Source organism: Bufo gargarizans, chromosome 6 (assembly GCF_014858855.1).
Source record: "Bufo gargarizans isolate SCDJY-AF-19 chromosome 6, ASM1485885v1, whole genome shotgun sequence".
Taxonomy (NCBI): Eukaryota; Metazoa; Chordata; class Amphibia; order Anura; family Bufonidae; genus Bufo; species Bufo gargarizans.
Window position 1 is genome coordinate 266,381,708 of NC_058085.1, and position 121,896 is coordinate 266,503,603.

The 121,896-nt window shown below is 45.4% G+C and overlaps 3 protein-coding genes across 6 annotated transcripts; 2 read left to right on the top strand and 1 right to left on the bottom strand.

Annotated features, from left to right (window-relative positions):
* Positions 1-56,475: 56,475 nt before the first annotated feature.
* On the bottom strand, positions 56,476-63,020 carry ARFRP1 (ADP ribosylation factor related protein 1). The gene is made up of 8 exons (XM_044298412.1): positions 62,923-63,020; positions 60,694-60,795; positions 59,744-59,831; positions 59,569-59,651; positions 59,344-59,425; positions 59,102-59,172; positions 58,708-58,808; positions 56,476-56,943 (listed from the first exon to the last, which is right to left on the bottom strand). The coding sequence occupies exons 2-8, from the start codon at positions 60,784-60,786 to the stop codon at positions 56,856-56,858; spliced, it is 606 nt and encodes a 201-aa protein (XP_044154347.1). The 5' UTR covers positions 60,787-60,795; positions 62,923-63,020; the 3' UTR covers positions 56,476-56,855.
* A 133-nt stretch (positions 63,021-63,153) lies between these two features.
* ZGPAT (zinc finger CCCH-type and G-patch domain containing) lies at positions 63,154-80,759 on the top strand. Of its 2 annotated transcripts, none has more exons than XM_044298410.1 (7): positions 63,154-63,271; positions 63,750-64,306; positions 64,594-64,727; positions 64,807-64,962; positions 66,603-66,725; positions 74,487-74,892; positions 80,522-80,759. In XM_044298410.1, exons 2-7 carry the CDS (start codon positions 63,756-63,758, stop codon positions 80,658-80,660), a joined length of 1,509 nt encoding a protein of 502 aa, XP_044154345.1. In that variant the 5' UTR covers positions 63,154-63,271; positions 63,750-63,755; the 3' UTR covers positions 80,661-80,759. The 2 variants fall into 2 exon arrangements, with proteins under 2 accessions (XP_044154345.1, XP_044154346.1); XM_044298411.1 differs by having other exon boundaries at positions 63,222-63,271; positions 63,727-64,306.
* Positions 80,760-80,909: 150 nt separating this feature from the next.
* On the top strand, positions 80,910-115,390 carry LIME1 (Lck interacting transmembrane adaptor 1). Of its 3 annotated transcripts, XM_044297309.1 has the most exons (6): positions 80,910-81,197; positions 83,093-83,227; positions 95,771-95,825; positions 96,386-96,473; positions 104,592-104,899; positions 113,744-115,390. In XM_044297309.1, exons 2-6 carry the CDS (start codon positions 83,115-83,117, stop codon positions 113,945-113,947), a joined length of 768 nt encoding a protein of 255 aa, XP_044153244.1. In that variant the 5' UTR covers positions 80,910-81,197; positions 83,093-83,114; the 3' UTR covers positions 113,948-115,390. The 3 variants fall into 3 exon arrangements, with proteins under 3 accessions (XP_044153244.1, XP_044153246.1, XP_044153245.1); XM_044297311.1 differs by lacking the exon at positions 83,093-83,227; XM_044297310.1 differs by lacking the exons at positions 80,910-81,197; positions 95,771-95,825 and having other exon boundaries at positions 83,091-83,227.
* Positions 115,391-121,896: the final 6,506 nt, after the last annotated feature.

Sequence of the window (121,896 nt, forward strand, 5' to 3'; positions counted from 1 at the left end):
AGATCTCAGGTCAGGTTTCGGGGCTGTTGCTGAGCAACACAGAGTTTCAGCTCCCTCCAAAGATGTTCTATTGGATTTAGGTCTAGAGACTGGCTAGGCCACTCCAGAACCTTGATATGCTTCTAACGGACCCACTCCTTTGTTATCCCAGCTGTGTGCTTCGGGTCGTTGTCATGTTGGAAGACCCAGCCACGACCCATCTTCAATGCACTGACTGAGGGAAGGAGCTTGTTGCTCAAAATCTCACAATAAATAGCCCCTTTGATCCTCCCCCTAATACAGTGCAGTCGTCCTGTCCCCTTTGCAGAAAAGCACCCCCAAAGCATGATGTTACCACCCCCATGCTTCACAGTAGGGATGGTGTTCTTGGGATGCAACTCATCCTTTTTCCTCCAAACACGATGAGTGAAGTTTAGGCAAAAAAGTTCTACTTTGGTCTCATCTGACCACATGACTTTCTCCCATGCCTCCTCTGGATCATCCAGATGGTCATTGGCAAACTTCAGACGGGCCTGGACATGTAATGACTTGAGCAGGGGAACCTTTCGTGCAATGCATGATTTGAAACCATGACGGCGTAGTGTTCTACCAACTCAGCTCTCCATGTAATTCAGTGTAACAGGCAGTGTTTTTCTAGGTAAAAACTGAACAGGCGCACCATAGGGTAATAATGTCAGCCAGCTAATACATTGATGACTCCAAAATGGAGGCTTACCTTGTCAGGGTGTGCTAATGATGGGCTTAGTCAGGGGTAGTGAGACCCAAAGGTCGGATGGTCATGCAGCCAGGGGGCTATGAACGCTTCCACGTTGGGATGCCTGGAGTCCCCGAGGAGGTAAATGATTCCAAAGGATAAAGAGATGATCCCACGGCGCAAAAGACCAGCCTTTGTTGTCGAACAGGAACTTTTTTTATTGTTATAGCAGGTACCACCTGCTAGAACAATAAAAAAAGTTCCTGTTCGACAACAAAGGCTGGTCTTTTGTGCCGTGGGATCATCTCTTTATCCTCTTCATGTCATTGACCCTTGTAGTTCTGGGCTGATTCCTCACCTTTCTTATCAGTGATATCCACGAGGTGAGATCTTGCATGGAGCCCCAGTCCGAGGGAGACTGGCGGTTGTCTTTAGCCTCTTCCATTTTCTAACAATTGCTCCAACGGTTGATCTATTTTCACCAAGCTGCTTGGCAATTGCCCCGTAGCCCTTTTCAGCCTTGTGGAGGTCCACAATTTTGTCTCTGGTGTCTTTTGACAGCTCTTTGGTCTTGCCCATAGTAGTAGTTGGCATCTGACTGTGGGGTGGACATGTGTCTTTAAAGACCTCAGTAGTTAGGTGCTACTAAGTTAGATTAATGAGTAGAGTAGAGGTGGACTTTTTAAAGGCACAGTAACAGCTCTTTGAGCCAGAATTCTTGCTGTTTCTCAGGTGTTCAAATACTTATGTTCAGCAGTGCAAGACAAATACATTCTTTAACCATTTAACCATTTCACATCCAGGCCATTTCCCCTTTCCTGACAGAGCCATTTTTTGCAAATCTGACATGTCTCTTCATGTGGTAATAACTTTATAATGCTTTTACTTATTCACGCCATTCTGAGAATGTTTTCTCGTCACATATTGTACTTCATGACAGTGGTAAAATTGAGTCAAAAAATTTCATTTTTAAATATAAAAAAATACCAAATTTACCAAAAAGTCCTTTAATAATAGATAGTAATACCTGCAAAAATTGTTATTACTTTACATTCCCCATATGTTTACTTCATGTTTGGATCATTTTGTGAATGTCATATTTTTTTGGGGGGGGATGTTAGAAGGTTTAGAAGCAAATCTTAAAACCCACTTTTTAACCACTTCAACCTTGCTAGCTGAAACCCCCTTAATGACCAGACCACTTTTTACACTTCTGCACTACACTACTTTCACCGTTTATTGCTCGGTCATGCAACTTACCACCCAAATGAATTTTACCTCCTTTTCTTCTCACTAATAGAGCTTTCATTTGGTGGTATTTCATTGCTGCTGACATTTTTACTTTTTTTGTTATTAATCGAAATTTAACGATTTTCTTTGCAAAAAAATGACATTTTTCACTTTCAGTTGTAAAATTTTGCAAATAAAACGACATCCATATATAAATTTTTCGCTAACTTTATTGTTCTACATGTCTTTGATAAAAAAAAAAATGTTTGGGTAAAAAAAAAAATGGTTTGGGTAAAAGTTATAGCATTTACAAACTATGGTACAAAAATGTGAATTTCCGCTTTTTCAAGCAGCTCTGACTTTCTGAGCACCTGTCATGTTTCCTGAGGTTCTACAATGCCCAGACAGTACAAACACCCCACAAATGACCCCATTTCAGAAAGTAGACACCCTAAGGTATTCACTGATGGGCATAGTGAGTTCATAGAACTTTTTATTTTTTGTCACAAGTTAGCGGAAAATGATGATTTATTTATTTTTATTTTTCTTACAAAGTCTCATATTCCACTAACTTGTGACAAAAAATAAAAACTTCCATGAACTCACTATGCCCATCACCTTGGGGTGTCTTCTTTCCAAAATGGGGTCACTTGTGGGGTAGTTATACTGCCCTGGCATTCTAGGGGCCCAGATGTGTGAGTAGAAGTTTGCAATCAAAATCTGTAAAAAATGACCGGTGAAATCCGAAAGGTGCACTTTGGAATGTCTGCCCCTTGGCCCACCTAGGCTGCAAAAAAGTGTCACACATGTGGTATCGCCGTACTCAGGAGAAGTTGGGGAATGTATTTTGGGGTGTCATTTTACATATACCCATGCTGGGTAAGAGAAATATCTTGGCAAAAGACAACTTTTCCCATTTTTTTTATACAAAGTTGGCATTTGACCAAGATATTTATCTCACCCAGCATGGGTATATGTAAAATGACACCCCAAAACACATTCCCCAACTTCTCCTGAGTACGGCGATACCACATGTGTGACACTTTTTTGCAGCCTAGATGCGCAAAGCAGCCCAAATTCCTTTTAGGAGGGCATTTTTAGACATTTGGATCCCAGACTTCTTCTCACGCTTTCAGGCCCCTAAAATGCCAGGGCAGTATAAATACCCCACATGTGACCCCATTTTGGAAAGAAGACACCCCAAGGTATTCCGTGAGGGGCATGGCGAGTTCCTAGAATTTTTTATTTTTTTTGCACAAGTTAGCGGCAATTTTTTTTTTTTTGTATTTTCTCACAAAGTCTCCCTTTCCGCTAACTTGGGACAACAATTTCAATCTTTCATGGACTCAATATGCCCCTAACGGAATACCTTGGGGTGTCTTCTTTCCGAAATGGGGTCACATGTGGGGTATTTATACTGCCCTGGCATTTTAGGGGCCCTAAAGCGTGAGAAGAAGTCTGGAATATAAATGTCTAAAAAATTTTACGCATTTGGATTCCGTGAGGTGAGTTCATGTGAGATTTTATTTTTTGACACAAGTTAGTGGAATATGAGACTTAGTAATAAAAAAATAAAAACAATTTCCGCTAACTTGGGCCAAAAAAAATGTCTGAATGGAGCCTTACAGGGGGTGATCAATGACAGGGGGGTGATCAGGGAGTCTATATGGGGTGATCACCCCCCTGTCATTGATGTCTGTGTGATTTTTACGGATCCACGGATAAATGGATCGGATCCGCAAAACACATACGGACGTCTGAATGGAGCCTTACAGGGGGGTGATCAATGACAGGGGAGTGATCAGGAAGTCGTGATTACCCCCTTGTCATTGATCACCCACCTGTAAGGCTCCATTCAGACGTCCGTATGTGTTTTGCGGATCCGATCCATGTATCAGTGGATCCGTAAAAATCATACGAACGTCTGAATGGAGCCTTACAGGGGGGGTGATCAATGACAGGGAAGTGATCAGGAAGTCTATATGCGTGATCACCCCCTTGTCATTGATCACCCACCTGTAAGGCTCCATTCAGACATCCGTATGTGTTTTGCGGATCCGATCCATGTATCAGTGGATCCATAAAAATCATACGGACGTCTGAATGGAGCCTTTCTGGTACTTTACACAGCTACCTGTGTCCTCTGGTGGTCGATCCAAACAAAAGGGACCACCAGAGGACCAGGTAGCAGGTATATTAGACGCTGTTATCAAAACCGCATCTAATATACCTGTTAGGGGTTAAAAAAATCACATCTCCAGCCTGCCAGCGAACGATCGCCGCTGGCAGGCTGGAGATCCACTCGCTTACCTTCCGATCCTGTGAACGCGCGCGCCTGTGTGCGCGCGTTCACAGGAAATCACGGCTCTCGCGAGATGACGCATATATGGGTGACTCTGCGCAGAGCTGCCACCCCCGGAACGCGAATCTGCGTTAGGCGGTCCGGAGGCGGTTAAGGACCAGTTTAGGTCGGAAGTCACTTTGTGAGGCTTACATAATAGAAACCACCCAAAAATGACCCCATTTTAGAAACTACACCCCTCGAGGTATTCAAAACTGATTTTACAAACGTTGTTAACCCTTAGGAAAATGGAGATAAAATTTTAGAATTTCACTTTTTGGGGCAGATTTTCAATTTTAATATTTTTTTTCCGCTAACAAAGCAAGGGTTAACAGCCAAACAAAAATCAATATTTATAAAAATGGAGTACAATATTTATTGCTCTGATTCTGCAGTTTACAGAAACACCCCATATGTGGTTGTAAACTGCTGTATGGCCACACGACAGGGCGCAGTAGGAAAGAAACACCATATGGTTTTTGGAAGGCAGATTTTGAAGACCCCCTAATGCACCCCTGGAGTACAAACTCCAAAAAAGTGACCCCCATTTAAGAAAATACACCTCTCAAAGTATTCAAAACTGATTTTACAAACTTTGTTAACCCTTTAGGTGTTCCACAAAAATTAATGGAAAATGGAGATGAAATTTCAGAATTTCACTTTTTTGGCAAATTTTCCAGTAACAAAGCAAGGAAAGAGCGCCAAGTGGTTTTTGTAAGGCAGATTTTGCTGGACTGGTCACATCCTAAGGGAATTAAGTAATGTCATTGCCAGACCCTTATTTCTGATACTTGCAGACTCTATACTGACAGGGATTGGTGCATAGCAAATGTGGTGCGAATATTCAAAAAGGGTCCAAAAACAGAGCCTGGAAACTATAGGCCGGTAAGTTTAAAATCTGTTGTGGGTAAACTGTTTGAAGGTTTTCTAAGAGATGCTAGCTTGGAGTAAGTCAATGAAAATAGGCAAATAACGCCATATCAGCATGGCTTCATGAGGGATCGGTCATGCCAAACTAATTCAATAAGTTTCTATGAGGAGGTAAATTCTAGACTTGACAGCGGCAAATCAATGGATGTCGTATATCTGGACTTCTCCAAAGCATTTGACACTCTGCCACATAAAAGGTTAGTATATAAAATGAGAATGCTCGGACTTGGAGAAAATGTCTGTATGTGGGTAAGTAACTGGCTGAGTGATAGAAAACAGAGGGTGGTTATTATTGGTAAATACTCAGATTGGGTCACTGTCACTAGTGGGGTACCACAGGAGTCAGTATTGGGCCCTATTCTCTTCAATATATTTATTAATGATCTTGTAGAAGGCTTGCATAGTAAAATATAAATTTCCGCAGATGACACTAAACTGTGTGAAGTAATTTACACTGATGAGGACAGTATACTACTACAGAGGGATCTGGATAGATTGGAGGCTTGGGCAGATAAGTGGCAGATGAGGTTTAACACTGACAAATGTAAAGTTATGCACATGGGAAGGAATAATGCAAGTCACCTGTACATACTAAATGGTAAAACACTCTGTAACACGGACATGGAAAAGGATCTAGGAATTTTAGTGAACAGCAAACTAAGCTGCAAAAACCAGTGTCAGGCAGCTGCTGCCAAGGCCAAAAAGATAATGGGTTGCATCAAAAGGGGCATAGATGCCCGTGATAAGAACATAGTCCTACCACTTTACAAATCGCTAGTCAGACCACACATGGAGTACTGTGTACAGTTCTGGGCTCCTGTGAACAAGGCAGACATAGCAGAGCGAGGCCAGAGCAGGGCAACTAAAGTAATAACTGGAATGGGGCAACAACAGTACCCTGAAAGATTATCAAAATTAGGGTTATTCACTTTAGAAAAAAAGACGACTGAGGGGAGATCTAATTAATATGTATAAATATATCAGGGGTCAGTACAGAGATCTATCCCATCATCTATTCATCCCCATGAGGCCTCATGCACACAACAGTATTTTTTCACGGTCCGCAAAACAGGGTTTTGTTGTTCCGTGATCCGTGTCCGTTTTTGGCACTTTTTATGCACTGGCCACCAATGAATTTAATACAAGGGAGGGAGGGGGGCCGCACTGGCCACCAATGAATTTAATACAGGGGAGAGGGGGAGGGGGGGTCGCACTGGCCACCAATGAATTAAAAACTGGGGAGGGAGGGGGGGGTCTGCCCCTGCTGCCTGTCAGCACCTGATCTCTTACAGGGGGCTATGATACGCACAATTAACCCATCAGGTGCGGCACCTGAGGGGTTAATTGTGCTGACCACAGCCCCCTGTAAGAGATCGGATGCTGCCAGGCAGCAGGGGGCAGTCATGTACACAGGTCTTAGTATATTCTAACTTGAAGCGTCCCCATCACTATGGGAACGCCTCTGTGTTAGAATATACTGTCGGATCTGAGTTTTCACGAAGTAGCTAAAGTAGTCTATGGACGCGGATGGCAATCTTGTGTGCCTCCGTGTTTTTTCACGGACCCATTGACTTGAATGGGTCCGTAAACCGTTGTCTGTCAAAAAAATAGGACAGGTTTGACGGATAGGAAACACGGATCATGGACACGGATGACAAACGGTGCATTTTCCGAGTTTTTAACGGACCCATTGAAAGTCAATGGGTCCGCAGAAAATCGTGTAAAACGGAACAACGGACACAGATGCACACAACGGTCGTGTGCATGAGGCCTGACTGTGACGAGAGGACATCCTCTGCGTCTGGAGGAAAGAAGGTTTGTACACAAACATAGAAGAGGATTCTTTACGGTAAGAGCAGTGAGACTATGGAGCTCTCTGCCTGAGGAGGTGGTGATGGTGAGTACAATAAAGGAATTCAAGAGGGGCCTGGATGTATTTCTGGAGTGTAATAATATTACAGGATATAGCGCACTAGAAAGGGGTCGTTGATCCAGGGAGTTATTCTGATTGCCTGATTGGAGTCGGGAAGGAATTTTTTATTCCCCTAAAGTGAGGAAAATTGGCTTCTACCTCACAGGTTTTTTTTTTGCCTTCCTTTGGATCAACTTGCAGGATAACAGGCCGAACTGGATGGACAAATGTCTTTTTTCGGCCTTATGTACTATGTTACATTTGAAGACCCCCTGATGCACCCCTAGAGTAGAAACTCCCAAAAAGTGACCCCATTTTGAAAACTACGGGATAAGGTGGCAGTTTTGTTGGTACTATTTTAGGGTACATATGATTTTTGTTGCTCTATATTACACTTTTTGTGAGGCAAGGTTTTGGCACATTTAATTTTTTTTGTTATTTACGATGTTCATCTGACAGGTTAGATTATGTGCTATTTTTATAGAGCAGGTTGTTACGGACGCGACAATACCAAATATGACAACTTTTTTTGTTTCAGTTTTACATATTAAAACCTTTTTGAAAAAAAATATTTTTTTAGTGTCTCCACATTCTGAAAGCCATAGTTTTTTTTTTTTATCTTGTGTAGGATGCCTCAGGTGAACGGCGTAAAAAAAAAAAAAAAGAAAGTATAGTAGCAGTGCTACAAAAAAGCAATTTTTTGTCACCTTACAACACAAAAAGTGTAATACCAAGCAATCAAAAAGTCATATGCATCCTGCCTTGTAAAGACCTATGTATCTGTCCATACCGAAAAAAATTAGCCCCTACATAAGACAATTGTCCTACGTAGGACATGTTGGCTAATCTCTCAATTTTAAAATCAGTTTGAGGGTTTAGTAACACCGCAGAGTGCACCTGTCTTTGCTATTATTTTGTTATATTGATTATCACATCCACATAATTGCTATCTTGTGTAGGATGTCTATTGTGGTACTTGTGGTTCGCTGCGGGCATCCTCCACCGTATGCAGTTTTGCTGGGGATCGTCATTAGCAACGGGCCACAAGTGCAGGATTTGCTCCCCTGTATATATGCACGACTGCATGTGGGTTTGAGCACCTCCTGCTAATGCCACCCTGTCTTTTTAGTTTGTATATATAGATTCCTGGAGGTGTATAAACTCCAATTTAAATGTGCCTGTTTTCCATCTACAGGCCACATTTAGGTGCACCTGTGAGGTCTGGGCCTTATCAGCCAGTCTGGAGTGGGACTCGCAGACTCCTCCCTCCTCCCATTGTTAGCATGGCTACATGCTGGAGGTAACTGGTGAGTTGTTTGTGAGTCGGCCTCATGCTCCTGTAATTTGCCCACTGGCTCCTGGTATTGCCCATACGGCTCAGGTAGGAGAGTGTTAGGTCCTGGGCTACTTGAGAAACTTTGGCGTGGTGCCCGGGCTCAGACATGTCCTACACCGTAGGACATGTTGGCTAATCTCTCAATTTTAAAATCAGTTTGAGGGTTTAGTAACACCGCAGAGTGCATCTGTCTTTGCTATTATATTGTTATATTGATTATCACATCCACATAATTGCTATCTTGTGTAGGATGTCTTGGTTAGGTCATGTGATATTTATATAGAGATGGTTGTTACGGATGCGGCGATACCTAATATGTCTAAAAAAAATAATTTATTTCACTTTAACACAATAATAGCATTTTTGAAACAAAAAATGATGTTTTAATGTCTCCATGTTCTGAGAGCTATATATATATTTTTTTTTTTTTTAGTGATTTTCTTATGTAGGGGCTCATTTTTTGAAGAATGAGGTGATTGCTTTATTGGTACCATTTTGTGGGACATACGCCTTTTTGATCACTTTTTTACACAGTTTTTGTTTTTTATTTTTTATGGTGTTTATCGGACAGGGTGAATCATGTGATATATTTATAGAGCCGACCGTCATGGATGCAACAATACCAAATATGTCTATATTATTTATTTTTTCCTATTTTTTATATTTTTTTTATTACTTAATTGGGGAATCTTTTTTTTTTAGATGTGAAACTTTTTTTTTTTTTTTTTTAGAAAACACTTACAAGGTCATACAAGACCTCTGGGGGACATTTGACTTAATTTTATTTATTTTTTTCACTATTGATTTCTCCTGTAACTGGGACTGAGGGAAATACACCCCCCAGAAAGGCTGTACAGCAGAATACAGCACTGTACAGCCTCAGTGAAGGGCTGATCGTGGTCTATGGAAGACCCGACAGCTCGTGCACTCTCCCGACATAGCGCTTCCTTATCTGTATGCACAGTGCTCGCTGAGCGCTGTGTATACAACGATCTAGAAAGCAGAGACACCTGGGAATTGTCCCTGCCTTCTCTCTGGGTTGTATATAACCGATAAGCGTGCAGCTGCGATCTCTGAATGGACGTTCCAGAACGTCCATTCAGAGTTAAACATCCACCCATAGGACGTTTATATCCTATGGGGGGATGTGAGGTGGTTAAAAATCATACAATGTGATTTCCTTATTATATTTTTTTTTATTCTGTCTCTGAGTGGGAATGCACCTACAATGTGAATTTCAGACCCTTCCATGATTTCTAAGTGGGAGAACTTGCAAAATCTCAGGGTGTTCAAATACTTTTGTTCCTCACTGTGTGTATATATGTGTGTATATATATATATATATATATATATATATATACAGATGCATGTAATAACTGGGGCATATATATATATATATTTATATATACATACATATACACATACCCAAATACACCTGGGGACAGCACAATAAATATATATAGACATGCATACAATATTGGGGCATATATGCATTTATATATATATATATATATATATATATATCTTTCTATATCCATAGATAGACACTTGAGAAAAAGAGAAGATCCTTTGTCTTACAGTTGGACCTGACCGTATATGGACTACCCCAGTGTGCAAGCTTGATGGTGACCATAGACTGGTGTTTAGGAGGGGCTACAATGACAAGTCACATACCGCACGTCAAGATAATCCGACCGGCATTGATTTTTTTCTGAGATGATTTGAGAGGCAATTTTTGGCTGGGAATCTGTATGCCAGACGGCCTCTTTATCTTTATTAAAGTATTAATGCAGGGAGATGGGAAGGATTCCTCCCTTTGTATCTGCATACTAGCTAATGATGACAGTAATGATGTGGACATGGGGGAATGCACCACTTCGGCTATATTTGCCGATAGTTTGGTGGTGACCCCTATTGTACACATCGTCACATCTTATTTTATGTCGGTCAGTTGATTGTGCTGAATGACATTGTCTTGTCCCCCTCTGGGATAGCCATCTATGTCGTCACCTTGGTTACTAACACGCCCCCTAGACGCCTGGCGAGGCGATCCGGACGTGTGTCCGCCTTCCCCTGCCCCCTGGGGCCGCTCCGTCAGCGATGCGTTCCACTGGGCGACGTTGCGCTCCAGGGAACGTGCGTGATGACGCGGCCACATGGGGAGGGCGACTGATGACGCACGTCACGGCGCATGCGCCTGGCAGACGGGGAGACGCTGAAGCAGGCACACTTGGCTACTCCATGACGGTTGGTCTCATCAATTTTTAACAATAAGATACAGCTGTATAATGTATTGGTGTTTTTAACTCTTTATGGTTAGTACACTTTTGATCACTTAGGTGATAGTGGATACTGGATGTAATATTTTGAATACTGATATCTGTACATCACATTTATGATATGCGATACATATGATGTATGATCCACACTGAATATTTATGTGAAATGATGCCGTACGATGGTTTTAATATGTGATATAAATAAGATATGCACTTGTATAGTCATGTGACAGTATAGTGTTGGATGGTCATGTGACTTAATTGTCTACACTGGATTTCATTAATTGCACTGATTTTGTAATGAGTTGTGGGTATATAGAGCCCACATTTTAGCATTGTTGTAGCTTGACAAAGGCCTCAGTGAGAAGGCCGAAACGTTGCTGGGAATAAAGTTTGGGGTCGTCACCCTATCACCCATAACTGGAAGTGCTGCCTCTTCATTCGGTGAATATATATGTTGGAGGACAAGCCAGCCTCTCTGAGGAACATTGCACCCAGTGCACAACGTCTGACTGTGCTGCTGCATCATCTGTGGTATTATATATATATATATATATATATATATATACAGACGTGGACAAAATTGTTGGTACCCTTTGGTCAATGAAAGAAAAAGTCACAATGGTCACAGAAATAACTTTAATCTGACAAAAGTAATAATAAATTAAAATTCTATAAATGTTAACCAATGAAAGTCAGACATTGTTTTTCAACCATGCTTCAACAGAATTATGTAAAAAAATAAACTCATGAAACAGGCATGGACAAAAATGATGGTACCCCTAGAAAACACAGAACATAATGTGACCAAAGGGACATGTTAATTCAAGGTGTGTCCACTAATTAGCATCACAGGTGTCTACAACCTTGTAATCAGCCATTGGGCCTATATATATGGCTCCAGGTAATCACTGTGTTGTTTGGTGATATGGTGTGTACCACACTCGACATGGACCAGAGGAAGCAAAGGAAAGAGCTGTCTCAAGAGATCAGAAAGAAAATTATAGACAAGCATGTTAAAGGTAAAGGCTATAAGACCATCTCCAAGCAACTAGATGTTCCTGTGAGTACAGTTGCACATATTATTCATAAGTTTAAGATCCATGGGACTGTAGCCAACCTCCCTGGACGTGGCCGCAGGAGGAAAATTGATGACAAATCTAAGAGACGGATAATCCGAATGGTAACAAAAGAGCCTAGAAAGACTTCTAAAGAGATTCAAGGTGAACTTCATGCTCAAGGAACATCAGTGTCAGATCGCACCATCCGTCGTTGTTTGAGCCAAAGTGGACTACATGGGAGACGACCAAGGAGGACACCATTGTTGAAAACGAATCATAAAAAAGCAAGACTGGAATATGCCAAACTACATGTTGACAAGCCACAAAGCTTCTGGGAGAATGTCCTGTGGACAGATGAGACAAAAATCGAAGTTTTTGCCAAGGCACATCAGCTGTATGTTCACAGACGAAAAAATGAAGCATATCAAGAAAAGAACACTGTCCCTACTGTGAAACATGGAGGAGGCTCTGTTATGTTCTGGGGCTGCTTTGCTGCGTCTGGCACAGGGTGTCTTGAATCTGTGCAGGGTACAATGAAATCTCAAGACTATCAAGGAATTCTAGAGAGAAATGTACTAGCCAGTGTCAGAAAGCTTGGTCTCAGTCGCAGGTCATGGGTCTTGCAACAGGACAATGACCCAAAACACACCGCTAAAAACACCCAAGAATGGCTAAGAGGAAAAAATTGGACTATTCTAAAGTGGCCTTCTATGAGCCCTGACCTCAATCCTATTGAGCATCTTTGGAAGGAGCTGAAACATGCAGTCTGGAAAAGGCACCCTTCAAACCGGACACAACTGGAGCAGTTTGCTCATGAGGAGTGGGCCAAAATACCTGCTGAGAGGTGCAGATGTCTCATTGACAGTTACAGGAAGCGTTTGATTGCAGTGATTGCCTCAAAAGGTTGCGCAACAAAATATTAAGTTAGGGGTACCATCATTTTTGTCCATGCCTGTTTCATGAGTTTATTTTTTTACATAATTCTGTTGAAGCATGGTTGAAAAACAATGTCTGACTTTCATTGGTTAACATTTATAGAATTTTAATTTATTATTACTTTTGTCAGATTAAAGTTATTTCTGTGACCATTGTGACTTTTTCTTTCATTGACCAAAGGGTACCAACAATTTTGTCCACGTCTGTATATATATATACACACATACACATATGTACCCATATGCTGGGCCCCCACAATTATACTGGGCCATACAAATATATATGTATATAGTTACTATGTAACATATATCCCCACTGGCCATTCATGGCTAATATATTTAGGTATATATGCACGTATTAATGGAAACATCTACAGGTGAAACTCGAAAAATTTGAATATCGTGCAAAGTTCATTTATTTCAGTAATGCAACTTAAAAGGTGAAACTAATATATGAGATAGACTCATTACATACAAAGCGAGATATTTGAAGCCTTTATTTGGTATAATTTGGATGATTACGGCTTACAGCCTATGAAACCCCAAAGTCACAATCTCAGGTCCCCTTTGCTCAGAGGGTATGGATTAATTAGCCGACTAGAGTGTGACACTTTGAGCCTAGAATATTGAACCTTTTCACAATATTCTAATTTTAAGTTGCATTAATGCAACTCCTTTTAACCCCTTAAGGACATAGGGCGTACAGGTACGCCCTTGTGTCCTGGTACTTAAGGACACAGGGCGTACATGTACGCCCTGTGTATTTTCGATCACTGCCGTGCGGCTGGCAGTGATCGGAACCCGGTGCCTGCTCAAATCATTGAGCAGGCACCTAGGCTAAATGCGCGGGGGGGTCCCGTGACCCCCCCATTTTGGCGATCGCGGCAAACCGCAGGTCAATTCAGACCTGCGGTTTGCTGCGACTTCTGCAGTTTCTGATCCCCGCGGTCCCTGACCGCGGGGATCAGAAACTTTAGCATTCGTAAAATATAAATGTATCCCGCACCCCTGAATGATTTTATCCAGGTGGGAGGTGCAGGGGGAGGGCTGCGGGCGGTGCGGCAGGCGGGATCGCGATCCCCCGCCCGCCTCCCATTGAATAATCGTTGGCGTCTAGTGGGTATACCACGGTGCCAGCACATTGCTGGCACCCTGGTATAAACGGCTGACATCGGTGATGCGATGTCAGCCGTTTAACCCTTTCCATACAGCGGTCCGTACGGAAACCTGGAAAAGGTTAACAGCTCAGGGAGCTCCCTCCCTCTCCCATCAGGGGCCTGCTGTGCCTTTGCAGCCCCCGATGGGAGAGGGAGAGAGCCCCCAGACAGCCCCCCGAGAGCCCTGTCCTTACCCTTCCCTGTCTGCGCAGTTCTGACCACTACTGAGCAGACGGGGAAGGTTCCCATGGCAACAGGACGCCTTCTCAGGCATCCTGCTGTCCATGGTGCTGAACAGATCTATGCTAAAGGCATGTGTAAGTAAAATACAGTGCAGTACCCTATATATTGTACTGTACTGTATTGTACAGACATCAGACCCACTGGATCTTCAAGAACCAAGTGGGTCTGGGTCAAAAAAAGTAAAAAAAAAGTGAAAAAAGTTGAGATAAAAAAAAACACATTTATCACTGAATAAAAAAAAAATACACTACACATATTAGGTATCGCCACGTCCGTAACGACCTGATCTATAAAACGGTCATGTTACTTTCCCCGCACGGTGAACGCCATAAAAATAAAAAAATAAAAACTATGAGAAAATTCAAATTTTGCCCACCTTACTTCCCAAAAAAGGTAATAAAAGTGATCAAAAAAGTCGCATGTGTCTATGCACTCGATGGGTGGTACTGAGGTGACTGCCACTGAGGATATTGCTAGTGTTTTCACCACATACTATCACTCCCTTTATAATATTCGGCAAGGTGAATCTTCAGCAGATTTGGCTGTTCGTATGCGTCAGATTTCAGAATTTTTGTCTTCCCTCAAGCTACCGGCTCTGACTGATGAAGATAGGGCCTTACTTACTTCGCCTATCACTCTAGAGGAGGTAAAAAAGGTCTTATCCTCTATTCCCCCGGGTAAGAGCCCTGGCCCAGATGGGTTCCCGATTTCATATTTCAAAAAGTTTTTCCCGGTCTTATATATTTCAATGCCCTTCTTTCTGGTTCCCCTATGGCTACTCAGTCCTTGGAGGCTCATATTGTGGTGCTCCCTAAAGAGGGGAAGGACCCATCCCTTCCTTCCAGCTATCGCCCCATCTCGCTGCTCAATGCAGACACTAAATTATGGGCTAAGATTCTGGCTCATAGAATTAACCCCCTCCTTCACAGATTAATTCACCCAGACCAGGCGGGTTTCGTAGGTGGGCGGGAGTGTAGGGACGGCACCGTGAGGGTATTGCATGCCATTGAATACGCCCTCGCTAACAACACACAACTCGCCCTTCTCAGCACTGATGCTGAGAAGGCGTTTGATCGAGTGGATTGGAAGTTTATGGAGTCTTCCTTGCTGAAATTTGGCTTTCCTGCCTCCTTTGTCCGGGCGGTGCTGTCCCTCTACTCCTCGCCTCGGGCGCGGGTCAGGATTAACGGAACCCTATCCTCCTCTTTCTAATGGTACTAGGCAGGGGTGCCCCCTCTCCCCATCTTTATTTATTTTGTGTTTGGAGACGTTGCTTCAGGCGATTAGGCAAAAGGATGATATTGTGGGTTTAAAAGTGGGGACGGTGACCCATAAAGTAGCGGCATTCGCCGATGACATGCTACTTCTTCTGCCTAACCCGACTGAAGCGTTCCCTATAGTACTTAGCCTATTTGAGTCATTTGGACAAATCTCCAACTTCAAGATAAACCTTTCTAAATGCACGGCTCTGGGAATTGGTGTCCCTGACTCCACTATTTATTTTCTGGCCTGCGCCTTTCCTTTCCAGTGGGCGACCTCACACATCTCTTATTTAGGAGTGAACATATCTGCCCGTATTGACCAGGCCTATTCTTTGAACTACTCCCCTTTACTCAATAACATTAAGGTCCAATTGAAGAACTTAGACATCCCCTTTGTTTCTTGGATGGGGCGTAAGAACATTGTTAAGACGTATATCTTACCCAAAGTATTATTCCTGCTCCAAACACTGCCCATTTATCTCCCGGAATCTTTCTTTATGTCCCTTCGCAGGATTATATCCGGATTTGTTTGGAAGCAGGCTCGCCCGAGGCTATCACATGCCCAGCTGATTCTCCCTAAACATAAAGGAGGTCTCGGTTTACCTGACGTAAAACTTTACTATCAAGCAATCCAACTACGTTCATTAATAGAATTGAAAAACCCCAACGTCTCGAAGTTGGCTTGCCAGATAGCCCGCCTCTCTCTCAAGCCACCCGAGTTGGCTCGGTTATGGTCGGGGGGATCGGACAGGGCACTGGACTTGGAGTTGCCCACGTTATTTAAGGGTCAACTCTTCTCTCGGCGCATACTCGCCTCCAAATTTAAATTCGCTACTGGCCCCTCCCCTATCATGCCTTTGCACCTGCTGCCGTACTGTCTTGACCCGAGGTACAGTGATGATTTGGGTATATGGGATTCCTTTGGAAACACTCCCTTGGGCGATATACTCGTTGGGAATCGGATCCCCGCCTTGCCCGACCTTCAGACCTCTACACAGTTCTTGAGATGGACCTTCTTGCATTACGCTCACTTCTCTTCCATATGTAAGATTTATTTGGGATCTGCCAATAAACACTTTATCCCCTCGTGGTATGATATACTTGTAGTGTCCCCCAGTCCGACGAAGAAATTAGTCTCCTTGCTCTACAATAAGTTATTACTGGAGGGCATTCAATCTAGAACCCCCCTTATTGAGCATTGGGAGAAAGAACTTGGGATTTCCCTATCAGATGAGGAGGTGTCTTTGGCCCTGAGGAATTCTCATGGATTCTCTAGGTGTATCCGAATCCAGGAGAATTCCTTCAAACTGTTAACTAAATGGTATCGCTCTCCTGACGTGATGCATAGAATCGATAGGAGTATTCCCCCGATTTGTTGGAGATGTCACAAGGCAATTGGCACACTATCCCACATTTGGTGGTCTTGTGAAGGCATTTCTCCTTTCTGGTCTGAGCTTGGTGGGCTTCTCCAACAGATCATTCCTTCGGGTGCCAGGCTATCTCCTTCTCTGGTTCTCCTCAATGTTCCTTTAACAGATTCTCCCCTTCACAAGCGCTCTTTATTAGCCCATTTACTGGCTGCGGCCAAATTATTGGTCCCCTTACATTGGCTGTCCGACAGAGCCCCTTCCACTGCTGACTGGATGCTTAAAGCTAACGAGATCTGTAGGTTTGAGGAATTATCCAGTTGGGAGACTCTCTCACATGATAAATTTTTGGTGACATGTGGCCCCTGGATGGACTGGTGTAGGTCGAGATCTGGTTGAGGCCTCATTGGAGTAATCGCCTTCTATATGCGGCTTCCCGCCTCTTTGTTTATCTCCTATTTAATAGCTACATATCTTACCGGTATCTGCGCCTCCTGGTCAGTCAACACTGTACTCGCACTTTCCATAGATCGTACTTAGTGCCTGTTTGCTCCCTGAGCCTTTACTGGTTGTTGTTAGGATGCCTCTCCTGGCACACGGCTTTTCAGTAAGCTTGTTCTTCTATACATTGACTAACTGACTCATTCCCATGAATGTGTTGTAATCTGTACGCTTCCTCGATTTTTGGGCTTGTTGCCCTAATGTTATTGTTACGTATCATTATGATGGCAATAATAATAAAATAAAGAAATGATAAAAAAAAAAAAGTCGCATGTATGCCAAAATTGTAACAATCAAACCGTCATCTCATCCCGCAAAAATCATACCCTACCCAAGATAATCGCCCAAAAACTATGGCTCTTAGACTATGGAAACACTAAAACATAATTTTTTTTGTTTCAAAAATGAAATCATTGTGCAAAACTTACATAAATAAAAAAAAAGTATACATATTATGTATCGCCACGTCTGTATCGACCGGCTCTATAAAAATATCACATGACCCAACCCCTCAGGTGACCACCGTAAAAAAATAAAAATAAAAACGGTGTAAAAAAAGCCATTTTTTGTCATCTTACGTCACAAAAAGTGTAATAGCAAGCAATCAAAAAGTCATATGCACCCCAAAATAGTGCCAATCAAACCATCATCTCATCCTGCAAAAAATGAGACCCTACTTAAGATAATCGCCCAAAAACTAAAAAAAACTATGGTTCTTAGACTATGGAGACACTAAAACTTTTTTTTGTTTTAAAAATGAATTCATTGTGTAAAACTTACATAAATAAAAAAAATTGTATACATATTAGGTATCGCCGCATCCGTGACAACCTGCTCTATAAAATTACCACATGATCTAACCTGTCAGATGAATGTTGTAAATAACAAAAAAAAACTGTGCCAAAAAAGCTATTTCTTGTTACCTTGCCGCACAAAAAGTGTAATATAGAGCAACCAAAAATCATATGTACCCTAAACTAGTACCAACAAAACTGCCACCTTATCCCGTAGTTTCTAAAATGGGGTCACTTTTTTGGAGTTTCTACTCTAGGGGTGCATCAGGGGGGACTTCAAATGGGACATGGTGTAAATAAACCAGTCTAGCAAAATCTGCCTTCCAAAAACCGTATGTCATTCCTTTCCTTCTGCGCCCTGCCGTGTGCCCGTACAGCAGTTTACAACCACATCTGGGGTGTTTCTGTAAACTACAGAATCAGGGCCATAAATAATGAGTTTTGTTTGGCTGTTAACCCTTGCTTTGTAACTGGAAAAAAAAATATTAAAATGGAAAATCTGCCAAAAAAGTGAAATTTTGAAATTGTATCTCCATTTTGTATTTTCCATTAAATCTTGTGCAACACCTAAAGGGTTAACAAAGTTTGTAAAATCAGTTTTGAATACCTTGAGGGGTGTAGTTTCTTAGATGGGGTCACTTTTATGGAGTTTCTACTCTAGGGGTGCATCAGGGGGGCTTCAAATGGGACATGGTGTAAAAAAAAAACTGTCCAGCAAAATCTGCCTTCCAAAAACCGTATGTCATTCCTTTCCTTCTGCACCCTGCCGTGTGCCCGTACAGCAGTTTACGACCGCATATGGGGTGTTTCTGTAAACGGCAGAGTCAGGGCAATAAAAATACAGTCTTGTTTGGCTGTTAACCCTTGCCTTGTTACTGGAAAAAATGGGTTAAAATGGAAAATTAGGCAAAAAAATGAAATTCTCAAATTTCATCCCCATTTGCCAATAACTCTTGTGCAACACCTAAAGGATTAACGAAGTTTGTAAAATCAGTTTTGAATACCTTGAGGGGTGTAGTTTATAGAATGGGGTCATTTTTGGGTGGTTTCTATTATGTAAGCCTCGCAAAGTGACTTCAGAGCTGTAGTGGTCCCTAAAAATTGGGTTTTTGTAAATTTCTGAAAGATTTCAAGATTTGCTTCTAAACTTCTAAGCCTTGTAACATCCCCAAAAAATAAAATATCATTCCCAAAATAATTCAAATATGAAGTAGACATATGGGGAATGTAAAGTCATCAAAATTTTTAGGGGTATTACTATGTATTACAGAAATAGAGAAACTGAAACTTTGAAATGTGCAAATTTTTCCCAATTTTTGGTAAATTTGGTATTTTTTTTTATGCAAAAAAAATATTTTTTTGGACTTCATTTTACCAGTGTCATGAAGTACAATATGTGACGGAAAAACAATCTCAGAATGGCCTGGATAAGTCAAAGCGTTTTAAAGTTATCACCACTTAAAGTGACACTGGTCAGATTTGCAAAAAATAGCCTGGTCCTAAGGTGAAATAAGGCTGTGTCCTTAAGGGGTTAAGTTGCATTACTGAAATAAATGAACTTTTGCACGATATTCTAATTTTTTGAGTTTCACCTGTATATCTAAAACTCCCCCTTCCCTGTACAATCCCCATGTTGTTGAGAACACAACAATAAAGTTAGAGGGAAGGGTTGGGATATATTTGCCTCCTCAACCCCACTCACTGTTGGCAACAGTTCAGGAAGGATTAAAGTATAAATCTGGCCCTTAGGTACTTAGACATCATCCATCGCAACCGACACCTCCGACCTGCCCTTCAATGTAACCAAATGTCTCCATCCACAGAATACACAGTGTTCTTCTGGAAATCCCTTGGCATTTCTGCTGTCTGTCAGTGTCGATCTTCAGGTATCAGCAACTCCCAATGTAGTCTTTTTCGGACTCTGGAATGGCTTCACCCTCACAGTCTCTAGGTTGATCCAGGTAGCAACCGTGGACTGGCCTCCTTTCATTTCTGTTGTCGGTGTCGAACTGCAGGTATCAGCCGCTCCCACTAACTCTGGAATGGTGGACTGGCCTCCTTTCAGCAAAGGCACAACTTTCTTCCGACACTACTTCTTCCATCTTGATTGAAGAATCTATAGGAGGTTTTCCCATGGACAGATACATAGGTCTTTACAAGGCAGGTCAGAATTTCTTGAGTAAGAGGTGATGTCATAGTACCTAAATTCTAACTGCAGGAAAGAATACCACACTTACTGACATTCAGTCCCTCCCTTACAAACTTCACCGTTCTTGGGGCAAATATCTTGGTAAAGGAGAGGGCCTGTCCCAAGCAGATCTACTCTTTTTCCCATTCACACAAAACAGATGCTCATCTCTCCCCCACCCAACACTGCTAAACCAATATTACAGTGATATAATCCATACAAATACAACATTATGGGGTTTCAGGACCTGTTTTAAATCCTGTCCTGAACCCCCTATCCATACATAGAAGTCCTAATGTTTCCGGGCTTCTCAGAAGTTAGACCCTGAACCTTCTCCTTCGCTGTCTCTCATGTCCATGAGGTACTGGAGTTACATCCTGAGACTCCTTCTCCGGTTAGCTTTGTGAAGTTCTGTCTGGTTATGGTGTAACTGGTCAGCAAGTCCCTTGACCCTCTGTCACAGTCCCATATAGATTTTAATAACCAGAGCCAGAAGAACTTTCACCGGGTGTATCAAGAGATTGTAGCCTTAGAACTGTAGCCGAATAGACTCTCCCACCATGAAAGATCTTGGTCTTGTCATGGGTTAGTTGAATGGTGGCCCGATTCTTAGTCTCTCGAAGATTAAGTTCTTTACCAAAACCAAGAGGAATCTTCTGAAGTCTCACGGGAGTGTCAGGGCGGCTATCAGGTCTCTTCTCTGGCGCCATTGGGATTTTTCCTTCTGCTCTATGGTACCCATTCCTAGGACAGAAGAAAATACCCTGCGCTCCTGGGGGGGTTCTCCCCTCACGGTGCAATTAGTTGCCGAATCCCAGCACCAATACCTTTGACCCTAGTGTAGAGAAATGCATTGGGCTGACCTTCATCTTAACAGGACCCCTCATTATCCTAACACTGGTGTGTAAACACCCAACTATTAGAGGATTGTGTCCTCTGCTTACACATTCCTCTGCACCAACAGATAAGGATGGTCACTCTAATAGGTTAGGATATCCAAGGGGAGCTGTGAACAAAGCACCATCTTGTTATTGATGGCACTGTATCTCTGTCTTACTTGTGTACTCAGGCTGATTTCTCCATCAAACCTCCAAACACCTCTCTGTCCAAACTAGACAGCAACACGTACCACCTGAATAGTATCTAATCTATAAACAAAAAAGCAAGTGGAGATAATATACCAAAATATCACTTTATTCTCAAATATAAAATTGGGGAAAAGACAGGATGGTAGACAGAATACAGAGAAACACAGGGCAATATACACAAATGCGTAACCATGTATGTCCGCGCAGGGATAAGCATGGATAACCTACAGGTAAAAATAATTATGGTGCACGGACAGCCAATTCTGCATAGCAAGTAGTAGAATTAACCCAAAAGGAGGGTACATACTATAAAGCAGAATAAATAAATCGTTGAAGCCGCTGAGGTGAAACGAGCGTCGAGGTCTTGTGCTTTGGGCTTATCTATTTGTGTTCATCATGTCCTCAGGTACGTTCCATGTATAGCACCATGGTATCTCTATACATGGTTTCACATCATATCCATATTAGGCCCAGGATACTTTCCGGTGGGGCACCATTATATCTTGATATCCAGTGACCGACTTTAATTGTGACATTTTATTTTATATTTCTCGGTCTTGGATGTCCATCTTTTCTTGATGTGAGGTTCATGGACAACCAGCGATTTATTTATTCTGCTTTATAGTATATACCCTCTTTTTGGGTTAATTCTACTACTTGCTATGCAGAATTGGCTGTCCGTGCGCCATAATTAATTTTACCTGTAGGTTATCCATGCTTATCCCTGCGCAGACATACATGGTTACGCATTTGTGTATATTGCCCTGTGTTTCTCTGTATTCTGTCTACCATCCTGTCTTTTCCCCAATTTTATATTTGAGAATAAAGTGATATTTTGGTATATTATCTCCACTTGCTTTTTTGATTTCTCCATCATCCTGTCTTGTGGAGGCCAGCAGAATCCATGGCATAAGTCATGCCTTGACTCTTCAGGACCCCACACCACAAGAACACAGTCCACACTCTGCTGCCAATTACTCTGCGTCCAATCCCAATCAGAGCGGTGTTATCTGATCGGACTAGAAAGTAAGAGTACTTTCACACTTGCGGCAGAACGGATCCGACAGGCTGTTCACCATGTCGGATCCGTCCTGCGGCTATTTCGCCAGACCGCCGCTCCGTCCCCATTGACTATAATGGGGACGGGGCGGAGCTCCGGCGCAGCACGGCGAAAGCCGCCGGACTAAAAAGCCTGAAATGCAGTCATTTTAATCCGGGACTTTCGCCGTGCACCGCCGTGCTGCGCCGGAGCTCCGCCCCCGTCCCCATTATAGTCAATGGGGACGGAGCGGCGGCACCGCGAAATAGCCGCAGGACGGATCCGACATGGTGAACAGCCTGTCAGATCCGTCCTGCCGCAACTGTGAAAGTAGCCTAAGTGCACAGTGCAACATCACACTAATGTTGTCTTTCCGCCCCAATCCCCAGTATAACACAGCCCTACCGAAAACCTTGAGCAAAACAGTGTTACCCATATTGATCTGAGACCTTGGTTGCACGTCGTACCATCCCACTATACCGTGTACCAATGTCACCCGTACGCAAACCAGTCACCTTCCTCAGTACACAGTATAACACTGTTCTTACTCAAAGGGGACACAAGAATAAATAAAAAACAGCAGCGACTGGACTCGCAGAGTGGAATGCAAACTAAAAACATCAGCAGGGAGAAACACATTCGTAAACAATGACTACCGCCATCAACATCAAGAAAAACATACAAACAGATAACAAAAACACATATCATGGACATACACTGGGAACAAATGGTGTAACAAATAGTACAGGGGTGTCAAATATTTCCTAACCTAGATTGGCCATTTTGACCCCTTAGCGCCTGGTGATGCGTATGCTGCTGAGAGATAACCCCTTTATGACCAAGCTGACTGGGCCCCACTGTACGATTTGTTACCTGGCTACTGCTACTGGACACATTGCAATTACTTGCACAAGGGCAATTCCTTGCAATGTGTCCTTTGTTCCCACACCTGAAACACCTGACTTGGCTTCCTGTCCTGTGTGTTTTGTGCTTACCTAATTCGCAATGTTTCGCTATATGACCTAAGCCAGCACATGCAAAACATCTGATGTTTGCCCTGCATGGCTGACGTCTGCCCACACTGCCGTCGTGCTCACTTCTCCTGAATTGTTCCATCCTCAGGGACGTACTCTTCACAATATTTATTTTCCCAAAGTCAGGGAACAATCTCTGTTAGTCTGGACAGGCAAAAATTTGGAGAGATTCGGCCTATCACAGACTGATCTCCCCCCTTTTTGCCCTGGACAGGGCAAGCTTTTTGTAGATTCTGGTCCTAAAAAGAAAGGGCCAGCACCATTTTGGAAAAGATTTGGTGACTTGTTGCATGCCAGTCATTATCTTACAGCAACCTCATCCTTCAATTTGGCTACCATCACGTTAGTAGAGGCAGCCCTTTCCTTGAAGGCCTTGATCTCAGCATAGAACTGAGTCAACTGAGCCTCTATTTCCTCCTTCTGCCTCTGAAGCTCTACTAACTTTGATTCTATACTAGCAACCTGCGTGCCTCGGTCAACGGTAGACTGGACATTCTCTGCCAGCTGCGCCTGCAATGCCGAAACCTGCTTTGAATTACTGGCACAGCACTGGCAATGAATGGTCGGAGGAATTGTCTCTGTTGACCGAGACACCAGTGCAACACGCTTTGGCTTGCAGATGCTATCCTGAAATGTATGTACAAGTTTGGCTAGCATCTGAAGCCGTTTGGTCGGCTTATTCAATACTGTCCGTTTGTTAACACATAGCTTGTCATAACTACAAGCCTGTGCCAACAAATCGGACCACAGCATTTCTGCTGACTTGTAAGCGGTGGGGAGTATGGGGTTAAATGTGCTGTGTTTTGCTAGGTGTTTCAGTGTGGAGAAGTCCATACTCGCGTTTTGTTGAGATGCCATCTTCTTTGGTGCTGTCCTTTCCTTGTCCTTGGTTCGCTGCTTTGAGGAGGTCCTCTAGTATCAGGAACACCTTCTCCCGTCCAGCTAGGGTTGGGTGATATCAAAAATATTCAGACGATAACGATATTAAGAAATTTATCGCGATAACGATATATATCGCAATAAATACCCGTTTAAAAAAAAAAAACACAAGGAGACATTATACTGTATGGGGGCAGCCACAAGGAGATGTTATACTGCATGGGGGCAGCCACAAGGAAACGTTATGCTGCATGGGGGCAGCCACAAGGAGACGTTATGCTGCATGGGGGCAGCCACAAGGAGGCGTTACACTGTATGGGGGCCACAAGGAGACGTTACACTGTATGGGGGCCACAAGGAGACGTTACACTGTATTGGGCCACAAGGAGACATTATACTGTATAAGGGGCCACAAGGAGACGTTATAGTGTATGGGGGCCACAAGGAGATGTTAAGGTGTATGGGGGCCACAAGGAGATGTTACACTGTATGGGGGTCACAAGGAGACGTTATACTGTATGGGGGCCACAAGGAGACGTTATACTGTATGGGGGCCACAAGGAGACGTTATAGTGTATGGGGGCCACAACGAGACGTTATACTGTATGGGGGCCACAAGGAGACATTATACTGTATGGGGGCCACAAGGAGACGTTATAGTGTATGGGGCCACAAGGAGACGTTATAGTGTATGGGGGCCACAAGGAGATATTATACTGTATGGGGAGCCACAAGGAGACGTTACACTGTATGGGGGCCACAAGGAGATGTTACTGTATGGGGGCCACAAGGAGACGTTCTACTGTATGGAGGGGCCACAAGTAGACGTTATACTGTATGGGGGCCACAAGGAGATGTTATACTGTATGGGGGGCCACAAGGAGACGTTATACTATATGGGGGCCACAAGGAGACGTTACACTATATGGGGGCCACAAGGAGATGTTACACTATATGGGGGCCACAAGGAGACGTTACACTATATGGGGGCCACAAGGAGACGTTACACTATATGGGGGCCACAAGGAGATGTTACACTGTATGGGGGCCACAAGGAGATATTATACTGTATGGGGGCCACAAGGAGACGTTATACTGTATAGAGGGGCCAAAAGGAGACGTTATACTGTATGGAGGGGCCACAAGGAGATATTATACTGTATGGAGGGGCCACAAGGAGATATTATACTGTATGGAGGGGCCACAAGGAGATATTATACTGTATAGGGGGACACAAGGAAACGTTACTGTATGGGGGCCACAAACAGATATTATACTGTATGGGGGCCACAAGGAGACGTTCTACTGTATGGAGGGGCCACAAGGAGACGTTCTACTGTATGGAGGGGCCACAAGGAGACGTTATACTGTATGGGGGCCACAAGGAGATATTATACTGTATGGGGGGCCACAAGGAGATATTATACTGTATGGGGGGCCACAGAGACGTTACACTGTATGGGGGCCACAAAGAGACGTTACACTGTATGGGCGCCACAAGGAGACGTAACACTGTAGGGGGCGGGGGCCACAAGGAGATGTTATAATAAAGTCTTGTGGCCACAGGCCACCATACATACAATAATACTTTACGAAATACTTTTTCCGCGGCTGCCTTGCTTGTGTGCTCCGATTCTGACATCAGATGTCGGTGGGCGGAGATTTGAATATGGGAGCAAGGAGGAGGGAGAGCCGGGGCGACTGCTGCGGGAATTAATACATTTGTAATTTTGTTATTAGAGCACACGAGCGAGGCAGCAGCAGGAAAAGTCTCTACAGAGACACCCAGTACTCACACAGAGTTCTCCACATAGAACCGGCACGGGTGGGTGACGGACGGTGATGTCAGATGGTGGGTGGAGTCTGTAGACTTGAATAAGGGAGGCAGAGCAAGAAGGAGCCAGGAGCGAGAGGAAGTAATGTTTGTACTCAGCGCTATGCAAAGGGCGGGGGCGGACACAGATTTAGAAGCGGTCACATGACCGCTTCGATGACGTCACAAAATACAGCGGTAATTAGGAAACAGCGATATCGCAGTTTTTTTATACCGCAATATATTGTGAACACCGGTATACCGCTCAACCCTACGTTCAGCCGGACTTCTGATCAGCTCCAACGGCGATGGTTCTCTCAAAACAACTGTATGCGACTTCTTCCATACGCTCACACGCATTCAAGGTTCGTGTAAGGCAACAGAAAATCGTTAAAATACAAAAATCAAAAAGATTTAGGTTCTCTGCTGTAGATACTGCCTTGTGTTTAGCTCTGTTTGAAAAAAAAACTAGTTACCTGTCCGAACTATCAGGCCCTGGACGCACAATAAACCACTGTCTGCGTCTCTTTTGCCTGACTAGTTCACAGAATAGGCGATTTTCTTCACCAAAGCCAAACACAAAAACAAATTCTTAGCAGTGGGCCTGACTCGTCAATGTAAAAGGGGATATACATTTTCATTATTTTGCATTACCATTAATAATTAATATTCATAAATAGGTGTGAGTCGTCTACTGATGACTCCGCCTATTTATACTATATATACTACTAACTACCTTCCTTGTTGCTCTACCTCTTTAACTAGTGCGTACGACTTTTTGATCACTCACTATTACTCTTTTTGTGAGGCAAGATGACAAAAAAAAGGCTATTTTGGCACAGTTCTTTTTAGTTTTTTTAATGGCATTCACCTAACGGGGTAGATCGTTTGACATTTTTACAGAGCAGGTTGTTAAGGATGCAGCAATACCTAATATGTCTGTTTTTTTTATTGTATTGTATATGATTTTATGAGGTGAAAGTTGTTGTTTTTTTACTCGAAACTTCACTTTTTATTTTTGGCCCACTGTGGGACTACAACTTTTCAGGGTTTGATCCCTGTTTCAGTGCAGTACAATACATGCTGAGATGTCTGGGTGCTGGATCTCCCAGGCTTCCGTAGATGGCAGGCTCCAATGCCTGTGTAAGTCACCTCAGCTCGGGGGACTGATGGAGTCAGAAGGAGCACCCTCCCTCCTGACCGCTGCAAGTGAAGGGTTAATCCTCCAGGATCAGCGTTGCTGGTGGACTCAGCTTCTGATTGGGCAGACACAACTCCTGCACCCTCCTGATCACATCACATACAGTACATACGTGAAAATGCAGCATTAAAAATAGATCTTTTTAAAGACAAACATAAAAAATCACCCCCTTTCCGGGGGGGGGGGGTGTCTGGACGCCAACTAAGATGGCCACATCAGCTCCTAGCTGCACCATAGCAAACTGGCCAGCGATTTGAACATTACAGGCTGCTGTTTCTCCCTCGGCTGCCCCTGACCCCCCACAGGTAGGAGGCGTACCTGAGCCAATTCCCAATAAAGGATGACTTTAGGGTGCTAATATCTGAAGTTAAAGGAGCAGGCAGGGCAGAGATCAGTGCTGTCCACACCAATATTAAGCACATTGTTGACCTTCACATGTCCGTAACATCCCAAACCGCGGCCCTTAGGGACATGGGTCGTCACCTGGAGGACCTTGACAAAAGGGGTGGCAGAAATAATATTAGTGTCACCACCAGACATCTGAGAAGCTCTGACAGATGCCTTTCAGAATCTCCTCCTTGAGCTTCCTTTGTTTTGCTTTCAGTTCCTCATCTCGTTAGCCTCTCTCAGCTGTCATGTAGTTGTACTGATTGCATACCTTTAAATCCCTCCCCATAGTGCATCAGTTTGCGGTTTATATTACTTCCTGGAGTGTGTGTGCATGCTGATCCTACTTTCCAGTCTTCTATAAGATAAGTGTTGTGCATTCATTTGTGTTTTTCTGTTTGCTGGATCCCAGGTGACCCTGACTCCCTCCGTATCTAGTGTAGGGAGCCGGTGGTCGTGTCCCCTCACTATTATAGGGTGTTCAGGTGTTATACAGTCGAGGTACGAGGATATGCGATCATCTACCATTGGGATTTTTTCGCATAGGCTGAGCAGTCAGGGAGAGTGCCAGGTCTGATGCAGGGGTCTCCCTTTTTGTTCCTTAGTTTTGGATCCAGTGAGTCGTATATTCATTTTGTGTTGTCTTGTTTCCTGTACACTTTCCGTGACATTATAAACCGCCAAAACCGTCTCAAGCATGGATCCGGTTTCACTTTTGACTGAACGCTTTCAGGGTCTTTCATTGGAGGTAGCAGATCTCCGTAAGACTCTTTCTCAGTTTCAAGTGACCGGTTCAACTTGCGTTCATGGAGTTTGTTCTGAGCCTAAGATCTCGCTCCCGGATACGTTCTCCGGGGGTAGTGAGAATTTTGTGCGTTTTAGAGAGGCTTGCAAACTCCATTTTCGCCTTCTTCTCCATTCCTCTGGTGATGAGGGACGGAGGGTGGGGATCATTATATCACTGCTCAGGGGTAACGCTCAGTCGTGGGCCTTTTCGCTGCCGGTGGGGGCACGGCCCCTCCGTTCAGTGGATGAATTCTTTTTAGCCCTGGGTCAGATATATGATGATCCGGATCGTATTGCTTTGGCTGAGTCTAGACTACGTCTCTTATGCCAGGGTAAACAATCCGCAGAGATATACTGCTCAGAATTTCGGAGATGGGCAGCTAATACTGGTTGGAATGATGCTGCACTCCAAAGTCAATTTTTCCATGGTCTTTCAGAGGGATTGAAAGATGCATTTGCCTTTCATGAGAGGCCTACCTCTTTGGACTCTGCCATGTCTCGGGCCGTTCGTATTGACAGGCGTCTTAGAGAGAGAGGAGAGATCACTCCTTCCTGTCATACTCAATCCCAGGACAGTGCAGTGGTCTCATTCAGTGCGCAGGGGTCTAAGTCGCTGTCAACCCCTTCTGAGCAGGAGCCCATGCAGCTGGGGTTGATTGCCTCTGACAATAGAAGATTCAGCCCGCATGGGAAGGTTTGTTTGTTGTGGAGGTATAAATCATTTGGCAAATGTTTGTCCCTCTAGGAGATTCAGGCAGTTTTTTGAGAGTAATAAAGAAACAAAAAGGAAAAAATCCTTTAAAAATGTTCCATCTGTTAACATTGGCAGGGTTGAGGCGGAAATTGAAGGTTTTCCGTTTGCTTGTAGTTCCCGTTTTGTCCTGCCTGCCAGGGTGGTGCTAGAGAGCAAGAACATTTTTTGTGAGATTTTTGTAGATAGTGGAGCAGCTGTCAATCTCATTGATAATCAATTTGCGATAACTTATGGTTTCCAGGTATGCACTTTGGGAAAGGATATACCTGTTTTTGCTATTGATTGATCCACTTTCTCAGAAATCATTAAAGGGCATTGTTCACAATATCCGTTTAATTGTGAGTGATGCTCATGTTGAGGATGTGTCATGTTTCGTCCTTAGCGGATTGCCTACTCCTCTAGTGTTGGGGCTACCCTGGCTCACTAAACATAACCCCACCATTGATTGGCAAGTGAGGCAAATAAATGGTTGGAGTGACTTTTGCAGAGAGAATTGCTTCATGACATCTGTTTCTGAGGTTTCTACTAAGACCGTACCATCTTTTCTCTCTGAATTTTCGGATGTCTTCTCTGAGAGTGGAGTTCAGGATTTGCCCCCGCACAGGGAGTACGATTGCCCTATTAATCTCATCCCAGGCGCCAAGCTGCCTAAATCTCGTTTATACAATCTCTCCCAACCTGAAAGGGTCGCTATGCGTGCTTATATCTCTGAGAGTCTGAGAAAAGGACACATACGACCCTCAAAGTCACCTGTTGCCGCTAGTTTTTTCTTTGTTAAGAAAAAAGATGGTTCTTTAAGACCTTGTCTGGATTTCAGGGAGCTGAACAGTATCACAATTCGTGACCCTTATCCGCTTCCTCTGATCCCGGACCTGCTTAACCAGATTGTTGGGGCTAAAGTTTTTTCCAAATTAGATCTAAGAGGGGCATACAACCTGGTCAGGGTCAGAGAATGAGACGAATGGAAGACGGCCTTCAATACCCCTGAGGGCCATTTTGAGAATTTGGTTATGCCTTTTGGTTTGATGAATGCTCCAGCCGTTTTTCAGCATTTTGTGAACAGCATTTTTTATAATTTAATGGGGAAATTTGTATTAGTGTATTTGGATGACATTTTGATTTTTTTCTCCTGATTTCAAAACTCATAAGGAACACTTACGTCAGGTCTTGCTCATCCTGCGGGAGAATAAATTGTACGCGAAACTGGAAAAATGTGTGTTTGCGGTTCCAGAAATTCAATTTCTGGGGTTTCTTCTCTCCGCTTCTAGTTTTCGCATGGACCCCGAGAAGGTCCGCGCTGTGCTTGAGTGGGAGCTTCCCAAGAATCAGAAGGCGCTGATGCGTTTTTTGGGCTTTGCCAATTATTACAGGAAGTTTATTTTGAATTATTCCTCTGTTGTTAAACCACTCACTGATATGACTATAAAGGGGGTAGATTTTTCTTCCTGGTCGGTAGCGGCGCGTAAGGCCTTTTCTAATATCAAGGAGAGTTTTGCTTCCGCTCCCATCTTGGTACAACCTGATATTTCTCTACCATTCATAGTTGAGGTTGATGCTTCTGAGGTGGGTGTGGGTGCGGTCTTGTCTCAAGGTTCCTCTCCTGCCAAATGGCGACCGTGTGCCTTTTTCTCGAAGAAACTCTCCTCCGCAGAGAGAAATTACGATGTGGGAGATAGGGAGTTGTTGGCCATCAAGTTGGCTTTTGAGGAATGGCGCCATTGGCTAGAGGGAGTCAGACACCCTATTACCGTGTTTACTGACCATAAAAATCTAGCCTACTTGGAGTCAGCCAAGCGTCTGAACCCGAGACAGGCCAGATGGTCTTTGTTCTTTTCTAGGTTTAATTTTGTTGTCACGTTCCGCCCTGGGGTTAAGAATGTGAAGGCAGATGCCATGTCACGTTGTTTTTCGGGAGGTGGGAATTTTGAAGACCTGGGTCCCATTTTGGCTGAAGGTGTGGTGGTCTCTGCTCTTTTTCCTGAATTGGAGGCAGAGGTGCAGGTAGCCCAGTCAGAGGCTCCTGATCTTTGTCCTCCTGGGAGGTTGTTTGTGCCTCTCGCTTTAAGACACAAGATTTTTAAGGAACACCACGATACGGTCCTTGCTGGGCACCCGGGGACAAGAGCCACAGTGGATCTCATCGCTCGGAGATTCTGGTGGCCGGCGGTTCGTAAGTCGGTTGAGGGTTTTGTGGCAGCCTGCGAGACCAGCGCTCGTGCCAAAGTTCCTCATTCACGGCCATCAGGTCCTCTCCTTCCCTTACCCATTCCTTCCCGTCCTTGGACACATCTGTCCATGGACTTCATTACGGACCTGCCTCGTTCCTCGGGGAAGACTGTGATTCTGGTGGTGGTGGACCGTTTTAGCAAAATGGTGCATTTCATTCCTTTTCCTGGCTTGCCCAATGCTAAGACGCTGGCGCAGGCATTTATTGATCACATTGTCAAATTGCATGGTATTCCTTCAGACATAGTCTCTGATAGGGGCACGCAGTTTGTTTCCAGATTCTGGAAGGCTTTCTGTTCTCGCTTGGGGGTTCGGTTGTCATTCTCTTCTGCTTTCCACCCGCAGTCGAATGGCCAGACAGAGCGCGTCAATCAGAATCTGGAGACATATCTGCGCTGTTTTGTGGCGGAGAATCAGGAGGATTGGTGTTCTTTTTTGTCCCTTGCTGAGTTTGCTTTAAATTACCGTCGTCAGGAGTCCTCTGATAAGTCACCATTTTTTGGTGCATATGGGTTTCATCCGCAGTTTGGGACATTCTCGGGAGAGGGGTCTTCTGGTTTACCTGATGAGGACAGATTCTCCTCGTCTTTGTCATCTATTTGGCAAAAGATTCAGGATAATCTAAAGAGCATGAGTGAGAGATATAAGCGTGTGGCGGATAAGAGACGTGTGCCTGGTCCGGACCTGAATGTTGGTGATCTGGTGTGGTTGTCTACTAAGAATATCAAATTGAAGGTTCCCTCCTGGAAGTTGGGTCCTAAGTTTATTGGGCCTTACAAAATCTTGTCTGTCATCAATCCTGTTGCTTACCGTCTTGATCTTCCTCAGACTTGGAAGATCCATAATGTTTTTCATAAGTCCTTATTAAAACCTTATGTCCAACCGATTGTACCCTCATCTTTGCCTCCTCCTCCGATTATGGTTGATGGTAATCTTGAATTTCAGGTCTCTAGGATTGTGGATTCTCGTGTTGTCCGCGGTTCTCTCCAGTACCTCGTTCATTGGGAGGGTTATGGTCCTGAGAAGAAGATGTGGGTCCCAGTGACGGACATTAAGGCCACTCGTCTTATCAGGGCTTTCCATAGGTCCCATCCTGAGAAGGTGGGCACTGAGTGTCCGGAGTCCACTCGTAGAAGGAGGGGTACTGTCACCACCAGACATCTGAGAAGCTCTGACAGATGCCTTTCAGAATCTCCTCCTTGAGCTTCCTTTGTTTTGCTTTCAGTTCCTCATCTCGTCAGCCTCTCTCAGCTGTCATGAAGTTGTACTGATTGCATACCTTTAAATCCCTCCCCATAGTGCATCAGTTTGCGGTTTATATTACTTCCTGGAGTGTGTGTGCATGCTGATCCTACTTTCCAGTCTTCTACAAGATAAGTGTTGTGCATTCATTTGTGTTTTTCTGTTTGCTGGATCCCAGGTGACCCTGACTCCCTCCGTATCTAGTGTAGGGAGCCGGTGGTCGTGTCCCCTCACTATTATAGGGTGTTCAGGTGTTATACAGTCGAGGTACGAGGATATGCGATCATCTACCATTGGGATTTTTTCGCATAGGCTGAGCAGTCAGGGAGAGTGCCAGGTCTGATGCAGGGGTCTCCCTTTTTGTGCCTTAGTTTTGGATCCAGTGAGTCGTATATTCATTTTGTGTTGTCTTGTTTCCTGTACACTTTCCGTGACAATTAGTTAGAGATCTCCCAGAGGCAACTGGGGGTGAGGACCTTTTTATCACCTTGGAGGTGATCTTTAATATAATCCTTGGGGAGCCGCCTTTGCATAAGATCAAATTGGACAGGGCCAACAGAGCACTCAAACCCAAGGGCACTGCCCATAATATGCTGTGTACACGATTATACTCTCAATGAGGCTATCATGGCAAAAGCCCGGACCCGTCGTAATTTTGAATTTGATGGGGCCCCTGTACAGCTTTTTCCAGACCTCTCATGGATAACCTTACAAAAAAGGAGACATCTGCAGCCCCTCCTCACTCTGCTAAGAGACCGCCAAATAGCATATCGATGGGGCTTTACATTTGCCCTGTCGGCACGCCATCAAGGAAGAAAGGTGACCCTCCGCTCCTTCGCGGATTTGCAGCCTTTCTGTGAAATGCAGGCACTTTCTGTGCCTACAATGTCGGATTGGGAGATTGAACCCCCTGTACCACCACTATCCCGAGTCTGGTCTCAGGTTGCACGAAAGGGAAGGGCAGGGCTGAATACAGGTTCATCCTTGTCCCCACAGATCCCCACATCCATCTCCAGGACATCAGTTGCCGGATTGATCTTTTTACACTGCATAGCGGGAGATGGCCTCAACTCTGACTCTGTGCTTTCCTTATGAGCCGTAGTTATCTATTATTGCGGACTATCCACATACATATGTTCCTATTTGCCTTCTTTGCTATTTAGCCAGTCCATTATATAGTTTTATTTTGTTTCCGCTGTCCTGGTGCGGGCCTAACTGAGCACTAGTTAACCTTTACAGGTCTTGTTAGTTCGTGCCTGCTCCATCAGGAGCCTCTGTCAGTTGAGCTCTGACACCGTGACCCCGGAAGAGGCTTTGGTTGCTGCCTCTAGCAGGTATATGCATCACTGGGAATCAACATTACTTGTTAGCTTTATGTTTTAGAGTTTTGTCTTGTTTCATGTTGTCTGCCCCCTCCTTATATCCCCTTCTAGTCCCATCATACTCTCGGGTCAAAGCTCTCCTAATCCCCGACCCTGATGCAGGACGGGAACTCATTCGGCAAGAGGTCATGCAGTTAATGGTTTAGGAACACGCAAAATATCATCTTGTGAACATTGGTGAGCTGTATTCTTCATGCATGCCTCTTTTTTCTTACTCCACCGTGGTACAGTGTGTAACACTAAATCTCAAGGGACTCAACTCTAACGCCAGGAGACTTTTGCTTTTGGAGTTGAAATCCCTCAAGGCGGACATAGTGTTCCTCCAGGAAACTCACTTTGATTCCGCTTTCTCCTTTCCTTTTGCAACTCACCAATATCCTACTGCATAGTCGGCTACTCACTCTCGCTGGAAGGCTGGAGTCGCAATACTTATCAGCCAACTGTCCCATCAGCATAGAATTTTCGGTATTAGATCCTGAGGGGCGCTATATTATTCTGAGGGGTAAACTTGCAGGTTGGCCAATTACGCTTTGTAATCTGTATGCCCCAAATACGTCTCAGATTCACTTCCTTAGCAGAGTGTTCAACAAGGTTTTTAGGTGTCCTGATCCCTTAGTCCTGCTGGGAGGCGACTTTAATATTATTTTCTCCGGCTCTATGGACAGATTGGCCCTGCCGGGGAAGCCTTTACATACAACACAGCTGAGACTAGCTAGAGATTTTCGTAAACTGAATAGACGGTACTCCCTATATGATCTTTGGTGAGTTAATCACCCTACCGATAGCTCTTTCTCATTCTATTCCGCCCGCCATGGTACCCATACCATAACAATTATTTCTTTGGAACCATCTCCACCCTGCGTGTACTGGGAGGAGTTAATATGGGAGAAATCACTTGATCTGACCACGCCCCGTTAATGGTCGGATTAGACCTCGGTTCTGGACACACTCGCCAATATCATTGGCGCCTTAATGACCCCTCCTCAAACGGCCACTGCTACGGGGGCACCTTAAAGGGAACCTGTCACCAGGATTTTGTGTATAGAGCTGAGGACATGGGTTGCTAGATGGCCGCTAGCACATCCGCAATACCCAGTCCCCATAGCTCTGTGTGCTTTTATTGTGTCAAAAACCCCATTTGATACATATGCAAATTAACCTGAGATGAGTCCTGTATGTGAGAGGAGTCAGGGACAGGACTCCTCTGGGGTTAATTTGCATATGTATCAAATGGGGTTTTTGACACAATAAAAGCACACAGAGCTATGGGGACTGGTTATTGCGGATGTGCTAGCGGCCATCTAGCAGCCCATGTCCTCAGCTCTATACACAAAATCCCGGTGACAGGTTCCCTTTAAATCTTACTTTCAGCTCAATGAAGGGTTGGTGAGGGACGTCTGTTGTCTATGGGGAGGCCCATAAGGCGGTAATGAGGGGACACTGTATTGCCCTGGGCACAACATTAAAAAAGGACTGTAGCTACAGCCCAGTCTCTGAAGTCACGTCTGCGGAGCTTGGAGGCGGTGATGTCTGTCCTTCGCACGCTTAAGCATATTGTAGACACTCAAGCTCATCTGCACAGGATAGCTCTGGGTAGGGTTGACAAATGAATGCTATATACCCGACAACGGTATTATGCTTTGGGGAATAAACCCCACACTCTGTTAGCTAAACAACTCAGAAACCGCCCCCCACAATTAGGCCCATGTGCAAGGGAGCGGACGGGACGGTCCACTATGACCCCAAGGAAATTTCAGCACGATTCTCGATCTATTATGACGCCCTTTATAACCTACCTAGTGACCTTCCCATGGATGAGGGGACCAGGGAGCTCCTACTGCAGACATACTTGGCCTCGTGTAACCTCCCCACTATGTCGTCGGCAGATATTAACGCTCTTAACGGGCCAATTACTGTGAAGGAGATCGAGGAGGTAATCGACCATTTACCTGAGCCCAAGTCCCCGGGCCCTGATGGCTTATTCTATAAGTACTAAAGACTTTTAAATCGGAACTACTCCCCCACATGACAAGCCTCTTTAGAAGGTTCCTATCAGGTGATATGATACCCACTGCCATGTCCCATTCTTACCTTACACTAATACCGAAACCGGGAATGTCAAAACTATAGGCCTACTGCATTGCTTAATTCAGACCTCAAGATTTTTACTAAAATACTGGCTACTCGTTTAAACACCTTTCTCCCCTCATTGATCCATAAAGATCAAGTAGGTTTTGTTCCATGCCGACAAGGCAGTGATAATACAAGACGGAGCATCGACTTGTTTGAGGTGGTTGGCCATTTGGGGGAGGAGGCATTGCTTCTTAGTTTGGACTCCGAAAAAGCGTTTGACTGTCTGAGCTGTCCGTTTCTGTTCACGGCCTTGAAGGCATACTGTCTCTCTGGCCCCTTTTTTCAGGCCATTCGGGGCTTATACTCCTCTTCTACGGCGACAATCAAGATCCCACATGCCGAGTCCCATCCAATACACATTGCCAATGGGACAAGACAGGGATGACCCCTATCCCCCTTACTATTTGCCCTGTGCATCGAACCTCTAGCAGCTAAAATTAGGGCTTGCTCAGATGTCCAAGGTGTTATGGTCAGAGATAAAGAGTTTAAGTTGTCCCTATATGTGGACGATGTCCTTCTCACCCTCACTAAATTACATTTCTCCCTCCCAAATCTTCACTCGAGTTTGGACAACTGTCAGGGTATAAGGTCAACACTCATAAAACCGAGGCTCTCCCACTCAATAAACCCCCGACAACGGCAAATTTTTGTTTCCACTGGAAGGAGGATTCCCTTCGATACTTGGGTGTGAACCTTACCCCCTGTTATGCAGATTTGTACAAGTTTAATTTTCCTCCCATGTATAGGGAAATTAGAGACCTGCTTACTAAATGGCCTGATCTCCCAATATCCTTTTTGGGTGGCATTTCGGCGGTTAAGATGACAATCTTACCCAAGATCCTGTACCTCTTCAAGACCCTGCCCATTTCGGTTCCCCACAGGGATTTGAGATCTGTCCAGTCCCAGCTCATTAGATTCATATGGGCCGAGAAATGCCATAGGATCACTAGGTCAGCACTTCTGGCTGGCAGAACTCAGGGTGGGTTTGGAGTACCTGACCTGGTTAAATATTATTGGGCAGCTCAGTTATGCTGTATTACAGCTTGGGCATCTTTGCAACCTTACTCTATTTGGATGCAAATAGAGAGACTCTGGCTGGCTCTCATCCACCCCTAGGGAACTTCTGGGGCCCATGGCCTGTACTAAATCCGTATGGCGGATCTGTAGTGGTAGATTCCCGCCACTCTTCCATGACTTCCTTTCTTTACCACCCACTACAATCTGCTAGCCTCACTGCTTCAGCGACAAGACTATGGTTCCAGCGTGGTATCTTTCACTACGTGGACATAGTGGACCCATTCACTAGGGACATATCTTTCTCAGCTGTTCAGAATAAATATAGCCTTCCCTCTTCAGCCAATTACTTCTATGTTCAGATTAGACATTTTGCTCAATCGGTCCTCTGGGTTAACTGTCTCCCTCCCAACAGCATTTGAGCGCCTCTGTAGAAAAGGAGTACATGTGAAGGGCTGAACCGGACATGCTCAGAATTTCACCCAGGCACTGTCACCGATGGGCAGGCTTTAGCGCTGCCCTAGCCTGTAAAACGGCTAGGGCAGCACTAAAGCCCCCCCATCAGAGCTGGTGACGTCACCAAACACACTACTGGGTGTAAGCCTCCGCCCGGCAGTGTGTTATAGTAAATAAAGAGCCCTGCCCTGCACGATCCAGCGCAGGACAATGGAGAGCATCGGAGCATGAACTGCTCCGATGATCAATTCAGGGGGGAGGGGGGGGGTCTGCCTGGATGAAATTCTGGGTATGTACGGGTTTATCTCTGAACCTGGACAACCCCTTTAATATATGAGATATACTCCATTTTGCTGAATCCTTACCCGGAACGGATTAATAGACACTCCTATATGGTTCGATGGGAGGAGTATTTGGGAAGAACTCTGTCAAACACACTGCGGCGCCTTATATGGAGGAGATCAGCGACGTCTTCTACATCAGTTCTCTCTCAGGAGAACCAGTACAAGATATTAATGTATTGGTACCACACTCCTGATCTCCATAGATTGAACCCGGGGGTTTGCTGGAGATGCAGAATAATTCGGGGAACGATGTAGTATACCTTCTGACCCCAAATCCTTTCTACTCAATGTTACACCGGCACATATAAGGAAACATTCACTTAAACTGCTCATACAAGTGCTGACTGCAGCTCGCTGCCTTATTGTCCGCTTTTGGAAACGTTCTGACCATCCCAAGATCTCCGACCTATACGCTAAGGTGACCGAAATAAGGACCATAGAATATACAACAGCAATGTTTCAGGATAAGGTGGACCTATTTCATGCTATTTGTGATGTCTGGGACACTTATTGGGTTACTAGGCAACTTTGAGATGTGCCCAAGAGAATGATATAATCCCTCTCTCCCTCCCCACCTCCTTATGTGTCTCGGGACTGGCATTGCAGGAGAGCACGGCATCATTGATGGCTATGACGCCGTTTGCTCCTGCAATGCCACGGACCGTGTTCCACGGATGTCTGCATGAGGCTTAATGGAAATTAAGCAGCTACCTCCTCAGGAGCATTTTCTTTATGGTGGAATACCGTTGATATCTGCCCCTTTTTCTTTTCAAATAACCAAATACGACAAGAAACTTGGTTAGCTCTCCTTCTTTAATAGTTTCTATTTAACTTACATTGTACTTGACATCTGATTCTTCATTTTTGTTCCTTCTGCTGAATGCTTTGTGTGTACAGCCTTGCTCACTTTACTTTGTACATTAGGCAAAAGATGAAACTGTTTTGTACTGTTGTATTTCAATAAAAATACAATAAAATAAAAAAATTCACCCCTTTTCCCATAATAAAATAAAACGGTAGGTGTTTGTGGAGACTCAGTCGCATCAAAACAAGCAGGCTTGGATAGAGGCAAGGAGAGAGTTTGGAGAGTGGGCAGCAAAGAGAGAGAGTTTTTATCAGTCTCAATGGGAGTTGGAGCTCCATAAATACGGGAACAAGGCGGGAAGGTTATTGGCTAATCTAGCTAAAGGGTGTAGGTTGACAAACCCTATATACCAATTACATAGCCCTGGGGGGGATTTGAAATCTACCCCTCAGGAAATATTGAGGATATTTAGAGACTTCTACTCCTCCCTATACTCCAAACCCAATGAATGTAGGGACGGTGAGTCAGTATTTTTAGAGGAAGTGTGACTGCCCACAATATCACCAGAACAGTTGGCTAATCTAAACAAACCCTTCACTGCAGAAGAAATACAGTCCACAATCACCAGTTTACCGAGTGACAAAGCTCTGGGACCCGACGGGTATTCAGGGAACTTCTATAAAATATTGATGGTACAGATCTCACCGCTGCTGTCCTGTGTAGGTAATGAGATCTTAAAAAGAGAGAATCCCACGGTCCAAATGAATATGGCACATATTAGAATGATCCCAAAAGAGGATAAATCTCCGGAGGATCCGGCCTCTTACCGCCCGATCTCCCTAATAAACCAAGACCTAAAACTTTTCTCCAAACTGATGGCAAATAGGTTGGGACAGAAACTCCCAGACCTAATTAGTCAGGAACAGGTTGGTTTTGTAAAGGGGAGATCTGTGGTCACAAATGTTCTTAGAGTAATAACGGCCTTAGATGCGTTGAGGGAAGGGGGTGACTTGTCGACACCTGCCCTGGTCAGCCTAGATGCTGAAAAAGCCTTCAATAGCATTCACTCGGAGTGGCTGGGGCGGTTGTTGGACAAAATAGGAGTGCAAGGTTCTTTCAGGGTGTACCTGGAGACACTGTACTCGGGCCACAGGCTAGAGTAGGTATTAGAGTAGGTATCCAAGGCTTCCTTTCAGAGCCCTTTGGACTTTTCAGAGGGACCAGACAGGGGTGCCCCCTGTCCCCGCTATTCAACCTGGCGGTGGAACCTTTGGTTCGCCATTTAAGCTCTAGGGTGAAATGTAAGGGTATTCGGATAGGGAAGACGGAATTGAAAGTTGCGTTCTTCGCGGACGATGATATTTTATTTCTAGACGAGCCCCGTAGGGATCTGCCGGTAGTGTTAAATGCCATTAAGGATTTTGGTAAACTATCAGGTTTTAAACTTAATATTTCTAAATGCTCGCTCTTAAAACTGAGGAGAGATGCTTGCTAGGGGTGCACCTCAAGATCCCACATGCTGTGGCATACCAATAGCTAGTACACATATCACCTATCTGGGCATTAAGATAGGTCACAAAGCAGACTCCCTGTACAGGATAAAGTACATGCCTTTGTTTGTCCAAAATAATACTAGAGCTATGCAGATGGCACACTTTGCCTGTGTCTCTGCTGAGAAGAGTGCATTTAATTAAAATGATAAGTTTTTCAAGACTCCTTTACCCCCTCCAAACTCTGCCCCTTCTGATTAAGCACGCGGACATTACCAAGTTATACAGCGAACTGTCACGTTTGTTGTGGCAAGGCAAGCGTCCTAGAATAGGGCTCAAAAAGCTCATGGCTTTGAAGTGGAAGGGTGGAATGAATCTCCCAGATATCGGGGTATATAACTTGTCATGTCTTTTGAGACATATCATTGACTGGATCAGGGGCACAAGTTTCCACTCAGATTATATACTGGAGAGAAATTTTTGTTCCCCATGGGATCAGGGCACCTTGCTGCATGTGAGACTCAGAGATGTTTCCATACATTTACGTAATTCTGCTCTCTTTAGGCATACCTGGAAGGCTATTAGAAAGCAATTTAGGTTATGATGTAGAGCAGGCATCCTCAAACTGCGGCCCTCCAGCTGTTGCAAAACTGCAACTGAAACAGATTTGTTTCATGGTCTGTGGTCTTGCACGCAAGTCGCTTCTCTATGGGGCCATGTAGCAAACATGGTTAGGGATATATGTAATCTGGATATTCCCCTGAAACCTCTGAAGTATCTATTCCATTATTGGGAGGAGATAGGAACAGCAGGTTCAACAGAGAAGAGACTACCAGTTATTTTTCATGTCTTAAGCATGATTACAAAGAGACTGATATTGTGAAATTGGCTAGATACCATGGTTCCATCCAGAGAAATGATTTTACATGTTATGAAGGGCTTACTGACTCTAGAAAAGAAAGAAACAGAAAGACAAAGAAAACTCAGTGGGTAGATTTTTTTAAAAGTGGAGGGGCTTTGTGTTACAAAACTTTTCGGACCCAGAAACTGATAATCTGATGACCCCTTTCCAGCTCACCAAATGGTATCTAACAGGAAGATTAAAGGGTACGCTTCGTAGAGGGTGACCTGATATAGCCTACATGCCTGAATAGCCTACAGGTTATAGCCTACAGCAGGGCAGTGTGGGAGTTGTAGTTTTACAGAGGGCCGCAGTTTGAGGATGCCTGATGTAGAGTATCTAAGTACTTACAGTTATAGAACCACCCAGAATTTGAGCAAGGCAGATGCAACAGCTTATTTAGGGAATGGAAAAGGAAGGGGATTCTCACAGCTCAACATTTGATTAACGAGACAAACAATAGATGGATGACTTGTCAGGAAATCAAAGAGAAATATAATCTAAGCCCGTTCCAAAACATACAGTTTGCTCAGATACACAAATTCCTTACTGACAGGTGGTCTGACCCTTCAGGTGAAGCAAAACAGAATGATTTAGACAAGATCTTAAACAGAGGAACAGGCCCCCAGTCCATCTCATTCCTGTATTCCCAGGTTAGAGAATTTTTAGATCATGGGCGCGCATGTTGGAGGACCAGGAGGTGGGCAATAAGATATTGCACGGATGGTGGGCGATGAGAAAATCAGTGCTGAATGAGACGTGGAGAGATACCCATTTTCGTATAATGCACAATGCCATATATGCTTTTTATTTACCTCCAGCTCCCAGTAGACCCAATAGACCGACCGGTTGTCCAAAACGTCAGACGCTGCAAACAGATTTGTTTCATGGTCTGTGGTCTTGCACGCAAGTCGCTTCTCTATGGGGCCATGTAGCAAACATGGTTAGGGATTATTGGGAGGAGATAGGAACAGCAGGTTCAACAGAGAAGAGACTACCAGTTATTTTTCATGTCTTAAGCATGATTACAAAGAGACTGATATTGTAAAATTGGCTAGATACCATGGTTCCATCCAGAGAAATGATTTTACATGTTACGAAGGGCTTACTGACTCTAGAAAAGAAAGAAACAGAAAGACAAAGAAAACTCAGTGGGTAGATTTTTTTTAAAAGTGGAGGGCCTTTGTGTTACAAAACTTTTCGGACCCAGAAACTGATAATCTGATGACCCCTTTCCAGCTCACCAAATGGTATCTAACAGGAAGATTAAAGGGTACGCTTCGTAGAGAGTGACCTGATATACACTTAGAGCCTCCATCATATCAAAAAGGTGGTCACATGTAAGCATGGATGCTCCCCGTATTAACAGTTTTGGCACTTATGTACTGCCTCATGGTAGGCTGCATTACTGCTTTATTGGCAGGATATCTGGTTTCTCTGCTCCTATGTTTATGTACTGTGTTGTTTTTGGACAGTATATATTGTGTTTGTGCTTGAAACAATAAAAAAAAAAAAAAAAAAGTAATGATCATAAAACACATTTATCCCGTATGGTGAACGTCGCTGGGGGGGGATTCATCACTTCAGCTGCCCCAAAGAAGCTAACAGGTCAGTTTTACCAAAACCAATAAAACTGTCAGTATTGACGTTTTTTACCAATATCATATTTGGAATTTTTTTTCCAGCTTCTCACAAAAAAAAAAAAAAAAAAACTGGGTCTAATAATAAGTTGAGATTTAGACATTAATGGGGTCAGCTCCTGTCTATGGTCCATGTGGCTACTCTCAAAGAACAGGAAGTCTCTACCTTTTAGGCCTAGTGGCCAGTATGAAAACTGCATGATTTTAAGATTATTTTTTTAAATATGGATAGGGACATAGAAATGAAGAAAAATCACAAAAAAACAAACAAACATTTAACATAAACATCATTTTAAAAAGTATGCCATTTTCTGATGCAACTGTAACACCCATGTTATAATTGTTCACAATGCATTTAAACTGAAACATATGCAACCACCGTCTGGTATTATGTAACCAATAGACAGGTAAATAGACTAATCCGTCAGGCATGTCTGATGCCATTACCACTGCAGCGTTCACAATGATTTCTGTGAAATGGTAAAGCTACATTTTCCGGCAATGAAGCATTAGACATACAAAAATGTGATTCACCTTGAGACCTGCTCAGTTGTCAAGCTACCAGAAGAATTTCTATTCATTTTTTGTTTGTTTGTTAGATTTGATTCCGGAAAAGCTGGGCGACAACCAATATGGGCATAATGAAACTCACTCAGCTTTGGGTCCAGTTGTCAACTTTTTTACAAATAATCAGGAGGTGCCCCTATAAAGCATAAAAGCTAGAGAGCACCCTATAATGACAGCAAATACTGTAAACTGTGCCAGCTAAACAGACACCCCCCCCCCCCCCCCCCCAAAAAAAAAAAAAAGATAGCAATAAGCTCCCATAACTACCACAGTGCCATAAACCATGCCAGCCAAAAAGTATACCCATAACACATTTGTGGACCCAGTGCTGTTTTCATGGCCCCTGACATTGTTCATTATAGTGCAAAGGTCGTTCTTTTTCTTTTTGTAGTGTATTTTCATAATTAACTTGTATCTCTAATAAAGTGTATTTTATTTATGAGAAAACTATTTCAAGTCTTTCCTTAGTAACCCAGTCAATGGTGAAGATGCCGGATAACTCTCAGCCTGCCTCTGGTCTTCCTGCCCCCATAAATTTGTAATAGAGCTTACTAAAAATGATGTGACGCGGTTCTCTGCAGTTTATCTGCTGTCAGAGAGGATTGGGCTTTTGCATGCCAAATCCACAGCAATAATTGAAAAACTCTGCACAGACCATGTGAATGGGTACTTGTATTACCAGCAGAATGCCGGCATAGCGTCAGATTATGCCAGAATTTAGATGCATAAAATCAGCGGACAGGCCGTAGATACCTTAGCTCTGCAGCCACTATTTTACATGGTCAGCATCCCACGATAGAGTGGCTCAGATGATCTGCTTAGATACAGAGGATCACTAGACAGTATCACATATGGTAGGCTTAGATACACCAGCACAGTACCACACGGTGTAAACTGGCTCTGCAGCTATAATATTGTGGATAAGGAAGTAGGAAATGTGTTATTGCTAAGACTGGGACTTGAGGGTAAAAACCTATGAGGAAGCTCTATAAGGAAACCATATTTATATATATTAGATAACAGGACATGACCGTGAACGACCCTGTCATTTAAGTCATTGCCTTTTATTCTTTTCCCTCTTCCTTTATACTGCTTGTGCCTCCCATTCAGTCGCCTTTAAAGGAAAGGTGACCTCAGAAAATGACCTGCTGTTTAAATCACTTTTGTATGTTGAATAATTTTTTAATAATTTTTGATATTTTAAATTTTCCATGTCACTTTTACCTGTGTGAAGTTGGCACCCCATGTTCTTAAATTTTAAAAATAAATACACCATTCGTTTGTGCTGCGTTTGTGCTGGTTTGTGCCGCAAAAATGAACGTTTGTGCCGGTTCGGTTCCTGAGATATTGCGCGTTAGATTTTTATGAAGCCCCGCCCATTTTCCACCCCATGTTCTTAAATTTCAAAAAAAAATACACCATTCGTTTGTGCTGCGTTTGTGCTGGTTTGTGCTGCAAAAATGAACGTTTGCGCCGCTTTGGTTTCCGAGATATTGCGCACTTGATTTGCTGAAACCCCGCCCACTTTCCACCCCATGTTTTTAAATTTCAAAAAGAAATACACCATTCGTTTGTGCTGCGTTTGTGCTGGTTTGTGCCACAAAAATGAACGTTTGTGCCGGTTCGGTTCCTGAGATATTGCGCGTTAGATTTTTATGAAGCCCCGCCCATTTCCACCCCATGTTCTTAAATTTCTTAAAAAAATACACCATTCGTTTGTGCTGCGTTTGTGCTGGTTTGTGCTGCAAAAATTAACGTTTGCGCCGCTTTGGTTTCCGAGATATTGCGCTTGATTTGCTGAAACCCCGCCTACTTTCCACCCCATGTTTTTAAATTTCAAAAAGAAATACACCATTCGTTTGTGCTGCGTTTGTGCTGGTTTGTGCCACAAAAATGAACGTTTGTGCCGGTTCGGTTCCTGAGATATTGCGCGTTAGATTTTTATGAAGCCCCGCCCATTTTCCACCCCATGTTCTTAAATTTCAAAAAAAAATACACCATTCGTTTGTGCTGCGTTTGTGCTGGTTTGTGCTGCAAAAATGAACGTTTGCGCCGCTTTGGTTTCCGAGATATTGCGCTCGATTTGCTGAAACCCCGCCCACTTTCCACCCCATGTTCTTAAATTTCAAAAAGAAATACACCATTCTTTTGTGCTGCATTTGTGCTGGTTTGTGCTGCAAAAATTAACGTTTGCGCCGCTTTCGTTTCCGAGATATTGCGCGCTTGATTTGCTGAAACCCCGCCCACTTTCCACCCCATGTTTTTAAATTTCAAAAAGAAATACACCATTCGTTTGTGCTGCGTTTGTGCTGGTTTGTGCCGCAAAAATGAACGTTTGTGCCGGTTCGGTTCCTGAGATATTGCGCGTTAGATTTTTATGAAGCCCCGCCCATTTTCCACCCCATGTTCTTAAATTTCAAAAAGAAATACACCATTCGTTTGTGCTGCGTTTGTGCTGGTTTGTGCTGCAAAAATTAACGTTTGCGCCGCTTTGGTTTCCGAGATATTGCGCTTGATTTGCTGAAACCCCGCCCACTTTCCACCCCATGTTTTTAAATTTCAAAAAGAAATACACCATTCGTTTGTGCTGCGTTTGTGCTGGTTTGTGCCACAAAAATGAACGTTTGTGCCGGTTCGGTTCCTGAGATATTGCGCGTTAGATTTTTATGAAGCCCCGCCCATTTTCCACCCCATGTTCTTAAATTTCAAAAAGAAATACACCATTCGTTTGTGCTGCGTTTGTGCTGGTTTGTGCTGCAAAAATTAACGTTTGCGCCGCTTTGGTTTCCGAGATATTGCGCTTGATTTGCTGAAACCCCGCCCACTTTCCACCCCATGTTCTTAAATTTCAAAAAGAAATACACCGTTCGTTTGTGCTGCGTTTGTGCTGGTTTGTGCAGCAAAAATTAGCGTTTGCGCCGCTTTGGTTTCCGAGATATTGCGCTCGATTTGCTGAAACCCCGCCCACTTTCCACCCCATGTTTTAAAATTTCTAAAAGAAATACACCATTCTTTTGTGCTGCATTTGTGCTGGTTTGTGCTGCAAAAATTAACGTTTGCACCGCTTTGGTTTCCGAGATATTGCGTGCTTGATTTGATAAAACCCCTCCCACTTTCCACCCCATGTTTTTAACCCTGACTCTAGACCCCCCAGGTGTGCTGCAGCTTGCCCCCCTCCCGCCCCCTTTCACAACTTTTTTTGGGGCACAAGCATATTATATATTTTTTTCTGCATACGCTGACTGTGGCCGGGACTCTTAGCGTCACTGTTAGCGCATCGCACGCCCCACCGCTGATCAACTTCGGATGGTTGATCAGCGAGCTTGAATTAAAAACAAAAACAAATTTTTGGGCCTTTTTTATTTTTTTGTCTGTAAGGTTTAGGGTAAGTTCCCGAACACCCGTCCCCACACACACCAAATAAAGTTTATCACACACACACACTCCCCTATGGCCTGCCGGATGTTCTAGGCGGCATATGCCCAGCTTGCCTCCGAGTCCGAGAGCCCCAGTGAGGACGATGATAACCCCACTTTCCTTTTGTCATCCGCGTCCTCCTCATCATCTAGCAATGATGATGAGACCCCAAGGCGGCGGAGACGCCGCCAGGTGGAGCAAGGAGACCGCCATGCTAGGGACCCTGTGGCCCACACTAGTACGAGAAGGTCTGGGGCTCGTACTAGTTTTCCGGCCCACCAGTTAAGACCACCGGAGCCCCCTACCGGTGAACTTGTCTGGTATACCCCAGAGCGTTTTGAGCCCGTGATTCCTGATTTTGTAGGCCAACCAGGAATCCAGATTTCCACAGTGGGCTTCACTGAATGCGACTACTTTAGTCTTTTTTTCAGTGACCCCTTTGTGAATCTGATGTTGGAGCAGACGAACCTGTACGCCCCACAGTTCATTGCTCAACATCCGGGCTCCTTTTTGGCTAGGCCTGGTGGCTGGACTCCGGTCTGTGTAGCCAAGATGAGGACGTTTTGGGGCCTCGTGCTGCATATGGGCCTAGTCAAGAAACCTAGTGTCAGGCATTACTGGAGTGGGGACATCCTCTACCAGACCCCACTTTACAATTATGCAGATAATGCAGCATGTCCCCCCCAAGGTGATCCTGCCTATGACCGCCTGTACCAAATCAGGTCGGTCATCGATCACTTTGGGGCCAAATTTGTGCAGGTTTATGTACCTGGAAGGGAAGTCGCGGTTGATGAGTCTCTCATTGCTTTCAAGGGGAGACTCATTATCCGCCAGTATGTTCCCTCTAAGCGGGCGAGGTATGGCGTGAAGCTGTACAAACTTTGTGAGAGTACCTCAGGGTGCACTTACAAGTTTCGTGTGTACGAGGGGCGAGATTCCCGTATTTAACCCCCAGAAGGTTCCCCCAATCTGGGTGTTAGCGAGAAACTTGTGTGGGACCTTATGCACCCACTGCTAGATAAGGGTTACCACCTTTGTGTGGATAACTTTTATACTAGTATCCCCTTGTTCCAGTCTCTCACCGCCAGATCCACGTTCGCTGAAAAATCAACGCGGCCTCCCTGCCCACCCCCTCCAGGTACCTATCCCTAGGGGTGCGACCCGTGCACTTACCAGTGGAAACCTGTTGCTGGTCAGGTATAAGGACAAGAGGAATGTCCTTGTACTGTCCACAATTCACGGTAACGGCATCACCCCTGTCCCTGTGCGAGGTACCGCAGCAACGGTCCTCAAGCCTGATTGCATCGTCGACTACAATCGATATATGGGAGGAGTTGATCTCCCTGATCAAGTCCTCAAGCCATATAACGCCATGCGCAAAACCCGGGCATGGTATAAAAAAGTTGCGGTCTACTTGGTACAGGTTGCCTTGTACAACTCTTTTGTGCTGTCCCGGAGCGCTGGCAACACAGGGACATTCCTTCAGTTCTATGAGGCAGTCCTCAAGGACCTGATCTTTTCTGACCGGGAAAGAGTACCTCGGGAACTGGAGGCGCCCAGATCGTCCCTGGCCAACACTTTCCAGGTGTGGTCCCCCATACTGGAAAGAAGGGCGGACCCAAAAAAGGTGCAGAGTGTGTCACAAGAGGGGGATACGGAAGGACACCACTACTCAATGTGACACGTGACCCGATCATCCGGGCCTCTGCGTTATTGGTTGCTTCAAGGAGTACCACACTTCCATGGAGTACTAAATTTATGTTCCCCTTCCCCATTTTAGCCACTGACAATCGGATATAAAACTATGGGGATACTAGTATAAAAGTTATCCACGTACAGGTGGTAACCCTTATCTAGCAGTGGGTGCATAAGGTCCCACACAAGTTTCCCGCTAACACCCAGATTGGGGGAACCTTCTGGGGGTTAAATACGGGAATCTCGCCCCTCGTACACACGAAACTTGTAAGTGCACCCTGAGGTACTCTCACAAAGTTTGTACAGCTTCATGCCATACCTCGCCCGCTTAGAGGGAACATACTGGCGGATAATGAGTCTCCCCTTGAAAGCAATGAGAGACTCATCAACCGCGACTTCCCTTCCAGGTACATAAACCTGCACAAATTTGGCCCCAAAGTGATCGATGACCGACCTGATTTGGTACAGGCGGTCATAGGCAGGATCACCTTGGGGGGGACATGCTGCATTATCTGCATAATTGTAAAGTGGGGTCTGGTAGAGGATGTCCCCACTCCAGTAATGCCTGACACTAGGTTTCTTGACTAGGCCCATATGCAGCACGAGGCCCCAAAACGTCCTCATCTTGGCTACACAGACCGGAGTTCAGCCACCGGGCCTAGCCAAAAAGGAGCCCGGATGTTGAGCAATGAACTGTGGGGCGTGCAGGTTCGTCTGCTCCAACATCAGATTCACAAAGGGGTCACTGAAAAAAAGACTAAAGTAGTCGCATTCAGTGAAGCCCACTGTGGAAATCTGGATTCCTGGTTGGCCTACAAAATCAGGAATCACGGGCTCAAAACGCTCTGGGGTATACCAGACAAGTTCACCGGTAGGGGGCTCCGGTGGTCTTAACTGGTGGGCCGGAAAACTAGTACGAGCCCCAGACCTTCTCGTACTAGTGTGGGCCACAGGGTCCCTAGCATGGCGGTCTCCTTGCTCCACCTGGCGGCGTCTCCGCCGCCTTGGGGTCTCATCATCAAAAGGAAAGACGCGGATGACAAAAGGAAAGTGGGGTTATCCTCGTCCTCACTGGGGCTCTCGGACTCGGAGGCAAGCTGGGCATATGCCGCCTAGAACATCCGGCAGGCCATAGGGGAGTGTGTGTGTGTGATAAACTTTATTTGGTGTGTGTGGGGACGGGTGTTCGGGAACTTACCCTAAACCTTACAGACAAAAAAATAAAAAAGGCCCAAAAATTAGATTTTTTTTTAAATTCAAACTCGCTGATCAACCATCCGAAGTTGATCAGCGGTGGGGCGTGCGATGCGCTAACAGTGACGCTAAGAGTCCCGGCCACAGTCAGCGTACGCAGAAAAAAAAATATAATATGCTTGTGCCCCAAAAAAAGTTGTGAAAGGGGGCGGGAGGGGGGCAAGCTGCAGCACACCTGGGGGGTCTAGAGTCAGGGTTAAAAACATGGGGTGGAAAGTGGGAGGGGTTTTATCAAATCAAGCACGCAATATCTCGGAAACCAAAGCGGTGCAAACGTTAATTTTTGCAGCACAAACCAGCACAAATGCAGCACAAAAGAATGGTGTATTTCTTTTTGAAATTTTAAAACATGGGGTGGAAAGTGGGCGGGGTTTCAGCAAATCAAGCGCGCAATATCTCGGAAACCAAAGCGGCGCAAACGTTCATTTTTGCAGCACAAACGCAGCACAAACGAATGGTGTATTTATTTTAGAAATTTTAAAACATGGGGTGGAAAGTGGGCGGGGTTTCAGCAAATCAAGCGCGCAATATCTCGGAAACGAAAGCGGCGCAAACGTTAATTTTTGCAGCACAAACCAGCACAAATGCAGCACAAACGAACGGTGTATTTATTTTTGAAATTTAAAAATATGGGGTGGAAAGTGGGCGGGGCTTCAGCAAATCGAGCGCAATATCTCGGAAACCAAAGCGGCGCAAACGTTCATTTTTGCAGCACAAACCAGCACAAACGCAGCACAAACGAATGGTGTATTTCTTTTTGAAATTTAAGAACATGGGGTGGAAAGTGGGCGGGGTTTCAGCAAAACAAGTGCGCAATATCTCGGAAACCAAAGTGGCGCAAACGTTCATTTTTGCAGCACAAACCAGCACAAACGCAGCACAAACGAATGGTGTATTTCTTTTTGAAATTTAAGAACATGGGGTGGAAAATGGGCGGGGTTTCAGAAAATCAAGCGCGTAATATCTCGGAAACCAAAGCGGCGCAAACGTTCATTTTTGCAGCACAAACCAGCACAAACGCAGCACAAACGAATGGTGTATTTATTTTTGAAATTTAAGAACATGGGGTGGAAAATGGGCGGGGCTTCATAAAAATCTAACGCGCAATATCTCAGGAACCGAACCGGCACAAACGTTCATTTTTGCGGCACAAACGCAGCACAAACGAATGGTGTATTTCTTTTGGAAATTTAAAAACATGGGGTGGAAAGTGGGCGGGGTTTCAGCAAATCAAGTGCGCAATATCTCGGAAACCAAAGTGGCGCAAACGTTCATTTTTGCAGCACAAACCAGCACAAACGCAGCACAAACGAATGGTGTATTTCTTTTTGAAATTTAAGAACATGGGGTGGAAAATGGGCGGGGTTTCAGAAAATTAAGCGCGCAATATCTCGGAAACGAAAGCGGCGCAAACGTTCATTTTTGCAGCACAAACCAGCACAAACGCAGCACAAACGAATGGTGTATTTTTTTTAGAAATTTAAGAACATGGGGTGGAAAATGGGCGGGGCTTCATAAAAATCTAACGCGCAATATCTCAGGAACCGAACCGGCACAAACGTTCATTTTTGCGGCACAAACCAGCACAAACGCAGCACAAACGAATGGTGTATTTATTTTTAAAATTTAAGAACATGGGGTGCCAACTTCACACAGGTGTCACTTTTTATATTTAAACTAAAACCAAAAATCCTGCAGTTTTCGCACTGGCCACCATGTCTAATAATCGGCAGCACTTTTTGGTTTGTACAGATTATTTTAGGCTACTTTCACACTAGCGTTTTTGCTGGATCCGGTTGTATTATCTTTAACATAGCCAAGACGGATCCGTCGTGAACTCCATGGAAAGTCAATGGGGGGGGGGGGGGGGGGTGGTAGATCAATTTTCTATTGTGGCAGAGAAAACAGATCCATCCCCATTGACTTGCATTGGGGGTCATGCCGGATCCGTTTTGCTCCGCTTCCCAGGGTTTTTGGAGTGCATTGTGGAGCATTCTGTTCAGTTTTGTCCCCATTGATAATGAATAGGGACAAAACAGAAGCGCTTTTTTTCCGGTATTGAGCCTCTATGCCGGATCTCAATACCGGAAAACCAAAACGCTAGTGTGAAAGTAGCCTTACTGCCGTTAAGGCTACTTTCACACTAGCGTTTGATCGGATCCGTTCTGAACTGATCCGATCATATTAATGCAGACGGAGGCTGCAAGCAGCGTTCAGCTGTCCGCCTGTCCGTGCGGAGGCGAGCGGAGCGGAGGCTGAACACCGCCAGACTGATGCAGTCTGAGCGGATCCGCTCCATTCAGACTGCATCAGGGCTGGACGGCTGCGTTCGGGTCCGCTCGTGAGCTCCTTCAAACGGAGCTCACGAGCGGACCAGCGAACGCTAGTGTGAAACTAGCCTTACTCATTCTAATCCTGCCTGTAATGATATCACCTCTTATACAGATAAGACAGGAGCCACCATTCACAATAGGTGATTGTCACATCTTATCTATTTCCTTGTACAATCCAATGCCCTCTGCACAGGTCACAGAGCATGCCCAGAAAACTCTCCCACAGAAGTCAATGAGGTCCCCTCCAGTCCATTGTGTTAATGGCCCATGGAGCTGCCGTAAAGCAATTTTTTAAAATTCTTTGTAAATGCTGTTAAAGGGGTGCTCCAACTCTCCTAATGCCCAGGCCCCTCATATAGGTTATACTTACCCTGCTTCTGATCCCTGCAGGCTGCCGCATCTCCCAGTCACCCGCCATGCTAAGGAGGCTCGTACCCAAGATGCGGCTGCTGTGCGGGAAGCAGAAGCAACGTCGGTGCTGGGGAGCGGGGTAAGTATAACCTATATGAGGGGCTTGGGCGTTAGGGAGGTCATTATAGGGGGTTGATAACTCCTTTAAGAACAGCTCAGGGAAGATGGCCGCCCCCATAATCATGTTTAGGAAATCTAAAAAAAATATATCTGTACTTAGAAAATAAAAACATTAGAAAAAAAAGAGATGTTACTATCTGGTTTTAACTGGCAGATAAAGGAAATTTGTCACCAAAAATGTTAACACTAAATGACTATTCCGCTGGAATGTGACCACAGGCAATCATTTCTCAGTAAGGTTTGAAGGGCAGGTTAAGAATTTACAGGCACCGATCACTGTGTCCAGGAACAAAACGTTTTAACATGTAATGTTTGAGCCAACAAAACAAATATTGGCTAAACATTAGCAACGTACTTGTTTGAATGACAAAAGAAAAAAAAAAGTTAAAAATGGAGGCTCTGGGGGATCTGCCGGTAACATACTATACCAGCACTTTAGGCTAAGGCCTCATGCACACGACCATTGTCTGTTTTGCGATCCGCAAAACACGGATAGCATCCGTGTGCGTTCCGCAATTTGCGGAACGGCATGGACCAGAATAGGACAGGTTATTTTTTTTTTGCGGACCACGGAACGAATTGACGGATTCGGACAGCACAGGGAGTGCTGTCCGCATCTTTTGCGGCCCCATTGACTAGAATGGGTCTGCATCCAAGACGCAAAAAACTGCGGCTCTGATGCGGACCAAAACAACGGTCGTGTGCATGAGGCCTAAGGCTCATTAATAGGGTTTTCTGAATTTTCAGAAAGTGAATTTTGTATTGTGTATTGCTTCTCTTTTTTTTTTTTTGGGGGGGGGGGGGGGGGGTGCCACACTAACGGACAGCACTTTAACTGACTAAACCCCATTTGTGATGTCACAATAGATTTTTTTTGACTCAAACAGTTCTGATGTCACAGCAGTTACGAAACAGAAACACATTTACGATCTGACAGCAGCTTACCTATAAAAAAGGAACTGACGTCACAGCAGCCTAACTGCCTGGAACCTACTTGTGATGTCACAGTTGCATACTTGCCTGAAACCAACCTTATGATGTCACAGCAGTTTACCTGCCTAAAACCAACAGTGATGTCACAGCAGCATAACTGCCTGGAACCTACTTGTGATGTCACAGTAGCATACTTGCCTGAAACCAACCTTATGATGTCACAGCAGTTTACCTGCCTAAAACCAACAGTGATGTCACAGCAGCCTAACTGCCTGGAACCTACTTGTGATGTCACAGTTGCATACTTGCCTGAAACCAACTTTATGATGTCACAGCAGTTTACCTGCCTAAAACCAACAGTGATGTCACAGCAGCATAACTGCCTGGAACCTACTTGTGATGTCACAGTAGCATACTTGCCTGAAACCAACCTTATGAGGTCACAGCAGCTTACCTTCTTGGAACCTACTTGTGATGTCACAATGGCATGCTTGCCTAAAACCCACCTTGTGATGTCACAGCAGCCTAACTTGACTAAAACCCACTTGCAATACCACAACAGCTTCCCCAACAGACACAGCTGTGCCATAATAGCGGCTGACCTGCTAAAACCCACTTGTCAGAGCAGCTAACCTGGCAGGAAAACCACTGTGATGTCACTAACTTACCTGACAAATACAGTTGTGATGTCACACCACATGCTTTATTGATTTTTTCCCCCACAAATATAAAATATATATATATATAAAAAAAAAATATCTCAATCTGCTCAGCCTCTCCTGCATTTCGCACTGGCAGGTTCTCTTTAAAAGCCACCTGACAGACATTTGTGATGTCACTGTAGCTTCTCAGGCCAAATACCAACTACAAAGGTGCCCTGTGCATTAACAAAATGTTCATTCCAGAAAAGAAACCCTTGTATGTAATCTGGTAGAGAGAAGGAACCACGTTTGTGGAGGGGGTTGCACATATGGTTTGAGATGACAAAAGCATAGCCGCTTTCTTGCAGAAACAGCACCACTCCAGGGGGGAGGAGGCTGAGCTGCAATACCAGACACAACCTCTGGACAAGAATGGAGCCATTTCTGATAGAAAAGGCATCTTTTCACACCTCATCTGTTCCCTTTAACTAATCCATCAATGAAAGATGAAACACTTCATGCCTGCATGTCCCGAAGGAAAGGGGGGGCCTGGGGATACCGGACTTAAGGAAATATTATGCTGCCTCCATGTTTCAACGTGTGTTAGACTGGCTGCCGACACGTCCCCTTTAAACAATGGATCTCTATTGAGCAACTCTCTTCCCGTACCCCGTTGGCTTTACTACCGTGGGTCGATAGGAAGACCCCGACTGAAATCTCCTCACACCCTATCATAGGCCCTACTCTACTCCAATTTGGTAAATATCAACGCATTCCAACAATATCGCCTACACCATCCCCATTGTTCCCAATTTTGGGACATCCAGACTTTCCGGCCAGTATTTCGGGAGGCCCTTTTTTGCAGTGGAGACGGAGTGGGAGGTGTCGGGCGCCTTTCTTTAGGAAAACGGGATGCTGGCTTACTCACGCCGAACTGCTAGAGCAGTCCGAGCCATGTACTTTCGGTCCATGGAGAGCTATGCAACTGCATCACTTGCTTTCCTCTATTCCCTCTTCCCCGGATTTTGATAGAGCCCTCACTCCCTTTGAAAAAATATGCATAGGTTCAGGTGTCTATCGCCATTCTCTCGCAGAGGTATACAAGACACTGGTACTACCTGACAAAGATTTCTGCCCTTCTTACGTAAACAAGTGGACTCAGGATCTGCAACTCGATATCTCCTCCGACCAATGGCTTAGAATATTCCAATTAGCTCATAAGTCTTCCATTGCCAGTAAATGTCAGGAGGCGTTACAAAATTCTGTCACGGTGGTACTTTGTTCCAACACGTCTCCAAACGATGTTTCCTACAGCGTCCCCTCTGTGCTGGCGCTGTGAATCGTCTCAGGGTTCGCTTCTACATATTTTCTGGCAATGTGACAAAATCAGGCCCTTTTGGGACTCAATTCACAGGGCTTTATCGTCCATTTTCCCGTTCAATATTCCGAACTCGCCAGGTTTTTTCTTACTGCTCCATTCGGATTTGCCCATGAGCTTACTCCGACGCTCCTGTTTGCGTCATATGGTCATTGCGGCTAGGTCTTGCATCCCGATGAAGTGGAAATCCTCTGTTCCACCTTCCACTGAAACGTGGATTCAAAAAGTGGAGGAGATCCGGAGAATGGAGGAACTAACGGCATCCCTGAGGTGCAACAATAAGACCTTTGTTACGGCTTGGACCCCCTGGTTCACCTTCCAAGATTCAGCAGAGTATCGGTCTTTGCTTACCTGAGCTGTCCCTCAAGCTTGATTTGTCTATTCAGTCTCCTTTAGATGGATTTGTTTCCCTCCCCCCCACCCCCCCGTATGTGGTGTGTCTTCTCCTTTTTGTCAGTCTTATTGCTGTGTTGGTGTCTTGATAGGAATACCTCAAGACTAGCTACTTTTAGAGTGTAGTTTTTCTTATGTCTGCCATGTTTTTTATTATTTTGTTTGGTCGCTGTCATGGGTATCGTATGCCATGTATATTCAGACTCTATTGTCAGGATATCAATGTGTTACTCATGTTAGTATGTCGGACTGGTTTCGACTGTGCCTTTTTGTGATATGTGATGTAACATGTTGCAAGCTTTATAGTATTCTTGAAACTTATAAATAAAGAATAAAAAAAAAAAAAAAGAAAGAAACACTTGCAAACCAAGTAGGATCTACTGAAGCAATTCATCTCTTCTGGAGAATACTGGTCTGCTATTTTCTGTGATAAGTGCAGTTACAGGACAAGGAAGCGTACGTGCTGAAGAAATGCAGACTAAACAAATACATAATAAGGATGTTTTAATACAAGTGCTCCTCCTAGTGGCAGCCAGCAGTACAGGAACACTCCCTCTAGTGGCAGTAACCAGTAATACAAACGATTCCTACTCTCTCCAGTGGCAGCCACCAGTACACAGCAACTTCCTCTTTGGTCACGTGCAGCCATTACAAAGGCGCGATTATACAGAGACTGTCACCATACTGATTACATCACCCGAAGTGGAGTTCATAGGATGGACATAAATAGATCTCTATATATAAATTATCTACACGTTTTTCTGGAGGAGTGTATATACATTCCAGTCTGCTGGATGGGTGTTCACAGCTCTGGGCATCATCCTCCTCCTCCTCCTCTCCCATGACTTGCTGCTGATGGAAGCATCTCTCTATGTGATGTCCTTCTTTCTGGGGGGGCGGTGAATGTTCCTCACGACGCATTTTACCATCCACTCCACGCCTTCATTCACCCCCCTCCTGCAAGAGAGAAGATTTCAGGGTGATTGAAGATTGTAACCTTGAGCGATGCTGCATTTACTTGACTTTACCCATCTTGTGTCGCCTCGTATGTTATCACCCATTCACATCCAGACCTGCATTTACAATCCGGCTGGCTCAGCACGAGCTGGGACATATTCGTCAGCACTATAATGCACTCTGCTGCAGTGCATTGTGGAAGATTATTTATATTTTTTACTGTACAGTGCCAGGTGTCGACATGTACCATAAAGCACTACTGACACTGAAAATGCAGTCTGATGGCTAATACCAACCCAGGCTGGTTATGAATGCAGCTCTGGATGTTACCAAAGCATTAAACATGATCAGGGACAGACTGGTAACCTAAGGCTACATGCACAAGGATAAACCGTCCATTTTTTACTGAAGTTTTTCTCACTTTCTGAGAAACGGACGTTAAAAACTGACCCATGTTCGTATGGGGGCAGTAGGTCAGTGAAAAACGGACATGATAGAACATGTTCTATTTTTTGATGTCCATTATTCACTGGCCATAAAATTAAAAAAAAAAACTGTTGTGTGAATAGCCCCATAGACAACCATTGGTCTTAAAATGTGTAAAGTGGCCCCATGTTGTAGGAGAGTCCAAATTGACAGAAGGTGGAGCAACACAAGTAGATAGGCCCAGCAATAATGTAGTGGAGCACAAAATACCGCCCCGCAGAACTAAATACCACCGTGCAGCAAAAACTACTGCTGCCCTCACCGCAGTGTTCAACTGTATCACTGTCCTGAGGATGGCAATATGGTTGAATTCAGGAGGGCACCTGATGCCTCTACAAATAAAGGGCTTCTGTCACCCCCAAAACACAATTTTTTTTGGGGGGGGGGCTTGTTAAAATCCTTATTTAACGACTATTCCCTATATAGGGCTCTTACCTTTGTCTGTGGCTTTTGACGTCACCAAAAGGAACACTGAGGAAGTGCTGAGGAGGCGAGCCTCCTTCTCTCAGAGCGCCTGCGCCGAATGAGAAATGCTGACAGGGCCAGCCGGAGGAGGAGAGCGTTCGCTGGCCCTGTCAGTCAACAGGAGAAGGGGGCGGTTTTTTGCGGCGGCTACCAGCAAGTAGACGCCCTACTTGCTGGTAGTGAAGTGATTTGCATATTTTAAAAGATCGATTTTTAAGGAAACAAAGCCACAGACAAAGGTAAGAGTCCTATATAGGGAATAGTCGTTAAATAAGGATTTTAACAAGCCCAAAAAATAATAATTTGTGTTTTGGGGGTGACAGAAGCCCTTTAATGAATGCCGAGGGCATCAGATCATTATGTACCCAGATGGCGGCCATGAGGAGGGCTCAGGCGGCCCTCTGGGCATTGGACCACCTGGAAATTTCCCTGAAGGGTCTAGGGCCAGTCTGCCCCTGAACATGATGCAACTTAAAGGAGTTATTCCATGAACAGCATTTATTACGTATCCACAGGCTAGGTGATAAATGTTGGATCATTAAGTCTAGATCACTAAGACACCTAGCGATTGAATGAAGACGTAATGTCCACGTCGGGCCACAGCATCATTCACCTTTATGCTAATGATACAGCGCTGTCTGCAAATGAACAGGTGTATCGACATGCACACAACTGCTCCATTCAGACAGGGGAATCTGGGACCCCCATTCTTGGGATTGTTATAGGTCCCAGTTGTGGGACTCCCCTGCCAATCGACAATTTTCAACAATTCTGTACCCAAACTGATTCATGAATTTTACTCCAAATCCTTACCCGGAGAGGGCAGAGCAGGCCTGGGTCAGGCAATCCCTCTTGCCAATCTTATTAATGCAGTCACTGAAGGCGGTCTTGATATCAGGAATGGAAAGACAGTCCTAGATGGGGAGGAACAGTTAAATATGGTGATACTTGTCCTACCCCAATTAGATCCACCATTGTCAGGCTTCTCATATAATTTAAAACAAATCTCATTTTAGGTTAGGTTACAGCACCCTCTAGTGGCAGGCATAAGTAATCACACGCTAAATGTCAGAGTCAAGAAATTGCCATAAAGCTTGCACCTTGATAGTCACCCACCAAAATATAGAGGTGTATTCTAGTTATAAGTGTCCGATAATGTGGCTCATAATGTTGCAAGTATTGAACGATTTCACCCTCCCCAAATTACCTCCACGTCTTGTTTATTTGCCAAGACCAGGATGGGCACACCTTCTAGGGCTTCACTGCTGATCATCTTCTCTGCAACACAGGAAGGAATGTACAAAGTTGACCCTTCGCAGCAATGCACATTACAGTGTTATCACAGCAGGTGGAGTAGACTTTGTTTCCCATTCTGGAGTGATCTACAGTACAGATGGTACAAACTGCTGCACGCATGACCCAATGCAGTATCGGAGAGGCATGACTTACCGAAAGCCCGTTTGGACTCTGACAGGCGTATCTCATCAGTGGAATCAATGACATATATCACCCCATGGGACTCTGCGTAGTACTGAAGACAGAGGAAAGATATGTGGGTATTAGAGAAGTCCTACAGCAGTGCCCCCTGTGGTTGTAGCTCCACGTGAGGTTTAGCACTCTGCAGGTTCTATGGGTATATTTCTGGTCTGGAGGTCAGTTATGTGCACATCTCACCTTATCCCACAAGGATTGAAGCTCCTCCTGCCCCCCGAGATCCCAGAACATCAGCCGAACCTTCCCCACATCAATGGTGCCAACTAAAGGGGAGAAGACACAAGTGTGGGTGCAGGACAGCAACACTGATGCCCAATACCCAGATGAACCCTCCCCATGTGTTTTTTCTACTTACTGTTCAGGCCCACAGTCGTCGTGATCTTATTGAGGCTCATGCCCTTGTAGTTGCGGCAGAATCGGATTTTGGTCTGTTCTAAAAATGTCTGGAAAAAAAAGTTAACTGTGAACCAGCGCTTATTGTTCTTCTATTATGCCAAGATTCAGCAACTCACCCACACTGGTACTACCACTCCGAATACCCAAAGACACAGCTGGTACTACAACCCGATACACCTGCTGACTTAGACTGGGGCTGCCAAAAATAATATACTAGGAAACAATTGGCACTACCACCGTGGATATAATTTTTCACCCAGTGTTTCATTGCCACCCCTACTGAATAAGAAGCTGGTGCAACCACTGACCCAGCCTTGCACTGTAATCCCTATTGTTCCCAAAGCTGGTAATGCAAGTCTGAAATTCCTGTGGTGACACCACTGCATAATGAACATAGAGGCAACTGGTACTATTACCCAGAATATACCCAATGACCCCTAATACACCCATAGACAGCTGGTACTACCATCCAGCATATACCCACTGACCGCTAGTACACCCATAGACAGCTGGTGTTGCCACCCAGAATATACCCACTGACCTTCTAATACACCCATAAACAGCTGGTACTACCACCCAGAATATACCCACTGACTCCCTAATACACCCATAGACAGCTGGTACTACCACCCAGACTATATCCACTTACCCTGTGCCACCCCTAATACACCCATAGACTGCTGGTACTACCACCCACTGATCCGATGCCACCCTTAATACACCCATAGACAGCTAGTACTACCACCCAGAATCTACCCACTGATCCTGTGCCACCCCTAATACACCCATAGACTGCTGGTACTACCACCCAGAATATACCCACTGACTCCCAATACATCCATAGACAGCTGGTGCTGCCACCCCAAAGCCACCACAGAGTCATCCTGGAAAGCACTGTGTAAAACTCACCGTCTTGCCGGCATTGTCCAGTCCCAGTATCAGGACACAGTACTCATCCTTCTGGAACATGTACTTATAAAGCCCAGATAGCAAGGTATACATGATAGTGACCTGTAGGGAGCAGTACATAGGGTTAACACTGTATTAATTAGCTAATTAAAAAGTTCAGCAATCTGAAATATTACCCTTCTTACAGTAAAAATATCCATGCAGTTATATTATGTAGCTTCAGAATTTATGAGCAAGTCATGGCCTCTGCTACATAAGCAGAGTATTGTCAGCTGCTCTGTTGGCCATGTTTAGGCTACGTTCACACTTGTGGCAGAGTGATCCGGCAAGCAGTTCTGTCTCCGAAACTGCCTGCCGGATCCAGCAATCTGCATGCAAACATTCAGCATTTGTAGACGGATCCGTCTCATAAATGAATTGCAAGAACGGATCCGTCTCTCCGTTTAGAAACGGATCGGTTTGTCCGTATGACATTTTTTTTCACATTATTAAAGGTCTGCGCAAAGGACGGATGCGGCATTGCGGTATTTTTAATGCCGGAATTTTGGACAGAGAGAAAACTGCAGCATGCTGCGGTATTATCTCCGTCCTGAAAAGTCAAAAAGACTGAACTGAACACATCCTGATGCATCCTGAACGGATTGCTCTCTATTCAGAATGCATGGGGATAAAACGGATCAGTTATTTTCCGGTATAAAGCCCCTAGGACGGAACTCTGTGCCGGAAAAGAAAAACGCTAGTCTGAAAGTACCCTTATACTGCAGCTTGTTACCACTAGCTATCAGCTGTGATCAGTGACTTCAGTTTAGGTGCACTGTCTACTCGAAATCCACCTCCACGATCTTCAGACGCTTAGTCCATGCTTTACACCAGGGATGCCCAACCTGCGGCCGTCCAGCTGTTGCAAAACTACAACTCCCAGCATTCCAAGACAGCCTACTGCTATGAGCCTGCCGCAGGGCATGGTGGGAGTTGTCGTTTTACAACAGCTGAAGGGCCACAGGTTGAGCACCCCAGCTTTACACTGCAGCTCTGCCTCTTTAGGCTGGGGCTACAGGGCGACTTTGGGCATGCGCATTACAGCATAACGAAAATCCGGGAGGATGCATCTGCACTTCACAGCGGCAGGAAAGCCGTACCTGCTGGATTTTATTTGCAACAGTTGAGTTGTGACAAATTGTGTGTATTCGTACAAAAATTACCCTCCTTGAGCAGTGAGGGGCTGGTCCGCTGCTCAATCGACTTCCCCCTCCCCCTTAATTGACAGGCTTAGACATCACGCGCCACGTCATTACTCAGAGTATCTGTGCTGCTCAGGTAGCAGCAGAGCCTCTGCGCAGGCGCAAGCTTGACAGGGCCAGGTGGGATGTCTGGTCCTGACAACCAAGGGGGAGTCTCTTCGGCAGCGGGCTCACGGAGGCTGATTTTTTTACTTTATTTATTAAATTCGATTGATACGAATCAATTCACTCATCGCTAATGTACCGTAGGATTGTGATGCTGCAGTCTTAGCGCGGCAGAGCCAGAGTCGCTGTGTAGCTCCAGCCATATTACACCGGCCGATAGAGCGGGCAATGTCGTTACATGCAGAAGTCATCACTAGTACGATCATTCCTCCCCCTACACTTCCATTATCTACCGGCTGCGCATCTTAATTACACAAGGCGACGTGCTGCTGACAAACAAGGATTTCTGGTGTCGAGTGGAAGCGTCTAATTGGCTAACGCACACTGCCATTACCCGGTCTACACTATTTTAAAGTAGTCCCTTGGAAAAAGAACCCCAGGGCGGTCATACAACCCTGTACACCCCAATGCAAACACCATCGCCCCCACCCCCCAAAACCAAATCACTCAGAACCAAAGTTATCTGCGCCCCCCTCCTAGACTACAGCCTGATTCCACATTGATCTGTAACCAGCTAATCCCCCCCCAAATGGACGCAGACCGAACCATCCTGTATACATCTCACCGGAATGATCCCCGCTGGACCATACCATGGCGGCCACGCAGAACTGAGGAGACCCACTGCCCAATTCCTCTAGACTAGTCCCCTGAATTGTAGAGCTGACCCCCCCCCCCTAAATACCATAAAGAACTGACAGATGTCTCCCCCCAGGAGCAGGACCCTGATTATATAAGCACAAAGCTCAGTTCTTTCCCCTCCCTATACAGTAAAGTAAGTGCCCCCCTCCAGAGGCAGCTCCGCCCCTCATCGCCCCAATCTCACCTCCTCTTTCCCATCAACCTCACTCAGGTCTCTGTCGGCCAACAACAAGTTCCGCCGCGCGCAATGCTTCTTGGGATATCTAATGTTTCCGTGAAACCGCGTCGGCCATCTTGTGTGTGGCAAACGGACCCCACAATTCTAGCGGCATACGAACGAATTTTCCACTTTATTGTGTGAGATACAAAACCTTTCTAGAACAATGATACGGGCGTAATGATAGCTAATGAAAAATAAGCGGCTGTGAGGAAATGCCGAATGGTCCACGCCAAAATGGCAGCGGCCATGTCTGGGGCGGAGCGCTGAGAGCAGTGACGTCATCAAGCCGGTATGGCGTCTTTGTAGAAGGCCGGTAAGAATTACAACGGTTTAGAAGGGCTTCATTTACGTATATATTGTGTAAAATGTGCAGTTTTATAGTCAGGCACCTGACGTAGAACTACTAGTCCTAGCATGCGCTGACAGCTTAAAGTGCTCCCTTTGAGGCAATCTCTGTATCTTATAAGTTGCTTTGAAGCCCAGACAATTGAATATTTGTGACCCTCCTAAACTGCTTGGGGGCCCAGTGTTCCTCCAGGTTCGTTTCTCTTATGGTTCTGAAATTCTGAACCATAATGCATTGCTGCATAGTCATCAAATTAGGTGACCACCACTGTCAGTAGCGAATTTATTAATCCCTCCTCCATTTAAAAAAAAATACAGTATGGTTATTACTAAATGCTGCTCTTGACTAATTAGGGGAAAGGACAGCCCCTCGAAATTTAAGTTGATCAGCATCAGGGTTCATTTTGATGTTTGCACCTACAGATCTGTGGATCATCTTGTTGCAGGGAACCATGGATGAAGACAGTCTGGTCTCTGCCCTACAGACCTACAGAGCTCAGCTAGAGCAGGTCAAGCTCAACCTCCATGGTGACGTGGACCCGTCACAGAAGGCGGACCTCATCCAACTAGAGGGCGATTTACAGCAGCTCATAGAACTGACAGAGTCCAGCTTGTTGTCTGTACAAAAGTCCAACCTTCTATCTGCTCTGGGGGAACCATCATCCTCATCATCTCAAGATGATGAGTATGAGGCCTTCAAGAAGGCAGTCGGAGAGGTAAGCAATGAGGGCCAATCTGTGGAGACTGCGGATCTTAATTCCGAGGAGGAAAAGGAAGAAGAGGAGGATGAAGAAGAAGAAGAAATCAGCGGAATGAAAGTGAAAGCCCCTTATTACAGCACGTGGGGGACATTAGAATATCACAACGCTATGGTAGTGGGCTCAGAGAAGATGGAAGATGGAGGTGCTGGTGTTCGGGTTCTGTATCTTTACCCCACGCACAAGGCTATGAAGCCATGTCCCTACTTCCTGGACGGAAAGTGCCTCTTTAACGAGAACTGCAGGTAACTGGAAATGTGCAAACCGACAAACCCCCACCCCTTCCGTCCTGCTCATATTGAGTTTCCTGTAAACTGATTCCATGGGGTGTCATTGCTGGATGCCCCTTGTTTAGCTGTTTGCAGTGGTGGCGTGTCTCTGCCTGGCTAGGTGCCCACACCATTCATTGGTTTACAGTGGGCAATGGTGTGGTCTTCTAGTGCCGGGAGCTGAACTACATGTGGCTTCTGGCGTTGACTAGTAAAGGGGTGGCTGGGGGTTTTATCACCCTTTTTTTTTTTATTGTGCTTAGGTTTTCCCATGGACAAGTTGTGTCCATCAGTGAACTCCAGGTCTTTGAAGAGCCAGATCTTGGCAATCTAAGGATTGATACCCCCTGCCTTGCCAGGCACAATGATAGCATCTGGTACCCAGCACGAATCACAGGTAAAAGCTAAGTCATGTCACAGCACAACCTAATGTCTGTGCTGTGAGCCACACATTCATTGTCACCTCGGTCCCTCAGATATAGACGACAACTTCTACACGGTGAAATTTGACTCTGTGCTGCTGAAAGATGCGGTTCTAGAAGCCGATGCCATTATTCCCCCTCTGCGGGATAACGACAGTTCATCCTCGGATGACGAGGACTTAGGAGCGGAGGATTCTGGGTATGCTCGAGGTAAATGTGACCCTATCTCTTGCTTTAAATAGGTTCTCCAGTTGTAAATAAAGCTTAAAGAGGACTTTGATGGCATATTACCGGAAATTGCCGCCAATGTCAGATAGGTGCAGGGCACCCAAAGCAAAGGAGGGGGCACAGTGCATGTGCTGTGTGCTCTCCATTCACTTCTATAGTTCTGAAAACAGCTGAGCGAGTATGCTAAGCTTTTTGCAGAGTTTCCCACAAGTGAACGTAGAGGGCATCCTGCAAGCGCAGCCGCCTTTCCATTCATTTCTATGGGAGTTCCAGAAATAGCCTAGGCAATTTTGGCACTCCCTTAGAAGTGAATGGAGGGCAGCCCTGCTTGTGTGGTGCGCCCTCCTTCACTTTAGGAGCTCCATTCTACAGATGGGTGTGGGTACCAGAGGTGGGACCTGCACCTATTTGACACTGGTGGCACATCATAGCAGTATACCATCAATGTTTGACATGGGCCAACCCCTTTAATCACTGTATGCAGACATTTTCAGCAACTTTTATAATACCCTTTGTATTTCAGTTCCTTACTGTTTGCAAGATCTTTGTTTGCTGTCAGCGAATGTAACAGCTGTAAATTTGTCCTTGCCATATACTTCTCACAGGGGTGAGGGTTTGTTTCAATTGTATCCAGTTTAGATAATCTTTTGTGAGATAAACAGCCTGGACTCCAGACTCATACATTTTACCTGGACTGATACATTGTAACAAACCCTAGGAACAGAAGAGATATTTGTGCTGTTTAGGCTACTTTCACACTTCCCACAGTGTGATCCGGCGGGAAGTTCCAACGATGGAACTTCCCGCCGGATCCGCCGATTTTGATGTGACTGAAAGCATTTGTGAGACGGATCCGGATCCGTCTCACAAATGCATTGCAAGAACGGATCCGTCTCTCCTCTTGTCATGCGGACAGAGGGATCCGTCTTGTATCTTTTTGAATGAAGGTGTAATCCGGGCTCTAGATCACCGCAGCAGCCATCGTGACTGGAAATTACACAGTGGATGGAGCTCGAAGAAGGAGAGTCTATCAGCTGTAAAATGGTCATGCAGCTCAGCTCCTATTGAAGTGTAATTTCTGATGTTACTGGCTGCTGATCGGTGGGGGTGCCAGGTGGCAGACCCCAACAATCTGGTATTGGTGACCTATCCTAAAGAAAGGTCAGCAATATCTAGAGCCCGGACAACCCCTACAAGCTTCAGTCACATACAATCGGGCTACCCCTTCAAAGGGGTTTGACGGCAGGATAAAACTTTTTAGAAAAGGGGCAGAATATGTTAAAAATAAGTTAAAAAAAATTAAATAATCATTCATCAATCAAGAATCATTGCATCTCGCAGTCTCCTGCCACAGCCATTCAGATATCTATCGGATCACTGCTCGTCCTCACTTGCTGATGCAATCTGGACACACATTAGTTGAGCAGGCATTTCTGGTTATTTCCTCTGTGTCGAGACTGGACCATGAAATGGAGACCAAAAGGGAACCAGTAACAGTTTTGGCAGGCTATCAGTAGGGGAGTAATGCTTCATTTATTTTTTACCCATTCTGCCAACCCCTTCAACTGTTCACAGTCCGTCTTTCTACACATGTATTATAGACTCCTTTCTCTGTCTTGCAGTGCTCTTAGACAATGGAGAAGTTGGGGTTACACCCTGCAGCTCTGAATTTGGAGGATGGGAGGCTCATACTCGTGGGATGGGGTCCAAACTCATGGCTCGTATGGGGTACGAGCTAGGCAAAGGTGAGTGTTGTGGAGATGTACATTTATCTGGCCTTGTCCTGTAAGAGCTCTGTGTTATATATTGGCTGCATTTTTTGTGCTTTCAAGGCACCTACTCAGGAAATGCCTAAATGACACCCAGCACTTTGACTACTCCCAGTAAGAGCCGTCCCGGATCAGCTATTACAGCCATACTAAGTATCAAGGTGTCAAACAGCTGACACATAAAAAACGGCTCTTACTCCACCGAGGCCAGGAACCTCGGTGACACGTACCTATCATCCACGATGATTCCTTGTACCTTCTTAACCACTTCAGCCCCGCTAGCTGAAACCCCCTTCATGACCAGAGCACTTTTTACACTTCGGCACTACACTACTTTCACCGTTTATCGCTCGGTCATGCAACTTACCACCCAAATGAATTTTACCTCCTTTTCTTCTCACTAATGGAGCTTTCATTGGGTGGTATTTTATTGCTGCTGACATTTTTACTTTTTTTGTTATTAATCGAAATGTAACGATTTTTTTGCAAAAAAATGACATTTTTCACTTTCAGCTGTAAAATTTTGCAAAAAAAACGACATCCATATATAAATTTTTCGCTAACTTTATAGTTCTACATGTCTTTGATAAAAAAAAAAATGTTTGGGCAAAAAAAAATGGTTTGGGTAAAAGTTATAGCGTTTACAAACTATGGTACAAAAATGTGAATTTCCGCTTTTTGAAGCAGCTCTGACTTTCTGAGCACCTGTCATGATTAGAGATGAGCGAACTTCTGTTTTAAGTTCGGCGTCTAAAGTTCGGGTTTGGATTAGCGGAGAATCCCGATCTGGATCCGGATATGGATTCCGACTTCCGTTGTGGTCCGTGGTAGCGGAATCAATAATCGGCCATTATTGATTCCGCTACCACGGACCACAATGGAAGTCGGAATCCATATCGGGAACCATATCGGGATTCTCCGCTAATCCAAACCCGAACTTTAGACGCCGAACTTAAAACAGAAGTTCGCTCATCACTAGTCATGATTCCTGAGGTTCTACAATGCCCAGACAGTAGAAAAACCCCACAAATGACCCCATTTCGGAAAGTAGACACCCTAAGGTATTCGCTGATGGGCATAGTGAGTTCATAGAACTTTTTATTTTTTGTCACAAGTTAGCGGAAAATGATGATGATTTTTTATTTTTATTTTTTTCTTACAAAGTCTCATATTCCACTAACTTGCGACAAAAAATAAAAAATTCTAGGAACTCGCCATGCCCCTCACGGAATACCTTGGGGTGTCTTCTTTCCAAAATGGGGTCACTTGTGGGGTAGTTATACTGCCCTGGCAATTTAGGGGCCCAAATGTGTGAGAAGAACTTTGCAATCGAAATGTGTAAAAAAATGACCGGTGAAATCCGAAAGGTGCACTTTGGAATATGTGCCCCTTTGCCCACCTTGGCAGCAAAAAAGTGTGACACATCTGGTATCGCCGTACTCAGGAGAAGTTGGGGAATGTGTTTTGCGGTGTCATTTTACATATACCCATGCTGGGTGAGAAAAATATCTTGGTCAAATGCCAACTTTGTATAAAAAAATTGGAAAAGTTGTCTTTTGCCAAGATATTTCTCTCACCCAGCATGGGTATATGTAAAATGACACCCCAAAACACATTCCCCAACTTCTCCTGAGTACGGCGATACCAGATGTGTGACACTTTTTTGCAGCCAAGGTGGGCAATGGGGCACATATTCCAAAGTGCACCTTTCGGATTTCACCGGTCATTTTTTACACATTTCGATTGCAAAGTTCTTCTCACACATTTGGGCCCCTAAATTGCCAGGGCAGTATAACTACCCCACAAGTGACCCCATTTTGGAAAGAAGACACCCCAAGGTATTCCGTGAGGGGCACGGCGAGTTCCTAGAATTTTTTATTTTTTGTCGCAAGTTAGTGGAATATGAGACTTTGTAAGGAAAAAAGAAAAAAAAAGAAAAATCATCATTTTCCGCTAACTTGTGACAAAAAATAAAAAATTCTAGGAACTCGCCGTGCCCCTCACGGAATACCTTGGGGTGTCTTCTTTCCAAAATGGGGTCACTTGTGGCGTAGTTATACTGCCCTGGCAATTTAGGAGCCCAAATGTGTAAGAAGTACCTTGCAATCAAAATCTGTAAAAAAAAATGGCCTGTGAAATCCGAAAGGTGCACTTTGGAATATGTGCCCCTTTGCCCACCTTGGCTGCAAAAAAGTGTCACACATCTGGTATCGCCGTACTCAGGAGAAGTTGGGGAATGTGTTTTGGGGTGTCATTTTACATATACCCATGCTGGGTGAGAGAAATATCTTGGCAAAAGAAAACTTTTCCCATTTTTTTATACAAAGTTGGCATTTGACCAAGATATTTTTCTCACCCAGCATGGGTATATGTAAAATGACACCCCAAAACACATTCCCCAACTTCTCCTGAGTACGGCGATACCACATGTGTGACACTTTTTTGCAGCCTAGATGCGCAAAGGGGCCCAAATTCCTTTTAGGAGGGCATTTTTAGACATTTGGATCCCAGACTTCTTCTCACACTTTCGGGCCCCTAAAAAGCCAGGGCAGTATAAATACCCCACATGTGACCCCACTTTGGAAAGAAGACACCCAAGGTATTCAATGAGGGGCCTGGCGAGTTCCTAGAAATATTTTTTTTTTTTGCATAAGTTAGCGGATATTGATTTTTTTTAAGTTTTTTTCTCACAAAGTCTCACTTTCCACTAACTTAGGACAAAAATTTCAATCTTTCATGGACTCAATATGCCCCTCACGGAATACCTTGGGGTGTCTTCTTTCCGAAATGGGGTCACATGTGGGGTATTTATACTGCCCTGGCTTTTTAGGGGCCCTAAAGCGTGAGTAAGTCTGGAATATAAATGTCTAAAAATGTTTACGCATTTGGATTCCATGAGGGGTATGGTGCGTCCATGTGAGATTTTATTTTTTGACACAAGTTAGTGGAATATGAGACTTAGTAAGAAAAAACAAAAACAAACAAAAAATTTCCGCTAACTTGGGCCAAAAAAATGTCTAAATGGAGCCTTACAGGGGGTGATCAATGACAGGGGGGTGATCACCCATATAGACTCCCTGATCACCCCCCTGTCATTGATCACCCCCCTGGTAAGGCTCCATTCAGACGTCCGTATAATTTTTACGGATCCATGGATCGGATCTGCAAAACACATGCGGACGTCTGAATGGAGCCTTACAGGGGGGTGATCAATGACAGGGGGGTGATCACCCATATAGACTCCCTGATCACCCCCCTGTCACTGATCACCCCCCCTGTAAGGCTCCATTCAGATGTCCGCATGATTTTTACGGATCCATGGATACATGGATCGGATCCACAAAACACATGCGGACGTCTGAATGGAGCCTTACAGGGGGGTGATCAATGATAGGGGGGTGATCAGGGAGTGTATATGGGTGATCACCCGCCTGTCATTGATCACCCCCCTGTAAGGCTCCATTCAGACGTCCGCATGTGTTTTGCGGATCCGATCCATGTATCCATGGATCCGTAAAAATCATGCGGACGTCTGAATGGAGCCTTACAGGGGGGTGATCAATGACAGGGGGTGATCAGGGAGTTTATATGGGGTGATCAGGGGTTCATTCAGATGTCCGCATGATTTTTACGGATCCATGGATACATGGATCGGATCCACAAAACACATGCGGACGTCTGAATGGAGCCTTACAGGGGGGGTGATCAATGACAGGGGGGTGATCAGGGAGTGTATATGGGTGATCACCCGCCTGTCATTGATCACCCCCCTGTAAGGCTCCATTCAGACGTCCGTATGCGTTTTGCGGATCCGATCCATGTATCCGTGGATCCGTAAAAATCATACGGACGTCTGAACGGAGCCTGACAGGGGGGTGATCAATGACAGGGGGGTGATCAGGGAGTTTATATGGGGTGATTATGGGTGATCAGGGGTTCATAAAGGGTTAATAAGTGACGGGGGGGGGGGGGGGGGGGAGTGTAGTGTAGTGTAGTGTTTGGTGCGACTTTACTGACCTACCTGTGTCCTCTGGTGGTCGATCCTAACAAAAGGGACCACCAGAGGACCAGGTAGGAGGTATATTAGACGCTGTTATGAAAACAGCGTCTAATATACCTGTTAGGGGTTAAAAAATTCGGATCTCCAGCCTGCCAGCGAGCGATCGCCGCTGGCAGGCTGGAGATCCACTCGCTTACCTTCCGTTCCTGTGAGCGCGCGCGCCTGTGTGCGCGCGTTCACAGGAAATCTCGCGTCTCGCGAGATGACGCGTATATGCGTCCAGGAGGAGTAAAGCAACCACCTCCCGGACGCATATCTGCGTACAGCGGTCGGGAGGTGGTTAATATATAAATATAAATATATATATATATATATATATATATATATATATATATACATACAGACCCATTTATTGAAGTCAATGACTGCATGCTCTCCTTGTTCCCACAAGTCTTCAGCCTTGGGAGTAATCTTTGATGGTGCTCTTTCCTTCAAACCACACATCCAAGCCCTTTCCTGACCTCCTGCCACCTCAAAAATATCTCTCTCACAGATCTGCACATTCCTCGACCATTCCTCCAGAGTCTGCAAAAATGCTTGTACATGCCCTCATCATCTCCCGTCTAGACTACAGCAACATCCTCTTCTGTGGCCTCCCATCTAGCACTCTCGCACCTCTCCATTCTATCCTCAACTCTGCTGTCCAACTAATCCATCTCTCCACCTTTTACTCCTTTGACTCGTGTCTCCGTCTATCCCTTTACTGGCTCCCCAATGCCTAGAGAAGCTAGCACAAAACACTAACTATAACATACATGGCTATTAACAACCTGTCCCCTCTATACATCTGTGACCTGATCTCCCGGTACCTTCATACACCCAATCTCCGATCCTCACAAGACCTCCTTTTCTACTCCCCTCATATCTCCTCTTCCAACAATCGCCTCCAAGGTTTCTCCCATGCATCACCTGTACTCTGGAACATATCAGACTCGCCTACAGTAGAAACTTTTAAAAGAAACCTGAAAACCCACCACTTTAAGCTGCTGTCACTATATCGCGGAATTACCGGCTTTACCCTCACCTACTGTATCCCTTCCCCATCCTTTGTAGATTGTAAGCTCTCGTGGGCAGGATCCTCTACTTCTGTACCAGTTTGTAAATTATCTTGTTCATGCTTGTCGTACTTGTTTTATGTATGTACACCTCTTTTTAATGCGTATAGTGCCATGGAATAAATGGTGCTATAATATTGTACGTATATACGGTACGGTATATATAATTGTTATAATGGGTGGTGAGAGAACTGCTCACCTTATACGGTTGTGCAATAATGCAGTGACTTCGCTGTAACAAGAATTCACAGGAAAGTTGGATTGTTGCTACTCTGCCCCTGGGTAATCAGGCGGTAACGCTAAGTATAATGCACACAGTGGCTTGGGCCCGCCCTTGGTGCACTTAACTGCTAATTTGCTTATGTATTCAAAGTACTTTTTCTCCAGGGTGAAGCAATGAATCGCAAAGTGAAAGATCTCATTACATTGAACTGAGCTAGTCCTGCAAGACGTTGTACCTGGTTTAACATTGCATTTTATGGTGACTATCAGTGCCTGTTTTCTGCTTTTTCTACAATTTAGCTGCTAGCTCCAGCCAGGCACATTGCTGTCAACGTGTACATACCAGCGCTGTACTGTCAGCACATCACTGCAGCACTGACATTAAGGTGTGGGCTTTGCAGTACCAGCACGGGCATGAGGAGCTTCACTATCTTTAGGAGATACTGAGTGCTGGACTCTTGGGTAAATTCCAGTTATGGGCCCTGATCTGTGCATTTTCATACGTATACAATATTATCTAATGACATTATAATCAAAATGAATGCTCATCTCATTGCCTTTAAGAATTAAATCAGCCTGAACCAAAATTATATTATGTGGCTGAGGAAGCTAAGATGAGTTCATGGCAAGTTCAGTTTATATAAAAATAATTGTGAACATAAACTGACATTTTATTTAAAAGTTATTGCTAAGGATATGGGTTTATCTATGGGGAGTATGCCAACTCCTAAGACATGTCTGTCTGGAGGGAACAAGGTTGTTTCATGGATAAGCCATGACGTGATAAGGGTTCATATCCTTGAGGCACAACTGCTGTATCAGGTTCAATTTATATATTCATAATTATATATCTCTGTATGGTATATTTATTTTACAACATATGTTAATCAATAATTCATATAATGTGTTATGTATGTGTAACAATGTATTGATTTATATAGATATTATACTATGTATTTATCATTTAGAAGGTACAGAAACATGAAGTAACAAGAAGTAAGTTTGTTAATTGGATTTCTGAGAAGAGTAAATGTTATTTCAAAACAATAGTTATTCATGGATGTAGATAAGTGAAATGTACAAGTTCCGATGCCAAGCATCAAAGCCGTTATATAACATTTTCATCAAGTCAACCTATATTTCAAAAAGATAGGAGAAGACAGCCAACTCCAACAAGTCCAGGATATAGGTAGTTAAAAGTGTCAGGAAAAGACCTTCCTCAATGATGTATATTAAGAAGGTCAAGGAGGTCATGTGAAAATATTATTAGATATTTAGTTTTAATGCTTAAAAGTTGTGATGTTCATCTGCAGTACCGCAGTGCCACCTGGAGGCAGATGGACAATATTATATTATTTAGCATTATTTGTTCTATACCATATTAGGAGTTAATATGACATCATGGTGTTATTAGCATGCGAATACACACACCTTACCTGATTGGGAATCCCTAATCTAAAGGGGATGATTCTTAGATAAGGGCGGGAATAATTACTCGTGTGCGGATCCATAGAGATCCATATTAAGCCATAGATCCATCCATCCATCCATTCATTCAATTAAAAAGAAAACTTTACCAGAAGAAACTTGGATTATTTTTGGGATTACTAGGAAAGTTCTTCAGAACTGGTCCCATCTGAACTCTGTCTACCTTTGACCCAGTAAAGTATATTTCGTTTACTGCTCGTGATATTAATAAGATATTTCTCTCGGTATATAGCCAAGAGTTCCCATACTGTGGGAACATATAGTGTTAGGTGCCTCCATAATGCTGATTATTCTCTTAGCAAAGATGCATATTGTTAATGGAAGATCTGACATTATTTGAAAAGAGGACTAAAACCCTTGGAATTTTTTTTTTCTATAGTCTGATTGCCGAACGGAATATTTTATCATATTAATATCATATATTTTTGAGTCAAGGGATAACAGTTATTTTCCTGTATAATCCGTGTTTTATTGCTATAGCCTGTTTGATAAACTCATATACCAAGAAGTTTTTCTTGGTATATGAGTCTGTTTGTTAAAACTATGACAATGGTTGTCATAAATCACTAAATCATACTGTGCTGATCAGATGGGGGTGTGTTAGCACCACCGTGTGGTACATTGTGGGTATTATTTTGTAACTTTATAATTTGTTTTACAATTGTATAGATTTTATATTCTTTGTTTTTTATAATAAACGATTATATATTTTTGCATATACAATTGTCCCTTTGTTTCACTGCTTGCACAAATCAAATTAAGATACTTGATAAAAAGAACTTAGAGGCGTGTTTATGTCCGCCCGAAGGATAATATCATTTTTATTTAAATTTTATTTTTTATCCTCTCTTTTATATGAAGATTCTTTTTAAAGATATATGACGGATCATATATTTTATCTATACTTTTTAGGTCTTGGGAAGAATTCTGAGGGTCGAGTGGAGCCTGTTCAGGCAATGGTGCTACCTAAAGGCAAATCCCTGGATCAGTGCTTAGAATTGCAGCAGCGAAAGGTTAAAGGGGTGAAGTCCCTGTCCAAAACCAAGAAGAAGCGCCAATCCAAGCCACCAAGAGCTGGGAAGAGCACCAGTGCTCCACGCAATATATTTGACTTCTTAAATGAGAAACTGGAACACAAGTCAGTTCCTAGCCAGGTGGCAGAGACCAGCATCGAGAGGAAAGGCAAAGAAATGTATAATGCCAGCAAGGACAGCAAGCGGGCATTGAACATTGCAGTAGCTCAGATGACTGAGAAGATCCAGCAGAAGCAGAGGGATATTGGGAGGATGGCTGAGGCTCTGGCACGTAACGTGGGGAGGTAAATCAAAATTATTAGCTTACAGTATATAGTATAAATGACAGTGTGGCTGCTGGTAACCGCATGGCATACTTGCCAGGGACCCTTGGCTTGTAAGCTTAGTATGTCTGCCAATGTGTATGCCAGGTCATTGTAATTGTCATGATGGAAACAGAGTGACTGGGTTTAGAAACGCTGTAACTTCACATTGCTCCTGCAGAAGTGGTAAGTTAATACACCCATTGGTCCTTGGGGGGGCTTGCCCAATACATTGAAGTAGCACTTAATTATAGACACCCATCTAATAGCATACTGGACAGCCTTGGTCTTCTAGATCCACAGCAGTTCATGCTGGTATAGATTCTACTAGGTGTTGTAATGGTTCTCCAGGAGTATTGGTTCCCGCAGACAGGATTACCTCATCTCAAGAGAGGCTCTACAACAGCCATCAGCAACCCCCGGCACTCCAGATAGTCTGAAACTGCGACTCCCAGAATCCTCCATTCACTTGTATAGGAGTTACAAGAACAGCAGAGCAAGTGTACATGCTGGGGGTTGTAGTTGGAGTGCCAAAGGTTGCTGACCCCTGCTCTGTAGGATTAAGATCTGTGGACTGAATGCCAACTCGCTGTCATGGAACCAATCCATGACTATATGACCCTTGTGGCTTGGTGCATTATTCTTCTAAAAGTGCCCTCCTGCCATGGAGTAAACTGATGCCAAGAGGGGATGAAGTTGGTCCTGGCTAGTCTAGCACCGATCGCTCGATTTTTCCCACTCTAATGTCAATTCATACTGATCCACTGAGAACTTCCTCACTTGCTTTTAGGCTAGTTTTACACTAGTGTTGGTGAGAACCGGTAGTCTGTTTCTATTCTCGACATATTTGCCTGGTTGCGACCGGATCTCTGCTGGTCCCAATTATAGTTAAGCAATCATGTAGTCCTGGGGACAGGAGAGAGACTGGTGTAAAGGATTGTCTCAATTGGATACAATTGTAATAATCCCTCATCTGTGAAAAATATTATGTCTGTACAGACGTGCACTCCCAGCAATCAGAGATCTTGAAAATGGTGAGAAATTGAAACAGAAACAGTGGCGTACACACCATGGAGGCAGACCATGCGTCTGCTATAGGACTTTAGTGCAGGACAGCACTAGGGGGGAAGCCTCCATTGAGTGCAGTGGTAACTGTATGTATAAAGCTTCCGCTAGTGGTGGCTGCAGGCAGACAGTTCTATCATGTACATTAGCGATTACCAATCGAGCAGGTGGCAGAACATGCCACGGGGTGCCACGATATTCCGTTTAGGAAAGTAGAAGCGTTGCTTTTCCTCAGTCTGGGCCTATTCATTGTCCTGACACTGGATTCATCGAAACATTGTATGCGGTGCGGCACATCATAATCAGCGTCAGGATATTCATTGTCAGTGTGCGTGTGCAGTTCGGGAGGGACCATGGAGGTAAGTATACAGTGAGGAACAGAAGTATTTGAACACCCTGCGATGTTGCAAGTTCTCCCATTCAGAAATACTTGAGGGGTCTGAAATTCACATTGTAGGTGCATTCCCACTCTGAGACAGAATAAAAAAAATAAAAAAAAATTGTATGTTTTTTTTATTTTAAAGAATGTATTTGTCTTGCACTGCTGAACATAAGTATTTGAACACCTGAGAAAATCTGTGTTAATATTTGGTACAGAAACCTTTTTTTGTAATTACAGAGGTCAAACGTTTCCTAAAGCTCTTGACCAGGTTTGCACACGCTGCAACAGGGATTTTAGCCCACTCCTCCACACAGATCTCCTCTAGATTTGTCAGGCTTCGGGCTGTCGCTGAGCAACACGGAGTTTCAGATCCCTCCAAAGATGTTCTATTGGATTTAGGTCTGGAGACTGGCTAGGCCACTCCAGAACCTTGATATGCTTCTTACGGAGCCACTTGGTAACCCTGGCTGTGCGCTTCGGGTCGTTGCCATGTTGAAAGACCCAGCCACGTCCCATCTTCAATGCTCTGACTGAGGGAATGAGGACCAACCCCCCCCCAAAACAGAAATCGAACTTCCGAACATGAACTCAGTAATGAGTAGCTCCGCCGTTATTGTTGATCACTTCAAAAATTCGTTTCGGCATGCTTGATGCAAGCGTTTCCATGATGCGAGTGGGAACATTTCTCCAAGTGGTGAAGACGGACTCACGAAGGCCATCTACTGTCTGGAACTGTTGTCCATTTTTGTAAACTTCCCTTGCCACCCATCCCCAAAGGTTCTCAATTGGATTTAGATCAGGGAAACACGCAGGATGAGCCAAAAGAGTGATGTTATTCTCCTGGAAGAAGTCCCTTGTCTTGCTGGCATTGTGTACTGTAGCGTTGTCCTGTTGAAAAACCCAGTCGTTACCACACAGACGAGGGCCCTCAGTCATGAGGAATGCTCTCTGCAACATCTGGACATAGCCAGCGGCCATTTGACGCCCCTGCACTTCCTGAAGCTCCATTGTTCCACTGAAGGAAAAAGCACCCTAGACCATTATGGCGCCCCCTCCACTGTGGCGCATAGAAAACGTCTCAGGTGGGATCTGCTTGTCTCACCAGTAACGTTGGAAACCATCAGGACCATCAAGGTTAAAAAATGTTATCATCAGAGAATAAAACTTTCTTCCACCTTTGAATGTCCCATGTTTGGTGCTCTCTTGCAAAGTCCAAACGAGCAGTTCTGTGGCGTTCAAGGAGACAAGGTCTTTGAAGACGTTTTTTGTTTCTGAAGCCCTTCAGTCTCAGATGCCGTCTGATGGTTATGGGGCTGCCTTCAGGACCAGTAAGGGCCTTAATTTGGGTCGAGGATCGTCCAGTGTCTTGACGGACAGCTGATTGTATCCTCCGGCTCAGTGCTGATTGTTGTTTTTTTTTTGTTGTTGTTTTTTTTGTTTTTTTTGGGCGAGTCTTCCACTTGACTTTTTTGTTCCAAAACCCTCAGGATCATTTAAGAAATTCCAAATGACTGTCTTACTGCATCCCACCTCAGCAGCGATGGCTGCTTATGCAGTTCAACAACCCGACCACGTTCAAAAAGGGAGAGTTTGTTTGCCTTTGCCATCACAATGTGTGACTACCTGACAGAAAATGACAATGAATCCACATCTTTGCACAGATTTGGCCTTTTGAAGGCATGTGGTCCTAAAATTTGGATCAGCTGAAAAACAGCCTGTTTTAGTTTAATCGTTATTTTCAATTATTGAATGCTCAAAAAATGTTTTGTCTCGCTCTCATTTCTTCTTGTTTCATGTTGAAGCTCTACTTGGAACCTTGTTAAGATCCAACAATGTAAAATATGATTTTTTGCCATTTTTCAAGAGGTCTTAAACTTTTGATCAGGACTGTACTTATGTTCAGCAGTGCAAGACAAATACATTCTTTAAAAACCATACAATGTGATTTCCTGAATTATTATGGGAATGCACCTACAATGTGAATGTCACACCACTCCATGATTTCTAAGTGGGGGAACTTGCAAAATCGCAGGGTGTTCAAATACTTATGTTCCTCACTATATATTGTTTTTTTCTTAGTTTTTTTTTTTTTATGATCTGAAGTCAATTTTTTCCAGCTAGAAATGATATATACAGTCCTGATCAAAAGTTTAAGACCACTTGAAAAATGGCAAAAAATCATATTTTACATTGTTGGATCTTAACAAGGTTCCAAGTAAAGCTTCAACATGCAACAAGAAGAAATGGGAGTGAGACAAAACATTTTTTTGAGCATTCAATTTAATGAAAACAATGAATAAACTGAAACAGGCTGTTTTTCAGCTGATCAAAAGTTTAGGACCACATGCCTTTAAAAGGCCAAATCTGTGCAAAGATGTGAATTCATTGTCATTTTCTGTCGGGTAGTCACACGTTGTGATGGTAAAGGCAAACAAACTCTCCCTTTTTGAATGTGGTCGGGTTGTTGAACTGCATAAGCAGGTTCTCTCACAGCGCGCCATCGCTGCTGAGGTGGGACGCAGTAAGAAAGTCATTTGGAATTTCTTAAATTCTTAAATGATCCTGAGGGTTATGGAACAAAAAAGTCAAGTGGAAGACCCAAAAAAATTTCATCAGCACTGAGCCGGAGGATCCAATTGGCTGTCCGTCAAGACACTGGACTATCCTCGACCCAAATTAAGGCCCTTACTGGTGCTGACTGCAGCCCCATAACCATCAGACGGCATCTGAGACTGAAGGGCTTCAAAAACAAAAAAACTTCTTCAAAGACCTCGTCTCCTTGAACGCCACAGAACTGCTCGTTTGGACTTTGCAAGAGAGCACCAAACATGGGACATTCAAAGGTGGAAGAAAGTTTTATTCTCTGATGAGAAAAAATTTAACCTTGATGGTCCCTGATGGTTTCCAACGTTACTGGCATGACAGGCAGATCCCACCTTAGATGTTTTCTACGCGCCACAGTGGAGGGGGCACCATAATGGTCTGGGGTGCTTTTTTTCCCTCAGTGGAACAATGGAGCTTCAGGAAGTGCAGGGGCGTCAAACGGCCGCTGGCTATGTCCTCGTCTGTGTGGTAACGACTGGGGTTTTCAACAGGACAACGCTACAGTACACAATGCCTGCAGGACAAGAGACTTCTTCCAGGAGAATAATATCACTCTTTTGGCCCATCCTGCGTGTTTCCCTGATCTAAATCCAATTGAGAACCTTTGGGGACGGATGGCAAGGGAAGTTTATAAAAATGGACAGCCGTTCCAGACAGTAGACGGCCTTCGTGCGGCTGTCTTCACCACTTGTAGAAATGTTCCCACTCGCCTCATGGAAACGCTTGCATCCAGCATGCCAAAACAAATGTTTGAAGTGATAAACAATAACGGCGGAGCTACTCATTACTGAGTTCATGTTTGGAAGTTGGATTTCTGTTTTGGGGGGGGTTTAGTTTTTTTTTTTTTTTGCAGGTGTGGTCCTAAACTTTTGATCAGCTGAAAAACAGCCTGTTTCAGTTTATTCGTTGTTTTCATTAAATTGAATGCTCAAAAAATGTTTAGTCTCACTCCTATTTCTTCTTGTTGCATGTTGAAGCTCTACTTGGAACCTTGTTAAGATCCAGCCATGCTAAATATGATTTTTTGCAATTTTCAAGTAGTCTTAAACTTTTGGTCAGGACTGTATATATCTCATGAAGGGGGGGGGAGTAATAATGATATTATAGTGTTTTATTTCTTTATGACATTTACGTGCAAGATAGGAGTGTCATGTTTGTTTGCATTTTAATGCGGTACTTGTTTTAAGAAGTATTTTTTGGGTGTTTTGTAAAAAATAAATAAAAAATTATTATTGGAGGGATACCCTGAGATTTCCCAAGGCTGAAAAGGTTGGAAAACCCTGATCTGCAGTGAGAAGTAAGACACGAGGTGTTTGGGGTTATTTATCAGTGTATTTCTGCCAGTTGTCTGGTGAAAATGCAATGAGAAATATGGTGTTCGGGGTGAGGCATTTTGCTGTGGGGCCCTATGATATATGTACACCACTGAACAGAAAGTACATTAGAAAGTCACAATTGTTCCATTTTAGTCCATAAATTGGCCTCTCCGAGTAGTAGAGGAAATGATGCAGCAACATGGCCAAGGCATCTTTTCAACTTGTCTCCTTGATCTTCTTGTAGGGACAGCGTCGTAAGCACGCAGTTGGAGTCCCGCCTCTCCAGCGCTCGCTCTGAGCTTGCAGATCTGCAGCAGCAAGAGAAGATTCTGCAAAAAGAGCAGAAAAAGGCGGACACACACAAGAAAATGACTAAGTTCTGAGCCTGTGCAGCGCGTACCTACTCCTGAGATTGTATCACCTATGTATCATTATGTATATTTTACCTTCCTCCAACTGGACTATTATATTTGCTTTTGTGACAGAAAAAAATAAATATTTTTTTTATACATACTCTTCAATGAGAGTTTTATACTGGGGCGTCTGGTGCCTACACCTGTGTATGTCTTCTACCCACCTCCCCTTTCCTTTCGTTGTCATGATGTTGAAGTCAGGGAGTGCCACACCACATTAGCTTCCTGTGAGGGAGTCTGTATTCCTCACTGACTCTTCTTGTACTCATCTTTTTAGCATTTTGCTCTTCTTCTTGCTCCTTCTGTTGCTTCCCTGTCTAGCTCTGGTGACGGTGCGGTGGTCTCATCTTCTAGTCTTTGTTATATCGCCATATCTTCTGCATCTGAAGTTAATTGCGACAGTATACTCCATCTTGCTGTCTGCCTCGCTATTCTTTGTCCGTTGAGGGTGTCGGGATACTGGTCAATGTGAAAGAAGAAGCCAATGGCCCACGGTCCTCTGTAAAGGTAAGGATACTAAGAGGAGTGGAAGTTATGGGATTAAGGAGGGGTTTACAATAGTACGACCTAGCACTGGTCGGTGCTTGCGGCTGTTTTGTTAGCTCCCTTTTCTTCAATCCTCTTCAGTGTTTTTGGAAAATCCAGTATCCAGGCCATATGATCATGGTAATTGCCTTTAACTTTGCCCTATATGGTCAAATTCCTGAGGCCATGATAGTATTAAGCCATAGTTGACCAACAATGGCAGGATGGCCATTCAGACACCAATTAAACAGGTCTTGTCTCTCCTTTTCAGTAGAGTGAACACTAATGGATTTTTAAAAAAACATTGCCTACAATATAGAGATGGTTGCACTATTGGGGCCTTGGTGGGCCTTAACTTCTGACCTCTCACTGATGTGATTTTCGGCTGCCTCTTTAGATGTCATTGGAAAGCCCCTTTTAGAAAGGATAAGATAGGAGATTATGGTGGTTCTTTTAACATTCTCCATGTTTTCATAAGTCTTTAGTTTTGGAGAACTGGTGTTAGTTCAGAACATTGAGGACTGGTCTCAGAAGAATGCATTGTTTTGAGGTGGGTTGTGGTTAATATAGACATGCCCAAGATGGGAATTAGAATTCCTCTGTATAAATTGGCTGAAACTCTTTGGTATGCCATCTGGGTCAACTACATAATGTCAACTACTGCATTGGTACTAGGTAGCAGGCACTAATGGCTGCCTTTACTGTGCCAATGCGGGTTGTTTCCCAGATTTTCGTAGACTTTGACATATAATTGTGGACTTGTATAAAGAGCTACACTTCTTATCCCTCACCAATCTATATGTGTGTCAGTCTTCAAGGGGTTGTTAAGGATTAGAAAAAACGCGGCTGTTTTCTTCCAAAAACAGCGCCACCCCTGTCCATGGGTTGTGTCTTGTGTTGCAGCTAGGGCAGAACAGTTATACCCCACACAGCCTGTGCACAGAAGTGGTGCTGTTTTTAGAAGAAAATTGTCAGGTTTTTCTAAATCTGGACAACCCCTTTAACTTTAATTTTTGCATTCTCTTTATGAACTATGAATCTCTGGATAAAGAGTGAGATTCCTTACATATAGAGGGTGCGGGAGTAAAATAAGAAAAGAAAGACACCTGAATGGCATATACAAATACATATTCTATGAGTGCCGATGTATTTGCCATTCAGGTTGTGTGGAAAGCTGGGTGAAAGCCCCATACAAGTGGACTCCAGGGACTTGTAAGACCAAGTAGCAGCACCAGTGCACAGACAGGACTGAGTCAAATCACCAGCTGGTCTTCAAACTGTAGCTCTTGCGACACTAGAACTCCTGGCAGCACCCTGGGAGTTGTAGTTTTTCAACAGCTGGAGAGCCACAGGTTGGCGACCACTGTTATGTGGAAACCATGATGAGCATATAATTTCAATGAAAGAGGCGGTATTGGACAAAGAAGGTATTTGCGAAACAGCATATGTACCCAGCTAGTGTCTGATAGTTTTATTCAACACAAATTTTCTTTTCTATATTAGACGTTTTAACAGAATCGAATAAGGATGTAGTTTTATCATATACTGTATATATGAGCTAGAACCCCTAAAGGGTTCTAGCTCAAGGTAAAAACCATGCCACTGAGCCCAAGCAGATAAAATCCATCCCTTCAGCTGGTAAAATCTGCTGTGCTAAACCACATGTGCTGCAAACCGGCACACCTGCATCTGCACAGGATGTGGTATAACAGCACAGTGCAAGAACACTGCAGACTCTGCTACGCTGCGCGCCTACAGCTGACAGCACAAACTGGAAATGATTTTTAAAAATCATTTGCCCCTCTAACCTCATTGCCGATGTTTGCGTTTCATCTTAGACTTTAATGTGGCTCCTTTATTTTTTTTTATTTCCATAGTTACTAAGTCAAGGTTGCCCCTATGGCTCCAGGTCTTGTCACCTCTGAATCTCAAGGCCACATCCTTACTCCCCTATGCACTGCAGCTGGACTACTTCTGCTGCTCTGCAGCCTCTGCACACTCTGCAAAAGGAGGTAGGTCTTCTATCATTATATAGGATACTAATAAGGGTTCTGGGAGGCAACTAGTGTGGTCAATACAGCTCCTATAGAGTTGTCACCCAGGTTTGCCAGGCAGCATGCACTGCATTCGGAAAGTCTTCAGATGTTTTCACTTTTTTACTGTTTATGTTGTGGGCTTGTGTTAAATTTAAAAAAAAAGTTTTTCCCCATCATTCTGCACTCAATACCCCATTAATGACAAAGTGGAAACAGAATTTTAAAAATTGTATTTATTGAAAAGGAGAAACCTTAAGTTTTTTTTGTAGTCCTACGCTTAGTTTAAGCACCTTTGCCATTGATTACAGCCTCTAGTCTTCTTGGTTATGATGCCACAAGTAGTGTTGAGCGAACTTGTGTTTTAAGTTCGGCGTCTAAAGTTCGAGTTCAGGTTATCGAAGAATCCCGTTATGGATTCTAAAGTCCGTTATGGTCCGTGGTAGTGGAATCCATAACGGGATTCTTCGATAACCCAAACTTTAGACGTCGAACTTAAAACACAAGTTCGCTCAACACTAGCCACAAGGTTTCTAGACCTGGATTTGGGGATTTTCTGCCATTCTTCTCTGCAGATCCTCTCAAACTCTATCAGGTTGGATGGGGACCGTCACTGGACATCCTTTTTCAGTTCTCTCCAGTGATGTTTGATCGGGTTCAAGTCAGGGCTCTGGCTGGGCCACTCAAGGACATTCACAGAGTTGTCCCTAACCCACTCCTGTGTTGTCGTGGCTATATGCTTAGGGTCAGTGTCTTGTTGGAAGGTGAACCTTCAGCTTCTGGCCACTTTGTCTTAAAACTCAGATTGATGGAGTGCTGAAGTGATGTTTCACGTTTCTTCCATCAGTACACAGCATCTTTGGAGTTCACCCAGAGTGACCATTGGGTTCTTTGGTCACCTCCCTTGACCAATGCTCTTCTCCCCTGATTACTTGGGCTACTTTCACACCAGCGTTTTTGCTGGATCCGTCATGGATCAGCAAAAACGCCTCCTTTCTGATACTACAACCGCCTGCATCTGTTATGAACGTATCTGGTTGAATTATCTTTAACATAGCCAAGACGGATCCGTCCTGACACACAATGCAAGTCAATGGGGACGGATCAGTTTTCTTTGACACAATAGAAAACGTATAATACCCCCATTGACTTTCAGTGGTGTTCATGACTGATCCGCACCACATCACAGACAGAAAAACGCTGCTTGCACAAGACCGCAATATAACAACATGAAAAAAGTGAAAGGGTCTGAAGACTTTCCTAATGCATGATATCTGCATAATTATACTGTAGAAGCATCTGCCATTCAGAAGTTTGGGAAAGGTGGAACACTGTGGGAAATTCAACAACTCCTATTTTATCATCCGTCTCATTGGGGGACACAGGCCTTGACCATGGGTATAGCTGTTGCCGCTAGGAGGTGGACACTAAGAACACAAAGTGTAAGCTCCTCCCTCTTCAGCTATATCCCTTCCTGCAGGGACCAAGCTAATCCATTTTAGCTTAGTGTCTGTAGGAGGCAGACCTTCCTGCATTGCAGGTCTGCAGATTTTCCAATTTTGTCCCTTTTTTTTTTTTCTAGCGGGAACCTTCAGGCAGTCCAGGTAAAAACTGCCTGCACTCCCACCCAGGAGACGAGAGACCAGGGGATCACCCAAACCCCCTGCTCGTTCCCTAGAAGAAAAGGAGGACCTGAGGTCCCTGTAAAAACCTCTGTCTCCCACCAGCAAGCGCATCCCCACGGCCGCTCCCCACCGAAAGTCCCCTCTGTTTCCGGTGTAGCATCCCTCACCAAGGGGACGCACACCGAAGGTGATGATCCGGCTGGAGCCAGGGGGGGCCGAAGACTTCGGACAGGTGAGTAGGAGATTGCCTCCAGTACCCTCTCCTCCCCCCATGTGATGGTCCCCATGTGGTTGCCCTGTACTATGGGCGCTAATGGGAGCCCGGTAAATATTTAAATGGTACCTGGTGCAGGGCTCAGCGGGCTACTCCTGCTGTGTGGCCGCACGCGCAGCGCTTCCTTGATCCAGCGTCAACGTCCGCAATAATTAAAGTTAAAGGGGTCGCAGCTTCCACAGGGCCGCCCGGGGCCATTGGTATATGAGGCCCCGGCTGCGTTTGGGGCCTACTACTGGGGACATCCATTTCCACTGCTGCGTCCTCCTGAAAGCGCCTGGGAGAGGAGAGGGGGCAGGGTTTCCTCCTGAGAGACACTTCCTGGTCGGCTTGTCTGCTGGGGCCATTATTAATTGAGGCCCCGGCTTCTGTGTGGCCTACTCCTGCAGGCTTCCCCGCCCCGCAGATTTTTTTTTTTCCTTCCCTGGCCGACATCTGGGTTCGGCCTGGGATGCCGACATGTGTTCCGGCGAGTGCAGGGAGCAGGGCCTGACGAGCGCTAAGCGCCGGCGTCATTTTTGGGGGTGGGGATTGTTTGCCCCGCCCCCACACAGCAGCATATGGAGAGTGGGCTCCGCCCACATCCGGGATTTAAAGCACCTGGTGGGACGCTGATGGTGTTGGCTGCTTGGAGGGACACAGGCTGGGTTAGTGTTGTTTGTCCCTTTTGGCAGGGCCTAACCTTCCCATTTGCCTCATTGGGGTGACAGGATCCTGTGTTATGTCTGTACCCAGGCCCCAGGTCCCGAAGCAGGCGGTCCCTTTGGTGCGTCATTTTGCCTGTGCATCATGTCACACAAATTCCCTCAGTCAGACTCCCTCTGCTTTGCGTGTGCTGCACCGCCATCAAGTGGCTCGGCTCCGGACCCATTGCTTCCCACTGCCCAACCTACGGAAGAACCAGAATGGTATAGGATGTCTCCAATCCCAATACAGGGAGTGCAGAATTATTAGGCAAGTTGTATTTTTGAGGATTAATTTTATTATTGAACAACAACCATGTTCTCAATGAACCCAAAAAACTCATTAATATCAAAGCTGAATATTTTTGGAAGTAGGTTTTAGTTTGTTTTTAGTTTTAGCTATTTTAGGGGGATATCTGTGTGTGCAGGTGACTATTACTGTACATAATTATTAGGCAACTTAACAAAAAACAAATATATACCCATTTCAATTATTTATTTTTACCAGTGAAACCAATATAACATCTCAACATTCACAAATATACATTTCTGACATTCAAAAACAAAACAAAAACAAATCAGTGACCAATATAGCCACCTTTCTTTGCAAGGACACTCAAAAGCCTGCCATCCATGGATTCTGTCAGTGTTTTGATCTGTTCACCATCAACATTGCGTGCAGCAGCAACCACAGCCTCCCAGACACTGTTCAGAGAGGTGTACTGTTTTCCCTCCTTGTAAATCTCACATTTGATGATGGACCACAGGTTCTCAATGGGGTTCAGATCAGGTGAACAAGGAGGCCATGTCATTAGATTTTCTTCTTTTATACCCTTTCTTGCCAGCCACGTTGTGGAGTACTTGGACGCGTGTGATGGAGCATTGTCCTGCATGAAAATCATGTTTTTCTTACCTTGCAGACTTCTTCCTGTACCACTGCTTGAAGAAGGTGTCTTCCAGAAACTGGCAGTAGGACTGGGAGTTGAGCTTGACTCCATCCTCAACCCAAAAAGGCCCCACAAGCTCATCTTTGATGATACCAGCCCAAACCAGTACTCCACCTCCACCTTGCTGGCGTCTGAGTCGGACTGGAGCTCTCTGCCCTTTACCAATCCAGCCATCTGGCCCATCAAGACTCACTCTCATTTCATCAGTCCATAAAACCTTAGAAAAATCAGTCTTGAGATATTTCTTGGCCCAGTCTTGACGTTTCAGCTTGTGTGTCTTGTTCAGTGGTGGTCGTCTTTCAGCCTTTCTTACCTTGGCCATGTCTCTGAGTATTGCACACCTTGTGCTTTTGGGCACTCCAGTGATGTTGCAGCTCTGAAATATGGCCAAACTGGTGGCAAGTGGCATCTTGGCAGCTGCACGCTTGACTTTTCTCAGTTCATGGGCAGTTATTTTGCGCCTTGGTTTTTCCACACGCTTCTTGCGACCCTGTTGACTATTTTGAATGAAACGCTTGATTGTTCGATGATCACGCTTCAGAAGCTTAAGCAATTTTAAGAGTGCTGCATCCCTCTGCAAGATATCTCACTATTTTTGCCTTTTCTGAGCCTGTCAAGTCCTTCTTTTGACCCATTTTGCCAAAGGAAAGGAAGTTGCCTAATAATTATGCACACCTGATATAGGGTGTTGATGTCATTAGACCACACCCCTTCTCATTACAGAGATGCACATCACCTAATATGCTTAATTGGTAGTAGGCTTTCGAGCCTATACAGCTTGGAGTAAGACAACATACATAAAGAGGATGATGTGGTCAAAATACTAATTTGCCTAATAATTCTGCACGTAGTGTAAAGCTATTGTAGGTATATTAGGGCGTTTGTCGGCAGAAGACTGGAGACCAGGTGGTCACCCAAACCGCCTGCTCGTTCCCGCTCTCCGGAAGAAAGAGGACCAGAGGTTCCCATAAAAACCTGTCTCCCACCAGCAATCGCATCACCATGGGGCCGCACACCGAAGGTGGTGATCTGGCTGAAGCCAGGGGAGCAGAAGACTTCGAGGCTGTTCTTTGACCGGTCCGACTTTGGGGATCATGGGGCCCATGCCCATCGTGGCCGCCCCACAAAACGGGCCAGAACTTCCTCCTCCAAAAGGGGTTCTGTGTCTCCCGTGTCCTTGGCCTCTCCTGCTAGAGAGTCTCACTCCGACATGTCCTCAGTTGAAGAGGCATGTTCCGAGGAGAGAGGGTCAGATGAGGATGTTGTCTCACCGGAGGGTCAGTCGCCCAAACTATCCTCCATGGTGGACAATTTAATTGTGCAGTTATTGAGACGTTGCAGGTTGAGGATCCAGCTCCGTCATCTGCCAGCGTGGGTGTTTCCTTTAGGAAGTCCCGTCACTCGCACAAGTGTTTCCCCAGCCACTAGGAGTTTGATTCCACTCCTTGGAGAGGAATTTCCCTGATAGACATTTCATGTTATATAGAAATAGTGGACAGGCACTCTATTTATGGGTTCATGAAAAGGCAGTTTTATTTATAAAAGCAATATATCAATAAAAAAATATATCTATAGAGTCTAAATATAGCAGCAATTAATATTAGTTAGTTAGTGAATATAGCAGCAATAAATAACAATAACAATATAGCAGCAGTTAATGGATGGCACTTGATGAATAAGAAAAATGTTCATATAGTTGCAATAAAGGTTTTTTATATAATCTCCCCTTGTATAGACCACTGATTAGTGGAGCAATGTTGCAACAATGTTCTTAATGACAATCTTCTTAGTAGCTAAAAATGTCTTCTTATCTTTCTTTCCTATATCGTGCAGATAATCCAGTTTAGCTTATAAAGTCTCTATTATATGTATTCAATATTTCACTCACGATTAAGCTGTTTCTCTGGTGCGGCGTCCCGCTCCTGTTTTGAAAAACAGACTGACCTTTTGTGATTCGGATCCTTCAGTTTCAGCTTGTTCAGTGGTCGGCGTGCCACATGCTATGGCGGCGTATCTCTTAGTTGTTAGTTCGCCCCTTCAATGTTCATCATTGAGGAAGGAGCGAGTTGAGCTCCGAAACATGTCTGATTGAAACAGCATACTTTGAACAGATTTACATCACTGGAGCGCTCTAAGAAGAACTAAATTCAAGACACTCACGAAACTGACCTGTTACTTACAAAGCGGAGTCCTGACAGCTGAAACAAAGGGGTCAAGAGGCGACCTGAACATTGAAGGGGCGAACTAACAACTAAGAGATACGCCGCCATAGCATGTGGCACGCCGACCACTGAACAAGCTGAAACTGAAGGATCCGAATCACAAAAGGTCAGTCTGTTTTTCAAAACAGGAGCGGGACGCCGCACCAGAGAAACAGCTTAATCGTGAGTGAAATATTGAATACATATAATAGAGACTTTATAAGCTAAACTGGATTATCTGCACGATATAGGAAAGAAAGATAAGAAGACATTTTTAGCTACTAAGAAGATTGTCATTAAGAACATTGTTGCAACATTGCTCCACTAATCAGTGGTCTATACAAGGGGAGATTATATAAAAAACCTTTATTGCAACTATATGAACATTTTTCTTATTCATCAAGTGCCATCCATTAACTGCTGCTATATTGTTATTGTTATTTATTGCTGCTATATTCACTAACTAACTAATATTAATTGCTGCTATATTTAGACTCTATAGATATATTTTTTTATTGATATATTGCTTTTATAAATAAAACTGCCTTTTCATGAACCCATAAATAGAGTGCCTGTCCACTATTTCTATATAATTTTAAATCCACTTTTTATTGACGAGGGTGAGTCAATTTGGACAAGAGCACCTGCTACCAGAAAAACCAGTGGAGAGCCGCCTTTATCTGTGTTACATATTTAAGACATTTCATGTTGCCAAAAAGCTTGAACATCCTTTTCCGGAGGATTTGACTAAGAAATGGTAGGCTCCACTTATAGTGGACCCGCCAGTTTCCCGCTTGGCTAAACATACTACCTTGCCAATGGCGGATGGGGCTTCTTTTTCTGATATCAAAGATAAGAAGCTGAAAGTGTTTGCAAAATCTGCCATTGAAGCTTGGGCACAGCGCTGCAGCTGGTGTTTGCCTCTACATGGGTGAGCAAGGCTATGGGAGAGTGGGCAAGTAATTTACGTCAGGGTCTCGACTCGGGAGTTCCCTCAGGGGAACTTGCAGATGTGGCCCCTGCAGCTTTCGCATGCCAGTGCATATATTTGTGAAGCGTCTTTGGACGCGGCCAGGTTTGTGGCTTGCTCGTCAGCCCTGTTGGTGGCTATTCGCCGTACCCTATGGCTCTCATGCTGGGCATCAGATAATGCTCAAAAGTGAACCCTGACGGCCCTCCCCTTTACTGGCGGCAGACTTTTTGGTAAGCGCCTGGATGAGATCATTTCGGACGCTACAGGTGGTAAGAGCACCCATTTACCACAGAACAGGGGGCAGTCTAATAAGTATAAAAAGCGGAATCCGGCCCCGAGGGAGCGTCCGATAAGTTGGCCGTAGGCCAGAAGTGCAAGACTTCAACAACAAGATCATCGACTTTCCAATCGCACGGTCCAGGGACTCCATGGCCCTGGCATGCGACACGCTGGGGATGCCGTTTAGTCGGTTCACGTTTCCTTACGTGTTCCCATCTCTTCCTCTCATTCCGCGTCTTCTCCGGAAGATCAGGTCCAAGGGTCTGCCCGTCATTCTTGTGGCCCCAGATTGGCTGCGCAGGGTGTGGCACGCGTCCCTAGTCGCCCTTCTTGCTGACGAACCTTGGCGTCTCCCTTTTCGGGAGGACCTGTTGTCGCAGGGGCCAATTTTCCACCCGAATTTGGGGTCGCTACATTTAACATGGCTGTTGAAGCCGCCGCACTGAAAGCTTGTGGGTTTTCGAATGCGGTGGTCCAGGAAACAGTCGTCTTTCAGAATCTACCACCGGACCTGGAAGTCCTACTTTAGTTGGTGCGAGCGGTGACAGCTGTCTCCCGTTCGCTTTTCTTTGTCGCGACTTTTGGCTTTCCTGCCGTCTGGCATGGACTTGGGGCTGGCTCTCGGCTCCCTCATAGGGCAAGTGTCAGCTCTCTCCATTCTTTTTCAGCGAAATTTAGCTTCGCTTTCGGCGGTTTGGACTTTTCTGCAGGGGGTGACGCATGCTGCGACCTCTTTCCGTCCTCCGTCGGATCCTAATCTAGTGCTCAACGCTCTCCAATCTTTTCCGTTTAAGCCTTTGCAGCAGGTGTTGCTGCGCTTCCTGTATTATAAGGTGGCTTTTTTGTTGTTGTAATTACTTCTATCAGTAGAGTGTCGGAACGCGCGGCTCTGTCATGTCGGTCGCCCTTCCTGATCCTCCTCCATGATAAGGTGGTCCTTCTTGCCGAAGGTGGTGTCGACATTTCACCTAAATGAGATTATTCTTCCTTCATTTTGTCCGGAACCGTCCCATCCTCGAGAACAGTTGCTCCATACTCTGGATCGGGTGCATGCAGTGCGTATCTATCTGTCCCAGACGGCATCTTTCAGGCAGACGGATTCCATGTTCGTGATTTCAGAGGGGCCGAGACTAGGGCTGGCAGCATCAAAGACTATTGTGGAAGCGCACCGCGTTAAGGACTGGGTCCCCGCCCTTCCGGGTGACTGCTCATTCGGCTCGGGCAGTGGGGGCCTTTTGGGTGGTGCATCACAGGCCTCCTGCCCTTCAAGTGTGCAAGGCGGCGACCTGGTCGTCTTTGCATACTTTTTCCAAGTTTGACAGGGTGCACACCTTTGCATCTTCTGACGCTTCTTTGGGGCGTAGAGTTTTTCAGACAGCGGTTCTCTGATTGGCAGGGGGGTTGAAGTTAAGCCCACTCTCAGGGACTACTCTGGAACATCCCATGCTCAAGGCCTGCGTCCCCCAATGAGATGGGTGAGAAAACCACGTTTTTTTTTTTACTTACAGTAAAATCTGTTTTTCTTTCGTTCATTGGGGGACACAGCTCCCACCCAGTTTTTTGTTTATGGGCCTTTTCGGGCCTGTGTGGTTCATATATAAGGGTTTCACTAGATGCGGAAGCTTGCGCTGCCGTACCTGTACATACGCAGGGAATACAAAAACTTTCCATGATGCGACTAATTCCCACACATATCCAATCAAATCTTATATTCATTGTAATTCAACAGGGGTGATATATATCATAAAATGTGTAGCCTGTGACATGTTATATGTGGGATGCACCACTAGAAAATTCAAAGTTCGAATTCTGGAGCACCTCAATTACATAAAAAATCCGCACAGTGTGAACACATTCAATGCGGCTAAACATTTTTTTTGCAAGCATGAAAGCCAAGTGCGCAATTTCAAAGCCTTTGCAATTGAACAGGTGAAATTACCCAGAAGAGGAGGAGATTTTAAACGCCAAGTGAGACTTAGAGAGGCTTTTTGGATCTTCAAGTTGAATACTAGACATCCAAATGGCCTAAATAAGAAAAACGAACTCATGTATTTCTATTAACTCGTGACTTTTCTATTTTTTCACTCTCTTCTTCATAGCTATTTTTTCACTTCAATCAATATTAGTAATAGACATATAGGACCTATGTCAGAATTAGCAACATAGCACTAACATATATGGATCGATGCAAATAAGCTGGTTATATATAATTAATGTGGTGTTCTATTGTTATCCTGACAATTGATATTCTATGACAATTTTATATTTCAATCATTTTTATTGAAAGTTTTTCAATACAAGCGAGAATAAACACCATCAGATACAGAAGGTATTGGTCAAACATACATGTACACCTAGATGGCGGTGCATTCCAGTTAGCAATGGGTAATCTAATACAAGTATACCAGTATTAGAAAGCAGAAAATAAAACAAAAAATAAAACAAACAAACATAACAGAAAAAGGAGTCATTGCCTTTGTGTGGAATAACATTATGGTCCATACCGACAGCATCACAGCGATATGTCATAGGGCTGGCTCTGGGCCCTGGGCTGAAACTGCATCCACAGCCCCCATTGGTGTAAGAATCTATCCACTCTGTGTTCCTTATAAGCCATAATTTTCTCGTATACACAGTTGTTATGGACTCTAGCTACTATTTCAGCTTTGGACGGGATAGCGGTTGATTTCCAATATTTGGTTAGCAGTAATTTAGTGACCAGAAATAAATGTGCTACCGGAATTCTACACTTAGATGGGATCTCATGTATACCCCTAAAAAACAAAGCCATGAACACACTTTTATTGACCGTGTAACCACAGAACTTAGAAGCTAACTCAAATATGTCAGCCCAAATGTTTAGTATCAAGGGGCACTCCCAGAGGATATGTAGTAACGTACCAGAGCAACCGCAACCCCGCCAACAAAAGTGAGACATACCAGGGTACATTTTGCTCAGTCTGTCAGGGGTATAGTACCACCGCAAACATGACTTAACGGCCGCCTCATACAAGGATACGCTCCGAAAAGTCTTGGAAATAATTTTGAACGATGCTAACCACTCTTTTTCAGGGATAATTACTTTTAACTCTTTATCCCATGCTTGAAGTGGGGCAGATTTAGAGAATGTGGATTTCAAGCCAAGCGCTTGATATAGAGAACCCATCCCCTCCTTGCGGTCAGTACTAGATGGCCGGGCCCATACCTCGAAAATCCCCTTATGCGCAGTCACCTGATAAGGTGATATTGATTGCAAGAGGTGTCTAACCTGTAAAAATTTAAAGAAGTCTCCCCTGGGGATCTCAAATTCTTCCTGCAGCTCACCAAAGGATTTTAAAGAGCCATTATTATATAGTTGGCTGAGTGTGTTGATACCTAAGAGGCTCCATGATGATAGGTCTAACTCAGGAATATGTAATTCCACTAATTGTAAAGGTGCCATATTTAATAGTGAGAGTGGAGTCGGCCTACAGCTTTTATGGAATAAGCACCAGTGATGTAGTGAAGTCTTCATTACAAGGGGTAAAGGTGGAACCTTAGATCTAGAGACACCTAGGCTGTAAATCCAAAGGGCTTTAAGAAGGCCCCTTGGGGCTGAAGCAGCTTCTATCTGCACCCATGGAGTCTGAGTATCTGAAATCCACCATTTCTTCAGCTTCTATGACAATTTTAATGTGTTCACTGTTTTTACTTATGGTTATTTTTCAATTCAAATTTATGTAATAATCAGTGACTTTATATAGATGCATTAATTTTCTATTGTAAAACACATGAGCAGTGCCTCACCTGGAAAACAAGAGGTTAAAGTGTTCCCTGCCTCCTCTGCTCCCCCGCCCCTCAGGTGAGGGGAGAGTAATCACTTTTTAGTTTAGACTAGTATAAAGGTACCAGAGGAGACACTGCTCATTGTTACGACTAAGAACTACTGTTCGAAACACGTCAAAGTTGCTTCACTTGTGGGTGGATGTCCTGTCTATATGTCTACTGCCTGAATAAAAGACGAAGATTTTAGCTACCAAAATCGTGAGTGCTGGAATTTCCGTGTGCTTTCATACCAGTGACTGTGGAGGCCAGGTCATCTGGCGCAGCACTCCATTACTTTCCTTCATAGTCAAATAGCCCTTCCACAGCCTGGAGGTGTGTTTGGGGTCATTGTCCTGTTGAAAAATAAATGATGGTCCAACTAAACGCAAACCGGATGGAAAAGCATGCCGCTACAAGATGCTGTGGTAGCCATGCTGGTTCAGTATGCCTTCAATTTTGAATAAATCCCCAACAGTGTCACCAGCAAAGCACCCCCACACCGTCACACCTCCTCCTCCATGCTTCACAGTGGGAACCAGGCATGTAGAGTCCATCCGTTCACCTTTTCTGCGTCGCACAAAGACACAGTGGTTGGAACCAAAGATCTCAAATTTGGACTCATCAGACCAAAGCACAGATTTCCACTGGTCTAATGTCCATTTCTTGTGTTCTTTAGCCCAAACAAGTCTCTTCTGCTTGTTGCCTGTCCTTAGCAGTGGTTTCCTAGCAGATATTCTACCATGAAGGCCTGATTCACACAGTCTCCTCTTAACAGTTGTTCTAGAGATGTGTCTGCTGCTAGAACTCTGTGTGGCATTGACCTGGTCTCTAATCTGAGCTGCTGTTAACCTGCGATTTCTGAGGCTGGTGACTCGGATGAACTTATTCTCCGCAGCAGAGGTGACTCTTGGTCTTCCTTTCCTGGGCGGTCCGCATGTTTCTTTGTAGCGCTTGATTGTTTTTGCGACTGCACTTGGGGACACTTTCAAAGTTTTCCAATTTTTCGAACTGACTGACCTTCATTTCTTAAAGTAATGATGGCCACTCGTTTTTCTTTACTTAGCTGCTTTTCTCTTGCCATAATACAAATTCTAACAGTCTATTCAGTAGGACTATCAGCTGTGTATCCACCTGACTTCTCCACAACGCAACTGATGGTCCCAACCCCATTTATAAGGCAAGAAATCCCACTTATTAAACCTGACAGGGCACACCTGTGAAGTGAAAAACATTTCAGGTGACTACCTCTTGAAGCTCATGAAGAGAATGCCAAGAGTGTGCAAAGCAGTAATCAAAGCAAAAGGTGGCTACTTTGAAGAACCTAGAATATGACATATATTTTCAGTTGTTTCACACTTTTTTGTTATGTATATAATTCCACATGTGTTAATTCATAGTTTTGATGCCTTCAGTGTGAATCTACAATTTTCATAGTCATAAAGAAAACGCTTTGAATGAGAAGGTGTGTCCAAACTTTTGGTCTGTACTGTATGTTTCCATCACTCCCTGTTCTGCAGTCAAAAATCACCACTGGAAAAGAGAATGAACACTTTTTTTGGGCAGAGGGTTGGGTAGTTGAGAGAAAAATGTGGCTGCCCCTGGGACACACAAAATAATAACGCCCACTGAAAGGGGTTGTGTCGGGGAACTTCTTTAATTCAGCAGCTCTCCAAATGACATTCGCCCAGTTTGACATTTTGTTAATTTTTTTATTTTATTTTTTTGTCATTGTTTAGGAAGAAGAGGAGGATGAGAAATGTTTGTTCCAGTGGAGTTGCCCTTGTTGACGTGGTAAAAAATAAAAAAAAGATTTCCTAAAGGGAGGAAGGCAACTTAGCTACCTCCTCCTTCACTAATGTGACCAACACTGAACTGTACTTCCCAACATTTCTTGGTAAAAAATAAAATTGTTTGTAGGAGGGAGAGCTCTGGTCTGTCTGGCATATACTTTGTGGATACTATTTATTAACTAATGACAGCTATGAGAAGTTGTCAAAACTCCGCCCCCATTACTAGCAACTCCACACAGTGTATAATACGATGGAAAAATGAATCCAGCCAGCAAAGGAGGCAAAAAAAAAATGGACAATCACAATACATTAGAAAGTGCCATGTATTAACTTTGTCTACATATTAAATGCCATTTGGTGAAGTGAGACAGCCCCCTTTAAGTGCCCCTGCAGTCGAAATAAAGGATTACACCATTCCCATCAAAATCAATGGGCTGCCTGTGTAATGCATGCACATGCTGGGTATAAAGAGTATTAAAGCACTAGTCACACAAGTGGGCAGAATTTCCCAAGTATGGTCAGCTAAAGCATTATCTTGAACTTAACATCTTTTTATTACAGACCTTGCTGCGTCAGACTCAACTACGATCACTCAGTAAGTCTGACACCAAACTGCATGAGATCAAGAGGCCCCGAACAGGAGACCCTTGTAAGTGACACAGCAGCCTTTTTTTACTTATTTATTTTTTGAGAGCTCCTCCAAGTCTTAGCATATTCCAGTTTCATGGTGATTTAAAGGGGTTCTCTGCTTTTACCATATTGATGACCTATCCTGTTTACCTTCTTGCCGTCGACACTGCATCGATGAGCAGGTATGATTACAGCTCTGCCATCCCATTCACAGCTGATTGGTGGGGGAGCCAGCATTTGGGCCCCGGTCAATCTGATATTGATGACCTATCCTGAGGATAGGTCACCAATATAGCAAAAGCAGAGAACACTTTTAAAGACCATCTCCACCATAGAGCACAATTATACTCCTGAGCTGCGCTCATTAGTCTGGTGGTGGAGACACTATTTACATACTGCAAATACTAGAGGTGGGACGAATCCAATTTTTTTTCGAATCCGAAAAGGTTCTCAAATATATTAAATCTTTCGAATCTCGAATCCTACGAATCCTGTACATAAGAATTGTGTGAACGGTGTAAGAAACAAAGTGATCCAAACTCAATATTCTTTTAATATGAAAAAATAAAGAGTCCTTACTTTTTTAACAAAGTATTTGTCAACACAGTTCACGGGTAGGGAAATAGCAGGCGTCTCTGGAGGGGCGGGGACGTGACATCGCGGCAAGATTCGTCAGATTCGAATTTCGTAAATTACGTCGGGATTCGAGTCCACGAATCCCACAAATCTAGCAAAATTCAAGGGATTCGACGGATTCATCGTCCCACCTCTAGTATATACTATACACTCACCTAAAGAATTATTAGGAACACCTGTTCTATTTCTCATTAATGCGATTATCTAGTCAACCAATCACATGGCAGTTGCTTCAATGCATGTAGGGTTGTGGTCCTGGTCAAGACAATCTCCTGAACTCCGAACTGAATGTCAGAATGGGAAAGAAAGGTGATTTAAGCAATTTTGAGCGTTGCATGGTTGTTGGTGCCAGACGGGCCGGTCTGAGTATTTCACAATCTGCTCAGTTACTGGGATTTTCACACACAACCATTTCTAGGGTTTACAAAGAATGGTGTGAAAAGGGAAAACCATCCAGTATGCGGCAGTCCTGTGCGCGAAAATGCCTTGTTGATGCTAGAGGTCAGAGGAGAATGGGCCGACTGATTCAAGCTGATAGAAGGGCAACGTTGACTGAAATAACCACTCGTTACAACCGAGGTATGCAGCAAAGCATTTGTGAAGCCACAACATGCACAACCTTGAGGCGGATGGGCTACAACATCAGAAGACCCCACCGGGTACCACTCATCTCCACTACAAATAGGAAAGAGAGGCTACAATTTGCACGAGCTCACCAAAATTGGACTGTTGAAGACTGAAAAAATGGTTTCTTGAACATGACAATGTATTCACTGTACTAAAATGGCTCAACCCAATAGAGCATATTTGGGATGTGGTGGAACGGGAGCTTCGTGCCCTGGATGTGCATCCCTCAAATCTCCATCAACTGCAAGATGCTATCCTATCAATATGGGCCAACATTTCTAAAGAATGCTATCAGCACCTTGTTGAATCAATGCCACATAGAATTAAGGCAGTTCTGAAGGCAAAAGGGGGTCCAACACCGTATTAGTATGGTGTTCCTAATAATTCTTTAGGTGAGTGTATATGCTTACCTTGTACTGATCCTGAGTTACATCCCGTATTATATTCCAGAGCTGTGTTACAACTCTGTAGGTGGAGTTATTGTGTGTTCTGCGTCTTATGGGGCGAATACCGGAGAACCGGGAAGCGGTGAAGGCTCTGTACTCACAGCTTTCTGGTCCTCGGCTGTTGGCTGTGCAGTGGCTGCGCACAGCGTGAGGGCTCTTTGTGACCTCACGCTGTGCACTCCAGTTCACAGCACAGCCGACAGCAGGAGGAAGATGATCGCGGGTGTTGAAAATGGGGGCTTATGAGAGGTATAATGGCTGATAAAGGGGGCTGATAAGAGGCATAAGGGCTGATATGGGGGCTGATAAGAGGCATAAGGGCTGATATGGGGGCTGATGAGAGGCATAGGGGCTGATATGGGGGCTGATAAGAAGCATGGGGCTCTTATCTCAGGTCTGATTGGGGGTCATTTACATTGGGGTCTGAGCTGATGTCTGATTGTGGGGGGTCTGATCTGAGGTCTTATTGGGGTCTTAACATTGGTGGTCTGACCTGAGATGTAATGAAAAATATTTTTTTCTTGTCCTCCTCTAAGACCACTCCTGGTGCGTCTTATAGGGCGAAAAATACAGTAACTGTTCTGCTCGAGCTGGACTTGGGCAGAAAGTGGAGAGGGGAGGGCTGCTTTAGATGCTGCTTTCTCCTCAATGGTAGCAGCTAGAAATATGCAACTGGTCTTGTTTGAAAGCTGGCATTCCAGGTTGGCATTCCTAAATGACAGCTAAAGTGTGAGCAACAGAGGAGAAATCACTGTTAAAATTCGGGTCGGGAATAATTGCTGATAAAACCTGCTTTTACTTTCACTTTCAGCTGCATTCACAGCATTCCGATTTCTATCAATGATATCTTTCTATATACTGAACATATTGCTGTCATTCTGTTATTGTCTGAAAGCTTGGAATGTCAGATTTCAAACAATACAAAGCCCATATCCCTACCATATTTTTCGCTTTATAAGACACACAGCCCCCCCCCCCCCCCCAAAAGTGGGGGGAAAGTGGCTGTGCGTCTTATAAAGCGAATAGAGCAGTATTACATGGCCAGCACATCGCAGGCTGTGCTGCATAGGCATAGCGGCCTGTGATGTGCCAGTGACATTTAAACAGGGGCGCTATTAGTGTAGTAGCAGGGGCCTGGCACAGTCACTGAACTTTTGCCAGAGCAGTCATCACATATAAAGTGTATGCAGCAGCCCCTAGCAGTGCTGCTTTGTTAAACTAGCAGTAATTGCTTCTCTGCAGTACTCACTATGCATGCAGCGGGCAGGCCGGCAGAGCATGTCCCTCACTCAGTCATGCTCCAGCTCCGCCCACTTCATTAATGAAATGGGCGGGGCTGGTATGTGACTGAGTGAGTGACATGCTCTGCCGGCCTGCTCACTGCATGCATAGAGTACTGCAGAGAAGCAATGACTGCTAGTTTAACAAAGCAGCACTGCTAGGGGCTGCTGCATACACTTTATATGTGATGGCTGGGCTGCTATAACTGGGGCCCAATTTAATGGGGTCAGATCCCCCCCATAACAGAGCCCTCCACAGATCCCCCCCATAACAGAGTCCTCCTCAGATCCCCCCCCCATAACAGAGTCCTCCTCAGATCCCCCCCCATAACAGAGTCCTCCTCAGATCCCCCCCCATAACAGAGTCCTCCGCAGATCCCCCCCATAACAGAGTCCTCCGCAGATCCCCCCCATAACAGAGTCCTCCGCAGATCCCCCCATAACAGAGTCCTCCGCAGATCCCCCCATAACAGAGTCCTCCGCAGATCCCCCCATAACAGAGTCCTCCGCAGATCCCCCCCATAACAGAGTCCTCCGCAGATCCCCCCCATAACAGAGTCCTCCGCAGATCCCCCCCCATAACAGAGTCCTCCGCAGATCCCCCCATAACAGAGTCCTCCGCAGATCCCCCCCCCATAACAGAGTCCTCCTCAGATCCCCCCCCCCATAACAGAGTCCTCCTCAGATCCCCCCCCATAACAGAGTCCTCCGCAGATCCCCCCCCCCCTAACAGAGTCCTCCGCAGATCCCCCCCCCATAACAGAGTCCTCCGCAGATCCCCCCCATAACAGAGTCCTCCGCAGATCCCCCCCATAACAGAGTCCTCCGCAGATTCCCCCATAACACTGTCCTCCGCAGATTCCCCCATAACACTGTCCTCCGCAGATTCCCCCCTAACACTGTCCTCCGCAGATTCCCCCCTAACACTGTCCTCCGCAGATTCCCCCCTAACACTGTCCTCTGCAGATTCCCCCCTAACACTGTCCTCCGCAGATTCCCCCCTAACACTCTCCTCCGCAGATTCCCCCCTAACACTCTCCTCCGCAGATTCCCCCCTAACACTCTCCTCCGCAGATTCCCCCCTAACACTCTCCTCCGCAGATTCCCCCCTAACACTCTCCTCCGCAGATTCCCCCCTAACACTCTCCTCCGCAGATTCCCCCCTAACACTCTCCTCCGCAGATTCCCCCCTAACACTCTCCTCCGCAGATTCCCCCCTAACACTCTCCTCCGCAGATTCCCCCCTAACACTCTCCTCCGCAGATTCCCCCCTAACACTCTCCTCCGCAGATTCCCCCCTAACACTCTCCTCCGCAGATTCCCCCTAACACTCTCCTCCGCAGATTCCCCCCTAACACTCTCCTCCGCAGATTCCCCCCTAACACTCTCCTCCGCAGATTCCCCCCTAACACTCTCCTCCGCAGATTCCCCCCTAACACTCTCCTCCGCAGATTCCCCCCTAACACTCTCCTCCGCAGATTCCCCCCTAACACTCTCCTCCGCAGATTCCCCCCTAACACTCTCCTCCGCAGATTCCCCCCTAACACTCTCCTCCGCAGATTCCCCCCTAACACTCTCCTCCGCAGATTCCCCCCTAACACTCTCCTCCGCAGATTCCCCCCTAACACTCTCCTCCGCAGATTCCCCCCTAACACTCTCCTCCGCAGATTCCCCCCTAACACTCTCCTCCGCAGATTCCCCCCTAACACTCTCCTCCGCAGATTCCCCCCTAACACTCTCCTCCGCAGATTCCCCCCTAACACTCTCCTCCGCAGATTCCCCCCTAACACTCTCCTCCGCAGATTCCCCCCTAACACTCTCCTCCGCAGATTCCCCCCTAACACTCTCCTCCGCAGATTCCCCCCTAACACTCTCCTCCGCAGATTCCCCCTAACACTCTCCTCCGCAGATTCCCCCCTAACACTCTCCTCCGCAGATTCCCCCCTAACACTCTCCTCCGCAGATTCCCCCCTAACACTCTCCTCCGCAGATTCCCCCCTAACACTCTCCTCCGCAGATTCCCCCCTAACACTCTCCTCCGCAGATTCCCCCCTAACACTCTCCTCCGCAGATTCCCCCCTAACACTCTCCTCCGCAGATTCCCCCCTAACACTCTCCTCCGCAGATTCCCCCCTAACACTCTCCTCCGCAGATTCCCCCCTAACACTCTCCTCCGCAGATTCCCCCCTAACACTCTCCTCCGCAGATTCCCCCCTAACACTCTCCTCCGCAGATTCCCCCCTAACACTCTCCTCCGCAGATTCCCCCCTAACACTCTCCTCCGCAGATTCCCCCCTAACACTCTCCTCCGCAGATTCCCCCCTAACACTCTCCTCCGCAGATTCCCCCCTAACACTCTCCTCCGCAGATTCCCCCCTAACACTCTCCTCCGCAGATTCCCCCCTAACACTCTCCTCCGCAGATTCCCCCCTAACACTCTCCTCCGCAGATTCCCCCCTAACACTCTCCTCCGCAGATTCCCCCCTAACACTCTCCTCCGCAGATTCCCCCCTAACACTCTCCTCCGCAGATTCCCCCCTAACACTCTCCTCCGCAGATTCCCCCCTAACACTCTCCTCCGCAGATTCCCCCCTAACACTCTCCTCCGCAGATTCCCCCCTAACACTCTCCTCCGCAGATTCCCCCCTAACACTCTCCTCCGCAGATTCCCCCCTAACACTCTCCTCCGCAGATTCCCCCCTAACACTCTCCTCCGCAGATTCCCCCCTAACACTCTCCTCCGCAGATTCCCCCCTAACACTCTCCTCCGCAGATTCCCCCCTAACACTCTCCTCCGCAGATTCCCCCCTAACACTCTCCTCCGCAGATTCCCCCCTAACACTCTCCTCCGCAGATTCCCCCCTAACACTCTCCTCCGCAGATTCCCCCCTAACACTCTCCTCCGCAGATTCCCCCCTAACACTCTCCTCCGCAGATTCCCCCCTAACACTCTCCTCCGCAGATTCCCCCCTAACACTCTCCTCCGCAGATTCCCCCCTAACACTCTCCTCCGCAGATTCCCCCCTAACACTCTCCTCCGCAGATTCCCCCCTAACACTCTCCTCCGCAGATTCCCCCCTAACACTCTCCTCCGCAGATTCCCCCCTAACACTCTCCTCCGCAGATTCCCCCCTAACACTCTCCTCCGCAGATTCCCCCTAACACTCTCCTCCGCAGATTCCCCCCTAACACTCTCCTCCGCAGATTCCCCCCTAACACTCTCCTCCGCAGATTCCCCCCTAACACTCTCCTCCGCAGATTCCCCCCTAACACTCTCCTCCGCAGATTCCCCCCTAACACTCTCCTCCGCAGATTCCCCCCTAACACTCTCCTCCGCAGATTCCCCCCTAACACTCTCCTCCGCAGATTCCCCCCTAACACTCTCCTCCGCAGATTCCCCCCTAACACTCTCCTCCGCAGATTCCCCCCTAACACTCTCCTCCGCAGATTCCCCCCTAACACTCTCCTCCGCAGATTCCCCCCTAACACTCTCCTCCGCAGATTCCCCCCTAACACTCTCCTCCGCAGATTCCCCCCTAACACTCTCCTCCGCAGATTCCCCCCTAACACTCTCCTCCGCAGATTCCCCCCTAACACTCTCCTCCGCAGATTCCCCCTAACACTCTCCTCCGCAGATTCCCCCCTAACACTCTCCTCCGCAGATTCCCCCCTAACACTCTCCTCCGCAGATTCCCCCCTAACACTCTCCTCCGCAGATTCCCCCCTAACACTCTCCTCCGCAGATTCCCCCCTAACACTCTCCTCCGCAGATTCCCCCCTAACACTCTCCTCCGCAGATTCCCCCCTAACACTCTCCTCCGCAGATTCCCCCCTAACACTCTCCTCCGCAGATTCCCCCCTAACACTCTCCTCCGCAGATTCCCCCCTAACACTCTCCTCCGCAGATTCCCCCCTAACACTCTCCTCCGCAGATTCCCCCCTAACACTCTCCTCCGCAGATTCCCCCCTAACACTCTCCTCCGCAGATTCCCCCCTAACACTCTCCTCCGCAGATTCCCCCCTAACACTCTCCTCCGCAGATTCCCCCCTAACACTCTCCTCCGCAGATTCCCCCCTAACACTCTCCTCCGCAGATTCCCCCCTAACACTCTCCTCCGCAGATTCCCCCCTAACACTCTCCTCCGCAGATTCCCCCCTAACACTCTCCTCCGCAGATTCCCCCTAACACTCTCCTCCGCAGATTCCCCCCTAACACTCTCCTCCGCAGATTCCCCCCTAACACTCTCCTCCGCAGATTCCCCCCTAACACTCTCCTCCGCAGATTCCCCCCTAACACTCTCCTCCGCAGATTCCCCCCTAACACTCTCCTCCGCAGATTCCCCCCTAACACTCTCCTCCGCAGATTCCCCCCTAACACTCTCCTCCGCAGATTCCCCCCTAACACTCTCCTCCGCAGATTCCCCCCTAACACTCTCCTCCGCAGATTCCCCCCTAACACTCTCCTCCGCAGATTCCCCCCTAACACTCTCCTCCGCAGATTCCCCCCTAACACTCTCCTCCGCAGATTCCCCCCTAACACTCTCCTCCGCAGATTCCCCCCTAACACTCTCCTCCGCAGATTCCCCCCTAACACTCTCCTCCGCAGATTCCCCCCTAACACTCTCCTCCGCAGATTCCCCCCTAACACTCTCCTCCGCAGATTCCCCCCTAACACTCTCCTCCGCAGATTCCCCCCTAACACTCTCCTCCGCAGATTCCCCCCTAACACTCTCCTCCGCAGATTCCCCCCTAACACTCTCCTCCGCAGATTCCCCCCTAACACTCTCCTCCGCAGATTCCCCCCTAACACTCTCCTCCGCAGATTCCCCCCTAACACTCTCCTCCGCAGATTCCCAGAACGGTGCGCCATCCACAGGTCCCCCTTTAGTTCAAAACCCACTAAAAGCACAATTTGTTTTAAAATATTTTATTTTGTTAATTTCCTCCACAAAAACCTAGGTGCGTCTTATCATCAGGTGCGTCTTAGAAAGCTAAAAATACAGGGGGGGGGGGTTTACATATATATATATATATATATATATATATATATATCTTACCTTGTACTGATCCTAGGTTACATCCTGTATTACACTATGTGCATACATAGTCTGTACTGAGCTGCCCTTACTATTTTTTTTCTCCCTCCAGACCTGAGGCCAGTCAGTATGGATCCGCTCTACCACTGCCCACAGTGGCCAATGCCGAATGCCTCTTCCACAGAGGATGCCACCTACTCCAACTTAAACTACAACCCTAAGAACTCCCTGTACGAATGTGTGGGATCTCGGGAAGATAAGGAACCTTCGATAAGCAAATCTCAGGTCAATGTAGTCACTGCTGAGTACGCCTGTGTGCGGAAGGTTAAGAAGGCTCAAGACACCAGGGAAGAGGAAAATACCCAACCACCAGCACCTTCTCAAGAACCCTGCCTTCAAAGCCAATCAGCCGACCTGATCGTATGTGTTGTCAGTTTACCTGTCTCATGCCCTGCCATGCTGTCTTTGTTTTAGTTTAAATTTGCAAAATTATTACCATTTCTTTTCGGGTACTTCTGTGGTCACTAGCTCCCGCAAGGTTGTCACCCAGCTTTTTCAGACTGTTCTATGGCAGCAGCTTTACAGCGTCATCTGGTATAGGGCTATATTGTTGTGGCATACTGAGATTTATAGCAGGAGTTGGAGACTTAGTAACAGCCAAATTCAGAGCCTGATGCCTTAGGCCTCATAACTAGTATGGACCCTGTTAGTGGGGGTTCGTAATATATGTATCAAGTCCCCTTCATATTCAGGCCATCACCTATCCCTTTGGAAGAAACATGTCTCTAGGCTTGTGCCAATCTCTCTCCTCCTTGGTGCAATTGCTCTAAAAAAATATTAGTGACCCTGAGGTGTGAGGCACAGTGCTTCCTCAAGCCTCTACAGCATTACTCATGAACTAAAATGGTCCATCAAACTGCTTCCCCATTGGGTCCATGCACAGTGCAAACTGTAATAGACTTTCCTGTGCATTTTTCTTTGGCCTGGAGCCATGTATTCTTCATTTTCCTCCTGTAGTTCAAGTTTCTCTGCTGGGCTTCCTGTTTTTTGTTTTGTTTTGTTTTTATTCCAAAGCAAAATCATCCTGACAAAATCTTCTATAGAAACATGAAATTATTTTACCCAGAGCTTTACAGGACTAATTTTGGATGGAGTGCAATATTTTTAATCTGGGTACCGATTTAAACTAAATGTTATCTACCGGGTACTATTCTATGATTGTCCAGTCATCCAGAATATTCCAGAATCCAATATTTAGTCCTCTTCAGAGACTTGAACTTGAAGCTCCTTCTGGGCTCTAATTCAGAATCTATACCAGTTCTCCTTCCCCAACTGAATCCATTCATTTTTAGTGTTAGTATTCTTTGGACCCCCTTTGGCTCTAGACACCAGGAGCCCATATACAGTACTGTGCAAAAGTTTTAGGCAGTATGGGGGGGGGGGGGGAAATCCTTCAGCATCATAACAATGCTTCCAAAATTTGAAGTGTTAATAGTTTATTAACAAACTGCAAAGTGAGAAATCTAAATCTACAGTCCTCAATGTGGTTAGGATTAATGGTGTCCTCAATGCAGAGAAATACAGGCAGACACAATACCATCAGGGAGACGTCTGGCTTCAAATTTATTCTGCAGCAGAGCAACAACCGCAAACATACAGCCAATGTCATTAAACTAGGAGTCCTGGAAGTGATGATATGGCTTCCACACAGCCCTGATCTCAACATCATCCAGTCGGTCTGGGATTACATGAAGAGAAGAATGATCTGAGCAAGCCTACATCCACAAAAGATCTGTGGTTAGTTCTCCAAGATGTTTTAAACAACCTCCCTACGAGTGTACCTAGAAGAACTCATGCTGTGTGAAGGAAAAGGGTAGTCATCCCAAATACTGATTTTGATTTAGATTTCTCCTGTGCATTCACATGGAATTTTGTTAACTGATTAAAAATGTGCTTTCTCATCTGTCTCATTGGGGGACACAGGCATTGACCATGGGTGTAGCTGTTGCCGCTAGGAGGCGGACACTAAGCACACAAAGTGTAAGCTCCTCCCTCTTCAGCTATATCCCTTTCTGCAGGGACCAAGCTAATCAGTTTGAGCTTAGTGCCTGTAGGAGGCGGACCTTCCTGCGTTGCAGGTCTGCTAATTTACTAATTTTTTGTCTTTTTTTTTTACCCTAGCAGAAAGCTTCAGGCAGTCTGGGTAAAAACTGCCTGCACTCCCACCCAGAAGATGGGAGACCAGGGGGTCACACAAACCCCCTGCTCGTTCCCGCTCTCTAGAAGAAAAGGAGAACCAGAGGTCCCTGTAAAAACCTCTGTCTCCCGCCAGCAAGCGCATCACCACAGCCGCCCCAGCAAAAGTCCCCTCTGTTCCGGTGTAGCGTCCCTCACCAAGGGGCCGCACAATGAAGGTGGTGGTCCAGCTGGAGTCAGTGGGGCAGAAGAAGTCGGACAGGTGAGTAGGAGTAGTGTTCCCCTCCACCCTCCCTCCAGGATCCCGGCCAGTATTCCCTCCTCCCCACTTGTGGACTTGGACAGCAATCTCCTTTAAGGGTTAACATACCTGGGAGCAAGGGGGGTGGCTGCTTTCTTTGTATATGCCGCGCGGTCCGTCCTGTTCTAAACCTCAAGGCGCTCAACCGTTTCCTTTGCGTCCGCAGATTCCGGATGGAGTCACTGAGGTCGGTCATTGCGTCCATGGAACCGGGGAAGTACCTGTCCTTGATAGACATCAAGGATGCTTATTTTCACGTACCCATATGCGTTAGTCATCAGAGGTTTCTCCGGTTCGCAGTGGGTCCATTTTGCTACCAATTTGTAGCCCTCCTGTTCGGCCTGCCAACGGCTCCCAGGGTCTTTACGAAGGTTCTGGAAGCAGTCATGGCCCTGCTCCATGCCAGGGGGATCATGGCAATCCCTTACTTAGACAACATCCTGGTGAAGGTCCGTCGTTCCAAGGGACGGCAGACAGCCTGAGCATAGTCCTGGACACCCTGGAGTGCTTCGGATGGATCGTGAACAGACAGAAGTCTTGTATTTATCCATAGCAATGATTGACTTATCTGGGCATGGTACTGGACACTTGTCAGGCCAAGGTTTTCTTGCCTCCATAAAAATTATCCGCTCTCCATCTTCAGATTTGCTCAATGTTGCGACCAGCTCCTTTTACCATTCGTTGCTGCATGCGGGCTCTGGGGCACATGGTTTCTGCCTTCGAAGCAGTTCCCTATGCTCAGTTCCATACCAGAGCGCTTCAGCAAGCCATTCTGTCCAGCTGGGATCGCTCCCCAGACTCTTTGGATCGGCCAATGCGTCTCCTTGTCGCAGTGCGCCGGGCCCTCAGATGGTGGATGTCCTCTCTGATGTTGACATTGGGGCGTTCGTTTCTCCCTCTCCATTGGAGGGTGTTAACAACGGACACAAGCCTCAGGGGTTGGGGGGAGTGTTGGAAAATCTCTCGGGCCAGTGGGTATGGTCACACGAGGAGCGCTCCCTTCCAATTAATGTTCTGGAGTTGAGGGTGATTCGGCTCTCTCTGCAACACTGGGCCGACTATATCAGGGGTTGTCCGGTGCGGGTGCAGTCCGACAACTCCACAGCGGTGGCATACATCAATCACCAGGGTGGCATCCAGAGCCCGACAATCATGGAGGAGACGGCGCTGATTTTCAGCTGGGCGGAGAAACAGGTTCCGGCGCTATCAGCGTAGACAACTGGATTGCGGACTTTCTAAACCGGGAGCGTCTCAATCCCGGCGAGTGGGCTCTTCACCCGTTGGTCTTTCGGGACATCTGCGAGAGGTGGAGTCAGCCGGTCTCATGGCCTCACGGTTCAACAACAAGGTTGAGGATTTTGTTGCACGGTCCAGAGACCCCAGGGCCCTGGCATACAATGCACTGGTGATCCTATGGAGTCGGTTCATGTTTCCTTACGTGTTCTCGCCTCTTCCGCTCATTCCATGGCTTCTCAGGAAGATCAGGTCCGAGGGACTGCCCGTCATTCTCGTGGCCCCAGATGGGCCGTGCAGGGTGTGGCACGTGCCCCTAGTCGCCCTTCTCGCCGACTAATCTTGGCGTCTTCCTCTTCGGGAGGACTTGCTGTTGCAGGGGCCAATCTTCCACCCGAATTTAGGGACGCTACATTTTTTTTTTAAACTCGTTTTATTGCACAGCAAAGTGACAAGCATGGCACATATAAATCAAAGAGACCCACGCAGGGGCCTTCCACATGGCAAATACATTGCACAGAGCAGACTTCGGACAGATCTAATGATTGTACACATCAGGGCACAGCATACAGAGTGATAACATAGCCTGTATTATCAGGGTACAGAACATGCAAGCAAACATCAAAAATAGGCCAACTCTATGGGCCCAGGAAGGTCGGTCGAGCCAGCTCTCACAAACCCCTTTGCATACCCAAAAAAGGCTTATCAGGAACCATCGGCCACCATGTACCGGCTCAAATCATGCATGGTGAGTGCAGACGAGCACCAGCCTCCCCACACCTTGTCAAACTTCTGTGGGCAACCCCTATGCTTGTAAACTATGTTTTCCATAGACACTGCAGTATTTACTAGGGAGAGCCATTGACTCCTAGAGGGGGGAGTGTCCCCCATCCAGCGCAGGGCGACCGCCTTCCTGGCCATAAACAGCGTTCTCTCCAGGAAGATCTTATGATAGTGTGACCAAGAGTCCTCATCAATTATACCCAGGATACACATTTTAGGACATAACTGCAGCGCAGGAGGCACAAGGGACCTAAGAATCTCCAGAACAGATACCCAATACTGCCTGACGTGCGAACAGTCCCACATCAGGTGCCAAAAGTCTGCCCCCTCCCCACCACACCTGTGACATCTGGAGCTGTCCATCCTGCCCATCTTGTAAAGCCTGGTAGGGGTCAAATAGCTGTAATGCAAGATGAAGAGTTGCGTCATCCTATTATTGATAGAAGGAGACACTCTGGTAGGTGCCAATAAAGCCTCCTCCCACTCCTCGGTAGTCAAGGAGGGTATAAGCCCTTTCCATCTATCCTCTACGGCCAGCGGGGTCACCAGCATACGACAATCAAGCAAGTGAGTATAGAGGGCCGAAACAATCCCCCTTGGGCCCTGGGACCTCAAGATACCGATAGTGGGATACTTGGATATGCTCCTGCCAATGCCCCTGAACTGGGTCTGAAGCGCATGACGTAACTGAAGGTACCTATAAAACATGGTGCTTGGTGCTGCGAACCTGTCCCGGATTTGCTCGAATGCAAGTAGCTTGCTATCCTCATATATGTCTCCCAATGCCCGGATCCCATATCTTCTCCACTCCCCTGCCCCCTCTAATCTCAACAGATGGGGAAACATACAGTTATCCCAGATGGGGATGTCGCAGGGGAAGTCTTTATATACATTCAGCTTGGAAGCCTGCCATGTCTGATGGGCTAACTTATGCAACGGGAGTGTAGCTTTTTGTAGTCGTCCCATCCCTTCCAGCACGGGCCATAGAGTGGTGACCTGTAGATATTCATGCAGATAATATTCCGCATTGGGCCTAGAGGTCTCAGTAACCCAGCTCCTCAGGAATCTGAGCTGACTGGCGATAAAGTAGAGAAAGAAATCAGGCAGGGCAGCGCCACCCTGCAATTTCGACCTCTGGAGGGCCGAAAGTGAAAGCTTCCTTCTAGCCTTCCCCCAGACAAAAGCGGTGACCAAGGAATGTATGCGCTTAAAGAAGCTCTGAGGGATCGGCGTACATGCATGTGACAGTACATATAAACCTTTAGGTAACAGGACCATTTTCACCAGGTTCAGCCTACCCATAACCGATAGCGGGAGGGACTCCCAAGTTTTCATTTTATCCTGAAAAAGCGATTCCAGGGGCTCAACATTTAGATCATAAGAAAGCTGCGGAACTCTAGTGATCATTACCCCAAGATATTTGAACCTATCAACTACCGGGAGATTATGGTGGTAATTCGCCCAGTCGTGATCCCACAAGGGCATGATGGCAGACTTACCCCAGTTTATGTGTAGCCCGGAATAACGTCCAAACAGCGCAATTACCTCGATCGCCCTTTGCAGGGACACCTCCGGACTAGACATAAATAGTATCAGGTCATCCGCGTACAATCCTATTCTCTCCTCCCTACAGCCCATTGATACCCCTGCGTACACTGGATCCTGCCTAATTCTAAGGGACGCTACATTTAACTGGCTGTTGAACCTGCCATACTAAAGGCTCAGGTTTTTCAGAGGCAGTGGTCCAGACTATGATTCGTGCCAGGAAGCCGTCGTCTTCCAGAATCTACCACCGGACTTGGAAGTCCTACTTTAGTTGGTGCGAGCGGAGACAGCTGTCTCCTGTTTGTTTTTCTTTGTCACGACTTTTGGCTTTCCTCCAGTTGGGCATGGACTTGGGGCTGGCTCTCAGCTCTCTCAAAGGGCAAGTGTCGGCTCTCTCCATTCTTTTTTAGCGAAATTTAGCTTCGGTTTCGGAGGTTCGGACTTTCTGCATGCTGCGCCCCCCTTCTGTCCTCTATTGGATCCTTGGGATCTTAATCTAGTGCTCAACGCTCTCCAATCTTCTCCGTTTGAGCCTTTGCAGCAGGTGTTGCTGCGCTTCCTGTCTTATAACGTGGCTTTTTTGGTTTGCAATTACTTCTATCCGTAGAGTGTCGGAACTCACGGCTCTGTCATGTCGGTCGCCCTTCCTGATCCTCCATCAGGATAAGGTGATCCTTCTTGCCGAAGGTGGTGTCGACATTCCATCTAAATGAGATTATTGTTCCTTCATTTTGTCCGGACCCGTCTCATCCTCGAGAACAGTCGCTCCATACTCTGGATCTGGTGCATGCAGTGCGTATCTATCTGTCCCAGACGACATCTGTCAGGTGGATGGATTACCTGTTCGTGATTCCAGAAGGGCCGAGGGCTGGCAGCGTCAAAGACTTCCATTTCCAGATGGATTAGTTTGGCTATTGTGGAAGCGTACCGCGTTAAGGACTGGGCCCTGCTTTTCCGGGTGACTGCTCATTCGGCTCGGGCAGTGGGAACCTCTTGGGCGATGCATCACGGGGCTTCGGCCCTTCAGATGTGCAAGGTGGCAACCTGGTCGTCCTTGCATACTTTTTCTAAGTTTTACAGGGTGCACACCTTTGCATCTTCTAATGCTTCTTTGGGGCGTAGAGTTTTGCAAACGGCAGTTCTCTGATTGGCAGGGGGGTTGTAGTTAGGCCCACCCCCAAGGACTGCTCTGGAACGTCCCATGGTCAATGCCTGTGTCCCCCAATGAGACGGATGAGAAAACTAGATTTTTGTACTCACCGTAAAAAATCAGTTTCTGTTCTGTTACTTGGGGGACACAGCTCCCACACAGTTGTTTTTTGTTTGTTTTGTTTTTATGGGCCTTTTCGGGCCTGTGTGGTTCTGGGTTTGCTCATAATGTGATTTTCTTATGTCTGGCTTCTCCTACTGCTTTTGCACTAAACTGATTAGCTTGGTCCCTGCAGGAAGGGATATAGCTCAAGAGGGAGGAGCTTAAACTTTGTGTGCTTAGTGTCCACCTCCTAGCGGCAAAAGCTGTACCCATGGTCAATGCATGTGTCCCCCAATGAACGGAAGAGAAACTGATTTTACGGTGAGTACAAAAATTTAGTTTTCTGTTTTTTTTTAAAAACAACTTTGCAGCATTTTTCCCACACCTGCCTAAAATATTTGCACAATACTGTTCATTAGAGGAAAATTATCTAAATTTGCCATGGATGACTATTGTGTATGGGGTGTCCTGTCTCTACTCCAACTGCAGATGTTGAGGGGTCGGGTGAATCACATATGTTAGATTTTAACATGGTCAGTCCTTTGTCTGACAGGATATAATTTGACTGTTCGGTCTCCTTCACACGGGTGTCGCGTGTGAGGGCCGGATAGGATGCGGTGCGTCGCGGGAAAATGCGTTTTGCACACGCATGAGAAAAATATGCATGTTTGGTACCCAGACCCGAACCCGGACTTCTTCACAGAAGTTCGGGTTTGGGATCGGTGTTGTGTAAATTTTATTATTTTCCCTTTATAACATGGTTATAATGTAAAATAATAGAATTCTTAATACAGAATGCTAAGTGAATTAGGGATGGAGGGGTTAAAAAAATTTGAAAAATTAAACTCGCCTCATCCACTTGTTCGCGTAGCCCAGCTTCTCTTCTTTCTTCTTCTTTAAGGACCTGGGAGAAAAGGACCTTTGGTGACATCACCATGGTGATGGACCATGTGATGAGTGCAGTGACATCACCAAAGGCCCTTTTCTCCCAGGTCATTAAAGAAGAAGAAAGAAGAGAAGCCGGGCTGCGCGAACAAGTAGATGAGGCGAGTTTAATTTAAATTTTTTAACCCCTCTATCCCTATTTTACTTAGCATTCTGAATTAAGAATGCTATTATTTTCCCTTATAAGGGAAAATAATAAAGATCAGGTCCCTATCCCGATCGTCACCTTGCAACCATGCGTGAAAATTGCACCGCATCTGCACTTGCTTGCGGATGCTTGCGATTTTCACGCAGCACCATTCACTTCTATGGGGCATGCATTGCGTGAAAAACGCACAATATAGAGCATGCTGCGATTTTCATGCAATGCACAAGTGATGCGTGGAAATCGCCGCTCATCTGCACAGCCCCATAGAAATAAATGGGTCCGGATTTAATGCGGGTGCAATGTGTTCACCTCACACGTTGCACTCACGCGGAAAACTCGCCCGTGTGAAAGAGGCCTTAGAGGTGTGTTTCAGGGGCTTATCCCCCTTTCCGCATTTAAAGCACTTGCATATATCAGGGGGAGGGAGCTGAGGGGAAAAACAGTCTGCTGAATGAGGGTAGCTTTGCAACCTCTGCCCCCTCCATAACTGCTCCACTCCTATGAATGCCAGATGAAAATCCTTTATTTTTTTAAATACTTTTTAAAGGGGTTTTCTGAGATTTTTTAAAATTGATCAGCATCTGATCGGTGGGGATCCAACACCCGGGACCCCCGCCAATCGGCTGTTTGAGAAGGCAGCAGCGCTCGCAGTAGTGATGCTGATGACCTATCCAGAGATCATTAATAAAAAAAATCTCAGAAAACCCCTTTTAATCTTGTGTGGTACCGCATGTGCCCAGCAGGTGGCAGTCTCGCCATTAATCTGTATAGAAATCCACTTAATAAAAATTATAAACTGGGCAAGTGAGATTTGCTGAAAAGTTATTGTAAATACTTGTCATTTTTCTCTTTGTCATGCAGCTTGAAGACATGTACTCAAAAGTTCAAAAGAAAAAGAGACCGACTGGAACACAGAGCACTGAAGGGTTAATAAAGACGAGTATTGAAGATGTCATTCATCCTGAGTTTCCGATCTGTCAGCCTGAAGAAAACCTGTACGAGAGTATAAGTGATATGGGCAGCCATCACACTAACTACAGCAAAGCTTCTGACACCTATGCTTAAGACTTTAGGCTTCAATTCCTTCCAAATCTCTGCTTGCTGTCAGTGATTGGAAACATTCTTGTCTAACACGTGAATGCTGAAAACCCATACAAACCTCTCACAACTGAGGGTTTCTAACAAGTGTGTCCAAGGCCTGTTTATTGACAGCAAGCACAGGTCTTGAAATTTAGTGAGGAATTGAAACACAAAGTACAACAGAAAGTCGCAGAACTTTTCATCATATAATGATTAAGCTTTATTTACGGGAAAACTCATTTAAAGGCGAAATTACCCTTTCAGAGTTGGGGGCAGTAGTCTTGGACACACTGATTCCCTGTTTGAAGTGGCTGCACAATCCTTGGGTTACTGTCTCTTTAAATTCATTAGTGCTGTGCCAGGACATAAGGGCTCCTAGGTGAATACAAGTTCACTGACACCCCACCAATAACCTCTTCTGGAATGTCACTGAGATATTGTTAATAACTATATGGTGGAGTTCCCCTTTAAAGTAGTGGTCATCATGGAGGCAGCCATTTTGTTAGCTTCTTTAAAGGGAACCTGGCATTTGTTGAAAGTAACATTGGTCAAATGACCAATGTTAAGTGCCCCTTTACCAAAGTTGGGGTGATTTAGCATTATTTAGTCAGTGCCTCTTTGACAATGCTGGAGGGGCAAGGTTCTGCCCACAAAATGGATGCACGACAACAATCCCAATCAATCCCTACTTACTGGGCTACATTCGCATGAATATATATAAAATGGCTGCCTGTGCTGTGTGAAGACTTCACGTATAAGTTGCTTTGTAAAGTGCTTGACCCCCGAGATGCATCATCAGGGATGCCCAACCTGAGTTCCTCAAGCTGTTACAAAACTACAACTCCCAGCATGCCTGGACAGCCTACAGCTATCAGTTCACAGCAGGGCATTGTGGGAGCTTTAGTTTTACAACAGCTGGAGGGCCGCAGGTTGGGCATCAGAATATGGATTGACTTGAGAATCATAGTAAGGGACAAGGAGCACTATAAGGAGCCCTTTACTCTTGCTAAATTAAGGGGTCGTCTGGCCTAGGAGCTAACAACCACAATGGAAGTAAGCAGTGCCCAGTTTAAAAAAAATAAAAAAATTCACCTGTCCACAGCCCACTGTTATGGCACCACTGCCCCATTCTGAGCTGGACCGGAAGCGGCTGGGAATGGGGCTGTAGACAAATTATTGGGCTGTAGACAGGTGGGGTAGACAACCCCTTTAAGCAGCAAGGGGCCCTTTACTGTCTGTCTGCCTATGAATTGGTTTTAGAAGTCATGTGACTAGACATGAATAAAACTCTAGGGAGTGAATCCTTTTTCTATGGGGGTGTAAGCAATGGACAAGTCACTGCTGATCGATGTTCTGTGTCCATAAAGTAAAGACACTGAGGCTGTCACTGAGATAATTAAAGACGTTTTATGCTATAATCCAAAAGTCTTCACCAGTCCTTGAGTCGTCATATTGTGTCAAGTTCAAGAAGCTTTCTGAGACTTTACAATGGATGACCCATCCTCTGGATAGCTCATCAGTATCTGATCGTGGGGGTCCTAATTCCAGGCCCTGCAGATCCGCTGTTTGAGAAGTCACCAGTGCTCACAGTAGTGCCGCAGCCTTCGCTCTGCTCACCAAGCACAGCGCCGTATATTGTATACTGTAGTCACTTCTTTGGGGCTGAGCTGCACCTTGGCCATGTGACTAATGACTGTGATGTCACTTGGCCTAGGGTAAGCTGCAAGAAGGCCCGGGTGTCAGACCCCCTCCGATCAGATACTGACAACCTATCCAGAGTGTACCGTATTTTCCCTTGCGCCCATGACAGCACCCTTGAGAGACCGCCTCCATCCAGGACAGGAAACAGGAACTTTCGTGGAGAGCTCATAAGGAGGAGCATGGCCCCAAGACCACCAGTTCCTGTTTCCTGTCCTAGACAGAGACGGTTCGTGGAGAAAAGGAGAAAGTTAGGCTGCAGGGCCCCTGAGGTGGGGTTACCTGTTCTGGCGTAAGTCTCCTCTAGGAGCCGCCGGCCGGAGTCTGGTGCTTGCTGCTGGGGTCTGGCTTACGCCACGCTGGCCGCTACTCTGCAGTCCCGGGCGCACTGAGAGGTGCGTTCGGCATGCCGGTCCTTCCTGACAGCGTTCAGGCGGGCCGGGGCCTCCTCCTCACCTCGCTTCTCGGGGGGGACAAAATCTCGCGATCCAAGTGAGATCCGGGTCTCGGTCGAGACTTCCGGTATTTGGAACGCATGTAGCGTGCGTTCCGGAAGTAGGAAGTGCCTTCTCCTACTTAGGGCCGCAGAGGGTTTTCAGCAGGACCCGACCGAGGGAATTGGACCCACAGGCGCACGGTCAGCAGCAGCCCAGCCAGCCAGCCTTATAGGAAGCCAGATTTTTTGGATCCTGGGAGTCACTCTATCCCACAGCAGCATGGAGGAGGAGAGTGCCCAACGCGCCGATCAACAGGAGGGTCATGAGAGCAGACCGGTACTCCTGGTGGGGTAAGGGGGATCATTCCCCATCACTTATTTCTCTTTAGTCAGGCTAAATCTCCTTTCCCTCTTTTCCCTCTTGCCTTTTAGACTATAAAAGAGGGCCCTAGAAAGGCAATTTCAAAAACCAGAGGGAAGGAATGTGCCGTCTGTAAAAGGAAACTGGCCCCCTCTTGGTCGAAAAAACTATGTCAACATTGCATTGAGAAACTAGTGGAGGAGGAGTCCACATCCCTTCTGCAGAGTAGTAGGGAGATGGTGAAGACAGAGGTCTCGGATTCCTTGAAAGATTTCAAAAAGAGCTTTCCCTCTGTAGCCTCAACCTCCCTTGGAACCAGATCAGGCACGGCTAATAAATCTGACTCGGATCCTTTAGAAGATAGTGATACAGGAGAAATCCTAGATAGCCCAGACTCGTCCCAGGATGAAGAATCCATGGGCAGGCCACTTTTTTCCCCGGATGATACAGAAGCTTTACTAAAAGCAGTTCGTGCGACCATGAAAGTAGACGAATCCAAAGACCCAAAATCCGTTCAGGATATCATGTTTGGTGACCTCGGGCAGAAAAAAATCTAGAGTGTTTCCCGTAGACGAGAATATAAAGTTTTTAATACAGAAGGAATGGAAAAGACCCGATAAAAAAAATTTTGTCCCAAAAAATGTGAAAAGGAAGTATCCCTTTGACGAGGCAGACTCAGTAAATTGGGACAGACCTCCTAAATTGGATGCACCTGTTGCAAAAATCTCAAAAAAATCGGCCCTACCGTTTGAGGACTTGGGTTCTCTTAAAGACCCTATGGATAAGCGAGCAGAGATTTACCTAAAAAAAGTTTGGGAGACCTCAGCTCAAGCGTTCAAACCAAATATTGCCGCCACATCCACTGCTAGGTCTCTGAAATTATGGCTAGAAGAATTAGAATCTCACATTCAGAATAAGACCCCGAGAGATCAATTGTTAGCCGTTTTTCCCACTCTACTTAAAGCAGTAGACTTTATTTCTGACGCATCGGCAGATGCTTTAAAATTAAATGCTAGGTCAGCTGCTCTTTCAAATTCAGCCAGACGAGCTATTTGGCTAAAAGGATGGTCGGGAGACACTGGATCTAAAAATAAGCTTTGCGCAATTCCTTGTCAGGGCGATTATCTTTTTGGGTCCGTCTTGGACGACCTTTTGGATAAAGCCTCTGACAATAAAAAAGGATTCCCTGTCTCCAGACCCCCGAAAAAACAACGTTTTTTTCGCAAAAACAAGAAGGATTTTTTTAGGGGGCAGAGGAAAGACTTCAGAGCAGACAACAGGAATAGGAAAAGCAAGGGGTTCCTCTTCAGTTCCCAATCCTCCTCAACCTCTAAACCATCACAGCAATGACGGTTTCTCTCCCGTGGGTGGCAGACTTTCTCTCTTCCTTTACGCTTGGGAAAAAATCTCCTCAAGTCCCTGGATTTTAAGCGTTATAAAGAAAGGGTTTTGTCTAGAGTTTGTCTCCCACCCACCGGACAAATTCAAAATTACAAATTTTCTAGGAAACCTGGGAAAAAATCTAGCTTTACAACAGGAGATTGCATCCCTACTTCGAAAAAATGTTCTAATTCCGGTGCCGGAGGCGGAGAAAGGCAGGGGTTTCTACTCTTCCCTTTTTCTGGTTCCCAAACCGGATGGAACATTCAGAACTATGATAAATCTAAAAGATTCAAATCAGTTCCTCTCTTACAAAAAATTCAGAATGGAGTCGATCCAATCAGTTGTAAAACATCTTTTCAGGGGCTGTTTCATGGCTACGATAGATGTAAGAGATGCGTACTATCACAATCCCTATTCGGCTAGACTGTCAAAAATTCCTCAGAGTCGCTGTTTCAATAGGAGGTCACATTCAGCACCTACAATATACAGCCCTTCCCTTTGGGATTTCTCAAGCTCCCAGACTTTTCACGAAAGTCATGGCAGAAGTCATGGCTCATATAAGGGAAAGAGACATTCTAGTGATTCCTTACCTAGACGATCTCCTGGTGGTAGCAGAGTCAGAATCCCTTCTCGAAGTACACCTCAAAAAAGCAGATCCTAGAAGACCTCGGCTGGCAAATAAACGGGGAAAAATCACATCTAATACCTTCCCAAGTTTGTGTCTTTCTGGGAATGATGCTGGACTCAAAGAAACTACTCTGTATCCTACCCCAAGACAAGATTCAGAGATTAATACAACAGGTTCAGTCCCTGATATCTACAAAGAACCCTACTATCAGACAAGCAATAGCGGTCTTGGGCAGAATGACTTCCACTATACCAGCGGTCAGTTGGAGCCATCTTCACTCCAGACCCCTACAGTGGCAAATTCTGAAGGAATGGCAGGGTACCCTCCGCCCATTAGATACACCTCTCACACTCACCCCCCAAGTGATCCAGTCCCTTCACTGGTGGCTGAATCCTGCAAACCTGTCCCAGGGGCTCCCTTGGATCCAACAAAATTTTGTTACCCTTACCACCGACGCAAGTCCTTCCGGTTGGGGGGCCTGTTGCCAAGGGTACTTAAGACAAGGTGTTTGGGAAAGAGAGCAGAGTCTAGACTCCCAAAACATGAGGGAACTGAGAGCGGTTTTTCTCGCCTTAAAAGAGTTTCTTCCTTTACTGCAGGGAAAGTCTATAAAAGTTTTTTCGGACAACGCCACAGTTGTCTCCTATTTGAACAAGCAAGGAGGAACCAGATCAGAAAATCTTATGCAGTTAACAGCGGATATCTTTTCCCTTATAATTCCTTCTGTTCCGTCCCTTATGGCAGTACATCTAAAAGGTACAGAAAACAAGGTGGCAGATTTCTTAAGCAGAAATACACTAGACCAGGGGGAATGGTGTCTGAATCAAATGGTGTTCGATCAAATAATTAAACTTTGGGGTCGTCCTCATCTGGACTTATTTGCTACCAGAGAAAACAGAAAGTGTCATCTTTTCTTTTCCCTCAGCGCAAGAGATTCACCAACAGGGATAGATGCCTTCTCCCTTCACTGGCCGAACCAGCTCCTCTACGCCTTTCCTCCGTTAAGACTTCTTCCAAGATTCTTACAGAAGTTGAGACAAGAAAGAACGACAGTGATCTTAATTGCTCCTTTCTGGCCCAGAAGAACCTGGTTCACCTGGTTGAGGAAGCTATCCTTGACGGACCATTGGATTCTCCCGGAGAGGCAAGACCTTCTATCCCAAGGACCAGTCAATCATCCGAGTGTGAAGCAGTTACACTTAACAGCATGGCTCTTGAGGGGGAAATCCTAGAAAGTAGAGGACTCTCCAAGAATGTAGTTTCCACTTTGCTATCCTGCAGAAAGGATGTCACCTCCTCTATTTATCTCAGAATTTGGAACACCTTCCAGAAGTTTGCCAAAGAGCCGGTAAATCCTTTAAATCCCCCACCTATGTGTAAGGTTTTAGATTTTCTGCAAGCCGGTCATGAAAAAAATTTGAGGCCAAGTACTCTTAAAGTACAGGTATCCGCTTTGAGTGCATTCTTTGATTCTCCCATCGCTAGCCACCCGTGGGTCCGAAGATTCTTTAAAGCCATTAGCAGGCTTAGGCCTATATCTGGACCTTCAGTTCCCCCCTGGGACCTCAACTTGGTCCTCACTAGCCTCACAGAGCCTCCCTTTGAGCCACTTAAACAGTTACCCATAAAAATCTTGTCCTTCAAAACAGCGTTTCTTGTGGCAATTACCTCAGCAAGGAGGGTTGGTGAGATTTCGGCCTTTTCTACTTCGCCACCTTACACTAACATCCTAGATGATAGGGTACTCATTAAACCAGACCCTTCCTTCTTACCGAAAGTGGTTTCTATGTTTCATAGAACACAGGACATTATCCTTCCTTCCCTGTATCAAAATCTGAGAAATGAAAAAGAGGAAAAACTGCACTGTTTAGATGTAAAAATATGCCTATCCCATTATCTAGAGGTTACTAGTCAGTGGAGGAAAACCTCAAAACTTTTCATTCAATTTAGTGGGAAAAATAAGGGTCTCCCAGCCTCTGCTAAAACCCTTTCCAGATGGATCGTGAGAGCTATTCATTTGGCCTATTCTTCAGCTGGAAAGGCTCCCCCGGGGGGTTTTGGTGCTCATTCCACAAGATCAGTCTCCACCACTTGGGCAGAAAGGGCCGACGCTACCTTAGAACAGATTTGTAGAGCAGCCACATGGCAGTCGCCTGGCACCTTCTTTCGTCACTACAGATTAGACCTAGGCAATAGAGAACAGCTAGCCTTCGGTAGGAAAGTCCTCCAGGCGGTAGTCCCACCCTAAGAAATAAAGGGATTTCTATTCTAGTCGTCTCTCAAGGGTGCTATCATGGGCGCAAGGGAAATTTAAGATTACACTTACCGGTAATCACTTTTCCATAAGCCCATGACAGCACCCAGGTTTATTCCCACCCTGTATAGAATTAATGCTAATAAAAAAAAAATATATATATATAAAAAAAAATATATATATATATATATATATATATATATAAAAAATATATAAAAAATAAATTAAAAAAAATCATATATACAAAAAAAAGAAGAGTGTGGTCTAGGACAAGTTCTTGCGATTAACTGGTGGTCTTGGGGCCATGCTCCTCCTTATGAGCTCTCCACGAAAGTTCCTGTTTCCTGTCCTGGATGGAGGCGGTCTCTCAAGGGTGCTGTCATGGGCTTATGGAAAAGTGATTACAGGTAAGTGTAATCTTAAATTTTCACTCTATAAGACGCACCTACCCCCCCCAGAAGTGGGGGGGAAATGGCAGTGCGTCTTATGAATGCTGCAATTTACACTGATACACCGCCGCCGCGATGCTGCACAGTGCGGCCAGCGGGGAGGGGCTGGCATCTGGTTTTGTAATGGCAGCGGGGCCCAGTGCAGTGACTGTATTCTATTACACCGGGCCCCGCTCACTGTAGTAATCATCTCTAACCTGTAGGCAATGTTAAACTATAGAAATCATGTGCAATCCAGCCTGTAGACCAGGCATGCTCAACCTGCGGCCCTCCAGCTGTTGTAAAACTACAACTCCCACAATGCCCTTCTGTAGGCTGTTCAGGCATGCTGGGAGTTGTAGTTTTGCAACAGCTGGAGGTCCGCAGGTTGAGCATGCCTGCTGTAGACAGTACTTACTACAATCTTCCAAAGCAGGCAGGAGGGCAGGCGGCGGCAGCGGCAGCGTAACTCACTACGTCACTCGCCTGCTCCTCCCACTTTATGAATGAAACAGGCTGCCGCCGCCGCCGCCCGCCCTCCCTCCTGCCTGCTACGGAAGATTGTAGAAAGTATTACAGGCTTTGTAGAAAGTATTACAGTATTACATTTCTATAGTTTAACATTGCCTACAGGTTAGATATGATTACTACCGTGACCAGGGCCCGGTGTAATAGAATACAGTGACTGCACCGGGCCCCGCTGCCATTACAAAACCAGATGCCGACCCCACCCCCTGTATTGGGGG

Bases quoted from the DNA above. Each gene is read 5' to 3' on its own strand.
- ARFRP1 (XM_044298412.1), bottom strand. From the start codon at position 60,786: ATGTATACCTTGCTATCTGGGCTTTATAAGTACATGTTCCAGAAGGAT. The intron at 59,652-59,743 runs GTAAGTAGAAAA...TCTCCCCTTTAG, and splicing joins GACGACTGTGGGCCTGAACA to TTGGCACCATTGATGTGGGG. The intron at 58,809-59,101 runs GTAATTTGGGGA...CTCCCCATCTAG, and splicing joins CAAATAAACAAGACGTGGAG to GACTGTCTTTCCATTCCTGA.
- ZGPAT (XM_044298410.1), top strand. From the start codon at position 63,756: ATGGATGAAGACAGTCTGGTCTCTGCCCTACAGACCTACAGAGCTCAG. The intron at 64,307-64,593 runs GTAACTGGAAAT...TATTGTGCTTAG, and splicing joins CTCTTTAACGAGAACTGCAG to GTTTTCCCATGGACAAGTTG. The intron at 64,963-66,602 runs GTAAATGTGACC...TCTGTCTTGCAG, and splicing joins GGATTCTGGGTATGCTCGAG to TGCTCTTAGACAATGGAGAA.
- LIME1 (XM_044297309.1), top strand. From the start codon at position 83,115: ATGGCTCCAGGTCTTGTCACCTCTGAATCTCAAGGCCACATCCTTACT. The intron at 83,228-95,770 runs GTAGGTCTTCTA...GTCATTGTTTAG, and splicing joins TGCACACTCTGCAAAAGGAG to GAAGAAGAGGAGGATGAGAA. The intron at 96,474-104,591 runs GTAAGTGACACA...TTCTCCCTCCAG, and splicing joins GCCCCGAACAGGAGACCCTT to ACCTGAGGCCAGTCAGTATG.